The 116371-nt window shown below is 45.1% G+C and overlaps 38 protein-coding genes across 38 annotated transcripts, besides 39 other annotated features; 17 read left to right on the forward strand and 21 right to left on the reverse strand.

Moving 5' to 3' along the window:
- The first annotated feature begins 111 nt into the window (after nucleotides 1-111).
- Nucleotides 112-3621: a mobile genetic element.
- Nucleotides 317-640, forward strand: TSTA_007360 (uncharacterized protein; the record flags this gene model as incomplete). Its single annotated transcript, XM_002488717.1, has 1 exon — nucleotides 317-640. A coding segment is annotated over one exon (324 nt), but the record flags the coding sequence as incomplete, so codon positions are not given.
- TSTA_007370 (uncharacterized protein) lies at nucleotides 2435-2724 on the forward strand (the record flags this gene model as incomplete). The annotated part of the gene is made up of 2 exons (XM_002488718.1): nucleotides 2435-2461; nucleotides 2485-2724. The coding sequence occupies 2 exons, from the start codon at nucleotides 2435-2437 to the stop codon at nucleotides 2722-2724; spliced, it is 267 nt and encodes an 88-aa protein (XP_002488763.1).
- Nucleotides 3622-3836: 215 nt separating the features above from the next.
- Nucleotides 3837-3892: a microsatellite.
- Nucleotides 3893-4159: 267 nt separating this feature from the next.
- Nucleotides 4160-4191: a microsatellite.
- Nucleotides 4192-4874: 683 nt separating this feature from the next.
- Nucleotides 4875-7202, reverse strand: TSTA_007380 (uncharacterized protein; the record flags this gene model as incomplete). The annotated part of the gene is made up of 2 exons (XM_002488719.1): nucleotides 4875-6661; nucleotides 6719-7202. The coding sequence occupies 2 exons, from the start codon at nucleotides 7200-7202 to the stop codon at nucleotides 4875-4877; spliced, it is 2271 nt and encodes a 756-aa protein (XP_002488764.1).
- Nucleotides 7203-8610: 1408 nt separating this feature from the next.
- TSTA_007390 (cytochrome P450 oxidoreductase, putative) lies at nucleotides 8611-10699 on the forward strand. The gene is made up of 3 exons (XM_002488720.1): nucleotides 8611-8997; nucleotides 9061-9507; nucleotides 9562-10699. Exons 1-3 carry the CDS (start codon nucleotides 8789-8791, stop codon nucleotides 10463-10465), a joined length of 1560 nt encoding a protein of 519 aa, XP_002488765.1. The 5' UTR covers nucleotides 8611-8788; the 3' UTR covers nucleotides 10466-10699.
- A 1495-nt stretch (nucleotides 10700-12194) lies between these two features.
- TSTA_007400 (uncharacterized protein) lies at nucleotides 12195-12886 on the forward strand (the record flags this gene model as incomplete). Its single annotated transcript, XM_002488721.1, has 2 exons — nucleotides 12195-12266; nucleotides 12461-12886. 2 exons carry the CDS (start codon nucleotides 12195-12197, stop codon nucleotides 12884-12886), a joined length of 498 nt encoding a protein of 165 aa, XP_002488766.1.
- A 383-nt stretch (nucleotides 12887-13269) lies between these two features.
- TSTA_007410 (uncharacterized protein) lies at nucleotides 13270-14746 on the reverse strand. The gene is made up of 2 exons (XM_002488722.1): nucleotides 13707-14746; nucleotides 13270-13600 (listed from the first exon to the last, which is right to left on the reverse strand). Exons 1-2 carry the CDS (start codon nucleotides 14529-14531, stop codon nucleotides 13370-13372), a joined length of 1056 nt encoding a protein of 351 aa, XP_002488767.1. The 5' UTR covers nucleotides 14532-14746; the 3' UTR covers nucleotides 13270-13369.
- Nucleotides 14747-15423: 677 nt separating this feature from the next.
- TSTA_007420 (cytochrome P450, putative) lies at nucleotides 15424-17330 on the forward strand (the record flags this gene model as incomplete). Its single annotated transcript, XM_002488723.1, has 6 exons — nucleotides 15424-15670; nucleotides 15733-15919; nucleotides 15985-16255; nucleotides 16310-16388; nucleotides 16490-17096; nucleotides 17171-17330. The coding sequence occupies 6 exons, from the start codon at nucleotides 15424-15426 to the stop codon at nucleotides 17328-17330; spliced, it is 1551 nt and encodes a 516-aa protein (XP_002488768.1).
- Nucleotides 17331-17555: 225 nt separating this feature from the next.
- TSTA_007430 (glutathione-S-transferase theta, GST, putative) lies at nucleotides 17556-18526 on the reverse strand. Its single transcript, XM_002488724.1, has 3 exons — nucleotides 18353-18526; nucleotides 17886-18296; nucleotides 17556-17828 (listed from the first exon to the last, which is right to left on the reverse strand). The coding sequence occupies exons 1-3, from the start codon at nucleotides 18451-18453 to the stop codon at nucleotides 17666-17668; spliced, it is 675 nt and encodes a 224-aa protein (XP_002488769.1). The 5' UTR covers nucleotides 18454-18526; the 3' UTR covers nucleotides 17556-17665.
- An 845-nt stretch (nucleotides 18527-19371) lies between these two features.
- On the reverse strand, nucleotides 19372-20370 carry TSTA_007440 (phytanoyl-CoA dioxygenase family protein; the record flags this gene model as incomplete). The annotated part of the gene is made up of 2 exons (XM_002488725.1): nucleotides 19372-19803; nucleotides 19891-20370. 2 exons carry the CDS (start codon nucleotides 20368-20370, stop codon nucleotides 19372-19374), a joined length of 912 nt encoding a protein of 303 aa, XP_002488770.1.
- A 521-nt stretch (nucleotides 20371-20891) lies between these two features.
- TSTA_007450 (uncharacterized protein) lies at nucleotides 20892-21574 on the reverse strand (the record flags this gene model as incomplete). Its single annotated transcript, XM_002488726.1, has 2 exons — nucleotides 20892-21278; nucleotides 21500-21574. 2 exons carry the CDS (start codon nucleotides 21572-21574, stop codon nucleotides 20994-20996), a joined length of 360 nt encoding a protein of 119 aa, XP_002488771.1. The 3' UTR covers nucleotides 20892-20993.
- Nucleotides 21575-22067: 493 nt separating this feature from the next.
- TSTA_007460 (uncharacterized protein) lies at nucleotides 22068-22942 on the reverse strand (the record flags this gene model as incomplete). Its single annotated transcript, XM_002488727.1, has 2 exons — nucleotides 22068-22315; nucleotides 22609-22942. 2 exons carry the CDS (start codon nucleotides 22940-22942, stop codon nucleotides 22068-22070), a joined length of 582 nt encoding a protein of 193 aa, XP_002488772.1.
- Nucleotides 22943-23270: 328 nt separating this feature from the next.
- On the reverse strand, nucleotides 23271-24681 carry TSTA_007470 (dihydroflavonal-4-reductase, putative; the record flags this gene model as incomplete). The annotated part of the gene is made up of 6 exons (XM_002488728.1): nucleotides 24464-24681; nucleotides 24266-24373; nucleotides 24070-24200; nucleotides 23932-24009; nucleotides 23813-23869; nucleotides 23271-23735 (listed from the first exon to the last, which is right to left on the reverse strand). The coding sequence occupies exons 1-6, from the start codon at nucleotides 24657-24659 to the stop codon at nucleotides 23271-23273; spliced, it is 1035 nt and encodes a 344-aa protein (XP_002488773.1). The 5' UTR covers nucleotides 24660-24681.
- A 643-nt stretch (nucleotides 24682-25324) lies between these two features.
- Nucleotides 25325-25345: a microsatellite.
- Nucleotides 25346-25606: 261 nt separating this feature from the next.
- Nucleotides 25607-25664: a sequence feature (GA-rich).
- Nucleotides 25665-25925: 261 nt separating this feature from the next.
- Nucleotides 25926-27194: a mobile genetic element.
- Nucleotides 27195-27228: 34 nt separating this feature from the next.
- Nucleotides 27229-29040: a mobile genetic element.
- A 3335-nt stretch (nucleotides 29041-32375) lies between these two features.
- Nucleotides 32376-32411: a sequence feature (AT_rich).
- A 713-nt stretch (nucleotides 32412-33124) lies between these two features.
- Nucleotides 33125-33694: a mobile genetic element.
- An 807-nt stretch (nucleotides 33695-34501) lies between these two features.
- Nucleotides 34502-38422, forward strand: TSTA_007480 (uncharacterized protein; the record flags this gene model as incomplete). Its single annotated transcript, XM_002488729.1, has 3 exons — nucleotides 34502-35276; nucleotides 35349-36353; nucleotides 36435-38422. 3 exons carry the CDS (start codon nucleotides 34502-34504, stop codon nucleotides 38420-38422), a joined length of 3768 nt encoding a protein of 1255 aa, XP_002488774.1.
- Nucleotides 36653-37303: a mobile genetic element.
- Nucleotides 37964-39670: a mobile genetic element.
- TSTA_007490 (uncharacterized protein) lies at nucleotides 38459-39592 on the forward strand (the record flags this gene model as incomplete). The annotated part of the gene is made up of 2 exons (XM_002488730.1): nucleotides 38459-38744; nucleotides 38781-39592. 2 exons carry the CDS (start codon nucleotides 38459-38461, stop codon nucleotides 39590-39592), a joined length of 1098 nt encoding a protein of 365 aa, XP_002488775.1.
- A 925-nt stretch (nucleotides 39671-40595) lies between the features above and the next one.
- Nucleotides 40596-40823: a mobile genetic element.
- A 223-nt stretch (nucleotides 40824-41046) lies between these two features.
- Nucleotides 41047-41075: a microsatellite.
- Nucleotides 41076-41484: 409 nt separating this feature from the next.
- Nucleotides 41485-42368, forward strand: TSTA_007500 (uncharacterized protein). The gene is made up of 2 exons (XM_002488731.1): nucleotides 41485-41929; nucleotides 41995-42368. The coding sequence occupies exons 1-2, from the start codon at nucleotides 41508-41510 to the stop codon at nucleotides 42077-42079; spliced, it is 507 nt and encodes a 168-aa protein (XP_002488776.1). The 5' UTR covers nucleotides 41485-41507; the 3' UTR covers nucleotides 42080-42368.
- A 274-nt stretch (nucleotides 42369-42642) lies between these two features.
- Nucleotides 42643-44166, reverse strand: TSTA_007510 (polyketide synthase, putative; the record flags this gene model as incomplete). The annotated part of the gene is made up of 4 exons (XM_002488732.1): nucleotides 42643-42661; nucleotides 42684-43791; nucleotides 43837-44026; nucleotides 44155-44166. 4 exons carry the CDS (start codon nucleotides 44164-44166, stop codon nucleotides 42643-42645), a joined length of 1329 nt encoding a protein of 442 aa, XP_002488777.1.
- A 3986-nt stretch (nucleotides 44167-48152) lies between these two features.
- On the reverse strand, nucleotides 48153-49712 carry TSTA_007520 (multiple ankyrin repeats single kh domain protein, putative; the record flags this gene model as incomplete). The annotated part of the gene is made up of 2 exons (XM_002488733.1): nucleotides 48153-49134; nucleotides 49213-49712. 2 exons carry the CDS (start codon nucleotides 49710-49712, stop codon nucleotides 48153-48155), a joined length of 1482 nt encoding a protein of 493 aa, XP_002488778.1.
- Nucleotides 49713-50330: 618 nt separating this feature from the next.
- TSTA_007530 (uncharacterized protein) lies at nucleotides 50331-51620 on the reverse strand (the record flags this gene model as incomplete). Its single annotated transcript, XM_002488734.1, has 5 exons — nucleotides 50331-50548; nucleotides 50600-50809; nucleotides 50882-51124; nucleotides 51221-51389; nucleotides 51522-51620. 5 exons carry the CDS (start codon nucleotides 51618-51620, stop codon nucleotides 50331-50333), a joined length of 939 nt encoding a protein of 312 aa, XP_002488779.1.
- Nucleotides 51621-52835: 1215 nt separating this feature from the next.
- Nucleotides 52836-54155, reverse strand: TSTA_007540 (uncharacterized protein; the record flags this gene model as incomplete). The annotated part of the gene is made up of 3 exons (XM_002488735.1): nucleotides 52836-52974; nucleotides 53302-53551; nucleotides 53759-54155. The coding sequence occupies 3 exons, from the start codon at nucleotides 54153-54155 to the stop codon at nucleotides 52836-52838; spliced, it is 786 nt and encodes a 261-aa protein (XP_002488780.1).
- Nucleotides 52929-54449: a mobile genetic element.
- TSTA_007550 (kinesin, putative) lies at nucleotides 54369-55637 on the forward strand (the record flags this gene model as incomplete). Its single annotated transcript, XM_002488736.1, has 2 exons — nucleotides 54369-54380; nucleotides 54576-55637. The coding sequence occupies 2 exons, from the start codon at nucleotides 54369-54371 to the stop codon at nucleotides 55635-55637; spliced, it is 1074 nt and encodes a 357-aa protein (XP_002488781.1).
- Nucleotides 55638-56393: 756 nt separating this feature from the next.
- Nucleotides 56394-58250: a mobile genetic element.
- TSTA_007560 (uncharacterized protein) lies at nucleotides 56949-57968 on the reverse strand (the record flags this gene model as incomplete). Its single annotated transcript, XM_002488737.1, has 2 exons — nucleotides 56949-57406; nucleotides 57944-57968. The coding sequence occupies 2 exons, from the start codon at nucleotides 57966-57968 to the stop codon at nucleotides 56949-56951; spliced, it is 483 nt and encodes a 160-aa protein (XP_002488782.1).
- Nucleotides 58036-58514, reverse strand: TSTA_007570 (uncharacterized protein; the record flags this gene model as incomplete). Its single annotated transcript, XM_002488738.1, has 2 exons — nucleotides 58036-58168; nucleotides 58192-58514. The coding sequence occupies 2 exons, from the start codon at nucleotides 58512-58514 to the stop codon at nucleotides 58036-58038; spliced, it is 456 nt and encodes a 151-aa protein (XP_002488783.1).
- Nucleotides 58515-58667: 153 nt separating this feature from the next.
- On the reverse strand, nucleotides 58668-60920 carry TSTA_007580 (uncharacterized protein; the record flags this gene model as incomplete). Its single annotated transcript, XM_002488739.1, has 6 exons — nucleotides 58668-58913; nucleotides 59013-59085; nucleotides 59245-59666; nucleotides 59968-60019; nucleotides 60118-60455; nucleotides 60750-60920. 6 exons carry the CDS (start codon nucleotides 60918-60920, stop codon nucleotides 58668-58670), a joined length of 1302 nt encoding a protein of 433 aa, XP_002488784.1.
- Nucleotides 58917-60218: a mobile genetic element.
- Nucleotides 59133-59666: a mobile genetic element.
- Nucleotides 60921-61963: 1043 nt separating the features above from the next.
- Nucleotides 61964-62362: a mobile genetic element.
- Nucleotides 61994-63534, forward strand: TSTA_007590 (reverse transcriptase, putative; the record flags this gene model as incomplete). The annotated part of the gene is made up of 2 exons (XM_002488740.1): nucleotides 61994-62276; nucleotides 62900-63534. 2 exons carry the CDS (start codon nucleotides 61994-61996, stop codon nucleotides 63532-63534), a joined length of 918 nt encoding a protein of 305 aa, XP_002488785.1.
- Nucleotides 62329-63852: a mobile genetic element.
- A 262-nt stretch (nucleotides 63853-64114) lies between these two features.
- Nucleotides 64115-64172: a microsatellite.
- Nucleotides 64173-64305: 133 nt separating this feature from the next.
- Nucleotides 64306-64339: a microsatellite.
- Nucleotides 64340-64380: 41 nt separating this feature from the next.
- Nucleotides 64381-64400: a microsatellite.
- A 123-nt stretch (nucleotides 64401-64523) lies between these two features.
- TSTA_007600 (polymerase, putative) lies at nucleotides 64524-69850 on the forward strand (the record flags this gene model as incomplete). Its single annotated transcript, XM_002488741.1, has 8 exons — nucleotides 64524-64917; nucleotides 65017-65960; nucleotides 66152-66920; nucleotides 67113-68258; nucleotides 68325-69011; nucleotides 69210-69290; nucleotides 69321-69483; nucleotides 69523-69850. 8 exons carry the CDS (start codon nucleotides 64524-64526, stop codon nucleotides 69848-69850), a joined length of 4512 nt encoding a protein of 1503 aa, XP_002488786.1.
- Nucleotides 64771-64862: a sequence feature (C-rich).
- Nucleotides 66137-69607: a mobile genetic element.
- A 301-nt stretch (nucleotides 69851-70151) lies between the features above and the next one.
- On the reverse strand, nucleotides 70152-72449 carry TSTA_007610 (uncharacterized protein; the record flags this gene model as incomplete). Its single annotated transcript, XM_002488742.1, has 6 exons — nucleotides 70152-71227; nucleotides 71333-71450; nucleotides 71568-71750; nucleotides 71781-71991; nucleotides 72016-72200; nucleotides 72228-72449. 6 exons carry the CDS (start codon nucleotides 72447-72449, stop codon nucleotides 70152-70154), a joined length of 1995 nt encoding a protein of 664 aa, XP_002488787.1.
- Nucleotides 70260-71963: a mobile genetic element.
- Nucleotides 72354-72860: a mobile genetic element.
- Nucleotides 72663-74375, reverse strand: TSTA_007620 (uncharacterized protein; the record flags this gene model as incomplete). The annotated part of the gene is made up of 3 exons (XM_002488743.1): nucleotides 72663-73739; nucleotides 73763-73972; nucleotides 74103-74375. The coding sequence occupies 3 exons, from the start codon at nucleotides 74373-74375 to the stop codon at nucleotides 72663-72665; spliced, it is 1560 nt and encodes a 519-aa protein (XP_002488788.1).
- Nucleotides 74376-74681: 306 nt separating this feature from the next.
- TSTA_007630 (uncharacterized protein) lies at nucleotides 74682-75146 on the reverse strand (the record flags this gene model as incomplete). The annotated part of the gene is made up of 2 exons (XM_002488744.1): nucleotides 74682-74903; nucleotides 74928-75146. 2 exons carry the CDS (start codon nucleotides 75144-75146, stop codon nucleotides 74682-74684), a joined length of 441 nt encoding a protein of 146 aa, XP_002488789.1.
- A 968-nt stretch (nucleotides 75147-76114) lies between these two features.
- Nucleotides 76115-76148: a microsatellite.
- A 515-nt stretch (nucleotides 76149-76663) lies between these two features.
- Nucleotides 76664-76700: a microsatellite.
- Nucleotides 76701-77071: 371 nt separating this feature from the next.
- On the reverse strand, nucleotides 77072-82983 carry TSTA_007640 (reverse transcriptase, putative; the record flags this gene model as incomplete). Its single annotated transcript, XM_002488745.1, has 2 exons — nucleotides 77072-80813; nucleotides 81002-82983. 2 exons carry the CDS (start codon nucleotides 82981-82983, stop codon nucleotides 77072-77074), a joined length of 5724 nt encoding a protein of 1907 aa, XP_002488790.1.
- Nucleotides 77144-80890: a mobile genetic element.
- Nucleotides 82984-84423: 1440 nt separating the features above from the next.
- Nucleotides 84424-85875: a mobile genetic element.
- Nucleotides 85876-86440: 565 nt separating this feature from the next.
- TSTA_007650 (cytochrome P450 monooxygenase, putative) lies at nucleotides 86441-89082 on the reverse strand (the record flags this gene model as incomplete). The annotated part of the gene is made up of 5 exons (XM_002488746.1): nucleotides 86441-86499; nucleotides 86635-87982; nucleotides 88025-88215; nucleotides 88409-88442; nucleotides 88948-89082. The coding sequence occupies 5 exons, from the start codon at nucleotides 89080-89082 to the stop codon at nucleotides 86441-86443; spliced, it is 1767 nt and encodes a 588-aa protein (XP_002488791.1).
- A 1962-nt stretch (nucleotides 89083-91044) lies between these two features.
- Nucleotides 91045-92363, reverse strand: TSTA_007660 (uncharacterized protein; the record flags this gene model as incomplete). The annotated part of the gene is made up of 2 exons (XM_002488747.1): nucleotides 91045-91981; nucleotides 92215-92363. 2 exons carry the CDS (start codon nucleotides 92361-92363, stop codon nucleotides 91045-91047), a joined length of 1086 nt encoding a protein of 361 aa, XP_002488792.1.
- A 119-nt stretch (nucleotides 92364-92482) lies between these two features.
- Nucleotides 92483-94230, forward strand: TSTA_007670 (uncharacterized protein; the record flags this gene model as incomplete). Its single annotated transcript, XM_002488748.1, has 3 exons — nucleotides 92483-92534; nucleotides 92569-92861; nucleotides 92891-94230. The coding sequence occupies 3 exons, from the start codon at nucleotides 92483-92485 to the stop codon at nucleotides 94166-94168; spliced, it is 1623 nt and encodes a 540-aa protein (XP_002488793.1). The 3' UTR covers nucleotides 94169-94230.
- Nucleotides 92607-92852: a mobile genetic element.
- Nucleotides 92864-94000: a mobile genetic element.
- A 286-nt stretch (nucleotides 94231-94516) lies between the features above and the next one.
- Nucleotides 94517-94537: a microsatellite.
- A 255-nt stretch (nucleotides 94538-94792) lies between these two features.
- On the forward strand, nucleotides 94793-96480 carry TSTA_007680 (pogo transposable element, putative; the record flags this gene model as incomplete). The annotated part of the gene is made up of 2 exons (XM_002488749.1): nucleotides 94793-95632; nucleotides 95716-96480. The coding sequence occupies 2 exons, from the start codon at nucleotides 94793-94795 to the stop codon at nucleotides 96478-96480; spliced, it is 1605 nt and encodes a 534-aa protein (XP_002488794.1).
- Nucleotides 94871-95665: a mobile genetic element.
- Nucleotides 95662-96321: a mobile genetic element.
- Nucleotides 96481-97389: 909 nt separating the features above from the next.
- On the forward strand, nucleotides 97390-99164 carry TSTA_007690 (uncharacterized protein; the record flags this gene model as incomplete). Its single annotated transcript, XM_002488750.1, has 2 exons — nucleotides 97390-97440; nucleotides 97626-99164. 2 exons carry the CDS (start codon nucleotides 97390-97392, stop codon nucleotides 99162-99164), a joined length of 1590 nt encoding a protein of 529 aa, XP_002488795.1.
- A 133-nt stretch (nucleotides 99165-99297) lies between these two features.
- Nucleotides 99298-99840: a mobile genetic element.
- Nucleotides 99841-100286: 446 nt separating this feature from the next.
- Nucleotides 100287-101189: a mobile genetic element.
- A 542-nt stretch (nucleotides 101190-101731) lies between these two features.
- TSTA_007700 (kinesin light chain 1 and, putative) lies at nucleotides 101732-103336 on the forward strand (the record flags this gene model as incomplete). Its single annotated transcript, XM_002488751.1, has 2 exons — nucleotides 101732-101760; nucleotides 101830-103336. 2 exons carry the CDS (start codon nucleotides 101732-101734, stop codon nucleotides 103334-103336), a joined length of 1536 nt encoding a protein of 511 aa, XP_002488796.1.
- Nucleotides 103337-106173: 2837 nt separating this feature from the next.
- On the forward strand, nucleotides 106174-112318 carry TSTA_007710 (ankyrin 2,3/unc44, putative; the record flags this gene model as incomplete). The annotated part of the gene is made up of 1 exon (XM_002488752.1): nucleotides 106174-112318. The coding sequence occupies one exon, from the start codon at nucleotides 106174-106176 to the stop codon at nucleotides 112264-112266; it is 6093 nt and encodes a 2030-aa protein (XP_002488797.1). The 3' UTR covers nucleotides 112267-112318.
- Nucleotides 112319-113498: 1180 nt separating this feature from the next.
- Nucleotides 113499-114175, reverse strand: TSTA_007720 (uncharacterized protein; the record flags this gene model as incomplete). The annotated part of the gene is made up of 3 exons (XM_002488753.1): nucleotides 113499-113617; nucleotides 113740-113991; nucleotides 114028-114175. 3 exons carry the CDS (start codon nucleotides 114173-114175, stop codon nucleotides 113499-113501), a joined length of 519 nt encoding a protein of 172 aa, XP_002488798.1.
- A 352-nt stretch (nucleotides 114176-114527) lies between these two features.
- Nucleotides 114528-114595: a sequence feature (AT_rich).
- A 726-nt stretch (nucleotides 114596-115321) lies between these two features.
- Nucleotides 115322-116053: a mobile genetic element.
- A 29-nt stretch (nucleotides 116054-116082) lies between these two features.
- TSTA_007730 (uncharacterized protein) lies at nucleotides 116083-116371 on the forward strand (the record flags this gene model as incomplete). Its single annotated transcript, XM_002488754.1, has 2 exons — nucleotides 116083-116141; nucleotides 116187-116371. Coding segments are annotated over 2 exons (244 nt in total), but the record flags the coding sequence as incomplete, so codon positions are not given.

The raw sequence follows: 116371 nt of genomic DNA on the forward strand, positions 1-116371 counted from the left end.
GGAGCTATAATCTATCACTATCCAACTCAAAAGGCGCCTCTCAAAATCCTACAGTTAAATGTAGGGCACGCGTCAGACGCATATAAAATAGCCCTCACATTGGCATACACTAGCGACATTAATATTATCCTAATCCAAGAACTATATACATTCAAAGACCTCAGCTGACAGATCACTAAAAAACATCTATTATATGAATACTTCTCCCCAACTGATAGCTGGGCAATAAGTGGTCAACCACGAGTCCTTATCTATGTCCGAAAGAAGAAAGGTATCCGGACCTCCCAGCTACGCCCCTTTACAACTAATACTAAAGAAGTCTTGGATCTCCTGTTCCTTCAGATTTTTTCGTCTATAGGAAAGTCCGCTCTGATAGTTAACATCTATAATGCCTCAGCAGGCTGCAGCAGAGCAGGTGAAGCCGCGAAAGCTCTCACAACCCTGCCAGAGGTGTATTTCCCTCAAACAACGATACTTGTAGGCAATCTTAACCTACTACACAACAGATGGCAACCCTCGCTACAACGCAGCCCTACAACTTTTGCAGAGCCGTTTATCAACTGGCTGGATCTCCAGGGTCTAGTACTCATTTCCGATATAGACTGTCCCACATATGAAAGGGGTAACATGTTAGACCTCAGTTTCGCCTCAAGCCCTCTGGCACTCGCAGGAGCCAAAGCTAGCATAGCGAGCCACTTAGATGCAACCTCAGATCATCAACTACTAATCACCACTGTTCCATGTGATCAGAGATACAAGGAAACAGCCTAGAAACTGAGATTTAACACACTAGACTATACCTCCTTCCTCTCGCTCCTCGCCTCTAATCTCGCTGGCACCGAGAGCTCAGCCGCAACAGAAGAAGATCTTGATGCCCTTACTGAAAAACTGACATCTGCAACTCAAGGAGCATATAGAGGCTCTACTAAGAGGACCATGACATAAGGCATAGGACAATCATGGTGGAATGAAGACTGCAAGAAAGCTTTACACAATTACCGCTTAGGCCTCTGCTCAAAGACAGACTTCCGTAGGATAACTAGATGGTCTCAACAACAATTTTGGTAAGATAAGCTCTCTACGGCAACACAAATAAAGGATGTCTTCAATATGAGTAAATAGCATAAGTCTACAGGCACCTTCCGAAGCCCTCCACTGAAGGATCCACTGAGACCCAACAGCTTCCCAGTAGTTACTATACACAAGAAATGAGACGTACTAGTCCAAAATCTTCTCCAGAACTTGGCAGAGGCAGGAGACATACCTCTGGACTCCCCAGCAGTGCCTTCCACTAGTCTCTACTTCCCAGATATATCGATGCTACAAGTGGAGGAGTCAGTACTTCAGGCAGGAAACACAGCCCCTGGCGCAGATGAAATCCCAACCTGCATACTCAAAGTAGCCTAGCCTCTGATCAAAGATAAGGTACTAATGCTATATCAAGGGTGCCTAAAGATTGGTTATCATCCTAAATGCTTTCGACACGCAATCTTAGCAATCATCTAGAAACCAAAAAAGACTAATTGGTCTTTATCTAGATTATACAGACTAATCGCTCTCCTATCAGTACTTGGCAAAGGACTGGAGCGCTTGGTGGCATGGAATATGGCATGGATCTCTATACACCATAAAGTATTAGCAAGGCAATAATTTGGGGCTCTCCCACTAAGATCTGCAACTGACCTGACCACATGCCTAACACATGATATTGAATAAGCGCTAAATCAAGGCATGACTGCCTCACTCCTTACCCTAGATGTCAAAGGCGCCTTTGATTCTGTACTTCCCGGCAGACTGATCCGCAGACTACGCGAGCAGGGCTGGCCTACCAATCTCGTTCTCTGGATTGCCTCCTTCGCTACTGGAAGATCAGTTCAGATCCGACTCGATCGAGAGATCGGCCCCTCAACAGACATTACCTACGGTCTTCCACAAGGATCCCTAGTATCTAGCATTCTTTTCATGCTCTACATAGCGCCTCTATTCCGTCTAGGAAACCTAAGGAATAGATTTGGTTACGCGGACAACACAGCCAACCTAGCGATCTCAACTTCTCTTACTACTAATTGCGAAGCCTTATCAGACTCACTTTAAGAAGCTCTTAATTGGGGCGCTGCAGAGGGCATTATATTTGCATCAGATAAATACAAGCTTCTTCACTTCTCCTAATATAAAGCAGATTAGGACTCAATCCACACACCTTCAGTGAAAGCTGAATCTATTATAATATCAGAAAACACTAAATGGCTATATCTACGATGGCTAGGAATCCTCTTTGATAAAAAGCTAACATTTAAATGGCATGTTAGAGAAATAGCATCTAAAGCCCTTACTATGGCCAACGCTCTTTGCTCTCTAGGGAATACTGTTTGAGGAGTCAAACCTGATTTACTATAGCAGGCTGTATCAGCCTGTGTACTCTATAAAGCATACTATGGCGCAGAAACCTGGTGGCCAGGATGTACTCGCCCTGGACCTTCCCAGATTTCAAACCGAGTTGGAGAACATCTTGAGAAACTAACTAAAGTAATACTAATAGGCGCAAGAGCAGTCCTTCCAGTCTTCCGCACAACCCCAAAGCCAGTCCTTTATCGAGAGTCTGGATTCTCTCCACCAGAAATCGAACTAGATCAAATAGCCCTCCTTGCAACTGTCTGCCTACGGCGTCTCGACCCTTATCACCCACTTCGAAGATGCGCAGAACAGATCGCTAGTAATGGCTGACAAATCAGCCAATTTGCCCACCATATACTGGCCCTCTCAAACTCTGAACAGATAAACCCTCTCCAATACGCTCCCTGGCACCCTCGTGAGCCTTGTGGGAATGCTTAAGCTTGAATAGAAGCTCCCATGGGACGCACTAAGGAACAGGCAGCGGCTAATTTCATGGCTTTTTAACATATTATCCCTAGCTCAGATATTATAATCTTTTCAGATGGATCTAGGCTAGCAGACGGATGTGCAGGGGGTGGCTATATTGGACTTCAAGCACATCATTAGTTCCTCTGCTCCTCACTCTCATACAGACACGGGAAAGAGGTCTTTAACGCAGAAGTAGAAGCAGCTCTAGCTGGCGCTCAAGCAGCAATAGCGTACTCAACAGCTTAATTTACTACCAACCTATGGATCTGCCTTGACAACCTGGAAGTTGCTATACACCTTCTATCTCCCTCTACAGGATCTTTCCAAGAAATCTTTGAATCTTTCCGCACCCTTGTAGCTGCCTGGCCACTTCGCAAAAGGCTTCCTCACACTAAAAGTGGATCTGTCCAAATCTGATGGGTCCCTAGACACGCCAAAATCCCTAAGAACAAAGCGGCTGATCTCGCTGCCAAAGAGGGAGCTGCCTCAATCCCTCCTACTCCTCACAAATCCTCATACGCCTCGCTAAAGAGATACGCCAAGACTCAATCCCTATCCGCTGCTCAGTCACAATGGGAGAAGGTGGCACTATAGAGCTATCAAGATCTAGAAATAGCCACTTCCCCTAAGCGCCCTGGGGAGCTTCAACTCAACCAACTTGATCTCAGCTATGTTATTACGGCCTGTACTGGTCATAGAGACTTTACAGACTACCATGAACGCTTCAACCATAATAATGCTTATCTTCTCTGCCAATGCAGAGCATAAAAAGCACCTCTGCACTTCTTCTTCTGTCATATAGCTAAGAGATGAGCCTCTCAGCCTCCTAGGCCCTCTTCTGAGGTCATCTCTTTTCTCTTAGGCACTGCTAAAGGAGCACAAAAGCTAGCCACATGGCTAGCAGAGACCCACTTCTTTGAGGATATCTACCCTCGCCAACCTCTCCTTAGCACCTAGCTAAGACAGCCCTACTTTTTCTTTATATTTCTCTTCTCCTTCTTTCTTTCTCTTCTCTTCTTTCTTTCTCTCTCTGCAAAACTTACTGTTCAGTTATAATAGTGGTGGAGTAATAGGTCATAGAGTGTAGGCAGACCATTGCAGCTGACAAATACCTAAAACCCACTCAAAGTGGACCTCCCTGTAAGACCACGGCAGCTATGGAAATGCGCCAAAGAGTCTCTTATTTGTACATAAATCTGATAGGACCCGAAACCCGAGGCTTACCCCTCAGCGGCCTATGTCCCAGTAGGGATCGGTGGGAAGCGTGCGAGTCACGAACCACGGCCGTTAAATATATACACACACACACACACACACACACACACACACTCGATTGCTCCCACAAACCAACAGTAGTTGAGAAAAAAGCCGATGCCTCGAGTTTTTACCCGAAAGTGCCCGATAAACGAAAGACAAGCTCTAGGCCAAGAGTCTTTCAAAGCCAACTGGAGACTCTATCTGGTGCCGTGAATGAACACACTTCTTGTGTTGGTGTGACTTGACGGCTGGATCTAGATTGATGACTGGTAAGAGGAAGCTAGATTCATGTTCTGGCCACGAATAAAGTAATATTGACTCTTGCTGTCCAGCTTTTCTCGGTCTCTCATAAGAATAATTGTGGTCCAACCTATCTGCAAGTTCCGTACTTAGTCTTTAAAGAATTCCAGTGGGGAGAGGTGATTAAACAATTTAAAACCGTAAGAGAAATTAAGCTGTATTTGTACCTAGTCAGACTAGCTAACGGTTATCACGCAATATCAGCACCAAATGATGTTCACCCCAGGTAAGACGACATCCGACCAGAAATCAGTCCTCAAAATCATGTTGATAACTCCTCAAGCTTATTGATTGCAGTTCTTTTCTAGGAGTGCACAGGTAACATGATGGTATGTAGATGACTACAACCAACACATTTTATATTTACTATTGTGATATATCACCTAGAACTTCCAGATCTACAAGAGATCCACCATGGTATTTAGGCAATGCAGTCATGTTTATTGACATGCATGTTAACATCCTCCACCACAACCAACGCCGCCACCTCCACCTACACCCCCAGCTCCCCTGTATTGCATATAACCAAATCCTGTGCCGTGTTTCTTAGCTCCTGATGCGCAAAGGGATGTAAATGTAGAGCCTCCACAACTACCAGCCGCCATAGAAGGACTACACGACCCTCCTATACAGTTACCTACGGCATCTTTACCCATGCTCAAACACGCAGGATTATTGATATATACATCGTGATGCAACGGGGGATCTTTCTCGAACAGCTCGAAAAGCGTGGTCCGTTCGTTTTGGTTTTTGTTCGTCTTTAACCCCTTTCCATTGACTGCATCTCGTCTATGGTGCTCCCGAATAATTCTTTCGAGTCTTTGTCTGCTCCGACGTGGAACTTGATCAGGCGCTCTCACCGCGTTATGGGGGGAAATATGCGTTGACACATTCTCTTCTAAGCTCGATGTGGTATCGTTCTTCTCGTTTTTTGGTTGGTCCAGTTCTTTAATATTTTTGGATGACAATGACAGCTTCTCAAAGAGCCTCTTTCCTCGTGTCGCTTCACAATACCAACAGAAGCATTCGCTATAGAGCTCACCACCCGTAACCTTGCGGTATTGCCTAACGGTCCATTCGAAGGAGTCGGATAGCCGGCCCTCGTCAATCCTATCATTGTGGTCAATGAACCGCACCGGTTTTCTTCGTTCCGTCGTTTTAATTGAATAAGTGTAATAATTTTTTGGGTTCAGTTGATGAGTATGCCATACAAGGTCAACGTCCAACGTAGGGACGACCATTTGTGAAGGGTTGTCCACAATAATTTTCCAGAAGATGTAGTATTTTGTGATGAATTTCTCCATAAGTGGATGCAAGGCCGACACTGAGCGCGAGTGAAGCCAATTGAGTTTCTGCATCTTCTGTACAAAGCTCCCTTGTCTGATGACTGCTCCCACAAGGTCAATTGCGAACATGGAAGAGTTACCCCAATACCGAGACATCATGCGACGTAGTGTACCACGGCCTTTCCCTTTCGATGTGTTGAACATATCTTCAGGCAAATCAAACATATCGCTATTAGCCAACTCAGAGTCCATGTCCAAGACCTGGATCTTTCGGTTGTGACGATAGACATGTTCATATATCAAATCGGCGAGTTGTCGAACAGATCGACATTCGTTTGCTCGATTTCCCATTCTGTCGCCAAATTCACGGCCAGAATCTAAGAAAAGATAGTTTGGAGTGAGTTGAGGCCACTTGACTTTTCCTTTTTCTGAGGTTTTCACTACTCCATTGGGATCGTATAGCGTTCCTGGAAGAGGTAAATGCTGTTTGATCAATGCGATGTTGTCAATTCTGAACTTGATAAAGGACAAGTAATCATGATCCAGTTGTTCATGACAGCCAGAGCATGAAATACTAAAAGACTTGTCGGCGTAGCCATCGGCGTTTTCGAAGCCGGGGGTCATGCCTCGGAGGGACGCCCTAGTGGGATCTAACATGGTGATACGTGCTTTCGTCCAGAGAACGCGAGTCTTCTTGTGGCAGAAAGGGCATTTGAGTGCATGATGAAGCGGATCCTCAAGGTTGTCCCATTTCCTACCGGTCCGGATATTCCATTGCTGGTGAGCCTTCTCACTTGGGTGGTAGTAATACCGTTTCTCATCGTCCATTGAGATGCATTGGGTAACTAAATCCCATGGAAATGGAGTTGCCCATAAATTCATTTTTGCCTGCCGGAAACAGTCTTCTAGATACGCACGAGGATTTAGCATGAAGGAATGCCAAACCATGAGAATATCTATGCAAGGATCATTTAGCGCCATAGACAATGACTTCCTGAAGACCACTGGCTCACCTAAAGGAGGAAGTTCTGGTTCACTCAAAGAGATACCAATGTTGTCATCCAAAGTCAATGGATTCATCTCATATCGTTTCAATGACATTACTGTCGGCTGCTTTTTATATTTCGGTAGACTCACCCACCATTCCCTGAAACGGTCCACGGCACGAGAAACATACACTTGCCATCTCTTTTCTTCCATGCGGGCTCGAATATCCGCATCATTGAGCATGTCAGCAAGCTCCCCTATTTCATTAATCCCAAACAGCCCGTCTGATGACCTGATGCTGCGTTGTAATTCTGCTACGGCGGCGAGAAACTTAAGGTGATCAATGCATTCAGTTGGCGTGATGGCGTTCATTGATTCGTTTTCTTTATTCATATGAATGACAAGGGCGGTCTTATCCGACTGGGAATGTGTCTGTATGTGGGATATATTATTGTCTTGAGTGATTGAATCCTGTGAAAAAGGGTTTTCCTTCCCAACTGAGCTCTCCATTTTTGCGGGGTTCAGGGAGAGTGTTCAAAATTTGAGAATTACATAGGAGCCTCTGGACGCTGCCAAACATATCCTTTATATTCTCAAATTGCAAACTACGAGTGGCAGTGCCAGCCGTCGATAAGTTGATTCAGCCTGCTAGGGCTAGGTCTCACGTCGGCAGTGCATATGATTCGTTTATTATTTCCAAATCGGGAAACACTTACGGTATTCGGCAGCTCCTCGATCTCAAGCATTGGTCCGAGAACGAGGCTGATTTTGCCTTGCGATATCTGTGTCCTGAACAATGAATGTATTCGAATTGTCCTCGTTGGAGTGGTAAGCACCTTCAACATCTTGAAGAGCGGCTGTCCTACCTTAATCATCGGGGGTTCGATTAGGAACTATGATAATAGGTAGTAGCCATCCGGATGGTCATGATTAGACACCTTCTCTGGAAGACCACTGACCAGCTTAGAGGATATTAATAAAACTAACGTATAAAGCATTTTATTTAGTTCGCGCGTGGAAGTACCAAATCGCAAGTAGAGAATGTCTAGGAGCCGGGAATTTTAATATTCTGCCTAGTCATTCATGGATATGTATAATCGATTTAAACATCGACAAATAAGTGTGAGTTGCTTACATCCATGGATTACTGGGCATCATTTCCCGCGTGCTGGATTTTCTCGTAAGAATGGGCATATGATATATGATGGAGTGACAGAAACCATTAAGTATATTCGCCAGTTGCATATCCAGATGTTCTAGGGTGCCTTATCAAGGTAAGTTGATAAGTGTCGGATTAGTCGGTTTATTCCAGGCCAATCCTGAAGAGTGTTTTTACTAGGATGAAAAGAAAAGAAGTGACTAGCAAGATTGTATGTATTCCGTTCTCTTCTGTCTGTTCATCAACTTTCAAACTGGGTTTTTATAAACATCTTTGGCGGGGTGATTTGTGAGCTATCATGAGGGGTAAACATTGGGCTGAAATCTAGGTGCCTTTTTAGACCTGTAAGATCGAACATCGAATCTCTCTGCCTCGTTTGTAGTCTAGATTATCTGACAATAAGCATGGTTAATGGCGTGTTCCAATTGGCTTCATCTATTAGTCAGCCAATTTCCGCTGTCGTCCGGAAATAAGTTTATACGAGATCAGCATAATCCAAATATGTTCGGCTCTACGGAGTACATGGAAAGAAATCAGCTTAAAAATTGAATGAAGCATGAGTAATAGTAGGACTCCACTCTCGTATTCTGACAGAGAATTGTTTGCGAAAGTGTCCAATAAGTTCATTTTCTCATCCAGAGGCTGACGCGTATCTTGACATGGAGAGCCTGGCAGAAGCTCGGTCCAATCAGAGCTGTGAGTATCATCAAGGCGGTGAGCAAGCGATGTTTTGATCGCTTCTTGCTATCGCGAAGCTCCGTCGCGAAATGGTTTGTTCCTCTTGTCACCTCTCTGCTATTGTCTACAAAAGCCTGAATAAAACCATGGATTGGATCTTGTCGGGTCAACTTTAAGGGACGACCGTATATTCGTTGATTTTGCATGCATATTGGATTAGGCAGTTACAGTCTTGCATGACTGCCAATTCTCAGCTAACATGTTGGCCAACAATTTCCAGGAGCTGGTCACCAGTCTTCCACTGTCTCGAGTTCTTCTCACTGTCGGATTGATAATAATCACATTATGGATCGTATCACGGAAGAACGTCGATCCCCGCGAGCCACCCGAGATCAAGCCTACCATTCCTGCTGTAGGGCATATCATTAACCTAGTGCGCAACGGGTTGTCATACTACACTAAAATCAGGTATGTGCGGCTCAGAAGAAAATACTTACTTCCTGTAGATGCACTCTAACTCAAGTTCAATAGTTTGGAACATCGTGATCTGCCCATATTCACCATCAATATTCCAGGAGCTAAGAGCTATGTGATAACTGCCCCTTCTCTGATGTTAGCCGTCCAACGTAATTCTCGCAATATATCATTTGATCCTTTCTTAGACGTGGCTGCAAGTCGCATCGCTGGCTGCTCGCCCGCGACCTGTCACGCTCTTCTAGAAAAGAAACGTGGTGGATTAGGCGTCAACCAGCTCATGGTCGAAGCCATGCACCCTGCTCTTCTAGGAGAAGGTTTAGATGGGATGAATGAAGCCATGGTTAAGGGTTTGAAATTGTGGCTCGATGGGCTTCTGCAGTACGGGCAAACGTCCTTTGACCTCTTTGAGTGGTGTAAAGAAGCCATGACTGTCGCAAGCACCGACTCTGTATGGGGCCCGCTAAGTCCATTCAAAGACAAAGCTGTCCAGGACTGTTTCTGGTAAATATGATAATGACTAAGAGTTGGTTTATTGAAACTGACCTATGAACATAGGGAATTTGAGGCCGGTGTTGGTAAGCTAATGCCCAAAGTCGTACCACAAATAACAGCCCGAAAGGCTTGGAAAGGCCGTGAGACTCTCGTTCGTGCTTTTATTCAGTACTATAAGGCAGATGGTCTAAAACATGCATCTGTGCTTGCCCATGCTAGGTACAATGTGCATGTCACGAACGGAATACCAATTGAAGAAGTTGCGCGAATTGAGGCTAGTATGGGCCTTGGTCTGTTATCCAACACTGTTCCCACAACGTTCTGGTTTATGTTCGATCTTTTTTCTCGCCCAAAGTTGCTGGAGCAATTGCGAGGAGAAATTAAAAACAACGCGTTGCATGTTGACGGACATAACGCTATTATCGACGTTGCAGATCTGCGCGACCAATGTCCACTGCTCGTCTCAACTTTCCAGGAATCATTGCGTTTCAGAGCTTCGGGGGCATCCACCAGATTTGTGTACGAGGATATGATGCTTGACAACAAATATCTGCTCAAGGCAGGTTCTATAGCATACATCCCAGTACGACCAGTGCACTCTCACCCTGATGTCTGGAGTGATAACTCGAAGGATTTCGTGCCTGATCGCTATCTGAAATCAAAGCCTCGTAAGTTAGGCGGATTCTTGGGATTCGGCGTTTCACCGAGTATCTGTCCTGGACGACATTTCGCCAGTGGTGAGATCATTTCGTTTGCGGCAGCCATGATTATGCGCTTTGATCTCTTTCCAGCAGGATCTTCTCCGTGGATTGATCCCAAGTTGGATCTGAGCTCGGTAGTTTCAACTGTGACGCCACCTGGTGAACCTTTCCCAGTCACTTTGAAAGCCCGCGAAGAGTACAAGGATTACGAGTGGGATTTCCGTGTTACTAAGGGAAAAGGGCAGTTTGCACTTGTCATTGGATGACCGGATTTATTGCGCTGTTTTAACCAAGTTTTCTTGGTGACGGTGAAAACCGGGACACGTATATATTGACTTTTAAGCTACTTCGTCTTATACAATCAGATTCTTGACCTAGCGGTGCTTTACTATTATCATCTCGATAGATCGTTCTATATGTTAGGCTACCATGGGCTTGTACATACCAACAGCGCCAACGAATGCGGGGCTTGAACTCGGACTGGAACTTCCATCTACTTTCAAGGCGTGATTAAAACCAAGCGACTCTGCAGGAAAACATAGAATACAAACTCCAACAGCATCTTACTCACCTCTAAACATGACAGAATTATGAGCCTGACCGTGGCAGCACTACAAATAAACTGTCAATGGACTCTGATATTTTCAGTCAAGAAATCTCTTGCCCGAGCCGAGAACATAGACCAACATCTCCTCTCCATCAAATGATCAAGATATCGACTCTGTCGGCTCGTTTCGCTTCCTACTCGTCAACTTTGACTCCGAAGATCTCGAGATGTATCGACCGGGCAGTTTCCATCCTGTTCATCTGGGAGACCTTTACTGCGATAAGCGCTTCAAAGTTGTGTATAAGCTCGGTTTCGGCGGAGTTTCTACCGTCTGGCTTGCACGTGACAAGATAAAGGAAACATGGGTTGCTCTCAAAATTGCGATCGCTGATGCATCGACTACGATTGGATCTAAGAGCCTCTTGAGGCTAAATGCCACACGAACCTGTAATAATATAACGAATTCTGGCGTTCAGCACGAAAGTTTTGTTATAAGCGGACCAGACGGGCATCATATATGTCTTGTACTTCCTGTTCTAGGCCCCTCTACCTCTCAGCTGCCCAACAGCCTCACTTCGAGGATGAGTCTATCACTCTCGCGTCGAGCCGGATATTAAGTTACCAAGGCACTAGCGGACCTTCACACCCAATGGGCGTGCCATGGAGGTATGAGATTCAAGATTATTGAAGTAGCTATCCTACATTGGTATACGTTTGCTAACTGATTTTAGATATCGTTTTAGCCTGACGGGCATGGAATATTACTCGACAGACGATCTATATCGAATGTTTGGGTTACCAGAGCCACCGGGCCCTGAAGCTCCTCGATATATCGTAAAAGCCCTGGATTTTCTCTTTTCTACAGTGAATCTCGTCAGCAGGAAGTTGAGATCATTGATTGAAATATGGAATCAATCTCTTTGTTAGGGATGCTACCACCCTGCCAAACACGATACGAGCCCCTGATGAAAGTCAGCAATGGTACCGCTGAAATTTGAGCTCCTTCCGGTGCTCAATGGGAAAATGCTGGTTTCTCAATGGCAGGACATCAATGCTTACACGGGCAACCTAGGCAAGGGGGATATAGATAAGGAACTTAGTGACTAGAAGATTGCCGTTGTTGATGGCTTGATAATCCAAGATACTTTCTATGATGCCGGAAACTATGCGACTGCGAACCTGCCTCGCTATGTTACAGTCGCTCTAGAACGCTTTCAGTTGATGGCAGCTCTCACACCTCCAAGATCAGTAAATGCACAGAAGCCTTTTCATCGATTCATTCTACCTGCAGCTCATAGTCTTGGCTTTAATAACATGGACACGTGTCGGGTTATACCATCTGTATTGAGCCCTGCTGCTTTTATGAGCGAAATTCTCACTCCAGTCCTTGTCCCCTCGGCTTTGTGGGACATTTGGGTCCGATAGCCGCGCTGACGGCGTTAGGAATTATGGAAGTTACGTCACGTAACCAGAAGGACGGCATGAAAGACCAACTGGCCACGGGTGCCCGTTTCTTCGAAGTGCGAGGTTCCCGACTTGCTTGAGCCACATTTGCGCTCCTTGGCTGGCCTAAATGATCTGTACTTTCATCATAATGTCCTTCCCGAACAAAACAATCCGTAGCTTTCTCGAGTATGCCGTTAGCTTCTTGTGTGCGCAGCGAAATAAACCCGTTGTGATCTGGTTCACTTGGAAGAACTGGGGCGAGGCTTAGCATGAGCCGTTGCGTCAGGACAACAAGCGCCTGATTATGTCTTCCAAAAACGAAGGCTCTAGCATCAACAAACCTTACGATGAATATGCAACGGAACACCATATCGTCCCCGACGGCTCAGGTATCGTCGCTGAGTTCAACAGCATGTCAGGGGACAAACAGGAAGGCACTGCATTGACATATTTACGGTGCCAGACAATAACGAGCTCAAACGCTATTGCCCTTGGAGCAGCAATCACATTTCACAATCGCGTTCTTTTGGCCCAAAAGGCGAACGCTGATTCCAAGACCCTGAACTGGTTGTGTACAAATGCAAAGCCGCACTTTGGTGACAACCATCTCCTTGTCATTCTAAACGACTTTTTCAACCTGGCGACGTCGGACATCGAAAATCAAATCACCAAGATGCGACTGTGGGACCCATGAGGAAAGTAAGGTTGAAGACTGGTGGTCTAAGTCGTCTTTGTCTGCGGACTGCGGATAAGTAAGTACTTAGTTGTATTCGATACCTCGGGACTATTGTAAGACTGTTTTTTCACTTTTCTCTCTTTGTTCGTTTTAGGTAGTCAAACATATGCAATTTCTAATCGTTACCATAGTCTTGAATCTATGGTATGGCCACATTTCATATTGCATGATACTGATTCGCAGCATCTGCTCTGTCGAGACGCATTTGGTAAGGGTAATCATTCACGTAGCTTGGCGTTATACAGGCCATCCTGAATGTATATAGAAATGGCTCTTTTTGTCCTATCAGCATCATAACTGGGCTTAGATTTACTGGCAGCACGAATTTTGCTGAAATCTCTCTCCCAGGACATATAATTAGTATATTGTAACCACATTAGCTACGCTATAAATCAATAAATTAACTCCACTCACTGGTATTACCTTGTAGAAGCAGAGCCATTAAGGCTTACGTCCACGAACAACATATAAGTTTACATATAAATGATTTTTGCGGTCCCTCAACTCCTCTGTACACTTGGCAATAAGCATACGACACTCAATTTCACTCCATCCTAGGACTTTGCCAATGAAGCCGAGGGTATAAACTTCAACTCCGGCAACCATGTGCTCAAGCCAGAAGCGGCCGATTTCTTTGAGTCGACGATCTCTAGGCCAAGATCCGAGAGGTAACTAAGAAACAGTTAACCCTCCAGTTTAAGTACAGCATGTTAAAGGAACCGAAATTAAAGCGGAAACGAAAACCTGTAATATAAGACTGCAAAGGGGACAAGTTTACCCTGATTATATCTTCTTGTACATCAACAAAGCCCGTGTCAAGCAGTCTCTGTTTATGTGAGTGGGCTAGATTGATATCCTTGCAGAACTTTTTCGCAGCTTCCACGCATTTGGTCTGAAACTGAGTGGTGTATTCACAGCGTGTCATGCTATCATCATCTGAAACTACCCAGGATTGTGGTTCATGGAGTTCAAGCCAACCGTCACTCTTCAAATGGGTGTAAGACTGGCTGGCAAACTTGTCCCAATCACCGATGCTTCCACCCATTACTCGAGTATGAATAAGGTCAAAAGAATCATCATCAGCATACATCCACTCGGTTTCTGCATCTTCAACATAGAACTGCACATTGGGTGGTACCCATCCCGGTTGTATTGGACTTAGATCGATACCGATCACCTGCGCAGAAGGGTATTCATCGGCAATGTCAATAGCCCAGATACCCGTTCCGGTGCCAATATCGAGAATCCGTTGCGGAGTAGAAAGAGGGGATATGAACAAATGACCATTAAGGGCAAGTAAAAAGACGTGATGTAGCAAATCAAGGCGATCCTGCTCCGCTTCATCATTGGGGAGTAGATATGCGCCTCTTTTATAGGCGTGATATCGTCGTCCGTTGGCGTATTCATAGTCTTGAATCGATGATACGATCGAGGTGCTGGTGGTTGAACCCAACTCAGAATCGAGGGCAGAGTCATTATCATCGCTATGAGTGTTGGAATCGACTTCGATTGCCTGTAGATGCGATGGAGGTGGGCCGGCATAAACGCCTTCGTTATCACTAGCTGTAGGAGCTTGATCTTCGTCAACAGCGTTTTCAGGCATTTTGCATCGTTATATAATATATAGATCTCACGGCTTCCGGTGATCTATGGAGACGAATTCCACAGCGGGTACGGAGTAGTATATGACAAGAGCCTAGATAGAAGCCTCACAAAATATTGGACATTGTCAAGAAGTGACTAAAGACTTGGCAAAGAAAGACAAGAAGACAAATATCCACCTAGTGAACTACCGGACAAAGAATCACGTTCGGGTTCAACACTTTGTTTCTACGTCTTGTCCATACCTTATATGGTATCCGGTCTCCGCCATTTAATCCGTAACTGGTTTCGCGCAGATTGTCCGAACGAGTGGATTCAGTTCATGTGGGAATGGTTGGATATTCCATATATTAATATCCACTGATAACTGGTAGCATTTTAATATGATTGGCAATTTCTCGTTGTAAACTGGAGCAAACAACGGGCTGTTCCGTGCGTTCGACAGTCCCGTGCCGTCCGTGTCTCTACGATACATCCACAATACTTGAGAGTGTGCGCAATTATTGGCCAATTATTATTTTAGCTGGCGTATAATTGATGACGAGGGATTTACCGTGCACTGAAAGCGGCCAAGCCGCCTAGGCCTCTGATGTCAGCGGAGTGCAAAATTTTATCTTTTTTACAGTCCAGGGCAAGCGAGAAGCTGGTGTTGGAGCAACACCCTCCCTATCAGGCGTGGAACGAGTTGACAGCTTCGACCGGCGAGCCAGACCTGATTAGAGTTATTCAAGAAACTAAGTTACTAGTATAAAGAGTGACATGGCTTGCTTAGTGTAAACTTTCCATTGCCATCTAGTACAGTTGGAAGAAACTATTAATCCGTATTGTATGCATTGTGTTCCTCTTCTTTTCCTTGCCATTGCCGAGAGCTTTTGTCTCGTAAAGAGCTCAACATGACTTGGTTAGAAATGAGTGGTTCCAGGCTTATTTCCCCCATGCTCCCGCAGGTATTGTGCTTTGCTATCTTGGTGTGGACGGTTTATCTTGTCATTCGATCCATATATCGCCTATATTTCAGTCCTTTGTCACATATCCCTGGTCCTCGATTCGCTGCACTAACGAAATGGTATGAGGCCTACTATGAGATTGTCCTGAGTGGGCAGTATTCCTTCCATATTGACAAACTACGTGACCAATATGGTACGTTTCACTATGTTTGGATACGCTGGGTGCATTAATAGGTAACAAAATATCTTGGTCAGGTCCCATTATTCGGGTTGCTCCTGATGAGATTCACATCCGAGATATCGAATTCTATGATGAACTTTATGCCAAAAATTTACACGTGGAAAAGCCCGGATGGAATGTCAAGTTTGGCAGCCCGTCATCTGTTTTCACGACAATAGATGCTGCTTCCCATCGAAGGCGACGTGGAGCTTTAAACCCAATGTGATAATCTGTTTTTTTTTTGCTATTGTTCGTAAAGTGGTCAAGTCAGCTAATGTAACGGAAAGGTTCTCTCGGCGCTCCATATTGTCTCTGGAACATCTCATTCAGCAACGTACTGAATTACTATGTGAGCGAATTTCCGGCTTCAAGGGGACCGGAAGACCGCTATCAATGACAGATATGCTACCTGCCTTTACGGGCGACATGATCATGGAATACGCATTTGGATTCAGTTACAATCAACTCGAATCACTGAACTTCGAATCGTTTCATGAGGCTTTTATGGCGATTGGTAGCTCAGCGCATGTGGCATCATTCTTTCCGTGGATAATTTCTGTAAAGTTTCTCCTCTCTGGGTAATATGCATTCATCTGACTGAAACTTTCTGAGGCGATGAACTCTTTACCAGATACACGGATCGAAAAGGCCCAACCAAGTATGTTAAGTTTATTGCGCCTGAAAAGGGTAGGTCTCTATCCATAACACAACCCTTTCTACCACTCTATCAAAGAACATTAATAATTCGGAAAACTAATGCACTGCTTTTCGAGGACCAATGGTCGATAATAGGCCGTACAATTGAGACTCATGCCAGGTCAAAGCCGGAAGAAGGAAAAGAACAGATTTCGAAGACAACTATCTTCAGTGAAATACTGGCATCGGAAAATCTGACAGCATATGACAAAGCACATCAACGACTGGCAGACGAAGCCAATATACTGGTTGCTGCTGGAGTTGAAACAACGGCCTTCGCTCTCTGTGTTGGTGTCTTCCACATTGTCAACACGCCGCAGATCTATAGTAGGCTCAAGAATGAGTTGTTCAATTCATTACCCGCAGGGGATCATGAGATTCCTTCATTACTCGAGCTCGAGAAACTTCCTTATCTGAGAGCGTGCATCCAAGAATCTCTCCGCCTCTCATATGGCCTGTCTGCACGTAACCCACGGAGGCACCCTGATCGGACCTTGAACTATAAGAATCAATACATAATACCCAAAGGTACGAAGGTTAGCATGACCATCGTGGATGTCCATCATGACGAAAGCATATTTCCCGACTCGCATCGCTTCAATCCGGAACGATGGCTCAACGATCCTAAGGCCCCTGATGGTAAACCCCTTGATCATTACCTGGTTGCTTTTGGGAAGGGGCCTCGACGGTGTTTGGGAATTAAGTAAGTCATCTAGCGTTCAAGTCCTTTCTTGGGTTACTTTAGGACAGAAGTCTAAGATGTGACCGAAATTTTAGTCTTGCGTGGGCCGAACTTTTCTTTGCCATGTCCATGACATTCGGAAGATTCGATTACACCTTGTATCAAACCGACGCGACGGATATTCGTTACAAATATGACTTTTTCACCCCACGAGTGAAGCTGGATAGCAAAGGTGTCAGAGTATTGGTAATTTGAGGTAGGGTTATACAACTCTCTACGGTCAAGGGATGGTGGTTGACTCCTGGTCCCCTGTATCGATGGAGTATTTGACGTGGAAACTTTCTGTCCACTATATACCTGTTCCAGTTAGTAGTTACAATCCGGCGTTATCTAACAGTACTTTTTCTTACCCAACATTCGATGTTCTACAAATACTGCTAAGCTACCACACAAGGCATACGAATTGAAATTTGAGGGTTAGGGTGGTTAAAATAGAAGTTTCATTAATCAGAGTAACATTTATCATCATTGCAAGCAAACACCGACATTCAAATTGCTTAAAATCCAGAGAAAAAAAGGAAAAGAAAAACCTACGCCGAAAATTCAATTCCAGCAACGGAGAGTCCTTTCTTAACACCCTGACGTGATAGAACCTTTTCATACCAGGATGTTAAGTATGGAAATCGTTCTATGTTGATTCCGGCCTCTTCAGCAGCGACGACGAACGGAATCTGAGCAATGTCTGCGATTGAGCTGCGTAGATTATCAGTAAATTGCTGATTTGAAACCTGAAATATGGGTAGTACACACAATTTATGCCCCACGAGATAGTCACCCGTTTTTTCTAAACGCTGTTCCAGTGCAAAGAATAGACCCAGGGTCTTGTTTTGGAATCGGTCAATGCTGTACGGAATGGTTTCAGGGGCTTCCTTCTTGTAGTGGACTGCCTCGTCGTGAGAAGGAGCTACACGCGACGCTCCAAAAAAGAACCAGTTGGTCGCCTCGATCTCTTCAGGTGACCGTTTGGGAAAAGATATGGTATGGTCTTGGTCGTATTCATTAATCAAGTACTGTGCAATGGCACCAGTTTGGTCGAGAGAGACCTTGAAACCATCGGGATGGATGTCTACTACGACTGGGAAATGACTGTTGGGACTGATTGCGCGATATGCCTCTGTATCCTTTGGTGCTTTGTCAACCTTATGAAGTCGGTACGTGAGGCTGTAAATCATTAGTTCGGTACCGAGATATTTGGGCTTTGAAGTAAACGCAGGTACCTAAGCTCGTTGAGAATAATCGCAATCTTGGCCCCGTTGGTAGAGCCAGACTTTGTGTAAAAGTCAATGAAACCTCGCGATTCGGCAGCGACGACACTCATGGTGATGTAGAGTTCGAGGTACGTATTATTATTAGCTTTAGACGTTGAGACAAGTTTCGAGTAAACTGAAGGTGGCGTAAAGGCGATGTGTAGGAGTCTTGAATATATGTAGAGAAAATGGAGATATTTATATTGAAGTCAAGGCTTCCAGCCGTCATACGACTGTGGTTAACCTTAATTCGGAGGATCATATTCAAATCTGTTCCCACGTGCGTCTTTGATAGGGCTGGGTTGCGCTAATAATTTGCAACAGTATTTTTGTAGAAAGAAATGCCGAGCTTTGTCCGGCCGTATTTGCCCTCTGTCTGTCATCAGCTGATAAAAGCAATAGCACCAATTGATGCCATCTGTATTTTTTACCAATCATTTTTTAACATACATCTTGAGATCTCTGGGGTAATCTTAGGGTTGTACGCCCCGCTTGGTGGAATTAGGTGACTGTCTTATGTGGTAAGGGTTAGGGTTACTATGAACGACTCGCGACGCTTCAAAGTTATTCAGTCAGCATACGCAACAAAGGACGTAGTGCCGCCCCCGAGTGAGTCCAATCACTAAACACCACTGTCGGAGTTATATCAGGGTCCTGCTAGCGAGTAAGGTGGAAAAGGACCTCCATTTCCTCAAATTTGATTCGTCTGCAGAAGTGGTGATATCAATGCCTGCTATATTGTGCTTTTAGGGGCTCGAATATCCCTGGACTGCACACGTTCTAGACATCTCAGATTCTTATTACGCGTCTATTTTGGAAATTTTTATGGGATATCTTCGTATATTAAAGAGGGATTTTCTTGCTAACTAACAACCAAACTCCATAGCTAGGTAGCCCTAGCCGGAGGTGTGTAAAGCATATTGATCAATGAGCCAGAGATTCACATATTCGGAATTCATGAAATCTGGATATCCAGACGCTGCTCATAGCTAAAGTTTTGCCTCCGTCGGTGACTTCTGTTTGTGATACTTTTCAAGACGACGAGTAACTGCGCTGAGCGGACTGGAGCCCTCTACATGACCGACCATTGGGATTGCAACTTTGTAGCCCATCATGTCAACCAATTTGGGAGGTATCTGGCTTAATTTGTCCCAGCTAACAGCGAGGATGTGATTCTCAAACGGACGTATCCAGGGTTGACAGTACTGCATGTTCAAGGCGTCTCGTGTTTCTCCAGAACTGTTTCCACCTCCCCCATGCCATAGTGTACTTAAAAAGTATACCATACTTCCACTTTCCATCACAACTGGAAGTGTGTCACCTCTATCCGGCCGGCGCTTGTCGTCCCAAAGATGTGACTTTGGCACGACAACAGTCGCTCCGTTCGTTTCGGTGAAAGCGTCTAGAGCAACAATGACACCCTATAATGTCGAAGTCAGTAATGATAACCCACATTTCAAAAGTGAGCCACATACGTGACGTCAAGGCAATTTTGGTTGTATACTTACTGTTCCAAATGGTAGATGCGGCCGTGGTACTGTAATATGCCCATCGTCGTGGTGTAGCGTCTGAGGTTGCTCCCCGGGTTGAATAGAAACGCTATGAAAGGCATTTATCTGAAAACCTGGGTCCAGGAAAAAGTCATTCAAGGCCATGACATCTGTATGCAATATGAATTTATCAAAGATTCTAGATTTGTCCAAAAGTGCATATATTCGTCCTGTCTGGTAGCCCTCAAACGCGTTCCGCCCCTTGGTGCCAGCAGGCCCACCTCGTCCACTGCTGGCTAATTGGGTCAACTCTACTTTCGTCTCAGCAATATCGGCCATGCTGAAGGCATCTCGAATAATTACGAAGCCGTTTTCCTGAACCTCTTTGATGAATGCTTCGATTTTTGGTTCCCATTGGATCGGCTTGATCAACTTGCGGGTGTAAGAACCAAGTTCAGTCGAGATAGTGTTGTAAGCTGGATCTTTAACTGAAGTCATATTTAAACAGCAGAGATGTGGCTTTGAAAATAAAGGTGATCGATATCTTACAAACGATATTCGAAATGAGCTGAGCAGAGCCGGCAGATTTATGTTATACGCGTTTTATATCCATAACAGAAGCCATCAACTTGATGATCTATGGACTAATGGTAACTGAACACGTCTAGTCCTCTATAATGACTTTTATCTCAAATCTGGGTACGGAGCATTCCGCAAACAACCTCGGTATCACCTTAGCAATATTACTTTACCTAAATTAGCTAGGTAAGGTTATCCAGCAATTGGCGGAATCTCACGATTGATCAGAGTTTGTGGAGTTTAAAAAAGAGGGGTTCGTAGTGTAGTCGGAGACCTAAAAACAACTCGCCTATATAGCTGAACGGGGGAGGAATGTAACTAAGAATTACAGCTGTCGCCCAATAAAATAGATTGCCATGTCAAGGAAAAGTCTAGCGTTACTTTAGTGGCTGGCTGAAATACTATAACATGTGCAGACATAGCGCACTTGTCATGCCAATCCCCTCAAGGGCTAAGACTGAAGATCAGAATGTCAAATAACGCACGCATCATCATACTGTGAAAATATTTCCGAGTCTCAGTGAGAAGAGACACTTTGTTGCTCATCCGAGGCTACCTGTGCCTCCGGTTAGGAGGACGGTCGCGATGTCGCTGTCGCCGTACACGTTGGGTTGCTGCTGCCGCTGCTGGGAGTACGTGTCGATGAACCGTTCGAGGAGACTACTGTCCATTGATGCTGCGGCTTGAGTTTGGAATCCCTCTCTCACGGCTTTGGCAAGTCTAGCAACGCACGGATGTTGGTAGATAAAATCCCGATCGCTTGAAACCTTAGAGCCCCCGTCGCTATAGATGATATGAGCAACCTGCGCAATATGGTCGCTTGGAAGCTATCCATGGCCAGTTCGAAAAAGTCCCGTTCATCCGTCCACTCTCCACTCACTGTTGTTTGTCCACTTCAGATTCTTGCTGATGAGCTTGCGGAGGTCGCCCTCAAGTGAGTCTATTCGGAGCTGGGGAACCGAATAGTCTATCACCGCGTCGAGTTTACCGTAAACCTCCGCAATCTCCTTTTCAAACCGCTGGTAGACCTCTCGTCGCAAGACCGTACCTTCATCGGACCGAGGGAGACTCCCTGCACCAGAACGATTGCCTGAGGAGACGAAATGCGAGCGTGGAAATCCATCTTCTCTCCAGCCTGTTGAATAATTGGCCAGAGAGTGGACTTCAATGTATCCTCCTCTGCAGACGAGATTTTAAACCGTCGGTTCGATCAACCCTCCGATTTCAAACTGGCTGTCCCCGAATGCTACCGCAGCTTTGACGGCCCCGCTTTAAGCCAGCATGGGTTCAACGATCGTCGGACAGACTTTCTCACTCGTCGCCAAGGGGATAAGATCATCACTTCGCCCCAGCACTTACTTATTATCAGAATCTGGAGATAGACGAGCAACGAGGATATCCTGTATCGGAAATCGTTCGTTCCAGCCTACTGGCTGTAGACTCAGTTTCCACTGACTCGCCAGTTTATGTTTTTCGTCACCGATGGGTTCGAGACAAATATTAGCACGTCCCGGATATCTGTGGCAGCTTGAAATAATGCCAATCATAACCCGGTTGGGGCACGTACAGTGAAGCCAAAGGTCCCGTTTCGGTGGCGCCGTAGTGGTTGAGGAGCTTCACTCCGGCAGGTGTTCTCCGGCAGCTGTTAATTTGTCGCCAATGGTCTCTTTGGGCAATCTGCCGCCAAAAGCGATAAAGTGTAGCTGTTGCAGAGCGTGGATTTCCTCATTGTCTGGTAGCAGAGCGATTTCCTCGAGAATTGATGGCACTGTAAGCAGCGATTTTGCTCCACTGCTCCGCAAGAGCTGCGTTATCGACGGACCAGTGAAGATGGTGCCTACCTCTGGAAGGCAGAACGGTTTCCCTACGCACAATGACAGGCATGGTGGCAGCAATCCAAATCCATGTAAGAGGGGCCTGGTCAGTCGCTTTCTCATCAATATAGAGGGAGAGAATTGAGCGGGACTACCTACGTGGAACAGCGGAGATGTTGATAGGGCTGGCGACAGCATTTCTTCATCGTTTTCGAACTCATGGCAAAGAGCAAAGCTGAGATAATTCCGATGAGAGGTATAAATTGGTTTAGGCAGACCTGTCGTCCCACCGAGTGCAGAATGAGCACGTTACAGTCCGATTCCGAGACAAGCTGGTTCTTACGGCTGACGTTGTTCTGTGAGAACGCAGTGGATGACGATGCCTCTTCGGTCAAGAAATTCCTGTACGCAGCAGGATAGTACTTCGAAGGCGGAGGAGAATCATTCGTATCCCATGACGACAGGGCCTCACCAGCCGTGCCATCCAACCGTGCCGGGACGAGGATAGTGCTTGTCCGTGTTTTTTGCACCAAGTGTCTGACAGCTTCGGCACTGAGTCGTGTCGAGAGCAGGACGGTAGGAACCCCCAGACCTATCAATGCAAAAAGGTATATGACGAGTGTCAGGTTGCTGTCCATGACTAGGCCAACAGGCCGGTCCTTTGTACCATTCTCCATCTAGATCTCGACCACATTTTTGCAGAGCCAGCTTTGACAGCACAAGATCGCATGATTCAGTTATGGTACGCATTTCCCAACCCGCAGGGAAATTTAGAAACAAAAGGAGATACGAGGAGCTCAGCTAGCTGTGGCGATCGCGGAAAGCCATTTAATTGAGAGCTTTGCTTACAGTACGGCAGCTTCATCCACCCTACGACAAGGCACGTTGAGTCCCCTTGGCGTAAACATATCTTAAATTGTCGGATCACCATCAATCTGACAGCTGACGACTAATTCTAATGCAATCTCTAGCAAGCTTCACCTCACTTGTATTTCAAATGCTATCTTATCTGCCTTCGCCTTTATTGACAAACGGGTTAAGACTGTTCACCGTGTCGACAATACACTCCTTCAATGGTCGATAGCTGATGCCCAAGACCTCCTTGGATTTGGTATTATCATATCCATACCATCCTGTGGGTGGGAAATCACCCGGTTTCAATGCGTCTCCCGTCGGCAAACCGCCTCGGAGTTCAGAGAATGATTCCCGGATACATTCCACAATGTCCTTGTTGGAATACTGTCCTGGAGAAACACAGAACCGCTGGCCAGCTGCCTCAGGTATCTCAATTGCCAGAACATGTGCCAATGCCAGGTCACGGACATCCACCCACAGGAATACCCCAGTGAATGGGCAGCTATCCTTTGCTTTACCAAAGGCAATGTCGCGAATGCGCTCGTTGGAAGTATTGAGTCCATCAAGATTCTTGATATGATGAACTATAGGACCGTAGACCATGGGTGGGTTTATCTGACAAGTAATATGTGTGTGAGTGTTAAGTACTTGGACCCTTTTGATAGTATCATGGGTTATTTTGTCTGACTTACACTTGTGACGGAAAAGTGGGGCTTCTCCTTTTCCACAAAGTCCCATGCAGCTTTCTCCTAATTAATTATGGAGTGGTCAGCGTTGTGGTCGAATCCAGGCGTTGAAACTGTGAACTTACAGAGAAAACTTTGCTTGCGCGGTAGGCATTAAGGGGGTTGGAGGTAGCCTCTTCCCAGGTCATGTTGTTCCAATCCGCCTTGGTTAAGGTTAGCATGGGTACGGGATATATGTTTTAAGAGATTAATAAAGTTGTTACCTCTGTGAAAGTATATGTCTGAGGCTTGGAAAAGCCCATGATTGCGGCGCCAGAAGATGTAACCATCACTCGCTTGACTGATGGAGCGTTGTTTTTGACGGCCTTGATGAGACCAACAGTGCCATTGATAGCTGAAGAGCAATCTCATAAGCAAGTAGTCTTCCAGGTAGATTTTTGAGAAATCTGGGGCACAAACCTGGATCCAGGAGATCCTTCTTAACATCCTGAGCACGCAAATGGAACGGGCTGGCTGTATGGATCACAGCCTCAAAAGGGGGATCAGAAACGACCACCCGTTCGAAGGCTGGATATCATATACAGTTCCACAGTTAGTTCACGTGGGCCATTCAAATTGGAAAGCTCGACCAAAAGGGATAAATAAATATGTAGCTACCATGAGGCGCAGAAATATCAGCCACAATCACAAAGTCCAGATTCTCCTTTGAGACACCTGGGTGGGATGTCTTGATCTGCTCTGCCTTTTCCTGTGAGCGGACGGTGGTCACGACAGAATGCCCGCGTTTAAGCAGCGCATCGAGAATGTGAGCGGCAATGAAGCCACTTCCACCGGTAAGAAGGGTCCGCGTCATGACTGACGGACGTCATTTTGGTAGCTGGTCGACAAGACGCGGGCCCGGTGGTGGGGCTTTCTTCGTTCACTTCCAAAATGGCCCTAGTCCCTGCAGAGGGCTCGGTTTTAAGGCGGACATGACTATTTATTATTTCCGGCCGAGGAAACCTATGAGTTGTCGGATTAGTCGGTTTATTCCAGGCCAATCTTGAAAAGTGTTTTACTAGGATCAAAGAAAAGAAGTGACTAGCAAGATTGTATGTATTGAGTTCTGTATCTTCCTATCCCTCAGGTTTCAAAGCCAGGTCCTTTATAGACACTTTTGGCGGGGTGATTTGTGAGTCATCAAGAGAGGTAAATTTTAGGGGCTATAAGATAGGGCTTCTGATTGTTCACTTCCTTTTACTGCCTCCGGATATCCGAATTATCTGACACTGTCTTGCTGGATATCCAGTTTATCTAATGTTGGTTTAGCTACGTCCCGTATCACGAAGCGTAGGATATCGTAAGCTAGGGCGATCCAACTGCCCTACGTGGTGAGCCTTGCTATATAGCTAGGGCTCTCCATGGATACGCGGATATGGATATATCCATGGATCTTACGGATATGAATACGTTTTTTTTTCATGGATAATATCCATGGATATATCCGAAGCCTCGAGATTTCATGGATATGGATACGGATGTGTGTGTGTGTGTGTGTGTATTTGACGGCCGTGGTTCGTGACTTGCACGCTTCCCACCGATCCCTACTGGGACATAGGCCGCCGAGGGTTAAGCCTCAGGCTTCAGGTCCTATCAGATTTATATACAAATAAGAGACTCTTTAGCGCATTTCCATAGCTGCCATGGTCTTAAAGGGAGATCCACTTCCTAGTGGGTTTTGGGTATTTGCCAGCTGCAATGGTCCACCTACGCTCCATGACCCATCATTTTACCACCATCATACTTAAGCAGTGAGTTTGAAAAGAAAAAGGGAAGAAGGAAAGAAGAAAAGAAAGAAAGAAAAAAAGAACAAAGGAAAAGAGAGATATAAGGGGAAAGTAGGGCTGACTTAGCTAGGTGCTAAGGAGAGGTTGGCGAGGACAGATATCTTCAAAGAATGGGTCTCTGCTAGCCATGAGGCTAGTTTTCGTGTTCCTTTCACAGTACCTAAAAGAAAAGAGATAACTTCAGAAGGGGGTCCAGGTGGATGAGGGGCTCGTCTCTTAGCTATATAGCAGAAGAAGAAATGTAGAGGTACTTTTTATGCTCCACACTAACAGAGAAGATAAATATCATCATAATTAAAGCGCTCATGGTAATCCGCAAAGTCTCCATGACCAGTATGGGCCGCTATGATACGGCCAAGGTCAAGTTAGTTGAGTTAAAGCTCTCCAGGGCGTTTAGGAGATGTAGTTATTTCTAGATCTTGGTATATCTATGGTGCTACAGTCTGCCACTGTATCTGAGCAGTAGAAAGAGATTAAGTCTTGGCGTATCTCTTTAGCGAGGCATATGAGGACTTATATAGAGAGGGGGGGATAGAGACAGCTCCTTCCTTGGTAGCGAGATTAGCTGCTTCATTCTTAGGGATTTTAGTGTGTCCAGAGACCTATCGGATTTGGATTGATCCACTTTTAGTATATGGAAGCCTTTTGCGTAGTGGCCAGGCGGCTGTAAGGGTGTGAAAGGATTCAAAGACCTCTTGAGAGGATCCTGTAGAGGGGGATAGGAGGCGCGTGGCAACTTCTAGGTTGTCAAGACAGATCCATAGGTTGGTAGTAAATTGAGCTGTTGGGTATGTTATTGCTGCTTAAGCACCAGCTAGGGCAGCTTCTGCTTCTGTGTTAAAGACCTCTTTCCCATGTCTGTATAAGAGTGAGGAGCGGAGAAACTAATAGTGTGCTTGAAATCTAATATAGCTACCCCCTGCACGTCCATCTATCAGCCTAGATTTATCTGAAAAGATTACAATATCTGAGCTAGGGATGATGCATTGAAAAGCCATGAAATTAGCCGCTGCCTGTTCCTTAGTGCGTCCCATGGGAGCTCCTATTCAGGCTTAGGCACTCTTGTGTGACTCACGAGGGTACTAGGGAGCATATTGTAGAGGGTTTATTTATTCAGAGTTAGGGAGTGCCAGCACTTGGCAGGCAAATTGACTGGTTTGTCGGCTGTCTCTAGCTATCTGTTCTGCGCGTCTTCGGAGTAGATAGTATGGATCAAGACGCTGTAGACAGACTGATGTTTGGAGGGCTATTTAATCTAGTTTAATTTCTAGTGGAGAGAATCCAGACTCTCGGTATAGAACAGATATTAGGGTTGTGTGGAAAACTGGAAGGACTGCTCTTGCACCTGCTAGTATTACTTTAGTTAGTTTCTCAAGATGTTCTCCAACTCAATTTAAAATTTAAGAAGGCCCAGGGCGAGTATGTCCTGGCCACTAGGTTTCTGCGTCATAGTATACTTTATAGAATACACAGGCTGATATAGCCTGCTATAGTAAATGAGGTTTGACTCCACGGATAGTATTCTCTAGAGAGCGAAGGGCATTAGCCACAGTGAGGGCTTTAGATGCTGTTTAACGTGCCATTTAAATGTTAGCTTTTGTCAAAGAGGATTCCTAGCCAACGTAGATATAGCTATTTAGTATTTTCTAAGATTATGATAGATCCAGCTTTTACTGAAGATGTACAGGTTGGGTCCTGGTCTGCTTTATGTCAGGAGAAATGAAGAAGCTTGTATTTATCTAGTGTAAATGTAATGCCCTCTACAGCGCTCTAGTTTAGAGCTTCTTGTAGTGAGTCTGATAATGCTTTGCAGTTAGTAGCAAGAGATGTTGAGATTGCCAGGTTAGCTGCGTTGTCTGCGTAACCAAATCTGTTCCTTAGGTTTCCTAGACGGAATAGGGGCGCTATGTAGAGCATGAAAAGAATGCTAGATACTGGGGATCCTTGTGGAAGACCGCAGGCAATGTCTGTTGAGGGGCCAATCTCTCCATCAAGTCGGATCTGGACTGATTGCCCAGTAGCAAAGGAGGCAATCCAGAGAACAAGATTAGTGGGCCAGCCCTGCTCACGTAATCTGCGGATGAGTCTGCCGGGAAGCATGGCATCAAAAGCGCCCTTAACATCTAGGGTAAGGAGTGAGGCAGTCATGCCTTGATTTAGTGCTTGTTTAACATCATGTGTTAGGCATGTGGTTAGATTATTTGCAGATCTTAGTGGGAGAGCCCTAAACTGTTGCCTTGCTAATACTTTGTAGTGTATAGAGATCTATGCCATATTCTGTGCCACCAAGCGCTCAAGTCCTTTGCCAAGAACTGATAGAAGAGCGATCAGTCTGTATAATCTAGGTGAGGACCAATCAGTCTTTTTTGGTTTCTGGATAATTGCTAAGATTGCATGTTGAAAGCATTTCAGGTGATAACCAATCTTTAGGCACCCTTGATATAACATTAGTACCTTGTCCTTGATTAGAGGCCATGCTACTTTGAGTATGCAGGTTGGGATTTCGTCTGAGCCAGGGGCTGTGTTTCCTGCCTGAAGTACTGACTCCTCCACCTGTGCCATTATTATATCTGGGAAGTAGAGACTAGTGGTAGGGACTGCTGGGGAGTCCAGAGGTATGTCTCCTGCCTCAGCTGAGTTTTGGAGAAGATTATGGACTAGTACGTCTCGTTTCTCATGTATAGTAACTGCTGGGAAGCTGTTAGGTCTCAGTGGATCCTTTAGTGGAGGGCTTTGGAAGGTGCCTGTAGACTTATGCTATTTACTTATATCAAAGACATCCTTTATTTGTGTTACCGTAGAGAGCTTATCTTGCCAAAATTATCGTTGAGACCATCTAGTTATCCTGCGGAAGTCTGTCTTTGAGTAGAGGCTTAAGTAGTAATTATGTAAAGCTTTCTTGCAGTCTTCGTTCCACCATGGTTATTCTATGCCTTGTGTCATGGTCCTCTTAGTAGAGCCTCTATATACTCCTTGAATTGCAGATGTCAGTTTTTCAGTAAGGGTATCAAGATCTTCTTCTGTTGCGGCTGAGCTCTCGGTGCCAGCGAGATTAGAGGCGAGGAGCGAGAGGAAGGAGGTGTGGTCTAGTGTATCAAATCTCAGTTTCTGAGCTGTTTCCTTGTATCTCTAATCCCATGGAACAGTGATAATTAGTAGTTGATGATCAGAGGTTGCATCTAAGTGGCTCGCTATGCTAGCTTTGGCTCCTGCGAGTGCCAGAGGGCTTGAGGCAAAACTAAGGTCTAACACGTTACCTCTTTCATGTGTGGGACAGTCTATATCAGAGATAAGTACTAGGCCCTGGAGGTCTAGCCAGTTAATAAACGGCTCTACAGAAGGTGTGGGGCTGTGATATAGTGAGGGCTGCCATCTGTTGTGTAGTAGGTTAAGATTACCTGCGAGTATCGTTGCTTAAGGGAAATATGCCTCTGGCAGGGTTGTAAGAGCTTTCATAGCTTTACCTGCTCTAATGGAGCCTGCTAGGGTGTTATAGATGTTAACTATCAGAGCAGACTTTCCTGTAGGCGAGAAAATCTGAAGGAAAAGGAGATCCAAGGCCTCTTTAGTGTTAGTTGTGAAGGGGTAAAGCTGGTGTGACGGCTGGGCATGGCTCTGCGTTCCCGTTTCAGTTCACGAATAGGGCTAGGAGCCGTGTAACCCTATCCGCGCTGTATTGGGAAGTGATATCAACATCAGACGTCGGAACTGGATAGGGAAAGGCGCGTTGCACAGAGATTTACATGAGAAGCGAGAACCAGACCTTTTACTTCATTTCTTCCTTTTTCCCCTTTATGCTTAATATTGCCTGTCGACAAGCACCTCTTGTACGAGATAGTTAGCTAGAATAGCGTACTCAAACCAAGCAGATTGGCACCGTCACAGCTGGGAGGTCTGAATGCTTTTCTTCTTTCAGATATAGATGAGGACTCATAGTCGACCACTTATTGCCCAACTGTCAGTTAGGGAGAAGCATTCATATAATAGGTATTTTTTTGTGATCTGTTGGCTAAGATCTTTAAATATATATAGTTCTTAGATTAGGATAATATCAATATCGCTAGTATATGCCAATATAAGAGCTATTTCATATACATCTAATACGTACTCTATATTTAACTATAGGATTTTAAGAGGCGCCTTTTAAGTTGGATAGTAATAGATCATAGCTCCTATTCAAAAAAAGAGGCGAACTGGTTTTAGGGTTGAGGGGTTATAAAATAGACTATACAAGCTATAACTAGTGGATCTTTAGTTGGGGCGCGAGGTGGGGGGGGGGGTACTAGACGGAAAGGGGAGATAATCTTATAGATTGAAGGCTGTGATGGCATCTCATCTAATACCATAGGTGTTTCTTATGTACCTATTGTAACAACGTTACGAGGGGTATGTATAGTTACGTCGAGAGGGATCACAGAAGGCTTAAGCACACAAGGTAGGGTATGGAATGTCAATGTACTGAAACCTACTCCTTCTGCTTCTGCAGCGTGCGTTCTATATAAGAGACATTCATATTGCTTCACAGCAATACGTCGTTGACCATAACTAGCTGAATATTGACCATAACCAGCTGAACCCTGACCATGACCAGCTGAAGTATCTACACTTTTGCCACTCCTGTTCTAACCCTAACCCCTAGGAGGTCTATTAGACATGTTGGTTGTTACACCTATGGAGAGCTAAGAGCTATATCCTCCTTCAGTTCAAGCTTTTGTAAGGTTTATAGCACAGGATTTGCAGATCTCTACTTATTGAGCTTTAGTATATTTAGTGTTGCCTTTGGAGTGCAGGAGGCATTCTAGGAAATCAGCTGGATTGTAACAACGTTACAAGGGATACGTATAGGGATTCAAGAGGGATCACAAGAATTGAGTATACAAGGTAGGGTATGGAATGTCAATGTACTGAAACCTATCTTTTGCTATCCTGGAGCATCTGCCATCTTTATAGATATACAATGTGTACCAGATCTCCCTTCTCTGAATAGCTCCAGTAGTCAAGGTGCAGTCCGAGGGAGCTGAAACCATCCTCGAACATATAAGCCTTCACCTGGTGTAGCTGAAACTCAACTTGAGACGTATTGGGCGCATTTCTTGGAATAGTTAGACCCTAAAGCCTGCTGGTTGTTACATGGATATAGTCTATGACAGTATATATATCTAGGCGGGCATTGATAAGGCTCCAGGGCTGTGCAGTGGTTAATATGGCCCTCTTCAGTATGCTCTGAGGAGCCACATAGCCAATATCAAGAGAGGCATGCATAGGATCGTATATTATGCCATTTCCAGTATTATGTGTATTAAATAACTATTGTTTTCTTAGAGAGGTGATGAGCATTAATAATAATACCCAAAAAGACATAGCTGGATAGGTAGTGGTGATTTCATGCCTTCTAGGAAGTTAATAAACCAGCTTGATGAGAGAGTATCAGTGTAACAACCAACATGCTTGTCCAATCTCTTAGGGATTAGGGTTGGTTTGATACGAGGACAAACTTAACGGAGAGTGGCAAAAGTGAGGATACTTCAGCTGGTCATGGTCAAATGTTCAGCTGGCTATGGACAACTTTTGGCTGGCTGTGGTCAATGATATTTGCCACGAAACAACATCAATGTCTCTTATATAGAAAGCATGCTGCGGAAGCAGGAGAGATAGGTTTCAGTACATTGACATTCCATACCCTACCTTGTATACTCAACTCTTGTGATCCCTCTTGAATCTCTATACGTATCCCTCGTAACGTTGTTACAATCAGGGTTGGTAGCACTCATAGTGGTCTTACTGATAGATATAGGCTTGAGCCCTGTAGTTTCACTAATTTCTGAGGATAGTAGTGTAGGATTGATAGGGATTAGAGAGTATTAACCATCTAAGATTTGGCCAATTTTCCTTGGCACATTAGTGACTTGGTATGAGACCCATTAGGAGCTGCGTTCTATCTGGCAGTTAATAAAGAATGCAGAGATAATCTCTTTTTAGGCCTCAAGGGCTAGGAGGGCTTCTAGAGATGAGGGGCATAGTGCAAAGCCAGTCTTTGTAGCTTAAATTTCTTTTAATGCTGCACTGTTTAAGTTTAGTTAAGACTATAGGCTAGAGTAGATGGCATAGGCTTCCATTTTTCTAGCTGCATGGTCAGCTGGGAGGCATACGAAGAGCCAGTTATCAGGAAGGGGTTATTTCACCAGAGGCATAGGCTTTTTAACAGAGGCTTTAAAGTGAGTAGTGGGAGTTGATTTAACTAGGGCATGTTGAGTAATAGTTGCATAAGTTGACTGTTCAAGACCTGAGGGGGGACGTGAGGGAGGGGGTAAAGAGGGTAAGGAATTTAGGGTGGGGGAAGAGAAAGGGGAAGGAGACAGGACAGGTAGAATGGAGGTCGTCAAGATACCACTAAAAAAGGTATTAAAGTGTTGTTGGGCTACCAAGGCGAGGTCATCGCTTAGAGTGGTGAGGGCTCTCAGTAGATGAGGGGCAAGGCCGGTGGTTTAGCTGGGGTATTTATCAAGGAATGCGGCTATGGGGCTGAAGATCTTCTGTCCTTCAGAAGCTCTTGTCGTGGCTGCAGACGTGTAGGGCTGTCTGTAGAGGGCCGTCTGTAGAGGGCCGTCTGTACCAGGGCCTTTACGCGCCATGGTGTTGCTGGGCGCGTTGAGACGCGTCAAAGGCTGCACTCCTGGGAGCTAGGTGGTAGAGAGGGGTGTGGAATTTGAGCCTCTGACTGTTTGATATTCACGTTCCGACAGTTATAATTATTAAAATTAAGATTATTAGATAAAAATGTGTGGTGAATAAACCAGCATAATTATCTAATCCCTAAATCGTATAGGTAGGTTGATCGCTCGCCCAGAACGAGATATGCCTGTTTTTGGCCTCTTTGAAGAAACCTTCTCATTACTCTTGATAACCTTACTGTATCGCCTCTTTCAAGTGTTTACCTGCTTTGCTAGCCTTTCTTTGCCTTGCTTTACCTCCTTCCGGGCTTCTCAGGCCACACAAAGTTGCTTCTTTTCAAGTTCTTTTTGACAACCTTTTCTCCTCTCGTTCACGGATTCGAGTCTCTCGCTGTTCCTGGATCTCTTGGGCCTTCTGTTGGCGCGCAAATGCCTTTTATGTATGTCGGTTTGCTGCCTTGATCTTTCCCTGTTCCTTTTGTAACTCAATATTCTGTATTTGCTGTCGTGCAGCTTCAATTCTGCCCAGTGAGAAGAATTGTGCCTCACTGGAATTATCCTTATTAATTAAACCTAGTGGCCGGCCTCGCTTCTGCCGTTTTTTCTCTCCAATTAATGGATTGACCAAGCCTTACTGCTAATGTTTAAGTATTTCATTCTATATTGTATATTTTTGAAGTACTTTAAGAGCAAGTTGTGTAGCCTCTGATAGATCACTCTTTTCCTATTGAATAGCTTTAAGTGTACGACGAATTACTCGAATAGATCCTGGAGTCTTTCATTTATTTTCAATATTGCTTAAGATTGGCGATGGCCTCTTTTTTTGAGAATGTTAGAACCTTTAGTGGATTGAAAGGGTGAATGCCCGGTGAAGCAAAAGCTGATCGAATATTTTGCAACGTTAAGGTTAATTTCCATGCAGCATAGAATAATCGCCAAAAGGATGCTTTTGTTATCCTTGAAAATCCACTACTTGATTCAGTAAGTCGATCAATCTCATGAGAATAAGCACCTGCAAGAGGTGAAAAGATTCCAACATCAAGCGGCTATAATCGATGCGTAGAGTGTGGAGGTAAAATACCAAGAATTATATTGTTTTAATCGTAGTATTCAATAAAACGAAGATTAACATGGCTTGAATGACCATCTGTAAGTAGAAGGTGCTTTGAATTGCCTGCTTTTGCTTTTATATGAGGGTCAAAGATCTTGGTTAGCCATAAAAATCCAAGCTCTTCATTTGTCCAACCCTTTTCAGAAGTTGCAAAGTGTGCCTTCTCTCTTGAGCCATTAAAATCTTTAAGCCAAGTATCTTGTAGATCTCCTGACTCGCCTTGATAAATAAGAGCTGGAGGAATTGCTATTCCATTAGCACAAATACATGTAATAAGTGTTGGTTGCTTCATGCAATCGAGATGTGTCAGATAAGCTGGCTTTCCAATGAAGCCATCAAATGAAGCGATCAATCCGAAACTGTTATGTGTAAGAGAATGGTCTCAGGTTTACCCCATGGCCCATGGGATAGCTTACAAATCAGCTCAGGAGAAGGTCTATATAGACGCGGCTTTGGAACATGATGTACTTAGAAGAAGTGAACACACAGAACTGAAAGAATCACCTATTGAGATTGACTCAAGTGCTTCGTACGTACGTATATGCACCTTAGTGCACCCACACTGATCAGTCTTGGTTGCAAAACTAAGACAGATTGGCAAGGTCTCTGAATTCTATATCGATAGTCACCTGTGGCTACAGAATAGAACCGGATTCCAGGATTTGAGCTTCTTAGTGTAAGAAACCAAGTCCAGTGGAAGAGGGAGATTTGACGCCGTCAACCTGTTGACGAATCGAGTCTTTGCTAAAAGGCTTCCTCATCTCTGAGCGAGATCTAGAGAACCTGTGGCCTGGGATAGGTTGTTATTATAACAACATTCTAGAGCTACCGCCCTATCGTGAGACACGTCGTTGGCACGTACATAAGCCAACAACAAAAACAATCATCGAGAAAAACGTGACACCTTGTTGAAAGTTTCACAATATCAACAAGACCAGTCATGGTTAACGAAAACACCACCCCATCGGATAATGACCAGGATAACACTGGCGAACATCAATACCAAGATTCACCTCCAGGAGATGGAAGAGTCTCCCCAAGCATTTACCAAATAGTACCAGAAAGCAACTTCCCTGACGACAGATAGATGACTGAGATTGGATTCAACAACGAGACCGGACGCAAGTTGGTTAACATGGCGCTATGGGATAAGGAAGTTGAACCTGGCGACAACGAGATAGCATTATCTACTCATGCAATAAGTGCCTTGTACTATGCCGCGTGCAATCAATATATTGATTATGAGATCTTCATGTGGCTTCTTGATTACTTCGGTAACTGGACCCATGATGACTTCAAACGGCTTAGCGTACACATCCAGAAAAAGATCAAGGACATGCTAATGGACCGAGGCATCTTTGTTGATTATATTGGCAGGAAAAAGACGATTGCAAAGGCACTAGATGACTTAGTGCAGATGACTAGGATGCCTGAGTGGCCGCATGAGATTGCTGCCGCCAAAGCCTTTGACTCACGGTCGAAGATGGCCAAGGGTCAGTTCCCTCAACTCGCCACCAAAAATGGCAGTGAAGAAGAGGAACCAGAGGTAATAGCCTCCTTGATTGAGGATGGCAGAGAGGACTACGAAAAGGGTAAGCAACCGTTGGTAGAGACACCAAAGCAGGCATCTCAAGATCATGATCAACAGCCAAAAAATCATGCTCAAAATGACAAGCCTAGTAGACCTCATGACCACTTAAGCTTGCCTGGACCTACTTATACTTACCCATACCGCTCTAAACTTGAGGACGACTGGCGCAGGCAGACACCGCGCTATACCATAGCACCCCCGGCGCCCAAGATCTCAATGTCATCGGAGAAGTGGGACGATTGGACTATGCTACCACCTAGGGAAGTTGGATGTGAGCATATTGATTCGAAGTCAATGCTCACGTTCGTCAAGATATAGGATAAAAAGCTTACTTACTCTGGAGATCGGTACGACATCTTGGACGACAAAGTACGCGCATTCTTAAGAGCGTGCAAGCTCTCTAGCATCTCGATTAGTCAATGTTGGGAAGTCTTCCCTGAGATGCTATCTGGACGTGCAGGGGCGTACCACATGCACCACATCAAGCCAGGTGCTTCCTTCGCTCAAGCATACAACGCGATAAAAGCATACTTTGACACGCCCAACAACCAGACAGATTACTACCAGGAGTGGACCACAGTCACTCTTGCTGGAGAGCGCCAAAGCAATCCCAGCAAATCGTGGGTTGAGGTCGTAGATCTCATGGTTGATAAACTTCATTTATGCCAGCGAGCATTAGGATCAGCATATGCTGGTGATGAACACCTTATTGCCGCCATCACAAGAGCGTGCCAATCTACACCAGAAATGGGCGAGACTCTCAGTGAACCAACAAGCAGCTTCCAGACAATTATTTCTAAGCTGCGTGCCAGGGCAGGTGTAGTGCAGCAGAAGGAGTTAGCAAGCCAGTACGTGGTAGATAAAGTCAATAATCCTCAAGTATTCTATACAGACAGGAAGTTTATAGGACGCACAAATCATAACAACAGTCCTATATCACGTCAAGAATATCAACGCAAGAACCGTGACGATGCCAAACAACTCAAGAAAAGCAATGGAAGGTATTTTATTTGTCATCGAGAGAACTGCCACTCATGGAAGCATTCTGAAGAAGAACGCCGCGAAGCGCGAGATCGATATGACCGCTATCGACAGGTAGATGGAAGGAAGAAGCTGTCAACCCGCGCTTACCAGACCTTCTTGCAGGAATATGAAGGCACCTCGTCGGAAGAGGAAGACGATGATTCCACCGAGGAGGAGGTTAAGCAGGACGTGACCACCGCATACTTTATGATTAACCAACTGCAAGATCGTGCCTTTATCCACCGGATAACAGGCTGCAATAATGGCATAGAGCCGCCTAGATTTCACCTCGATTTTGAAGTTAAATCATCTGACCAATCAGAAGGTGAAAATAACCACCCTGCACCTGCCTCTTAGTTTCTTCTCGACTCCCATGAAAATGAGATTTTTTATGGGATTATGCCAGATACAGGAGCATCGACTGTCTCAACCGTTGGTAAAGGACAACTTGCCGCCTTCCTGAGACTCTATCCCCACACCAAGGTCGATAGATCGCGTGCAGGAGAGTACTCAGTCCGCTTCGGCATGAGCAACCCAATAATCTCGACTGCGGTGATTACCGTGGAATCGCAGTTTGGTGATATAGAATTTAACACCATGGATTTACCAACGCCTTTCCTGTTCTGCCTCAAAGATATGGATCGCCTACGCGTTAAGTTTGACAACCTCACCAACGAGATGATCCAGGGAGACCTTATCGTACCGGTTATTCGCAAGCGAGGCCACCCGTGGTTCTTCCTGGATGAGAAGTATGCACCAGAGGCGTTTCTAACTGAGGTCAAGATGAGGCGGTTACATCGACGGTTTGGTCACCCTGCAGTTGATAGGCTGCACAAGGTCTTAAAGCGTGCAGGCCATCTTGACGTGGATTATAAGATGCTTGCGCAGATTGAAGAATTCTGCCACCATTGCCAAATAAACTGGCAAGCACCCAAACAGTTCAAATTCACGTTGCATGACGACTGCGAGTACAACTACGAGATCGTTGTTGATGTTATGTATCTTGATGGCAAGCCAGTACTGCACATCGTTGACTGGGCAACCTCATTCCAAGTAGCAAAATTCTTGAAGTCTCTGTCAACTAAGGACACCTGGGAAGCACTCCAGGCAGCGTGGATTGACACATATCTTGGTCCCCCTGATGTCATATCCCACGACGCAGGAACGAATTTTGCTACAGTAGAATTTAGAACTAAGGCCAAGATGATGGGAATCCAATGCCACCAGGTGCCAGTCGAGGCTCACAATGCTATTGGTAAGGTCGAACGGTACCACACACCACTGCGCCGCGCTTATAATATCATATTGTCGGAACTCGGTACAAGCGTCGACAAGGAGATCATACTTCAGATGGCGGTTAAGGCTGTCAATGACACAGTAGGACCAGATGGATTAGTACCAACCGTACTAGTCTTTGGTGCCTATCCTCGCATGACTTACAACTCGCCACCATCAGCATTGACAGCAAAGCGCGCCCAGGCCATGAGGAAGGCCATGATCGACTTAAGGAACGCCATGGCCACGCGTAAAGTCAATGACGCTCTCAAGGCCAGGAACGGCCCGATTGTCACGGAAACGCTCAACCTGGCACCAGGAACCGACGTGCAGGTCTGGCGAGAAGGTAAAGGATGGACTAGCCCGCACAAAGTTATCTCAGTTAACGATTACAATGTGATTGTGGACCTACCCAGCGGTGTCACTGATTTCCGTGCAACTTCAGTACGACGTTACCAGCGAGACGAGATCGAGTCGTCTCCGACTCGGCGCCTACTAGGCACTGATCTTCCTCCTCAAAAGGAGGAAGAAGGTAGAAAAATCGACGGCCTACTGGCGGGCCGGAAAAGTGGCCCAGCATTTGCTCGGGGATCCTCCTCATGCGACGCTGCTGCCGGCGCGCTGCAAGAAGTGGAATTAGGAGAGCCTGCCGGCGCGGCAAATCCGAATCGCCGCCTGAGGACAAGAGGGATTCATGTTCCTGACGCACCAGTAATGCCGCCAGCGCCACGCCGCCGAGGACGACCTCCAGGTTCGAAGAACAAACCAAAGACCTATACCAATAAGGTCGAGGTGTTCCTATCTAGGAAGGAAAAAGACGACCTAGAACTAGCAGTCAAGCTGCGCCAAGAAGGGAAGATAACCGCGGATGGCGCGCCATTTAAGCTCTCTGCAATGGCTGAGATCGATGGTCTCATTGCGAGTGGCACTTTCAAGATAATGCACCATGATGATTTGGATCTCAGAGGCGTACAAATCTTCAACTCCCGGTTGGTCAATGAGATAAAAGGCAAGAACGAGAAACCGTACGAGAAGTCACGCCTCGTCATACAGGGTTATAACGACGCGGGCAAAACTGGCATACTGACACAAGCGCCGACGATTCAGCGCGCCAGCTAGCGCCTTGTCGTGTCACTTATCGCTACGCTGATTCTCATGGGCATGGTCGTCGATCTGCGTGATATTACCCAGGCGTACACACAGTCAAAAAGTAAGCTACAACGCCTGATTGTTGCCAACCTGCCAGCCGAGATGAGAGATAAATACCCACCGGATTCGCTACTCCTTGTGGAAGGTGCCTTGTACAGGATCCCTGAAGCCGGTGTACACTGGTTTGACACATATCAATCCCATCACAAGGACCGGCTGGGTATGGAGACATCCACGTACGACCCGTGCCTCCTCATGACGACTAAAGGGAAGGAGAACTTTGGCCTTGTCGGTATGCAGACGGACGATACCCTGCTTGTCTCAACAGAAAGTTTTGCCGGAGAGGAACAAGTGGCTTTACAAGAAGCTGGCTTCAAGGCGAAGCCTAAGACACGCCTATCCCAACAAGTGCCAATAGAATTTAATGGCGCTAGAATCACTTTGCAAGATGAAAAGGTCTATTTCCGCCAAAAGGGCCAAGCCGCAAAGATAAAGCCAGTGGGCAAGGAAGACCGCGCACAAAAGTACGTGGAACAACGCGCGCGCGGTGCGTACTTAGCTTCAATCTGCCAACCTGAAGCGGCGTACGACTTGGCAGTGGCCGCTCAGCTGCAGGAGAAAGACCGATCTGAGGCAGATTATGACGCGTTGAATAAACGTCTCATATGGCAAGCCGAGAACCCAGATAGAGGTCTCTGCTTCGTTCCGATTGATTTGACCAAGGCCAAGATCATGATATTTACCGACGGTTCCTTCGCCAACAACCGGGACTTGACCTCCCAAATTGGCTTCCTCATTGCCATGGTAAATGAGGATTTTTCCGAATCAGGCCAATTCACGATAACCGGCAATATCTTGCACTGGGCTTCGTCTAAGTGCAAGCGGATTACACGTAGTGTACTGGCCTCCGAGATTTATGGCCTCACTACTGGCTTCGACCAAGGTTTTACCCTGGCCAGTACAGTCAACATGATTACCAAGAGGCTCGGCCAGCCTGAGATGCCGGTAGTAGTCTGCACAGATTCCTACTCGCTATATGAGTGCCTCACGAAGCTTGGAACGACCAAAGAAAAGCGCTTAATGATCGATCTCATGGCGCTTCGCCAGTCATATGAGCGACATGAGATTGACGAGATCTGATGGATCCACGGTGACGACAACCCTGCAGATGCCTTTACAAAGTCAAACCCAAACAAGGCCCTGCGGGACTTCGTTGGATCCAACAAGGTGACGATCCGGGTGGAAGGCTTCGTTGAGAGGACCAGGATTGATTAGGAGTCGACTAGGAGCCGAATAGGTGGCATATGGGAGGTAGTGCTGACTTACGATAGCGGTTCGCTTGTTGATCGTTTTGTCATGTTTTACTATGGGTTTTTCACAGGTTTCTGGATCTCGATTGCAAATCGATTTATAAAAGAGATCCAGTGTTGGTTGCTTCATGCAATCGAGATGTGTCAGATAAGCTGGCTTTCCAATGAAGCCATCAAATGAAGCGATCAATCCGAAACTGTTATGTGTAAGAGAATGGTCTCAGGTTTACCCCATGGCCCATGGGATAGCTTACAAATCAGCTCAGGAGAAGGTCTATATAGACGCGGCTTTGGAACATGATGTACTTAGAAGAAGTGAACACACAGAACTGAAAGAATCACCTATTGAGATTGACTCAAGTGCTTCGTACGTACGTATATGCACCTTAGTGCACCCACAATAAGAGTAATAAATTCTGTGCTCCCATCTTGAATTGCACCAAGTAATTTCTTTAAATGGAGCTAAGATTTTAAGACAATCCACTTCTCAGTATGACAGAGGCCTATATTGAATCCTTTCTCATCAAAGTTATAGGTATTTGATGGGCTGATGCGATATTTTTTTCATTTTCTCTGTGAGCTTTAGTATATTTATTAGTTAGATAACATAATCAATGAAAATTAAAAGAGGGAATTAGTCAAAAAGTTCATGCTGTATTATAAAAATGTTTAAAATGTACTGAATTATTAGCGACTTTGCGAGAATGATCAATTGCTTTCAGATAAACACTGTCAATTCGATTATAGTAGCGGTGACAGAATCGACGAATCTAGCACTCCCTAACATCATGTTGTAGAAGCTCCACAACAAGATTTCAGAGAATTTGAGGCATTGGAGGTAATCCACGAGATAAGAGCTTCAAGATATAAAGAAGAACTTCTTCTTAGGCATCTGTAAGGAGTTTGCGGTGAATAGAAGTTGCTTCCTGGTTTGACACAGTCTGGCCTTTATACCGACGCCTTAGGGTCGAAGACTCAAGATTATATTTTCTGGCAGTTTTGGCATATTGAGGCGTTTTTTGTGATTCTAGATCACTAATTGCCTTTAAAATATCTGCTTCGTTGACCATGTTATCGAATTTTGAATGTTATTTGTAGGAGCGGGGTAAAACGGGCATCGAGTGATCGGAGGCATCGAGTGATCGGGAACGATAGTTAATTAAGTTTATATGAGTTTTTTCATGAAAACTGGACTTCAAATATTGAATATTGGCGGTGGCGGCGGTGAAGAATTGATGGGGTGGCCCAATGACCCATGTAGTACGTTAGCGGGTATATCAATAGTACTACTACTACTACTACTACTACTACTATAGCTCTCTGTATGCTAGAGAGGAGCGCGCGCTGCCCAGTTTTAGGATAGCGAGAAGATTTTTAGAATATGGAAATAGGGCCAAAGGCTCTAATTAGCTGGAAATCTTATTTTAGCTATCCATATCAGGTTAGAAGGTGTTTTTGAATTTTACGTACTTCCTTTTAGTTATTTAGCTGATAAATAAGGTTTTTTAGTGGTATGATCTTGGCTTAAAAGTCCTGGGTAGAGGAATTATACGTGAGGTATCGCACTCTCAGCGGCTGCTGGATGGATTGATTGATCCACTGCAGAACAGATGAGCTGAGACTGGTACGCGCAATTACCTATTTGGGAGACAAGAAAGTTTCCCAAGTTCAACATTGCTTCCAGCGCTGTGGACAACATGATCATGGCTCATTTCCTTTTGTAGGCCCAGGACGAGTATAAATACATGGACAAGGTCCTCTCATTCCAACCTAGAACATCCAAGCCCAAGCATTTTTCTTATAAGACTACCCTACAAAACAAGATGTACATCTTCTCAGCCATCACCGCTCTCCTCTTGAGTGCCTCACCGGCCATTGTCTCCGGGGCCTCTATTCCTGATCCTCTAGAACGACGAGACTACTGTGGCACGCTCACCACGTTCGCCGAGTCGGACGCCGTTGCCCTGGCAAATTCGCTCCAGAATGCTGAAAATGCTAATGGGGAAATGAAATATGTTCCCGCCCATAGCTATCAAGAGTGGGACTGGGGAAGTGCAAGGCTTTGTGTCTGGAACGATTACATAGCCGAAAACACGCATGTTTCGCTGTGGGAGGCTGGATGGGCAGCCGGATATATTAATAATAAGTGTTGCAAAGGGTCTGAATGGTAGGTGTCTCTTCTTTATTTTCTTTGTTTCGAATCCCTTAGGCTGAAATGAATTTTTTTAATAGCACTGGAGGAGAAGCCACTGCTCATGGCGATAGCGGACTCCGTCTTAGGGTTGTCCTGAAGGGCACGAGCGAGTCCTGTATGTAGAGAGGTTATCTTCTCTTGCTACCTACTCGCTATGGATTACTAGAATCAGCAGTATATAAACATCCGAGAAAGAAGTGCGAGAAATTATTACTGAGGTCGGTCTGAGAGTCTAGGGACATAGTCGCCTGTGGAAGTTGAGAAAAGGGGTTAAACTGACGGTAAAGAAATGGCAGTGACGGGCCAAGGAGTATATAAACGCCGTGCATGATATGGGAACTATTAGTCATCGAACAGCATGTAGTTACCTAAATTTTTAGTGTGTACAACGAGAGCCATGATTGCTGTTATGAAATAACTCAGTTTGTTAAAAACACAGTGAGAATCTTGGGGTAATTTTTCACATAGAATATGAGATCAATGTTGAAAATGACCGCTACTAAAGTAAAGAAATGGTTTAGATTTATGCTGTGACTTGTTGACTATCTGGTTATAAATAGGTCCCAATATCTCCATCATACTTCGAATCATTGCTTCCCAACCACCTTGACCACGGGCAGATTAGCCCCTCTTTTCACGAGTCTCCTGTATAAATTCTTCAAAACGGCGCTTATACTATTTCCAGGTTAGTCCATATAATCGGCACTTAGAAGTGTAGTATACTTACGTCTGATATGGGCTGCTCTGTTTTATCCATCTTTCCAGATAGCGCCGCATCTCCTTCCATCTATACAGATGGATCTTAAAGTGATAGATTGTTAGACTCCACTCAATAGTATTCTGCTCTTTCGACTTATTGGTATAAGATATGGGCCCGTAGGTGTATTGATACGGCGGCAGATCGATAGTGGTGCAACCATGCACAACCTGTAAACCAGTCACCAGGGGCTGGTCAACTGCGTTGACTGATACTAAATCGACTTTGGCATTACGGCAAAAGAGAGTACCAGCAAGCCGTAGTATTGAAACTCTGCTGTCTTCGTTCTTTATCAATGATGGCGCATACAGGATAGATTGCCCTAAGCTTGTCAATATTCGGTTCAGAGGGGTCTTCAAGGCACCATGGGGCCCGATTTCGATTAAAACATCAACCGTATTATGTTCTGAACCGACTAAGATCGATACAGCCTCGGAGAAACAAACGGGAGACTCAAGATTCGCTTTCCAATATCCCGTTGTAACATCAAATCCAGATAGACCCTTGTCTGGAGTGACAGAGGAGACCCATGGAATTCGAGCGTACCGTTTTTTATTGTCACTCAAACCAAGTTGCATCATATGTGTAAGCCCGTTGGCAAGTATATTGATATAGGTAGAGCCCAATGCAATCATATGATGTGAGTGGTATGCATTTCCTCCTGTGTTGAGCAATCGATTAAATATGCCATCTTTGGTGAGAATTGTCATAGACTCTGTGATTGTTTCTACCTCACCAGATAGCGTGATGTTCTCCGGTGAGTTAATAGCCGCGACTACAACTTTGTCTTCGAAGTGCTCCAGCTTGAGGTAGTTGCATATCTCATTGATGCCCAAGCCAACTGCTAGCATAGCACCTTTCTTCTTGTTCTTACCAACAGCTTGACCGCGAAAGTAAGCTATAGTTATAGCTTCAGCTGCAGTAATACATCCTGCCGCATATGCTGCAGCCATCTCCCCAGAAGAATGTTCCACTACACCAGAGGGCCGGATAGACCACGAAGCAAGAAGATCAACTAGACCAATTTGGATGGCTGTGCATACTGTTTGCGAGATCTCAGCAGTTTGGCAAAAGTCTTCTGAGTAATGACCCAAAAGTGTGTCCTCGAGTCTCTATGACGGACGTGTGGATAAAGGTGCTAGGGCACAGTCCAAGAATCTAATAGCAGCTTGGAACACACAATATTTGACAAGTTGTGAACCCATGGTATGCCACTGAAGATGCCTCTTTAGGGGATCCCTGTCAAACAGTTGTAGCAAAGTTAGAGGAAGAGTGGATACAGGCTGGTGCTTCACTAAGCAAGGTAATAGATGCTTTAAAAAGGTCATAGTGTTTGTTAGCCAACTAGTAAAAAGCAATTCATTAGACTACTTATCTAATTGTTCACCTCTTTTCTTTTTCAGTCTAGATATCTAACCCTAAGATTTAAACAATACCATACCTTACCTAGCATTCTTGACTTGATTGGTTGTCAGCGGAAGGAGACTCCACTATCTTGTCATACTCTCATAACTTCTTCATTTGTAGGTATTTTTTTTCTAATTTACCTACAAGATAAAGCTGCAAGCCTATACCTCTGGAGTTCAATTTTCTAGCTCATTGATTAAACAGATGTTGGTATATTGCGATCTGAATATCTTGGTATTAATTGTGACGGTTAGCGGGGCGCGCTTTTCGGCCCCCGACCAACCAGAGAACGGAACGGAAAAGAAATTCCCCGATCCCGTTTAGCGCGAGGTCGTGGAAGTACTGTGTATACCATATGGGGGATAGCGGTCTCCTCGCCGCTTTAACGGGAGGCGCCCCACTCCGCGAGGCCTATATAAACCGCAAGTGCGTCCCTGAACGACGACTGTCAATTCCACGTCCTTTTTTTTTTTTTTCTCAGCTCTTTCTCAGCCGTGTCTGCTTAGCAAGAAACTACGCGAATTGCTAATCCAAACATTTTTTACATCCCCCCTGCGCGGGTCCACCTTATTCCTGCGCCGCCCTCCCCATCTACATCGTGACTACTTTTGAGTAGTTGATAGAAATTACAGCTTTGGGCTTCTACTGCAGCAGTGAGACATCGTCCACAATTCAGATGACTGGAAGATGACTTGTACCAAAGATTGGTCTTCATTGTTTGCTCTCTCTACCGGCTATGATGAGACCGAATTCTTCTCAGTCCTGAGTTCACTAGCACGAGTGTGGCCGCTAGGAACTTCAGCATTGCAATCGATTGGGCGGGTCTCATAGTCCGGTAATTCGATAATATGGTATTTGGACGGGAAGCATCCTAATCCCAAACGCGCCGGAAATGAGCCCATCTGTGCATGGTCGCTATTCTACCAGTAGAAATGCTACGCAATTTCCGTTTAATAGTGTTATATCCACTATTCCAGCTGTCACATTTATTGGAAAGGAAGTATAACCAATAGCAAAAATGCTGCATCATCTGAGCTGGCACTTACAGCTGCAGAGCTGAAAGGGGCTGACACATTCATTAAAGCAGATTTGTGAGGATGCTGATCCAATGTTGGCGTTACAAGCATCAAACCCACTTCTAAGGCGCCTTGATTCATGCACAGCAGTAACTACATGGTAATCCAGACGACTCTAGTCACAGATTGGCCAGCAATGCCTCAATTGTGGGACGGAAGCGGAGTTGCGCATGAAAATGAGTAGCATTGGGCGTGCTACTAGATCATATCTCATTTTTGAGCTTGGATTTGGGTTATCTGATTGGAAATCGGCCAGTCCGTTGATTACGACGACTGCATTGTCAATATCGCTGTTCTTTGTTGCAGGTGGAGACGACGGTGACAGAGAATATGTTAGTAGCAGCGATCGCGACATTCGAGAACTAACAATCTTTTTTGGACATATTGTGTCCTGAGACATATATAAAGACCTCTCAGCGCCCAGTAGGATGGAGTGTATCCGTTGGACATCAGTTTTGTTTTCCCTGACCTCTCTATAACCATTGCACGATCATGGCTGTTACCTTAGAAAAAATCAAATTTTACCGTCCCCATTCCCTTCCTGCACGTCCTATACAGAGTATACCTTCTAATAAGGGTTCAAATCCTTTCCTCCACCCCTCAGAGAGTGTCAATCTAAAACCTTCCATTCACTTAAGCTCCTTCACATCCTTCTGACAACCAGCTTTGCACCATACACTTCCTCCCCGTCCACCAGCTATCGTCTCATCCATTCACAGTTTAGAGATTACAATTTTACCTACTACCACAAGCACATCTAATGCAGTTCATCCCAATCCCGAGTGTTCAAATGATTGTGACCAAGCGTTCTGTGACTCTTCAGTCGTGGAGGGTGGAAAAGATGAGAAAGAGTCTTTGGCTCGCTTGCCTGTGAAAGGTACACTCCTTATCATCCAACCTGTCCGTTTTTGGCTTACATATACAAGTAGGAGACAAAAATGACGATAACATTAGCGTACATATAACTTCATCGGATCGAGGAATCGCAGCTGAATGTGTATCGTCCGTCTCCACCGCGGAAGCGCCCTCGAAGGCAGTAGGAAATGCAGATCTCTCGCAGCCACTCAGTCGAGGTCAGACAGAGCTACAGGACCAAGCTAGTGATGCCACGCCTATACTAGATCAAGGCCTATCACCACTCTGCATGCCTGAAACAGCAACATCAGCACCAGTCCTTGAGGATTTCACTCTGAGAGATATGACGACGACGCTATCTTCTGCATTGGGATCGCCTACGGTTAGTCCGGGTCAAACTCAGCAAAATTTGTCTACCAGCACCCCTCAGCAGTTGGAGTCTTAGGGAAGCAGTTCGCCAATTGAAAGCATCGATTCACGGGATATTCTGGAACTCTTCATGCTTTCTACTTTATATCTATCGGAAAAATTTTCAAATTCATTGCAGAATGAAATAGCACGCGTTCCCAGGCCCCCGTCTCAACCAGTTGTAATCCCTGCTCTGCCTTATTTCTTAGACCTATTATAGGAATCACCTAACTGGTCAGCGTCTCATGATCAGTCTCACTGCGCAAGTCAGGTCGTCGAAAATCCTGATGTGTCTGTGTCTAAGAACGGGAATAAGAACGATGCAGAACATGTTAGCAACATTGATAGAGACGAATCAAGGAAATACTTGCATCCAGTGAAAAGGTTGAAGAGGAGTCATATACTGGACACGGTCTCATCGACTGCTCAAGAAACAGTTCCACGACTATCCCCCGAGTCTCCATGCACCAGACAGCCTGAGTCGCCACAACAAGAGGCGAATCAGGAAAGCGAGTCAATCCCCGTCCAGGGCCTTCTCAAATTACAATATATCGGATCCGAGGTCGTCTACTGCTTAGAGTTATCTCAATCCCATATTTTATCATTATTTGGGAGTGAACAAACGATCAGTATTCAGCCCTCTCAACAGAAACGCCATTCTACGGCTAGATCAAGAAAATTCTCACCAGAAGAAGATGCGTTTATTGTTGAACTGAAAAACAAGAATTTTAGCTGGGGTATAATTGAGGATTAATTTGCGCAATGATTCCCATACCGGAGCAAGTCGTCGCTGCAGGTGCACTACTGTACTAAATTAAAGGGGTCGACAAGACAAAGTAGAAGGAGACGGATCAAGAGCCGTGCATAACCACCATTTTATCTTGATAGAGGCACGGCATCGTAAATCAGACTAGAACTATCAAAGAAATACCTTTATTAGTCACTTCTTGTTTGTATGTGAGCCACATTCCACCGAGTCGTTGGCGAACAACTGTAGGCAAACTGAATGTATAAGCTAGCCTTCTAAGTGAAGCCAAGGCATTGCTCTGATGTCAGCTTACTTGAATAACATTTACTCATAAGTTGACAGGTGCAGCCACATCAAGAAGTAACTGTTCATCGTATCTCGGGTCACCAGGAAGATAAACGAGCGATGAGAGGGCCGCCAGATTAATTGAGATAGACGAGGGCAAGAAAAATGGGAATTCGAAAGCGCCATTGACTCCTGAACAGGAATCTTCGGGCTGTCGAACAGATGCCTGAATTATCTTAGCGGTAAGTATCGAATATTTACGAATGGAACAGAGCTGAGGTTCCATAGCAGATTAACAATCAACTGGACCATAGAGAACAATCTGAAAGTGTACGCAACCGTTGTCTACCAAATCTTGGGGACCCGAAGAACGGATTACCTCCTAGAAAAGTTGCTGTGATATCATTAGTCGGCTGCTTGAACCTGTGAAGATGCATCGGAAAATTAGTTTATATGGAGTTAAGAAAAGGAAATCTTTGAATAAACTTGTCAGATCAGAGCTCTTCTTCGCACATGTTTGGATAAAGTATGTTCTACTGAGAACTCAAAGGGCTACAAGCGTGAGAAGATTATATTTCATTACTTCCTTGAAAAAGCACACATAGCCGCCCACATCTGCAATATTGGTATAATACAACGATGCTCTCATTCAGAAGGAGACTAGAGAACATTGATATCCGCTCCCTTCTTAAGCAGTAGCTGAACAATCTCAAGATGTCCTCCTTCAGCAGCAGCCTGGAGAGCATTGCCATATGGTCCTCCCTGAGCATTGACATCTGCTCCCTTCTCAAGTAGTAACTGAACAATCTCAAGATGTCTTTCTTGAGCAGCAGCCTGGAGAGCATTGCCATAAAAACCACCCTGAGCATTGACATCTGCTCCCTTTTCAAGTAGTAGCTGAACAATCTCAAGATGTCCTCCTTGAGCAGCAGCCTGGAGAGCATTGTCATATAGTCCTCCCTGAGCATTGACATCCGCTCCCTTCTCAAGTAGTAACTGAACAATCTCAAGATGTCCTCCTTGAACAGCAGCCTGGAGAGCATTACCATATTTTCTACCCTGAGCATTGACATCCGCTCCCTTCTCAAGTAGTAACTGAACAATCTCAAGATGTCCTCCCCGAGCAGCAGCCTGGAGAGCATTACCATATTCTCCACCCTGAGCATTGACATCTGCTCCCTTCTCAAGTAGTAACTGAACAATCTCAAGATGTCCTCCTTGAGCAGCAGCCTGGAGAGCATTGTCATATCGTCCTCCCTGAGCATTGACATCCGCTCCCTTCTCAAGTAGTAACTGAACAATCTCAAGATGTCCTCCTTGAGCAGCAGCCTGGAGAGCATTGTCATATCGTCCTCCCTGAGCATTGACATCCGCTCCCTTCTCAAGTAGTAACTGAACAATCTCAAGATGTCCTCCTTCAGCAGCAGCCTGGAGAGCATTACCATATTCTCCACCCTGAGCACTGATATCTGCTCCCTTCTCTAGTAGTAACTGAACAATCTTAAGATGTCCTCCTTGAGCAGCAGCCTGGAGAGCATTGCCATAAAAACCACCTTGAGCATTGACATCTGCTCCCTTTTCAAGTAGTAGCTGAACAATCTCAAGATGTCCCTGCTCACAAGCCCATTGTAATGCAGTCGTTCTTGACCCGTCTACTTAATCAATTGCACCTGTCTTATTTACATCTATCCGACACAGTATGCCTTGATGGCCATTGAACGCAGCCAGATGTAGTGCCTTCATTTGGGGTACTGGACGATACAGCATTGCTGTAGTCCAAAATTTAGGGAACCACAAGCGGAATTGCTCTGTCCTAACATTATATAGCTTCCAGGCTCGGTTTACTACCTCATCTTCCAGGGATACTACGTCCCGAAAATGATCGGCCCAGTTTTCTGCAGAATAGTCCAGTAAGCTCCGTATAGACTCTTCGTCATTACTGACTAGATCATTCAGAAGAAGGTATTTAAGGCATATTTCAGTCATTTGTATCTCTGTTTTGCGCTGGTCAAGATGCCAATGCATGTTGACAGATCTATCGTGTCTGCTAATGAGGAACTCTCTTGCAGTCTGATGAATGAGATAGATTTTGGATTCCTTGATGAAAACAAACAGTCCACAGAGTTGGCGTATCTTTTTGTCTAATGAACTAGGGTTCAGTCCTGCCTCTGCTGCTATTTCAGCATTCGGAGATGTTGCTACCCCTAAAGCCATGGCCATCTCCTGAACACTTAACGGACGTCGCGCACCAACAATAATTTGCAGAATGGTTTCTACCGTGGCTTTCTGATCAGAAGGAGCTCGGTTGAGTATTCTCTCCTATGCTTCGGGGATATTCTTTGGAAGTGATGGAATTGTTTCATTGTCTGGCCGAAGACTAGTTTTCAACGTTCTTTTGATATCATCGATTGCTAAATACAACCAGAGGTATGTGCGATGCTTCATTTCACGCAGCTCTTTTATAAGCCGCTGTTGCGTGTCAGCATGCAGACCTAGGTCCTTCCCAAGCTCAGTTACTTTGACTTTGACTACTAGATTGATCTCTTCGTGAATTTGATTATTCTCTTCTTCACCGCGGAGATGGATCTGCGGAAAACATTCAGTAACTGGCCAAAAGCAATCTTGAATATCATCATATAGTCGACTTGTCATGAGAAACTTCAACTAATTTCCTTGACTGGCCTGGTGTCGGTCATGAAATTCACGAAGTCTCTCAATCAGCTGTTTCTAGTCTGCATCATGGCACTCATCAAGAGCATCAAACACGCAGACTGTATTTTCAAATATACGATCAGATATGGCCACCATAATGATGCGCCACATATCATCCACTTCATATTAAATCTTCTCTTTATTTCTTTCCCAGAATGGTAATACATGTCGCAGCAGTTGTGGTTGCAAGCTGAACAGCTGATAAAGCACAGCACATAAAGTAGTAGCAAGATTATTCTGCTCGTCATTATCCTTAAAGAAGAAATACACAATAGAGACATTCGGGTCAGAGGCCCTAAACACGCTATCAATCAGGGATTTGGCGAGTACAGATTTACCACATTCTAGGTTAGCCGAGATTCACAAGAGATCATTGCTTGTGGCGCTCCACCAACGCAGGTACTCAGGGCTGTTGAGTACCCACTCACACGTTCCTTCCACGCAGTTAGGATTAATATTTTTGAACTTTTCATAGGTCGACGTCTTGAATGCTTGATGACAGCGACGTTGATCTTCCGTCAAGACTCTCTCCATTTTCTCGCGGTGATGGCTTTCTCGTTGATCGAAAGCCTTTCTTTGGTCCTCCTTAATATCTTCAAGCAGGGCTATTGATCGTAGAATAAAGCGTCGTGTTAGACTGTTCGAGAAACTATCATATGATACCGGCAATTACTTACAGCACATATCTGCAACTAAGCTCTCTTGAGATATACCTTTTGGCACATAGCCTAGCAGCTCTTTCGTAAAGGCTGCAGCCGCTAGTGCAGCATAACCTTGCCATTGTTTATTCTTATGTGAGTCGGCATAATCGCAAATACCCTGTACCACCAGGCAAGGAAAGTCCGCCATTAAGCCCGCCGCCTCCATCTCAAAACACAACGCACCGGTATCCTTGTGGATGGCCTCCCTCGTCTTTCCGTCTTTAATCAAAGTATTCCCAGATGCAATTGTTCCATAATGTGTTTATGGGTTGCCGTCTTCACGGGTAATACGATCTTCCTCTCACTTCATCAAACACTGATCACAGGATGCTTCGTTCTCAGGATGCTCATACTCTATTTTGAATAGCCGGTCCGTGTCGACGTCAGGGCGGCTGAAGGTGTTCCGTGTCCATTTATTTTTCCCAATAGCTTCTTGAAGGTACACTAGATACTGAGGATCATCATATAGTTCTACCGCCCTCATCTAAGCCAGCGCGTTCAGCAACGACTTTGGCAGGCTATTCAAGGACCCAACAAGTTGAGTTTTGCCATCTCTGCCGATTTTGCGCATGTCATGTTAAATGACGCCGCCATAAGAGCCTTCAGGACAACTGACTATAATGTCACCAAGGCGAATGTCGTGCTCTACGGAAGGAGCTCCTCCGCTGATGCCTACCATCAAGCCGATGCGAAGCGAGTCACGAAAGGTTCTCATCATGTTATTAACAACTGTGGTGGCTGAAGTAGTCCCGTATTATCCATCTGGCAGACACGCGATCACGATATAGTGATGGCCAATCCGACCCAAGGTGTATATGTTGGTGTCCGTCCTTTCCTGCTCTTAGAGAATACCGAAATTCTCATCCAGCATCTAGATTGCGGCGGCAGCTTCGACAGGCAGGGCACATATCCAACCAATCTGGAACTCATTTCGGGATGGAGAAGCTTCCATGGTTCAGAGTCGTGACATCACAAGTATGTATCGGGTTGAGTGAAGAGGGAACACAGTTCAACAATACGAAAGCATTATTTCATGATAGATGCGTTGCGTGAGATTCATACAGATGAGTGTCGACAAGGCTGAGCGATAACAAGGCTGACTTTGAGGTTGCGGGCGGTAAGAGGGAGTTCATGATTGGAAGAAACCGACGATCTTAGCAGACTATCTACCCCTTCATTGGCTGAAATTTGAAGCGATATAATCTATCGCACCATACCTGACCATTCATAACATATGTGAGCGTAGGAAATCCGAGTGCGATAAAAGCGCTGTCATGCTCACTCTACGCGTCTTCATTCCACCAGTATACCGTCATCTCTTCATGTTATTTACCAACACGCGACCTCGAGTTGACACGACGGAAGGTGTCTCAACCGGAGGTGGTAATTCCTTTTTACTCAGATTTTCCGAATACTTTTACCGATATAGACCGACCCGCAATTCCCTAGGCAGAAGCGCACTCGTGTTTCAATTAAAGCCGTATATCATAACCCATAAGAGTGTTTATTACGGGCGGAGTAAGTATCGTGGTCCGCCTGTCAGAATGCCAAGAGGGACAAATAAATCCAGCAAAGTGTAGTCGATTTTGGCTACTGTCGGATTAGTCGGTTGATTCCAGGCCAATCCTGAAGATGGTTTTACTGGGATAGAAAAAGAAGTGACTAGCAAGATTGTATGTGTATTGAGTTCTCTGTCTGTCTTTCAAGTCTTTAAAGCCGGGTCCTTTATAGACACCTTTGGCGGGGTGATTTGTGAGCTATCAGGAGGGGTAAATATTGGGCTGAAATCTAGGTGCCCAGATATATGCCTAAAGGTGCCTTTTAGACCTGTAAGATTGAACAGTTGATCTTTCTGCCTCGTTTGAAAGCCGGATTATCTGACACACCCCCTCAGCTGCAGAAAGCAACTGCTTGCAAAGCTGGAATAGCTTCATAAGTTGTTGGGCACGTCATTGAGAGAAAGTAATTCTTCGATATCCGGGTTCTCCATATCCTTTTGCTGGGGAGTGAGATAGCTGTTGGTATCCTCTACTCTGATTTGATTGAGGAACTTTTGGTATTCCTGTTTACTGAGTACCTTGGTCAGGCCATTAGCAATCATATCTTTTGTGGGCATGTAGTGTACTTGGATGTCTCTCTTCTACATCTCTTGTCGTACCCAGTGATTATAAATATCAATGTGTCAGAGCTTCGTACGTAGTCGCAGAGTGTCCTTCTCCAGCAATCCTAGAGTTTACTGGTTATCGCAGAAAACATAAAGAGTAGGTGTTCTAAAACGTATCTCCAACTCCAGAAGCAATCAAAGGACATATTTGCTTTCTTTTACCCCCTGAGTGAGAGCTAACAGTTCAGCTTCAGTGATTAACATTATTACTGTATCCTGCTTGTTTGCTTACCATCCTATTGTTCCACCAAAAAGTGTCATGATGTATACTTGCGAGCTCTTATAGTTAAGTGTATTATCTGCAAAGGAGGCGTCTGTTAATACTGAATAATCTTCACCTCCTCCAAGCCTCAAGGTGTACGCACGATGACGTTTGAGGTAGCATAAAACCTTGTCAGCAGCTTGATGGTACTTTGGTCTAGGATTTAACAAGAACCGTGAAAGCCGTGAGATGGTAAAAGCCACATCAGGTTGAGTGCTTACTGCCACGTACATGATTGAGCCAACTTTCCATTAATATTGATGGTTACTTTTGTAGGTGGCCATTCCTTTGTATAGGAGTAATTCTTCTCGAGCCATTGGTGTGTCGTTAGTTTGTCGAGTGTCAGCTAACTTTGCAATTTTATCAATATAGGTGGCTTGACTGAGCCAGATCACCTTATTGCTTTGATCCTATATAACTCTCATACCTAGGAACCACTCTAGGTCTCCTCCTCCAGATATTTTGTATTTGGCACGAAGTTGGTTCATGACTGAGTCAGCTTCTAGTTGGTGGCTCTTCTTATATGTGACAACGATATTGTCTACATAAAAGAACAGTATGATCCCAGATTTTAATATGCAACACAGTTCGTGAGGCACAGCCTTGAACCCTAACTTTGTAAGAGTACTGGTAAGTTCCTTTTGCCATAATAGTGGTGATCTGCGCAGTCCATAGAGGGCCTTGTTCAGTTGATAAATCTTTCCAGGTTCACGATATCTAGGAGCCATTCGTATAAACATCTCTTCGTCCAGTATGGCATTAACGAAGGCATTAACAGCATTATATTGCTTGAGTTCCAGATTGAAGCGCGCAGCAATAGCCATAAATGTCCTAAAAGATCTCGCAGCAAGAGTAGCAGCATACGTGTCTCTCGTATCATCTCTTTTCTCTTGATCACCTCTTACTACGAGTCGTGCCTTGCACTTAACTAGACGACCTTTCTTATCCTGCTTATAGACATATACCCACATACAATCGAGAATCTGCTTTCCTTTTGCCTTACTGACAGGCACCGTGGTCCAAGAACCAGATGGATCATGACTTTTAAGGTGAGTTTTCTCAGCCTCTTTAAATAACCAACCTAGAGGATGAATTTCCACTTCACGGTGACTCTTGGGAGCAGGCGGCAGATCGCGGACTAGAACTGACTGAAGTCGACGTCCTGACCTTAGACGTCGTTGGAGGCTCACATGATCAAATTTGACTGTGTTCACCTCGTACTGACGATGTCGTGTGCCTGCTAGAAAAGCAAACCTCTAAGGATTGAGCTCTCCTCGTTGCGTAGTCAAAGCAGCGGCGACGGTTTTAACAGGAGCCTCTCTGAAGCCTACCCCGTTCTTCTCAAGCGACCCTCTGGATCCGTCCTCAAGGATATGGTTAGGGAATGCATTCCTTTAGCAATTGCGCAAGCTGGCGCATATATCTCGAATCGTTCACCTCGGATGACCGTATCGTCTTACTTAGAGCTGTTTCAACAAAGTGAGACCAACCAAGAGCATCTTCTAAATTATGACGAAGCTCATGATCTTCGACGAGATCAAAGCGGCCGATACCCGGTCATCATGACATGGCAGATCTCATTTGATCAGATCCACCACATATACCCGAAAGCCACAGATCTGCTGGCTTTGATGAGTATGTTTGACCGACAGGGAATTCCAGAAGAGCTGGTTAGCGAAGGGATAGATCAATTACAATTCGAGGATACAATGGCTCTATTAATAAGCTTTTCTCTCATCCAAGTCGAGATCGGCGGACGGTTGTTTGAATTGCACCGGCTAGTGCAATTGTCAGTTCAACAGTGGCTGAAGAAACAAGGCTGGCTTTATCAGTTGGTCAAACAAAGTTTACGAGTGATGGAAGCTGTATTTCCCAGTGGAGATTATCAAACGTCGGCATCTTTCCATATGCTCCTTCCACATTTTAAAGAGATGATTTATTTCACTAAGAAATTAGATGACAACGATCAATTGAACATGGCAAGTATTGCCAGTCGGTGTGGCTGGCATCTTTATCTTATGGGAAAGTATGAGGAGGCGGAGGCCATTCATCGACGAGCAGTTACAATTCACGAGAAAGTGTTAGGCGCTGAACATCCTGACACACTGGTCAGTGTCAGTCATCTAGGCTCAGTGCTTCAAAGTCAAGGACAATATGAGGAAGCAGAGGTTATGCATCGACGAGCATTCGCTAGCAGAGAGAAAGTCCTAGGCACTGAACATCCTGACACACTAGCCAGTATCAGTCATCTAAACTCGGTGCTTTACAGGCAGGGAAAATGTGAAGAAGCGAAAGCCATGCATTGACGAACACTAGAGAGAAACCATAGGCTGAGTGCTTGAAAGCCAAATATCAGGCTTGGGCACTACAGTAGGTCAAAGATGTGACGATACCAATCTCATGTATTCGAACTATCCAGCGCTGCATAGAGAGGTGCGTCACGCGTGTCTACTGAGAATATCAAGCATGAGAAAAGGAAGAAGAAGAAAGCAAACTCGCTACGCCAAATCCCCCATATAAATACTATCCCGTGTGCGTCGGTTCCTAATTCGGTAACCGTGATGGTTCCCGTCAATACCTTCGCGCCCAGCAGTATACTGTGAGGGCTCATTCAACAGTCATATTGGAAGCTAAGCACAAGAAAACCAAACATAGAGAAAGAAAGAAAGAGCTAGGAACCTGAGATTGTCTGCAAACAAGATGTATCGTGTATCGGAACTTGCAGTGCACTAGCACAAACTCAGTTAAGCTTAATACTCAAAGATATCTTTATAGTGGAAATATTGATATTGACCTTAATTCTGCGCACTCTTCTATCTACATCTTGAGGGGATTGTTGGACACTATTTATGCTTGAGAATCCCATCCACGCAATCTCAAATAGAAGATTCTCGACACAGAGCTGTAAAGTTGATTCGTAGATTCAATCTTGTGACTTCAATTCTTGAATTTTCCTTGTATCAATATTGTAGGCTTTCCTTGATTAGGTTTAGCTTACCTAATCCTCGACACACCCCCCCAGGAATGGAAGCTTGAAGCTTTTATTCCTGCACTAGATCTGCTATATCCACCAATCCCTGGTGTTTTCTCCAATCCAGGAACTGCTGTCCATGTAGGACCTTAGTAAGGCCGTCTGCCACCATTCGCTTTGTATCAACCCATTCAATACGCAGTCGCTTCTTGGAGACTTCTTGTCGGAGCCAATGATAGTAAATATTAACGTGCTTGAGGTTCATATGAAACTGTGATTCTTCGCTGGTCAGTAGTGAAACAGTTTGTTTATTGTCACATTGGATTGAGAGTTCTCTATTAGGCTTAAATCCAATAGACCTGAAGACTCGCTTCCAAACTTAAAGTCTTTTGGCTGCTTCAGTAGCTACATGGAGCTCAGCTTCAGTCATTAATATTGTAACTAAGCGCTGCTTCATGGCTCTCCAGTCAATTAGGCCTCCATACAATTGGACTAAATATCCTTTAGAGCTTGTACGGTCAGGGTTGTCACTAAATAAGGCATCTAAGGCGCATACGAAAGCGTCCATATTGGCATTCTCTAGTGGTGAATATTTAATTGCTAACGAGCGGGTGTTATAGAGATATTGGATGACACGTCGGATCTACTAAAAGTGAGCCTTTGAAGGATTCTTGGTGTGCTTAGCTAGCTCATTGACAGCTTTAGCCACATCAACCCTAGTTATTACAGCAACATAAAGAGCTGATCCCACAAGTTCTTGATATGCGTGAATCTCTTCATTAGTTGCTTGTTCGGTTGAAGCTTTAATATTGCCAGATATAGGTGTCTTGACATTGTTCGTGGCGTTGATTCTGAATTTGCTAGCCATCTTGGTGATCTGGCTGTCCTGGTAGAGCCAAATCTTTCTCTGAGCACAGTCACAAGTGATCCTAATATTGAGAAACCACTTAAATTTCTTCATTTTTCGAAGCTTATACTTTCTCATAAGGCCTTTCTCGATTTCCTTAAAAGTAGCTTGCTTTGTGGCCTTGTCATAAAATAGCAGAATGTCATTAACATAGAATAACAGAATAACACCATTCTTGATGAATAAACATTCTTTGTCTGGAATCTATATGAATCCTAGGTTTAGAAGGGTTGCTGTAAGTTCTTTCTGCCATAACCGTGGGCTTCTTCTTAAACCATATAGAGCTTGTCGTAACTTTATTACCTGCCCATCTTACTTGAATCTGTCCAGAAAGTATGTGTAAACTTCTTCATCAAGGATACTATTCATGAAGGCATTCATGGCATCATATTAAACAATCTCAAGATCGAAGATAGCTGCAATAGCCATCATCATTCTGAAGTTTCGTGCTGCAAGTGTAGCTGCTCGTTTTTCAAGGTCATTTAGTTGTTGCAGATCACCACGTACACAAATACGTGCTTTGAACGTTGTAAGCTTGCTATATTTATCAAATTTGTATTTGAACACCTATGTCAGCGGTAAAATCTGCTTATCTTGAGGTTTTGGAACAAACTCAAATGTATCTTTTCTCTTTAGAGCTTCAAATTCCTCCTTTGCAGCTTGGGTAAACTGATGCTTAAACTTGTGCTTTAAAACTCCTTTCTAATTTTTAGGCTCTGGTAGAAGCTGCACACTAAACGGTTCTTCAAGCTTTTCCATGGCGGCTAAGAAGATCTTGTCAGTTGTTGAATCTTGGAGCAACTTCTGCCTGGCTAGAAATGCGCGACTAAGCTTTCTCTGCCTTTTTCTTGATATAGGACTTGGTTCTGGGCTTCGATCTCTCTTTGAAGTTTTCGATGGTCCTGCAGAGATTGAGGTAGGGCTCAGAGCTCGGTTTGAGGCTTTTCGAATCCTTGATCCTGCCACTATATTTGATTCTGACAGGTCGGCGCTTATTTCTTGTGCTCGAGGAGCTTCCTGTCCTGTAGTCTGATTTGGTGGTGTAGTTAGTAGTGTAGTTGGCGGTGTAATCAATTGGTTTATTCTCATGTTGTCATTGTTGTCATCCAACTGATTTGAAGCGTTTTGACTGGCAGAATCTCTCTCAGGATTTAGTAATTGGCGAGGCTGATTGGTCGGATTATTAGTTTTTCCATCTAATTTAGGAATATCCTTATCCTTGGCTTTCTTCTCCATGACATCAACTTCGTCCTTATTCTTATCCTCATTCTTATCCTCCACCCCCCCAGCTGAGCCAATTTCCATCATGGAATTCTCACAATTATCAACTTGCGCTTGATTTATTCTATTTCCGTCAATTTCTATATTTCCTGGCTCAGTTGGAGTGTCAATTTCCATCTCCTGTGGAATCTGAGTCTGTTTAACTGACTCGGTCGATGTACTGTCAATTTCCATATTCTACAGCATATCCAAGGGCTGAGTTGGCTGCTCAATATTCGCATGCTCATGAGGTGACGTGCTACCTCCTGTCATCGTTTTTCCTAGGCTAACAGAGAATTGCTGTAGCCTCATATCGTCGTCAACTGAGTCGAATACAATATTGGGGTCTGCTTTGTTAATATTCGGTATATCGATATTGCCAACATATTTAGTTATACCCTCTTTGACAATTTCTTTTGCAAATGGATGATCAGGGTTATATTTCTTAGTCTCATCAAAGACTACGTCTCAAACTCGTATGACTTTTGATCTACTAGGACCTTAGACCTATATTCTCCATATATTGTGAGCTTCATAACCAACTAAGAATCCAATTTGGGCACGCAGAGCCATTTTGTCGCTTTTCTTGGTGTTGATTTTAACGTATACCTTAGATCTAAAGAGAAATAGATTACCAACATATGGTTTCTTCCTAAAGGCTTTTTCATATGGAGTTATATAGCCTAGTAATTCAATCGGGGTTCTATTCATGATCTAGACTGCTGCTTTCATGGCCTCTGGCTATAATCCTGGTGGTAGATTGGCTTCCTCCAACAGGCTTTGAGATTTCATAGTGATGATTCCACCGGCTCGCTCGCTAGGGCCATTCTGTTCTAGTGTATATGGCACAGTCACTATCAGCTTGATTTTTTGCTTATGACAATATTCTTTGAAGCTGATCCCATTAAGCGAGGACTCTCCATCCATATGAATCTCATCGACTTTTGTCTTGAAGGTATGCTCAATCTGTTCAATCAATGTTTCAAGATCGAAGTTTACTGACTTCATACGAGTTGTCACTAGGGCATGGAACTTAGTGTACAGATCGACTGCATGTAGGGCGTACAAGTCCTTGTTGATTGCCATATTCATGACAATAATATTAACAAATAGGACTTGGAAGGGTCTTGTTGGTGGTGTCATTGATACCCTACTAATCTTCTTTTGCGCCTTTGTGAGCTCGCAGACTTCGCACTTCTATTGGAATCCTTCATTGTTCCTGGCTGATATTTCCTTAGTAACAACTGCTTCTTCAGTGGCTTCCTGAATTTTTACAATTAAGCTGGCTTTGATGTGAGCAAAATGTTTATGCCACACTTGTGTAGGATCTTTCAAGATATTCTTTTCAAATGAACTGAAAACTAGTTTATTTGATAGAGAAGTTCTAGTATTCTTATTTGATTCCTATTCAATCAAGAATAATTTTCTATCATACTTAACATGATAGAGATCGCTATTCGTTTTCTCATCCCACAGTCATTCAGTTTTGCTATCAAACCTGATTCCATGCTCCCGGAGCTTGCTCGCTGAGAGGATTGTCGTGGGAAATCCTTTGATATATTATATTTCTAGGATTCGTATTCCTTTGCGCTTAACGATATCATATATAGGATCTATTAGATAAACAATATATTATCCTAGTCCATACATTTTAATCTCTATCTTTCCTGTCTGAATTATTCGTATATTCAATTGTATATTTATTAGTCGCTCTTGATTATTAGTGATGTGGGCTGTCGCTCCAGTGTCATATAAGGTCTTGTCCCATAGGTCAGCGTTCCTGCCTGAGGCAGATAATACAGTGCTAACCACACTCTGTAGGACCGGTGGCTTTGTATCATTGAGCAATCCCACAAACTCGTCTGAATTATATACCAAATTTGCTGATTCTTGGTTCTCACTATTCTTCTTTGTGTCTGTTGAAGAACCAGTTTTCTTCTTATCCTTATTTTTCTTCTGAAGTTCTTCTTTAACAGACCTTAGAGCCTTGCCTAGTCGATTGTATCAGCTCTTCTCTAGGTGGTTGAATTTTCTTTGTATATCTTTATCTGGTTTCCAATTGGTGGCACGTTTTTCCATGTTCACATATGGATAATCTTTAAAACGATGATCTTGCTCACATAAGCACTTTTGAAACTCAGGCTTCAATGTTATTTCGCTATGCTGATTTTTTTCAGGTTGATTGGATTTGTCGCCAAACGTCGCCATTGCAATATCTTTTTGAGAGGGTGAGGTTATTTTGAAGTACATCTTATTCTAAAGATCGAATGCGTTAATTACTTCGTCGAATTGAGGTTCTTTAAGTAGAATACTTGATTCAATGCCAAGGTTGAATTCCATGAGCTTATTGGTCCACGTCTTGTGAAATTTAGATAGAATATCTTCTGATGCCTTGATGAAATCTCTAGCTAACTGTTCATCTAGAATCTCACTGAAGTCAGCAAGGTCCATGTCCACTTTGAGCTCTTGCTATTTTTTCGAGAATTCCTTGGGTTTCATTCCTTGTTTTGGATTCATGAGTTCTTGGTATCATCTTATTAGCAAGGCTTTCTCTCTATTCAGTTTTGGTGCAAACTTCTCTTTGAGCTTTAAAACCATTTCTGTAACGTCGCTGATGTTCCGTATCAGAGGTTGATGTCCAATATCAACGGTATCAAGAACATACGATTGCACTTCCTTCATACGTTTTTAGTGCTTCTTATATCGATTAAGTTTTCATTCGTAAATACTCCAGGCAATTTAAAATTCAGTGAGCATTAAGTTCTTTTGCTCTACTGTTTGATTGGCTTTGTATATTGGATAGGTAGATTCGACAGGTTTTGTTGATGCAGGGTTATATATTATATGGTTCGGACTTGGGTCGACATATTCCCACACATTTTCCTTTGAGGCCTCTGATCTGAGTTGTTCGATCTACTTTCTCCAGTCATCTGATGACTTCAGGATTATCGCGTTCTTTTTTATGTCCATAGCTAATATCCAAGGTAGCTGTTTTAGGACTAATTTGAACTGAATCATAATTGAATATAACTGTTGGAGATGGGGTCGATGCTCTTTGTACACGCTTCCAAATTCATTCTAAATTGAGGATTGGCACTGTGAATAGCTTCAAATATCGACTTGCTTTGTTCACAGGGACCCCAGGCTCATAACTATTGGAACTTACAGTGCACTAGCACAAACTCAGTTAAGCTTAATACTCAAAGATATCTTTATAGTGGAAATATTGATATTGACCTTATTCTGCCCACTCTTCTATCTACATCTTGAGGGGATTGTTGGACACTATTTATGCTTGAGAATCCCATCCACGCAATCTCAAATAGAAGATTCTCGACACAGAGCTGTAAAGTTGATTCGTAGATTCAATCTTGTGACTTCAATTCTCGAATTTTCCTTGTATCAATGTTGTAGGCTTTCCTTGATTAGGTTTAGCTTACCTAATCCTCGACAACATTTGCGAATAACCTCATTGCTGACCGTCACATATACCTAATGATGTTGAACAAGCGCTAAATCAAGGCATGACTGCCTCACTCCTTACCCTAGATGTCAAAGGCGCATTTGACGCCGTGCTTCCCGGCAGACTGATCCGCAGACTACGTGAGCAGGGCTGGCCTACCAATCTTGTTCTCTGGATTGCCTCCTTTGCTACTGGGCGATCAGTTCAGATCCGACTTGATGGAGAGATTGGCGCCTCAACAAACATTACCTGCGGTCTTCCACAAGGATCCCCAGTATCTGGCATTCTTTTCATGCTCTACATAGCGCCTCTATTCCGTCTAGGAAACCCAAGGAACAAATTTGGTTACGCGGACGATGCAGCTAACCTGGCGATCTCGACATCTCTTGCTACTAACTGCGAAGCTTATCAGACTCACTTCAAGAAGCTCTTGACTGGGGCGCTACAGAGAGCATTACTTTCGCACCAGATAAATACAAGCTTCTTCACTTCTCCTGACGTAAAGCAGACCAGGACCTAACCTGCACACCTTCAGTGAAAGCTAGATCTATTACAGTCTCAGAAAATACTAAACGACTACATCTACGTTGGCTAGGAATCCTCTATAACAAAAAGCTCACATTTAAATGGCATGTTGGTGAAACAGCATCTAAAGCCCTTACTATAGCTAATGCCCTTCGCTCTCTAGGGAATACTATCTGAGGAGTTAAACCTCATTTACTTCAGCAGGCTGTATCAGCCTGTGTACTCTATAAAGCATACTATGACGCTAAAACCTGGTGGTCAGGATGTACTCGCCCTGGGCCTCCCCAGACTTCAAACCGAGTTGGAGAACATCTTGAGAAACTAACTAAAGTAATACTAACAGGCGTAAGAGCAGTCCTTTCAGTTTTCCGCACAACCCCAATATCTGTCCTTTACCGAGAGTCTGGATTCTCTCCGCCAGAAATTGAACTAGATCAAATAGCCCTCCTTGCAACTATCCGCCTACGGCGTCTGGATCCTTACCACCCACTTCGAAGACGCGCAGAACAGGTTGCCAGTAATGGCCGACAAACCAGCCGATTTGCCCGCCGTATACTGGCCCTCCCCAACTCTGAGCAGATAAACCCTCTCCAATACGCTCCCTGGCACCCTCGCGAGTCTCATGAGAATGCCCAAGCTCGAATAGGAGCTCCCATGGGACGCACTAAGGAACAGGCAGCCGCTGATTTCACGGCTTTTCAACGCACCATCCCTAGCTCTGATATTATAATCTTTTCAGATGGATCTAGGCTAGTAGACAGACGTGCAGGGGATGTCTATATTGGATTTCAAGCACACTATCAGTTCCTCCACTCCTCACTCTTATATGGACATGGGAAAGAGGTCTTCGACGCAGAAGCAGAAGCTGCCCTAGCTGGTGCTCAAGCAGTAATAGCATACCCAACAGCTCAATTTGCTACCAACTTATGGATCTGCCTTGACAACTTGGAAGTTGCCACGCGCCTCCTATCTCCCTCTACAGGATCCTCTCAAGAGGTCTTTGAATCCTTCCGCACCCTTGCAGCTGCCTGGCCACTACGCGAGAGGCTTCCACACACCAAAAATGGATCAATCTAAATCCGATGGGTCCCTGGACACACCAAAATCCCTGAGAATGAAGCGGCTGATCTCGCTGCCAAGGAAGGAGCTGCCTCTATCCCCCGCTCTTCATATAAGTCCTTATATGCCTTGCTAAAGAGATACACCAAGACTCAAGCCCTTTCCGCTACTCAGACACGGTGGCAGACTGTAGCGCCACAGACATACCAAGACCTAGAAATAACCACATCTCCTAAGCGTCCTGGAGAGCTTCTACTTAACCAACTCGATCTTGGCCGCATCATCGCGGCCCGTACCGGTCATAGAGACTTTGCAGACTATCACAAACATTTTAACCATGATGATGCTTATCTACTATGCCGATGCAGAGCACGAAAAGCACCTCTACACTTCTTCTTCTATTATATAGCTAAGAGACGAGCCCCTCGTCCTCCTGGGCCCCCTTCTAAGGTCATCTCCTTTCTTTTAGGCACTGTAAAAGGAGCATAAAAACTAGCCACATGGCTAGCAGAAACCCGTTTCTTTGAGGACATCTGTCCTCGCCAACCTCTCCTTAGCACCTAGCTAAGTCAGCCCTACTTCCCTCTCATATCTCTCTTTTCCTTCTCTCTTTCTTTCCTTCTTTCTTTCTTTCTTTCCTTCTTCCCTTCCTTCTTCTGAAACTCACTGCTTAATTACGATGGTGGTAGAAGTATGGGTCATGGTGCGTAGGCGGACCATTGCAGCTGGCAAATACCTAAAACCTACTCAAAGTGGACCTCCCTATAAGACCACGGGCGTTAAATATATACACACACACACACACTCACATATATACACACACTCGATTGGACACACACCAAGGACGAACCACGGCCGTTAAATACACACACACACACACACACCCCCTTGCTCTACACACATTGGTTTGGACAGACGCTCTATTCCTGCCTATATTTTCTCTCTTTCTCCCGCTTCCAGTCCCAGGCGACGCGGCCCAGACGCGCTAAAACGCGTTCCGCAACGCCATGGCACGGAATCGCTCTGAACCCGACAAGAGGTCTCTACAAAATGTTCTGCAAGAGACAACCACTGCTGCTACCACCAGAGCAGCCAAGGGTCAGAAAATCTTCAGCCCAATAGCTGCTTTTCTTGATAAACACCGCAACCAGACGGCTGGCCTCAGCCCTTATCTACAAGGAGCTCTTGCCACTCTAAGTGATAATCTAGCCACTGTGGCTCAACACCATTTTAATGCCTATATAAGTAGCATCACTTCTACTCTCTCTACCCATTCCCCTGCCCCAGCCCTTTCCCCTATCCCTAGTCCCCTTCCCCCTACGCCCCCTCCCTCTTGTCCCCCCTCCGGCCTCACGCAGTCCTCCTACGCAACAATCACTAAGTCCAACCCAGCCAGATCAGGTACTGCTATAAAATAAATAAAGCTACCTACAAAAAAGCCTACACCTGACGTGAAACAATCTCTCCCTGACTACCGCCTCTTCGTATGTCTTCTAATAGACCATGCCACAAAAATGATAGACTCTTACGCAATCTATACTAGCCTCCGGGCCCAACTAGGTATTAACAGCAACGCCTTGAAAGAAGTACAAACTACAAAGACCAGGTTCGCTCTCTGTCCTGCAACTATGGAGGCCCTTTCAACCCTTGAGGCTCAAAAGGAAGTCATATCGACGTACTTTGGTAACTGCCAAGTTGAATGCAGCGCACGATGGATCTCATATAGAGTTACAAACCTGCCAAGAAAGATTGGCCAAATTACTAATGGCCAATACTCCATGATCCCAGTCGACCCTGCGACACTATCTACTGAAATTGCCGAGCAAACAGGCTATAGACCCATATCTGTCAGTAAGACTACCGCTAGTGCTGCCAATGTCAACTCACCATCTTCAAGCTGGTTTATCAATTTCTCAGAAGACTCAAAAGCCTCTCTCTCAACCCGGCTCCATCTTTTCGGCACTATCACCAATGCTTGCTTCCTTACTAGGAAGGTAACAATCATCCAATATAACCACTGCTGGAAATGGCATAATGCACAGTCCTGCGCACAATCCCCAAGATGTCGACTCTGCGGCTCATTAGAACATATAGAAGAAGAACATAACAATAGCTGTTCTACTCTAAACCCTCACTGCTGTCCTCTAAGATGCTTTCACTGCCATGGACCCCATCTAGCAGACTTCACTGACTGCCCACTCCGCCCTAAAGCTGGCACCACTCGCACCAAAGCCCAACGAGCAGAAATCCGCAAAACATGCGCCATCAACCTAGCAAAGGCCCGTACAGAACAAGGCTGCTCCTCAGAGTTATCTGCTACCACACAAGAACAGCACATGGTCATAGATACTCCACCTACACAAATCCAGGTCGCCTCACCTTTCCGACCAACCACTCCCCCACCTCCGGCGCCCTCTCAGGAACCTCCTGTCACAGCTAGCGTGGTGCGCTTTGCAACCCCTAAACCACAAAACCGGTTCAACTCACTTCTCGAAGAACACCTATAATCTATTGGCGGTCCACTCCAAAAGAACCCCTCACAATACTCCAACTAAATGTTGGACGGGGTACTGATTCCCACACTATCGCCCTCTCACTCGCATATACCAACAATATTGACGTCCTACTTATACAGGAACCATATATATTTTCAAATCTAAGCCAAAAAATCACTAAGAGACATCCTTCATATGAATGTTTCTCTCCAACAGATAGCTGGACAGTAACTGGACGGCCCCGTGTCCTTACCTATGTCTGGAAAAATGCAGGCCTACAAGCATCCCAGCTTTGGCCTATCATTACAGATCCAGCAACCCTATCCGACCTACTCTTTCTGCAAATTTTCTCCTCAACTGGACAATCAGTCCTCACTATCAACGCCTATAACGCCCCAGCTGGCTCCACCAGAGCTAGTAAAGCTATGGAGACCCTTATATCCCTTCCAGAGACATTATTCCTACAACCTACTCTCCTCACTGGAGACTTCAATCTTCTACATATTAGATGGCAACCCTCCCTGACTTACCGTCCTGCTGTATCAGCGGACCCCTTTATTAAATGGTTAGATCATCTAGGCTTTATCCTCATATCAGAAATAGACTGTCTAACCCATACAAGAGGCAATGTTCTAGACCTCACCTATGCTACTAGCTCACTAGCGCTGAGCAGACTACACACTAGCACCGTCCCTCACCTAGACTCAACCTCTGATTATACACTACTGCTAACCACTATCCCGTGGGACCAAAGACACACACTACCTACCCAAAAAATAAGATTCGATACACTTGACCAACCCCTCTTTCTATCTCTCCTCTCCACTAACCTCTCACAGATCCAACCGCTGGACTCCTCAAAGGCCAACCTAGAGTCACTAGCCCAAGGGCTGACCTCGGCAATACACAGTGCGTACGAAGGCTCTGCCAAGAGGTCCCTCCCCCATAAAAAAGGATAACCATGGTGGAATCTAGAATGCAAAGAAGCCTTACAAGCCTACCAATCAGGATTGCTACCCAAAGAGAAGTTTCGCAGCACAATTAGGAAAACACAAAGAGAGTTCTGGCGCAATAAGCTAATAACTACCTCACAAACGAAAGAGGTCTTCGATATTAGCAAATGGCACAAATCGAGGGGGTCATATCGCAGCCCTCCTCTCAAGGATCCATTACGGCCGGATAATCCACCTGCAGTCTCTGTTCAGGAGAAGCGAGACCTACTAGTTCGCAACCTCCTGCAAAACACAACAGAGGCAGGAGATATCCCGCTAGACTGCCCAGCTGTCCCTACCACTACCCTTCCGTTCCCTGAGATCACCATGGCACAAGTGGAAAAGTCTATCTTAAAGGCCAGAAACACCGCTCCAGGAGAAGACGAACTCCAAACTAACATCCTAAAGACGGCTTGGCCACTGATCAAAGACAAGATCTTATTCCTATTCCAAGGCTGCCTACGATTAGGATATCATCCAAAATGTTTCAGACATGCAATTCTCACTATTCTGCAAAAGCCCAGTAAAGAAGACTGGACCAACCCTAGGTCCTACCGGCCCATCGCTCTCCTCTCTGTCCTAGGAAAGGGTCTTGAACGTCTAGTGGCACAGAACATGGCCTGGATAGCAATCCACTACAAGGTCCTGGCAAGCCAACAATTTAGAGCCCTTCCTCTAAGATTAGTAATCAACCTTACCACATGTCTAACACACGACATAGAACAAGCCCTGAACCAAGGGAAAACAGCATCTCTACTAACCTTCGATGTGGAAGGAGCATTCGATAATGTCCTCCCAGGGAGACTCACCTACTGGCTCCGGACACAAGGATGGCCAAACAATCTAATACTCTGGATCAGCTCTTTCATCACAGAAAGAACCATACAGATCCGATTTGATAATGAACTTGGTCCTCATACAGATATATCATGTGGCCTTCCCCAAGGCTCCCCTATCTCCCCTATTCTCTTTATACTTTACATTGCACCGCTCTTCCACATGGGTAACCCTAGAACTAGATTTGGATACGCAGATGATGGAGCAACCCTAGCAATCTCTCCGTCCCTCTTAACTAATTGCCAGACACTGAGCGAATCTCTACAGGACGCAATTGAATGGGGCACTGCGGAAGGAATCACTTTTGCACCAAATAAATATGAACTTATGCATTTCTCTCGGCATCGAGCAGATCAAGATCCTGCAACAACCCCCTCAGTCTTAATGGGCTCAGTCACAGTTACTGAAGCAACTGACCGTCCATATCTACGCTAGCTAGGGATCCTCTTTGACAAAAAGCTCTCCTTCCACTGGCATGTTCAAGAAATGACATCCAAAGTGCTCACTATAGCTAGCGCCCTCCGCTCGCTTGGAAATACAGTCCATGGAATGAGGCCACACCTCCTCCAACAGGCCATATCGGCCTGTGTCCTCCGTAAAGTCTACTTCGGCGCAGAGACGTGGTGGCCAGGCCGCACCCGATTTCGTTCCCGCCCTCAGGCAGACACTCCCCCAATCTCAAACCTAGTGAATAAACATCTAACGGACCTATCTACTGTCATTCTAACAGGGGCAAGGGCAATTCTACCTGTTTTCCGCACTACCCAGTTACCTGTCCTACACCGAGAGTCAGGGTTTTACCCTCCTAAGATTGAGCTTGATCAAATCGCCCTCACTGCATCCACACGCCTAAGCCGCCTAGACCCATATCACCCTCTTCGAAGACGAGCCAGAGCCATAGCCCGAACAGGCCACCCAACTAGCCGCTTCGCGCGCCGAGTGCTCGCACTCCCCAACATGGAAAAGATCAACCCACTGCTTCATCCACCCTGGAGTACAAAAGAACCCAGAGAAGCAGCCTTAAGATGGGTCGGTGCCCCGTCAGGACGCACAAGAGAAGAAGCGGCGGACAACTTCCAAATACTCCTGCAATCCATCCCCAATAACGATATTATAATCTACTCAGATGGATCCAAATTAGAAAATGGCCAAACAGGTGGTGGTTATGTTGGTTTCTAAGCTGGCTCCTAATTCCTGCGTGGCTCAATACCCCTTGGGCATAATAAAGAAGTCTTTGACGCAGAAGTAGAAGCGGCTCTTGCTAGGTTAAAAGCTGCGATGACACACTCTACTGCCTAATGCTCACCAAACCTGTGGATATGCCTTGACAACCTTGAGGTCGCTATCCAACTCCTCTCCACATCTATAGGCTCCTCTCAAGCCATCTTCGAGTCATTCAACACACTTGCCGCTACCTGGCCATCAAGAAGGAGACTCCTCCAAATTGAGAGTGGGGCAGTCTGAATCCGCTGGGTCCCAGGACATGCCAACATCCCTAGAAATGAAGCAGCAGACTACGCTGCCAAAGAGGGCGCGGGAAAAACCGTCCCTATCTCCCACCCATGGTCATATGCAGCATTTAAGCGACATACCAAATCACAAGCTGCCTCAAGAGCACAGACATATTGGCAGGCAGCGGCTCCGTAGGCCTATCAAGATCTTGAAATCACCACCTTTTTAAGACGCCCACCAGAACTCCAGCTTCCCCGCCATATCTTAGGACGAATCCTTGCAGCACGCACAAAACATGGAGACTTCGCAGACTACCATGAATGGTTCAATCACACAGATGCCCATCTCACGTGCCGATGCGGTGCAAGAAAGTCCCCAATCCACTTTATCTTCTGCCAGATCGCAAAGAGGAAGGCTCCTAGATTCCCTAGACATCCTTCGGAAGTCATTCCTTTCCTCCTGGGCACCCCAAAGGGCGCCACCAAACTAGCCAAATGGCTCACGGAGACCCGATTCTTCGAGGATATCTGCCCTCGAAGGCCCCCTCTTAGCACATAAGCTAAGAGACTTATAGCTACATATTTCTTTTGTTTTTCCTTGTCTTTCCTTTTCTCTCTGTCGGTTTATCTACGTCTAGGTCGCTAGCACTAGTCACGTAGAACAGCTATTCCGACAAGCTGACGAGCCTGATCAATATGGTATGGAATTCCTGATATTGATGACTGCCCCCCAAGAGTAAGGGGGACGGGGAGTGGCTAACTACATATATACGCGGCACGCACGTGCCGCGTTAGACTAACTGATATCCAGTGCCGAAACGAGCTAGGTTTGATATTCACGTTCCGACACTGGCAACTCTCTAAGAAATAGGGATAGGACGACGAGCGGTACAGGATTGACAAAGCAAAGAAATTGGTGTAGCTTTCGTTGGAGGGGTTGTAGACCTTTCCACCCATCCATCCACATTGATATTAAGCTTATTTGTGTCGATGAGTGCCTGTAAAGCGCGATATGGTTTGCTCTTTGTCATGGCGTCGGCTGGATTGCTTTCACCGTCAATCCACTTGATCTCTGCAATTTCTTGGCGCTCGTATGACTGTCGGAGGCACATGAGGTTAATCATTAGACGCTTTTCTTGGGTAGTGCCTAATTTGATGAGACATTCGTACAGGCTCTTCGAGTCAGTGCAGATAACAAGGGGTAGGGGCTTGGTAAGATGTAGAAGTTGCGTTGTTGTTGATTTAATTGACGCAGCCGAATCGAAGCCATGAACCATGGCATAAAGTTCAGAAGCAAGTACACTTCTTGTGACGCGCTTGCACTTAATTGAGGACCAGTGTACAATATTTGCGTTATTTACGGCATCTGCAAGAACAATAACAAAGCTAATTTGGGAGGAGAAATCCTTATTGTTTGCGAAGGATGAATCTGCAAAGATTACGAGGCGTAACGAATCCAAATCTAGACGTACAAAGCGTAATCCGCGTTCAGCATTATCAAGTTGCCATTGGAGGCGTTTATTAAGTGACTTGATGTCGTCTTTTCCTGGATTTGTGATCTGGGCAGCAAACGATAGATCAAAAGAAGCCTCAGGCTGCGATACGGAAGCAATGTAGGCTCCAAGTGCGCGTTGAGCCACATATTGTTTCTGCGGCGATACGTCCTTTTGGACCTTGCCTTGGGAACTCGTTGTATCTGCATATCGATCTTGTACAGGCCGTATGAGCTTACAAGTGCGTTCCTGGGTGAGGGTAATACCCTGGGCATCCTCCGTAATAAGGCCACCGTTGAATTTTAACGGGTTCGAAGGTGTAAGCTTCTCTCGTGGTTTGCAGAGAATATTAGCTCGTTTAATCTCATTCTCCTCGTGGTTCGCAAAAGTGTTGTCGGCGAGGATGAGGGTGTTATTGGTCTGCATGCCAACAATACCAAATCCTTGTGACTGGTCAATGCAGTGCAAGAGGCATGGATTGTAGGTGGATGTTGTCATATTAAGTTTGTCCGTGTGATGTACGTGATAGGTTCGAAACTAGTGATTACCTGCTTCAGGGATACCGTACAAAGGCTTGACAACTTTCAATATTGTGCCTGGAGGGAACAGGTGCACGAGTTTGGGAGGGGGTCGTATATAAAAGTTGCGAGCGAGGGGCGTGGTTGACTATACATAGGCTTGCGTGACATCGCGTAGAAAAAGATGAGTATCAGTAATGCAGATTGTAAGGCACAGAAGCAGGCATTGACTGCAGCGCTGTATTGTAGGCGATTGAGTCAATACGATCTCTTTCCCTTTGTCGTTGTAGGCTTGTACGACTAGTCGCGACTTTTCAAAGGCCTTGTCGGTGCCCCAATTCTTTATCTCGTTGACGAACCGCGAATTGAAGATTCGGGTGCCTTTTGGGATGTCGTCTACTTTGACCACTTCGAATACACCATTTTCTAATAGGCTGTTGATCTCTTTCTCTTGTGATTGGTCGAATTAAGTGAATACCGATTGTATGAGGTCATCTCGATATCGGGCTGGTAATTGCCGATTTTGTTGGGGGCGCTGTGCAGGCCTTGCCTGGGGTGTAGATGTGTCTGGCTCGTCGTCTTGAGATGTGGGTGGTGTTGAGTTTGTGCCTAAAGGTGCCTCAGGCTCTTCATTTGTATGCTCTGAATTGGTGTCTTGGTCATTCTCATCCGGTGCCTTATAATACAGCCTCACAACAGTTGTACGGAATTACTTTAGTCCATCTGGAAACTGAATTGTGCACGTCTCGCCCTCAACACTTAGTAATTTGTACGGGCCTTTCCACTCTCCTGCATAGCCGGTGTTTCCTTCCCTCCATACGCGTACATCCGAATTTATTGGCAGAAGATGTACAGCTGTAGACGCAGGACCGTTACGCATATTGAGGGCATCTCGAACCTGTCATTCGGCGTGTAGTTTTCGGACCTCTGTCATTGCCTTTTTGAGTGCAGCGGCACATTGTGTAATTGTAGGTGCAGGAGGGTCATATTCTACCATTCGTGGGTAAGCTCCGAAAACAAGAAGCGTAGGGACTAAACCATCTGGGCCAGCTGTATTGTTGACAGCCTTGACAGCCATCTGTAGAGCAGCGTCTTTAGGTAAATCTGGTAATTCCTTTTTGATGATTTCATATGAGTGGCAAATCATGGCATGGTGTCGTTCAACGGTTCCAATTGACCAATATGCTTTGATTGGTACTGTTTTGATGATTGTGCCTACAGCTGAAGCAGATTATGAGAATTCCCTGCTTGTAAAGGTCTTTCCAGCGTCTGTGATAACTAAGTCTGGGGGTCCTAGGTACGTGTCAATCCAGATCTTTCAGAGTGTGTCCCATACGACTTTTGTTGAGATATTTGGTAGCTACGCAGCGGCATTGAAGCATGTTGCTTTATCGACAATGTGAAGTACAGGGTCTCCATCAAGGTACATAATATCAATAATGATAGAGTGATTGAAGTCAACATCTTCATGTAGTGTGAACCAGAATCGTCCAGGTGACTTGTCATACATTTGACAATGGTGGCAGAATTTGCGAATGTGCTCAATTGCTTCCTTGTTGGTTTTGTGGCCCGCACGTGTAAGTACACGGCGAAGTCTATTAGTTGAAGGGTGGCCAAATCGGCGGTGTAGACAGCATAATTCGGTATCGGTGAGGAGGCAGGGGTTGTAGTCAAATGAGGTAAGTAAGTGGGTATAGTAGGAGTAGTCCCATACAAGGAATGGATGGCCAAACTGACGAATGACTGGTGTTGTTTTTCCCGTTTTCTTATTGATAAGGAGATTGCAGGTATTGTCAAAATAGAGTTTTAGTCTGTCGAGTTTGTACAGCGACATTAGGAACAGTGTCGTGGTTATCAGGATATGGAACCATATAGTACCAATAGGTGTAGGCACGTCAATTGACCCTATTGACTGATAGGGATCGCCAGGTCCAAATTGAACTGTTGCCGTGCCAGCCGTTGTAGTATTAATATTGATATTTCTGACGATTCTCTTGTAAGCAAGGTATTGCCCATATCCGGCTGTAGAGAGTTGCGCGGCACCAGTGTCAATAACAATACCCTTAAAGCTTTCTGACAAATAGCGGCCCTCATTTAGATAGACGTGACTTGACTTAGGGGTCAGAACCTTAAGAGTTGCTTCGTTGGTTTTGTATGAATCAGTTTCCAAGTCAGGCTTCAGGAATAGTGAGGCAATCCAGTGCAAAGCGGAACAGTTTGCTAGTTCCATGATTATTGACAGACTATGGTTCGTGTCATTATCGTTGTGCGTTGTAAAGAATGTGGCTGTGAACAGGGTTGACAAGGCATCATGTGTAGGTCCGGATTTATAATCGTCTGTCAGAATAAGGTCATCAGCAGCTGATAAGAGTTCCTCTGGCAGTTCCTCATCGTCATCCTCTGTGCCCTCGTAGTCGGCAATATATTGATCAATACGCTTATTAAAGTGGTCCAAATAACGGCGTTTTGAATCCGCTCTTTCCTTGGGCGTGTGACGTGTTGACCAGCAGTCGGGTTTTTGATATACAAAGCACTTTTTCTTGCCTCTCTGGTTGGGGTGTTGTCGTATTGAATAGCCTTAAGAAGGCGAGTGTGACTGTTGGTTATAATACCGTCGATCCATAAAGTATGTGTTGGTGCTAGAGTTTGCAGTGCGGTGCCCATTCGTGGCTTTTATCATGTCCTCGTACTGGCTGACACCTGATTGTAAATCGCGGGTTAGTCCAGGAACTGTATCTTGTTACTTTGAAGTTGCAAGTTAGCATGCCGGATGTGTACGAGTTGCCTGTAAAAGTCTTACAAGGTAAAATTCTTCGTTGCGTAGTTTTGGAGCTAGGCGGTCGTATAAACTTGCAAGTTCTGTTAGCATCATGTTGAGACACGCTTTTAATGTCTTCTCTGGGTTCTCATCGACTGTATTTTGAAGCGAAATTCCGCTCCACTTATCCAGTACAGTTCGATGATATTCCAGGCCTTCAAAATAGGCACGAATTCCTTCAACGGGGTCATGGTCACTTGCTTCCCATATTTCCTTGTTGTTATAGTAAAAATCCAAGGCTTGGCCTTTGAGCATTGTTGGGAAAGCGAGTTTATACACATTCTTTAGTAGGGATAGATGTTCACAGTAGTCGTTGAAGATTTGAAGCTTTGACCTATAGGAATCCTTATTTCCACTGTACTTTTGGTTGTCTGAATACATCTTCGTGAGTTGAACAAGTGCCTGAGAAACGGATTGTGTTGACGGTGCGAAGATAGCCAAATTTGGGGCTTATTGGACTTCATTTGATGGCTCTGGCTTAATTCGCATCCATTGACTTTGATCTTGTGGTGTATCGTGTCTTGTTGCCGGGGGTGAAAGATATTGGATTTATTGTTGACTTCAAGATCTTGTGAGGGGTCCCTCTCCAGTTTGGTTTTGTACCTCATTAGTGCCGTAGTTTGAGGGTTGATTATATGTATTGATCACTATTTCGAATTGATTATTGAGCACCTTCGACTCAATTGTATTGCCTTGTCTGAGGTGGCGAATGACTTCCTCCTTAGTCCATGGGCGATATTTTTCTGTAGAGAGTAGAGTATAGAGTTTTTCAGCTTCATCGTCCTATTCATCGTTGGTAACATATACACCGTTGGTTTGAAGTAAATCAACTAGTTTCCCGAGTTCGGTGACGGACACGGTATTGAAGTTATTCAAAGTCCACTTATTGAAGTCTTGTTTAAACGCTCTTAACAGACGTGAATCGTACGTGTTCGTATATTCTTTTATCTTCGCCTTGACGGTAGCGTCGAGTGTCTTCTTTTCTGTCATCGCCTGGTCGGTATCGTTGCCACTTTGTCCTGCCATTTTGATGATTTGTATCTGCGAGACCAGATCCAGAGATTTGGTGCGTTGTTCGGTGCGTGGGTCGACACACCGTAGGTTGTACGTAGGCTTCGTACGTCAGGTTCTTGCAGGTCGATTCTGACGGAAAGTCCGAATCCGTAGGCTCACTACGTTGATTCCTACCTAGTGCTAATACCGAGAGTTTTCTCGCGTAGGCCTCTAGCGTAGGTTTGTGACGTAGGCTTATACGGGGGATCTAAGCGTAGAATTCGTACAGGAATAATCTTTCGTGCGTAGGCTCGTACAGGGAGTTCGTAGGTTCGTAAGACTCAGCAAAGAGTTCATAAAAGAGTCGATATATGGGGTCGAATATATCGGTGAGTCGATATACGAGCGAACGTATACCGTAGGGTGTCGAAGGAGGTGTATTTTGTTAGGACGCTTGCACTAACATAGGAATAGGGGCTTGTAGATAAATGTCTGATCTGCGGCCACTGATCAGTGTCGGTTTATCTACGTCTAGGTCGCTAGCACTAGTCACGTAGAACAGCTATTCCGACAAGCTGACGAGCCTGATCAATATGGTATGGAATTCCTGATATTGATGACTGCCCCCCAAGAGTAAGGGGGACGGGGAGTGGCTAACTACATATATACGCGGCACGTGCGTGCCGCGTTAGACTAACTGATATCCAGTGCCGAAACGCGCTAGGTTTGATATTCACGTTCCGACACTCTCTTTAAAGCTGCATCGGTGTTGAACATGTTAGATTCGGTCACGGGGAGTAGGTGGACCACTGCAGTTGGCAGAAACATTCACTCTCTACATGCAGAGGTTATCTATCTGACCGCGGCAGCCATGTAAGCGCGCCAAAGAGTCACACCTTGTATATAATTCTTGACACCCAGGGCTTACCCCCTGGCGGCCTTTGTCCCACTAGGGAATGGGTAGGCAGTGATTCATCACGGCCTACGGCCGTAAAATAATGACACACACACACACACACACACACTCACATATACCTACCGCTCCGCACGAATCGAATCGAATCGAACTTTTTCCTAATTCGATTCGATTCGAATAAATCCTGAATATGACTATTCGTACGAATTCGATTCGAGGTTCGCGAACTTATTTGATTTAGTCCCAATTTGGAAGGCGGTAAGAGATACTCGGCAGTACTTTTGTTCAACACCATGTCCAGCAACGTACTTGATTTTACATATATAGCAATACCGCATACAATTTAACAATTAACTCCTATCAAATAAGAGATATAGGGAGAGATGAGCTAGAAATATTCTAGGATATAAAATTTTACATAGTTTGTCTTGAATCTAACAAGTTATCGGGCAATATAAACAGAAATCATTTTTTTCTCCACAACGTCAATCTCAGGAATATATCATTTCTACTCCTGAACTCCCTCAACATCATGAAAGCCTTATTTTAAGTCTATATTGCTTTAAATTAAATTAACTAACAGATCACGCTTATTTACACGTAATAAATTAATATAGAGTGAAAATATCAACAATGATTGATTGATTGATTGATTGATTGATTGATTGATTCATACACGCATCTAAGCCTAGTGGCCGGCGGCGCCTTCTAATTGGGCAGCGGGCGTACTACCGTATAAAAGCATAAATCAACGTCAACGTGCCAAGACGCTTCCGGCTTGACGCTGACTTAGTCAACTCCACGCGAAAGTCTCGACACGTATCCGTATCCAGATCCGAAGACCACCAACAACAGATAACGAGCGAACAGAACGCCGAACCAACAAAGGAAATGTGTATATATACAAAATGAGTGAAGGATCTCGGTGCGGGGTGACGTGATATTTATGTTTTGGTGCCCGGTTCTATTTCCAAACGTGTCAAGTGGCTGATCCGTCCAAGCCGAATCAACATGGTTACTCTTCATCAGGGTAGTGTCGCACTCACTGTGAGCGCGTGGTTGTTAAGGGGGTTACGTGATGGAACTGCGTCAATAGACCAGTCCGCATCATAAATTCAATACTCTGCCGAACCCACTGAGGTTCGCTAAGGAGCTTCCGATAATCTGTTTCGCGTGCTTCTTTCCAGAGAGTCTCCATACGCAGGTTTATATGGGTAGGACACCGTATGAGGACGTGGGCCGTATCCTGATCCCCAAGGCCACATTCGCATTGAGGTGAGTCTTCAATCCGTACACTCGCTAGGAAGCTGCGTAGCGCTGATTTACCTGTTTGTAGTTGGATTAACACTGAACTCCAAGCCCGTCGTAATCCCTCGTGCAGCTGCAACACCATCTTCGTTGGTGCTTTGATTATCCGATAGAGATGCCGTCCATGGTTGGCATGCTCCCACTGTTCCTTCCACCTCTTTGCAAAGCCTGCATGTAGCCTCTGGCGACACACTGCCATAAGGATAGTTGACTGATTTGGAATATACGACATTCGTGCGGCGTGTGGTGTAGTCTGATTGGGTGCGCTGATCCTGGCTATGCGGGCGTTCTCCTGTGTACGCCGTGTCGCCTCGACTGCAGCCAACTTTGCCAGCTGGTCTGCTTTCTCGTTGCCTGGGACCCCTTCGTGGCCTGGCACCCACTGTAGTCGTACACGCCATCGAGATCGGTTGTCGCGTAGGAGGCCCAGGTGTCGTACGATCCGTCGAAGGATATACTGCCCAGAGGACCGCCCTGGCTGGCATGTGGCGCGTATTGCGGCTTGATTATCTGTGTAGATTGTGGCTTCGTGTGGGTTGTCGTCGCATGGCTGGCTTCGGAGTAGGATTTCCAATGCCGCATCGATTCCCTCCAGTTCCCCTGCATAAACAGTATGTGTGTCAGATGAGCCTACTGGCTTATAAGCCTGTCCTATTGATGAGTAGACCGCTGCCCCAATCCCATTGTCAAAGCCGCTCCCATCGGTAAAGAACTGTATTGTTGTATCTGTTCCTGAGATTGCTTCAATAGCCTTGATAGCCTCCTCACGGGTATCGTCAATCCTTGCTTCTGGTGGCTCCCACCACGGTGGCACTACAAAGGGGTAGATTGTCTCGATGCGTTGGCTAGTATCACTCCCCAGTTTGCGGTCGATGGCTGTTTCCAATCGATGAAGTGGCGACGTGTATGGGTCGTTACAGTGGGCTTGGCCACGTATTTGGTAAAGCGTAGATCGAAGTGGTGAGGTCATGATCCGCAGGCAGGCCTCCTCAGCCAGCTTTGCGAGCGTGAGCTCTGCAGGTGGTACATGGAGACAGACCTCTAGGGCCTGTCGTGACGTACGTTTGAACGCGCCGGATATCTGGTGAAGAGCCTGATCCTGGATCGATCGGATGGCTTGCTCTGCAGCTCGCTGCGCACCGGTGAACCCTCTTCCACCTCGTATATACCACGTGGAGCACGCGTACATGATCTGTGGTTGGAGGACAGCCGTGTATATCTTCCTTAGATGAACCAGGGGCGTTCCCCATGTCGATCCTGCGATTGAGCTTAATCCCGCCACCAGTTTTGCAGCCTTCTTTCTCATCTCCTGTACGTGCACTTCCCCAGTGAGGTGGGTATCCAGATAAACTCCTAGATATTTGATTGAGTCCGTAGGCTTAATTTCTACTCCCTTGATTATGAGAGGTACATCCAGCCTACCACTCGGCTTAGGCACCATTTGGTGCTTCCGCCAAAAGTGGGTAAGTTGATATTTGGCAGGCGCAAATTTAGAGGCATGTGTCCTCTCCCAGCGCTCTGCAACCTGGTGTACTTTGGTGAGTGTGTGGCAGTTGGCTGCGGCGGAGGTCCCATATGTCATGATGAAGATGTCGTCAATATATCCAAGTACAATCACGTCCGGGCACTCGGCGAGTATCTGCTCAATAAGATCTGCATTAAAGAATAGGAATAGGATTGGTGACAATGGGGAGCCCTGCGGAATGCCTGTATTGACTAGAAATTCCCCCATATTGCCCTCTAGGAGTGTGATTGACGTGCGGCGATTGCTTAGAAAGCTCTCAATCCAGCCAATCAGGTCATCTGGCACCTGGCGCTTTCGTAGGTCGTGTATCAGCCTTATATGATTGACGTTGTCAAAAGCCCCTGCCGCGTCAAGTGCAAGCCCTGAGGCTACTCGTGAGCCCTCTCTCCACGCACTATGGGTCTCTTCTAGTAAGAGATGGATTGCTAGTTCGCATGAGCGGCCGCGACGTCCTCCAATATGTTGCTTTGGTAAAAGATTATATTGCTCCACTAGATAGCTGAGACGTCTGGCTAACACTGATTCTAGTGCTTTGCCAATCGTGCTCAGTAACGCTATTGGGCGGTACGCCTTTGGATCAGAGTAATCAGGCTTTCCAGGCTTGCGAAGGATGACTGTTGTCGACTTTCGGAAATGGTCAGGGCAGTATTGTTGACGTAGACATGCATTAAAGAGATTAACGAGATAGGCCTCGATAGTAGGGAGCAGCCTTTGTAGGACCAGATTGGGGATTCCATCTGGCCCTGGTGCTTTGTCGGGCTTCACGTTGGTTACTGCCGTTCGGACTTCGTCTAACGTGATTGGTGGCATCGTATACGGTTTGGGATATCTATATTGTGGCCCAATATCTGACAGATCTGCCTCCGGGGGCTCTGGGTGGAGGACCTCTCGGAATAGGGCTGCTTTCTCCTTTGGGGCTGTGTAACTCGTGTTATTGTAGTGTAACGTTGGGGTAAACGTGGCACGTGGTTTGCCCCTATTGCGGACCCAACGGGCAATTCTCCAGAATCCATCTATTGACTCTGTTGCCTGCTCAATTCGTTGGCGATGTAGATCTCGTGCGAGCTCATTGGTGCGCCGTTTCATCTCTTTCCTAGCCTCTGCGTAGTCCTCCCATGCCTGATCTGTATTTATACGACGTGCGTGTCGTCTACACCTAGATACGTGGTGTTTAAGCTTCGCCATCTCTGGGGTGTAGCCCGCTCGTGAGTAGATGCTGATCTGTTTTGTAGGTGTCGCTTGCTCAGCTGCCTGATTGATTGCCTCAACTAGATAGCGGATCGCCTCATTGATCGCCTCATTGTCATTGAGCTCCCTTGGGTGCCAATTGTATATGTCCATCAGTTTAAGGAAGAGGTCCCAATCTGTTGCATTCCACTGCTTGCGAACCAATGGAGGAACACGTATAGCTGTAAGGTCAAATTGAGTGGAGATTGGGACATGATCTGCTCCGTACCACCACTCTGGCTTGGTGTCGCAGCTCACTACCCGGTTGGCTAGATTGTGCGATGCCCACACCAGATCAATTGTAGATTTGGCGTTAACCCTCTCGTACGTGATCGTGCCTGGTGGCAAGAGCTGCTCGAGCCCATGCTCATCCATAAGATTAATCAATTCGGTGGCCTCCTCGTCAACGTGTCGGTACCGCGGGCCCGCCCACAGCGGGTGATGTCGGTTGAAGTCCCCCAATACAATATGCTGCGCCCTAGGTGCCATGGCGGTTTGCAGGGCGCTAATTACAGATTCCTCGTTGCTATTGACTCCTGGATTGTATACATTGTGAATATGGATGGTTCCATGGGCGGCTGTATGAAGTGTCAATGTGCTCAGATCTCTATTATGGTATTGGACCTCCCATGTGGCTGGATCTAGCCCTCTATTGACGTAGAAACAGACTCGTGGGCGTTTCTTGTATTCTTCCTTGGGTGTGGGCTGCAGTAGGATATGGAAGCTGCCCTTGAGCGCTAGTGAGTATGTTGTTAGTGGGTCGGTATGTTTGTTGATGTAGGGTTCCTGGATAGCCAGGATATCGTAATTTTGCACCTCGCTCTCACCAAAGAGATGCATCTGGACCTCGTCCCGCGATTTCCAGCAGTTAGCCTGCAGGATTTGTAGTCGATTGGTGTTACGATACATTACTGATTGTTAGCCCAGGTGCTGTCTTCAAGGTTCGTGGTCATTAGCGTATCAGCCTCCTGAGCTGGCTCGATTGGATCCTGAGGGGCTTCGTGGATTGATGGCTGGGTAAGTTCATCCTCAGATGAGTCATCGTCTGGGATCGTACGCACACTCTTACTTCGGCGGACAGTCCTAACAGCTTGCACATGTGAAATTTCTAGTGGAGCAATATCTGATTGCAGAACCGGGGTTCCTGGTGGAGGCTTCGTATTCTGACGTGCACGTGTGTTATATGTATATTTGATCTGGGTCTCAGGTCCTGTCTTAGGTTCAGGATTAGGATCTGCATCTATAACTAGATCTTTATCCCACTGCGCTCTTATAGGCTTTTTCGAGGATCTATTGGTAGGGTCACCTGATGTAGGGCTTATCGGCTCGGGCTCAGATCGTTCTGCCACTCGTTTTCGGGCGGCTGCTGCGCTCTTACTTCTTGAGTTGGCAGATCGACGTGTGGTGGCTGTACGAGCCGGTGCGCGAGGACTTCGCTCTGTATTGGCTGCTTCAGCTGGTGTAGGGTCATTTGGTGAGATGGCTCCGGGCTGACTATTGCCAGGTCGTATCACAGGAGTGTGATATTGTGGGCCGTATGTACGTCGTTGATGTGCCTCTGTGAGGCATGTAGCTCGTATCGGGCACTCCCTCGCGTACGCAAAGTGTTTCGTATTGAGTCTCTTGGCAGGATCTTTGATATGGACATTTTCTGCGGTGCAATTAGCACATTTAGCGTATTCTTTCTCTTTCGGTGTAGGGCAATCCCCTGTATCATGAGATCCAGCGCAGTACGCGCAGCAGATCTGGCGCTGACAGTGCCTGGCGATATGTTTATACATCTGACACTTGAAGCACTGCTGGAGATTGGCTGCTTTGTCGTATATTGAGACATTGTGCTGTCTTCCCTTAATAATAAGGCCGCGTTGGATTGCAAAATTAGCAATCCTTTCATCATCAAATATGACTACAAGGTGGGCATTTGTGAGCTTCTGTTCCTTGATCTTATACTCGCTTAGGAGCCAGCCCGTGTGTGTGACATTCATAGAGGCTGGAAGCTGTGCGAACACCGGGGCGTTCTCTGAGGTAAGCGTGGTTATGAATTGAGGCTGTTTGGGGTTGATATTCGTGTTGACGCCGTGTACGACGACGCCCCATGTACGTTTTCGTATACGTGCTTCGTTTCCGAATGCCCTAATCCAGTCCTTCTTGCGGGTAAGCTGGTCGACGTCGTCCACTGTGCCTAGTAAGAGTATAATATCGCCACTAGGTAGTATACGGGCTGCCGCAATTCGTCGATGTGCGATGGTGGTGTCTTGAGTGCTGCGTATTGCGAGATTTGCCTTCTCCACCACCTTATCCGGGAATCGACGTATCGGGTTGAGGATATTTGGATCGGTATGTTCCAGATAGACCTCTAGGTCCTCCTGGCTTGGATATGGGGTTGATGGCAAGCTTCCTCCACTACTCAATCCCACGCTAGGGACCGTGGGAGGGTTCGAGGGCACCTTACGTCCCCAGGCCTGTACGTACGACTCTGAGCTAGTTGTCACGTGACTGAAGCTTGGAGAATTTTTCGCGGTACGTGTCCCTGGGGATGTTGGGTGGCATATTGCCTCCACCAGGCGGTTCGTGTTGCTTTTGGTCGTAGTAATCTCTCGAGAGGCCTGAGATACCTCTTTCTGCGTCTTTTCCACGTGTAATTCGACCTTCGCGAGCCGCTGCGCTAGTTGCTCATTCGTAGGCGTATTCTTCACCCTTCGAGCCAGGTATAAGAACGCGTCAACCACGGAAGTAGAGAGCTCACGGGGCATGCCAATCTCCAGTGCTTCTTGGTGCTTCTTCAGTGCCTCGAGATCTTTGATGGCTGCAGCTACATATGCGCGTATATCAGGGTCATCTGCAAACCGTGGTTCTGGCCACGGAGTGCCCTTTTTACCTCTTTTCGGGCCCATGCTTCAACCGCGTCGATTGAGCAGGCGAAAGTTGGTAAATATACTGTCAAGGAGGTCTATTTTCACTGAGATTCTTTCCAGCAGTACTTTTTACCTGCGTGGGTGCGTTTTCATAGGTGCGCGAGGTTTTTTTTTTGAAAATATCAACAATTGCATACATAGTATTGTTGAGGACTGAAGTGCAGTAAAAGAATAGTATTAATCAGGCTTAGGGGATAAACCACGCGGACACGTCTCCACGAATACGCGCTTTTATCCATAATAAGTTCAAACTGTCAGCTTGAAAGGTCATAAAAACCAGCACTTTTGAAAGAGATATAACCAAAGTAAGTGATTAATCAAGGCACAAGATGGATATACTAATATTATATTCTAGATGACTTCTCCACTTGCTCCAATATTCGAACTTCCCCATACTAGAAAGAAAAAACGCGATTATGTGGCCCTTAACAAACATGGTCTCTTTGAAGGGGATATATCACTTCCAGTACCTAGAAAAAAGAAAGTAGTCCATACTATAAAATTGCCTAGCACTAGGATTTCAGGATCTCCAGCGGCTAACAGTAATATTTCTCGGAGCTTATCAAACCTTGATATAGAAATACACCCTTCGCAGTCAATATCTCAGGTGGAATGCGAGGCTAGGAGTATTAAAATCAAGCAGAGAGATGAGGCCAGGCTAAGAGATGTAACAACCAGCAGGCTTGGGGGTCTCACTATTCTAAGAAATGCACCCATGACGTCTCAAGTTGGGTTTCAACTACAGCAGGAGAAGGTTTATATGTTCGAGGATGGTTTCAGCTCCACCTCGACTGTTGGAGCTATTCGGAATAGGGAGATCTGGTATAACTTATATGTCTATAAAGATAGCAGATGCTCCAGGATAGCAGAAGATAGGTTTCAGTACATTGACATTCCATACCCTACCTTGTGTGCTTAGCCTTCAGTGATCCCTCTCGAACGTAACTATACATATCCCTCGTAACGTTGTTACAGAGAGCAGAGCTGGATCTGAAAATACTTCTTAACAACACCTGAACCTAGTACCTAGAAACTAGGGAATAATGAACGGCCTGAGCTCAAACATCTATATGTTGTATCACCATCTACATGTTAATTCTTTCAATTTACATCTAAACTATGATCTTTAACTATAGCATTAAAACAGCATCTTCAGCAGACTCATAAGCTCTCAAAAGATGGTCTTTCAGAGTGCCAAGGACCATTAAGTTCATGGATTTCGAAGGAAAAAAAGCTTCCATTTAAGGAAGCTCTCTTAAATTAGATTATATTAACCTCCCAGCCATTTATATGCGTCGAACAGCCTTCATTTAAGACTATGTTGAGATCTGCTGGTTCCCAGGACTCTATACTAAGTGCAGATACTATCTCACGTCAATTAAGTCTTTGGCTTGACGCTATTGATAGTGAATACAAGGCTTAATATCTTTAGCCTCCTCAATAGCGCTATCTCTTAATGGTTGGATAAGTCAGAATTCACTGCCAATGCTAGCAATTAATGCTCACTAGATATCCTCTGATTTTCAGCAATATCAAGCTTGCATTGAATTTGTTGAAATTGAAGGAAACAACTCAGAAGAAAATTTAGCTAATATTATAGCTATAGCTCTTTAGAGATTTTATATATCTGATAAAGTTATAACAACTATAGCTGATAATGCATCTAATAATGATACTTTACACCAATATCTTCACTAGAAGTTATCTCAGAGCTATAATGATTATCTAACGGAGACTATCATTCGAGAAGGAATGATAAAATTTACTCAAAATTCCCAAATCTGCTGCTTTGCTCACATTTTGAACTTGGTTATGAAGGCTATATTAAAGTCTCTATGTGCTAGTTCGTATAAAGAAGCCTGCAATCTTAATGATGTTGCTAAGCAGAGTTGGAAGAAGATTAAGGTGCCTTCTTCACCTATTGCAAAGCTTCGAATACTTGTCCTTTGGATTGCATGATCTCCCCAGAGAATACAGAAGTGGGATAATCGGCCTGGCTGCACTAAAGCTATCAACTACGACGTTGATACTAGATAGAACTCTACTTTTATTATGATTAAGAGAGCTGAAGAGTGCCGTTGGCAGCTCGAAGATATAGTCAATGATGAGCTAGAAATTGAAGCCTTACGTCTTACATCTGACGATTGGAGGCAGCTCTCTGATATTAAGAAAATTCTGGCTCCTTTTAACAAATATACTAAGTATATCTCTCGAGATAGCCCTTCAATTCATATGGCTGCGCGTCTATATGAAGAGCTCCATTCTATGCTGTTAGCTATTAGGGAAAGACGGGGCGACTAGAAGAATCTCTCAGCTGAAGCAACTATTCTTATTTCTAATGGAATCTTACTCCTGGAAAAGTATTACAACTATGTTAAATGCAATGATATATACTATATTGCAAGCATTCTGGACCCTTGAATCAAGACTAAGTGGCTCAAAATATTACTAGATGGAGAGAAGATTATCATTCAAATTAGGGCTTCTCTGAAGAAAGCATATCCTGCATAAAAAAAGCCTATATCGACTGCTCTTAGTGCAAATTATAAGAGCTTGGAATATCGTTTTCTAGAGGCATTCCAGCCTACCCAGTATAACATCTCTGAGTCAGATATCAACCAATATTTTGATGCTCCTACAATTAGTACTGGTTTTAATCCAAACTAGAGTCAGACTGAGTTTATAAGAAACTAGTGGAAGGCCAACAAGCTTGAATTTCCTTGTATGGCCAAGGTAGCATAAGATTACCTTGCTATACTAGCAGCAGAGGTAGATGTAGAGAGGTTGTTCAATGGCGGGAGAGATATATTAGGAATCCGACGCTTCTCTATGAATGGTAGGACTCTTGGGACTTTATTAAGGCTGAAAGACGCTGCACGCTGGAAGTCTGAATAGTTCATTATAGGCGTAATTGGCGTATTTGGAGTTATTTATGAATTTGAAGCTTTCTTTTTAGGATTAATGGTCCCTAAAAGCCTGTTTTTGTAAGAAAGCTAGGGATATAGTTCGCGAACCTGTTCGAAATTCGCGAATTTTGACGAATCGAATTGCCCGTAGATTCGAAGTTCGAAAATCAAGGTTCGAATTCGATTCGATTCGTCGATATTCGCGAATTTCGAACAGTTCGAAAATTCGTGCGGAGCGGTACATATACCGATCGCCTCATTACGCCGTCACAGCCTCCGCGTCCTATCCAACTGTCACATAGGGTATAAGAGTACATAATATACTGTATACACGGAACACTCTAAGCTAGTTAACACATTTACTTCTCTCTTATTGTCTCTTTGATATAACTCGATACTCGTCTTTGTGACACTCTCGTTAGCAGAATACCACTGAACCTTAGTTCAGCGAGGAGTTTACTCTGATCTGGCTACCCATCAAGCCAAGGTTTACGACAACTGATAAGGGAGGCCATTAATTCAAACCATTCTTACAAATCATCTTCTTTGACTCTTTTCACTTTCATCATTATACCGTCCACCGGCCTGGCTGTGATCTGTCGTGTCTGTGCACAGTTAGACGGCTAATTATACTTAATATCCGGGCGTCACCGTCTTTTGGAATCAAGAGGGACAGAAGGAAAGAAACTCACATTGTACACGTGTGATTTGACCTCATACTGACCATCGTGACGCAGTATTGGAAGGCCGCTCGTAGCATCCAAAGCCAGTTCGCCGAGCCCGACCTTGCTGAATTCATATTGCCGAGCCACGACGGCAATGATGATGCGCATCTCGATACTGGCAAACTCCTGGCCGATGCAGGCACGAGGTCCTCGTTCAAACGGCCTCCACGCAGTAGGTGGAATTGAAGTTTTGTTGTTGCTGTCGTCCAGCCACCGCTCCGGCATGAAATTGTCGGCTGTGGCCCCAAATATGACCCGGTCGCGATGGATGATGGAATTGCAATTGTAGATGATTACGTCGTCCATATTTAGATTTTCACCCGTGGGTGTACGGACCACGAGTCCAGTGCCAGGAGGCGATCTCCGGGCCGTGGAAGCGGGCGTGTGCAATCGGAGCGTCTCCTTGATGACGGCCGTAATATAGGACATGCGACTGAGAAGTTCCGGCCCCGCAGGCGAGGCGAGCTGCGTGCGAACGGCGTCAGCGTCGGTGCCGGGTCCAAACAGTACGTCAAGCTCAGCCCGGACCGCCGATTGAGAGCGTGGAGTACGCGATAGCTCGTAGAAGACCCATGCGAGAGTAGCGCTGGGCGTGTCGTGGCCGCCCAGGAGAAAGGTCCGCAGCTGATCGCAAGTCCGATCTAGGACTTCCTGCGAAAGCACTGGCGTATCTTGGAGGCTGAGAGAGATGATGCTTGACGGTAGCGACTGAGTCTTTTGTCCTGTTCGGTGCGCCTGCTGCTGTTCCTCGTGCTTGCGACGAACGATGGATTTTAGAATTGTGTCAACGCGTTTCCCTAGGCGTCGACGTCTGAGCTCACCAAAGGGGTTAAACCACCATGGTAAATGAATCTTGTCGTCCCAGTAGGCGTCTAGGAGGTCCGTGAATGCCCGCACTAGCTCCCCTCGCTGGCATGGATCCGTGTGCTGAGCGTCCATGTCTATATCCAAGATAACGGCACCTATAATGTCGTACGTCAAATTTACGGTGAGCGATACGAGAGATTTTTCGGCCCCCGACTCTGATAATCTGTCTAAATGTTTGACAAAAATCATTGTCTTGTTAAGTATTGTGGGTAAGAGGGTTAGAAGGTGCTGTAAGGAAAACCCGTGATTAAACGTCCTCCGTAACGCTTTCCACTTATCACCTTCGGCCGAAAGTATTGATGTTGGCCCTATAACGGGTTTCAGGTAACCAAGGTCAACTTTAGGGACGCTTGTTCGAAACAGGCTTGTGGGCCTCGATATCTGCTCTGCAACTTCATGGCAAGCAATGAAGACCACAGGACGACAGATCGGCCGAAAATCCATCAAAACAAGGGTTGGTCGTCCAAGGATATCGTGTATCTCGGAAAATATGTGGTCTTGAGTTACATGTTAGTCACAGACGAGGAACATGTTGTATTCATAAAGCGGCTCATTGTATTTACCATGATCGCGGTCTAGGGATCGGCGCTGAGTGATATCATTGTACACTTTCAGATGCCCCAGAAGCAGAGACGAAGGCAATTGAGGGAAGTTAACATATTGTACAAAGCGTTTATAGCAAGCCAAGCGGTAAATAAGTATGGAGGCCAATACTGCGGTTAGTAGACTGAATAGGAACAACATAGTTGATTATTTGGTAATACTTAGGCAAGGATGGTGATGAGAGGAAGCCTAACATTTGACGCAATATCTGATTGATCTCAAAGGCTGTGCTAAAAACTCTCACGAGGAAGAGAAACCTTGGAAAGAAGAAAGCATTCGAGATAAAGTAACGTTAATCCTCACCTACTGAATACACATGTGTACGCAGGTATAAGATCTAGCCTCAGTGTCCAACAATAGAAACTATTGATGCGTGGTATTCAGGACAACTAACCAACGATATTCCTTGTATCGCATCCAGGGAAAGCTTTCCTGAGAATCTATTCAGGATGCTGAAGTATGGACGGGCCCCAATTTGCATACTTGATGACGAAACGGCTAACAGGGCTAAGACGTGAGGCCGTAACTAGGGAAGATCAGGGATCAATAGGGGCTCAGCAAGAGAAAAAGTAATGTTCGATATCCCGCCTGATAAGCAGTGATACGAGTGCGCTGCAAATGCCTGGGTATTGGTTACAGTCCAGGAAATACTCCGCATGAGTCTAGAGGCGAATCTCTCTTCGACTCTTTCTAGATGTGTACAGAGTAGCGATAAAAGAGGGGCACAGATGTAGCTGTCCTATTCTTAGATATTAGAACCATCAGCTGAACAAACCAAATACATATGCAGAATTAGCGTGGTCTGTTCAGACTTCAGAGTTTGCATACATGACGTGACGAACTTGATCCCCACGATTCTCTCCTATGCGTAGTCCCTCCTGTCTCCGCTTTCTCCCTTGTCTGTCTCTCTTGTCAGGCTCCGGGTTGGCGACCCCTTCCATCATAGAGCTATGCCCAGAATTGGATTGTTCAGCCATTTGCGCCGCCATCAGCCGACTAGTATTACTTATATGTTCCTGTTTTTCGATTATCATAACCTGGAGACCCAGCAATATGATATCCACACCTGTTCTATGTTATTTCGAGCCGGTCTTTGTTAGTGATGTCTCTGTCGACTGCTTTAAGAATATGATTATGATGATGGATACTGCTATTAGTATTTACTTTATCGCTTCGTTTTGCTTACGGTTGTCGTCCACTTGGATCTCTGGAAAGGGTTGAGTCGATGCACGCTCTACTTGGGAGGAATACTGTACAACCGCCCCCTCTCCGCACCCCGGGATATCAGGTAAAACTAATCTATCATGCTAGACTCGTCACGCTTTCCATCGTTAGTGCATACGTGAAAGTTCGGATCCTATTGCTAGAACAGAACTCTTCGAATCCTGCACGACTCGATATATAACGTCCCTGAAATATTATCCTGTAACTTGCAAGTAAGGATACTCCTAGTAGACGATGAATTAACGATCGCGCTTTGTGTCGTGGGCTGACTTAATTCACACAGCTCTCGACTACTTTTCAGGCCATGGCTCGCTCATCTTCCTTCGTAGTGTCAAGAAACAAGCCTGAGCCAGTGTCTTGAATGGGATCTTGGCGGGTATCCCTTCCAAATGCTGTATCAGAAGGATCAATTGCATATATATAAGAGAATGGTAATATTCTGATTGAATATATCTTTTTTAAAGAGATTATTGAAGAATCCAGTTGCAAAAATGGAAGGCTCTACAAAAGAGTTCTAGGTTCTTCAGCGTTCAAAAATAGTTATGCTATATATGGCAGTCGGTTGAAAGGGTCATTCTGCGGGTCAAAAAATGAGCATGCCAGTGCGATAACAGGTAATGAACGTTGTAAAGAATATGATCATGAGGTCACGTAATGACTAGTGATTCCGAGGATAATTATAGTCTCAACCCCTGAGTCGTATGTAACAAGAAGAAAAGAAGAAAAGCAATACACAGAGATTCAACGCTTCGAATCATCTCCTTATGAATACTTACTAGTAACTGATCATTGATGACTATTACTGGACGATCTATACGATCCATTCACTGATTTCTTTACAAACGTGAATACAAGAAAGGCCGAGTTAGATACGGGAGAGATGAGAAATTCCTACAGATATCTCCGAATATAAATGATACAGCCATGATTGATGCTTGTCTTGCACAACATGTCGAATAAGAAAGTTCGCATTTTACGCATCTCACCTCCACCGAACCAATGTACGGCTGCATCTTCTAGGGCCATGCATGCTCCGCGTCACAAACACGCAACAACAACGCCGTTTGATGCAAAAATGCCTAATACTTCATCAAATTCTTATATCGGCTGCATTTGGGGCGGGGATGCGGTTAACTGCTAACGGGCTGACAACGGAGTCAAAGTCTTGAAGAGATACCTTGCCCCCCCAATTCACGGGTATAGCGGCACTGCATCCCGAATTTTCTGCATACTTTCACTTGACTCAAGATGAGACCTTCAAATGTTGGTATGCAACATGCCCGCCACATACATGCCAGGCTGAAGCGAGGAGGTGTAGCAAGTACGTATTAAGAACTTGGCCCCGGGGGTGCTATGCTTACTTATGCTTACTTATATCATAGATACGCGGAGGCGACAATTCTGTAACTATTCCCGGTGGTGTCTAAGCCTAAAACAAAGCTGGGAGAACTTTCTAACCATAACGCACAGCTTAGCTTGCAAGTTTTTCTTTTCTATTTTTTTTTTTTCCTTGAAAAGGTATTATGTGTCAAGTTATCTTGCGACGGTTGTCCCTTGGTCACTGTGTCTATTATGACAATAACAATATACCTACATATACAATTATTCAGGAGAGTTTAGAATGTCACCCACATCCTTGCAGGTATTGACTGTAATGAGTAAGACTACTTGAAGCTTAGGTACAAGCTTTACCCGCCAGTGGTAGGCCCAGCAACTCATTGAGGCCTCCGGCCAACCACAGTCACGACCTTTCCTTGATGCACCGCAACACCTTGCTCTGTCTCTTTAACACTGTTTGCAAACATTTCAGTCCACACCTCTCGCGTCAATGGTGCATTCGATGCCTGTGACTTTGGCGGAAAAAAAGCAGCACATTCCTCCCACACCATCAAGTAGTCTTCAGTCCATCCCTTGTAATCCTGCTTTCTTTTCTTCTGAGAAAGCAATCGTGCGTCCTGGAAACCAAACTGGCCCAGACATGTGTCGAGTACGTCTACCCACTCATTGTTGATGCCTTGGGCCTTTTGACCACCTTCGAGCACCTGCACAATGCTTTCACAGGCCAATTTAGATACTTGCGGTGAAGGTGACTCGACAACCCATTTATCGCCTCGGGTCTCTTCCCATTGAAGAAAACCACCCGGCTTCAAAAGATCCGAGGCAACAGAGAGTATAGGTGTCAGGTCGCCATCAGGTATCACACTAACAAAGGCTCGGATATGGACCATATCGTAGATGCCAATCAAATCGGCAGGGAGGGGCTTGGCAAGGATGTCAAGCTGCTTGATGGATACCGAGTCGGGCAGGTAGGCTGCATCCGGGAAGTTCACGGGGTTGATGTCAAATCCGTCCAGCTGGGCTGAGATGTTGTTCTTCGCAAAGTGGGAGTGCAGCTCAGTCAGCCAGATGCCATTTCCACAAGCGAGATCGGCGACATTCAACGGCCGGGAAGAAGCTGCCAAGGACTCCTCAATGGTAGGCTCTAGGAGATAGCCGATAGTGTTTTGGAAGAGAAAGTGTTGCAAGTGCAAGCGAGCAGAAGTTCGAAAGTTCCTGGCTGGAGCGATCCAGAACTTGGAGGCATCATAGTTCTCAACGTGGGAAGAGCTGGTTGCCATCTTGACTGAGAGCAGATGATATGTCTCTCTCTTTCTTGTGAAAGGCAGAGCGCAATACAACTGTAGTAGGAGCAGCAGAACTGCAGTTTGTGATGGAAAGATGAAACTTCAAACCTCAAGCCCACAAAAGATTTGGTTGGTAACTCTTGAAAAGGGTTATTGATGTCAATCCTTGTCTGAAGTGACAAAGAAATGAGAGAAAGGCGCTATGAGTCCCTAGATACCCATGCCAGCCAATCAGAGCGCAGACTAAGTGACCACCCCAACCTGATGTACATGGATTTGTTTATTTTGGTGCACCTTGTTGTGCAGCCTGTGGGTAGCAGCCCAACATGCTCGACACCCTTCGCCTTGACCCCGGTCCCTGCGAGTTCACGTTCAGGGGCCCCGGGTGCATGAAAGGAATATTCAAGCATCCTATACTTGTCGCGTCGCCTCCCCCCACCCTAGACCGGGTGGTGGTCGGCCCGGACTCAAGGGCCAAAAATTTCAAAATCTCAACTTGGCATTTACAAACATCAAAACCAGAGCCAAAATGACCCCTAAATTATATAAAGAAGAGGAGGAATTGATTGCAAAGGCCCTCAGTGCGTGTCAACACGAAAAAAAGCCAAATTTTAGCAAATTATCGCGTGAATATGGGGTGTCTCGCAAAAAAACTGTCCCGTCGGTGGCATGGCTTACCCTCTCGCTCAACACGCCCACCTACGAGGCGCCTACTATCTCTAGATCAAGAAAAGGCACTTATTCTATGGATTGAGTATCTAGATAATATAGGTGCGCCTCCTACGAATCAGCAAATTGAAGAAAGTGCGAATTATTTGCTCGGCAAAGATTTCAGTGGTCCAGGAGAGGCCCCTCGTGCCGGAAAAAATTGGGTACACGATTTTATCAAGCGCCTGCCAAAACAATATGTACGAATCGTTCAAAAGCTCAAGAAAAGGAACGTACCGTTGCAGAGCATTATGGTGAGGTTGAGCGCTGGTTTATTGACCTCGAGCTCGCTATACAACAATACAAAATTCGCCCTCAAAATCTGTGGAACTTCGACGAGACCGGATTCATTGTTGGACAAGGAAAAGATGAAGCGGTGGTAACAGCATATCCAAAAACATCAAAAAGGGTATCTAGCCTGTCCTCTCGAGAATCAATTACTGTCATTGAGGGTATAAATGCCGAAGGAAAGATTATACCACCTTTATTGATTCCAAAAGGCAAGGTCCATTTGGAGGAATGGTACCGGCATATAAAAGATGACAACTGGCTAGTTGCACCTGCTTCGAATGGATTTATCACAGATGAGATCGCATTCGAATGGCTTCAACACTTTGACCACTTCTCTAGGCCCGGGGCCTTCCCGGATTGGCGGTTACTTCTTATGGATAATCATATAACTCATCTTACTATACAGTTCGTGCAATATTGTGAAATTTGGCACATTCGCCCATTCCGATTTCCGCCTCATTCTACGCATTTTTTACAACCGCTCGATGGAGTGCCATTTCAGCAATATAAACATGTTCATGGACGGGTTGTGAACAAGATTGCACGCTTGGGTGGCTTCGATTTTGATAAAAACGACTTTTTTGAAGAATTACGCGATATCCGGATAAAGACATTTACCACACGAACGATTCGGCACAGCTGGAGAGAGCGAGGAATTTGGCCTCTTAATCCTTGGCTTATACTTGATATGATGCTTCAGCCAGAGGAAGCATTTGAAGCACTTGTTGCTGAAGAGGATGCACTAAAAATATATGGCGAGGCGGATGACACTATTCCCAGCTCACCAACTACAAAATCAATATCTCCACCATCAACGGCCGTAAAACTACGTCGCTATGTCAATAAGATTGAAAAATCGATTGACGGTATAAAGGATATTCTTGACGAAGTAAGCCCGGGCCTTTCACGCCGTATAAAAGTGGTTAATCAAGGCAGTCTCACCTTGGCCGAATTAGGCGATCTACACCGTGAGAGCTTTGCCAAGGTTCGTGATATAGCAACGCGCAAGAATCAAAAAACTACAAAGCGCCAAGTCAAAGCGAGTGGTGCACTCTATGTAAAAGATGCGAATCGCCTCATAAAACGCCGTCATGATGGGGATTTGTTGAAAATCTATAAGAGCCATGTCGTTGGCGTGCCGCAGCCGATGGAAGAAGTGGCTTCAACAGAGCCTCAAAACAGCGGGTTTTTCTTTGATACTCAGGGAGATAGGTGAACAATGCTTGTATTTAACACCTGTCTAGTTTTTATATGCAATTTATATGGCGTTGGTGGACTATAAAACATTTTACATGAGACTTCATATTTTTTGGCCCTTGAGTCCGGGCCGACCACCACCCGGTCTAGGGTGGGGGGAGGCGACGCGACAAGTACTGGGTTAATTGTCGAACGGATCCCGTCGGGATCTTTAAATTTCGTCCGTGCGCACCCGATAACCCTAGACCGGGGTGACTGGGGTTAGGGTCAGAGTACGTTACCGCGTAGACCGCGTCCATTCCAAACCCCTGAATCAAGTCCGCGCACACGTCGCGGTGGTGGTAGTGTATGTGCAATAAATAGATTATAGTAGTAGTAGTAGTAGTAGAATTGATATACCCGCTGTAGCTGGCCGCTGACTAAGAGCCGCTATCCAGGTGTGTGCCTAAGCCTGCAGGCACCAATAGATCCGCGGCCCAGCCACGGGTGGTGCGCCATAGGGGCGCGCCACAGAGAACGGAAGCTAAGGAAACAAGAATAACGAATGCAAACATGTCAAACAAACAAATACAGTGCTTCACCGCCTCGTGCACGACACCACCTCATGCACGGTACCGCGTCAAAACGCGATAAATCAGTCAAAATGGGTGCAATCGAGGATGCAGTTAATTATTTGAATTCCTTGGGAGAAGACGAACCGATTAATTTCACTTTACTTACAAAAATGTATGGTGTTGATCGGACTACGCTCTCGAGAAGATACCGAGGCGTTACGGGCTCGAAAGAAGCGCATTACGATAATCAACGATTACTCAACGACCACCAATCCAAAAAGCTTATACAATGGATAGAAATGCTCTGCGAAAAAGGCCTGCCACCTACGCCCTATATGATTGCAAATTTTGCGCATGAGATAACTGGTAGAAAGCCTGGAAAGAACTGGGCTTCTCGCTGGTTAAACAAGCATCCAAATGCGTTGGTTTCTCGCTATTCTACAGGCATTGACCGCAACCGAAAAAGAGCAGATTGCGCCTGGAGTTATGCTCTCTATTTTGAGCTTATAAGTCGCAAGATTGAGCAGTATAATCTTCAGCCAAATCAAATTTACAATATGGATGAAAAGGGCTTTGCGATTGGGATTATGACAAGTCAAAAAAGAGTCTTTTCTCGGCGATTATATGAAAAGAAGTTCAAGCAATTTCTTCAAGATGGGAATAGGGAGTGGATTACTACAATTGCTTGTATTTGCGCAGATGGAACTGTTATCTCTCCAGCTTTGATCTATATGGCCAAATCCGGTAATCTACAGGATTCCTGGTTTCAAGATCTTACTACGCAAAAATGCTACTTTGCAGCTTCTGAAACAGGATGGACAAATAGTGAGACTGGTTATCATTGGTTGGAGGAAGTTTTTGAGAAAGAAACAAGATCTCAAGCAAGCCGGGGATGGCGCCTACTGATTCTTGATGGTCACAATTCTCACGTCAATATCAGATTTATTGAATATTGTGAAAAAACAGAATCTTATTGGCAATATTTCCTGCGCATGCAACGCATACTTTACAGCCTCTTGACGTCGGCTTATTTGCACCTCTTGCCACCAATTACACCAAGGCTTTATATAAGTTTCTTGAAGAAACTCAAGGGATAAGCCGTCTTACTAAACGCGACTTTTTTCGACTTTTTTGGGCGAGTTGGGAGATCTCTTTTACTAAGAAAAATATCAACTCTGGCTTCAAAAGCACAGGTTTGGTTCCTTTCAATCCGGAGGTGGTTTTACAGCGTTTTAATCAGAAATCTGAAAGCCGGCCATCCTCAGCTGGTTCTACAGCTTCAATTCTTTCGCCTGAAGAGTGGAGGGATATTCGCAAACTTCTTAGAAAGATTGGAGGCAAAAATCCTAGCAGAGACTTCAAAATGCTAAGCAATACAGTTATGGAGCTTACTACAGAGGTTATACTACTTAGATTGCAACTTGCAAGCGCAGAAAAGGCTCTGTTGAATGAAAAGAGGCGCCGAATTAGGAAAAAGCCATTATTATTAGGTTTACCTAATGAAAATGAAGGTGGTGCGATATTTTTTAGCCCTTCAAAGATTCAGCAGGCCCGAGAACTACAACAACAAAAAGAGGATCAAGCCAAGCAGGAAAGAGCTAAGAAAGAAGATAAAAAGCTTCAACAACAGCTTGCAAAAAAAGCTAAAGAGAAAGAAAAGCAAGAAAGGGCTCAAATCCGTCAACAAAAGCGAGAAGAACGCGTGCAAGAGGCTGCCGAAAAACAACGCCAAAAACTCGAGGAAAAACTAGCCAAGCAAGCTGATTTGCAGCTTTAAAAAGGTATCCTAGCTACGCCAAATTTCCCTATGAGTCAAACGAGCCCAAATTCAAGGAAATTAAAGCGCAAACAGAGTAGTGACGTCGACGAGGAGGTTATTGATGAGGTTATTGCTACGAATCGTAGGGGGCGGCAGATTCGGCTTCCTGCACGCTATCGCTAGATAAAATTTACACTGTTAGATTAGCTATATCTTATTTACTAATAAACTGCAAAATTAATTATATTTTATTGTTATGTGGTGTTGTAAAGCTTCGAAATATTTTACATGGCATGTCGCGAAAACCGTGCATGAGGTGGTGTCGTGCACGAGGCGGTGAAGCACTGTATCTCAACCCATTATCGTGATTGAGGGGCGATATGTATGCAGTAGGAGGAGAACGAATATTAGTCGTACTCAATGGACGAGCCTCTACATCAAGTTCCATGACTTCTATTTCGAAAATATAAAAGCATGGACAATTTATCGAAATAGACGGCAATTTAACGTGTAAATAAGCAAGCATTTCGGCTCTTCAGATAAACATGGCCCCGTCAGCCCAGTGCTCAGCTGTCACACACAACTACAATTTGTTGCCTTCGGTCATACAGCGCCTTGCAAGTACGGCTTTACATTATTTGCAACTCTTCGACTCTTTGTCAACGCCACGGTTGCAATCTAATCTATATAAGGTTTAGCCTGTAAGTTTGGTATTTTATGATGAGTATTGAACCTATGTATACAAAACAAGGTATTGCCGCTCGTATTTCGAGTATGCATGCAGACCTTTAGAATTTTCAACGCAAACGAAGCAAATCGAAACAGAAAGGGTATCGCGACAAATCGAATGGATATTTGAAAATAAATGTATGTTAAATATCCTGGTGTACTTTGGTTATGCATTTCTGTTGCCTTCAGCTAATTATCATGCAGATGCCCAATGCTATGCGACCGTGCGAAGACGTTGTCAGCCTTGCAGTAGGTTGCACGATGCTATTACCCCTCCTTCTGAGCCTCGTGAACAGTTTTGCATTCTCCCCTCATAATTAAAAAAGCTTCACAGTTCATTCTGCCACTATCGGACATCTATATTTGGCCCGTTTGACCCTCCTCTATGATCCGCAATGACGACTATGACGCGCGACGACTACACAGTCGCATAGATATGCGTCTTACCGCTGGAAGCAGCAGCAGCCCGCAGTATGCTGGACAGAACCCACAGTCCGCTACCTATACCCTCTACTGATTCGAATGCCTACCAACTTAGTGAACTAAACGGCCACTGTATTGTGATCGCCAGCCTACCAAACGGTATATATAGCAAAGTGTCTGCCGTAACTATGAGATCTTGCATGCGCTCGACCTTTCCTCAGCTTCAATATGGATTGATGGTGGGGATCGGAGGCAGAGTTCCAGGTAAAAGTCATGACATTCGATTAGGCAATGTAGTAGTAAGCAAACCAGCTGGAAAGCACAGTGGAGTGATCCAGTATGATTATGGCAAGGCGATTCAAAATGGTCAATTCGAGGCAACAGGAACCGTGAACAAACCACCACAGGTGCTTTTGACACATATGGGCCAATTAGAGGCTAAACAAATGACTGAAGGCGAGGACGCTCTTTCTCATATAGTGGATGAAACCTTGATACGAAACTCTAATATGCAAGGACGATTTTCACCTCCAGACCAGCATGCTGACTTTTTATTTCAATCCTCTTATCATCATATCGCCGGGGAAGGTACTTGTGAATATTGCGACAAAGAAAAGTTATATAAACAACAACCAAGAAAGACAAGAACACCTCGGATTCACTATGGGTTGATTGCATCAGGGGATCAAGTAATAAAGGACTCAGAAACACGAGATCGCCTAGCACAGCAGTATGGAATCCTCTGCTTTGAAATGGAGGCGGCCGGGCTGATGGATGAGCTTCCAACTCTTGTGATCCGAGGGATATGCGATTATTGCGACTCTCATAAACAGAAACAGTGGCAAGGATATGCAGCATTGACAGCAGCTGCTTATGCAAAATTGCTGCTATTAGCAATTCCTGTTAGCCGTCCAGATGCCAACTTAATGAACAACAAGAAGATGAGGCACTGGATAGTACCGCTCGCAAGGAATCCCAACTTTGTCGGGCGTCAGGATGAGATCACAAAACTGGAAGAATCAATAACAATGCAAGACGGTCCTAGAAAAATCGCTATCACCGGGCTAGGCGGGGTCAGGAAGACCCAAGTGGCCCTGGAGCTCGCACACCGCATCCGGGACCGAGATAAGGAGTGCTCAGTCTTCTGGATCCCCTGTACCAGCCATGCAATAATTAAGCAGATGTTGCTGCAAATTGCACAGATACTCGGGCTTTGTGTTGTAAATCCGGCAGACATTAAAGAACAGGTTAAGAGCTACCTTAATACTGAGCGTGCTGGAAAGTGGCTTCTAATTCTTGACAATGCAGATGATGCAGAGATGTGGTTAATGGGTAGCCACACGGCTCCACCTCTTGAGGATTTTCTCCCGGAAAGTGGACAAGGCCGTATTTTGTTTACCAGTCGAAACCGAAAACTCGCCATGAGGCTGGCACCATTCAATATTATTCCGATCCCAGATGTAGATGAAGAAACAGCAGCTAAAATATTAGAAAAGACACTGGGACACAAGGACTTGCTCAGAGATCCTGCCAGGCTTGTCATCGATTAATCGATAAGGTGCCGATAAATAATCGTTATCGGTGAGCGATAACGATAAATTATCGATGATTCATCGATGATTTCTTGGCATTACGGTCCGGGCTTCGATTCAATACAATCTAAGGATTTAACTAGTATTTCTCCTCTGCAATCCCACTCTTTTGCCAGTTTTTTAAGCACTCTATCCTCTCGATGTTTTCAGCTGATAGTTGAGCCCTTTCCCAAGAGATTATACGACGAGCGCCAGAGAAAACTCGTTCTAGTTCATCACTTATCGCAGGAATCGATAGAATGTCAATCGCCATGTATAACAATCTTGGCCAATGTTTTTGCTGTTGATCCTAATACCACCATATCAGAGCACTCATGCGGACCTCATATGCAGACTCAGAATTGTAATCTTCATATTCATCCTGACTTGCTAGTCGAGCAAACTTGCCCAAATCTTAAGCAATTAGGTTAAAATTATCAAGGTCTTGAGTATTCTGCTCATATGATTGTATAACTATATAATTAGGAGTCTTTTGCCGATACTCCTCCCAAAGCTTCTTTACCTTCTATAATGTAGGCTTTTGCTAGCTCTTTCTCCAGTTCACTTCAATATACTTTATTCGACGAGCAGGATGGAGAATGAGCGCTGCAGCATAGAGGGGAGATTCATCTGACTTGCTATAGTATTTATTAAAGATATCCCACCCATTCTGAATCTGAGAACAGAATTCCCTATCTGATATAAATTCAATCTGCCATAATTTAGAATAATTTATCATATACTGCTGGATAGTAATTAATACTTACAAGAGCTTTCTCAAAGTGTTTGATAATAATATCTATCACAAAAAGCATATTGTCAATTGTCGCTTGATCTCTGTAATGGGAGGTTAGTCCGTTGGTTAGACAGGAGGAATTATCAATATGGCGGAAGGTCGTTCGGTGACTTCCAGATGTTCATTAACAAAGGGTACTGTTCCTAATGTACAGAGACTGAAGCTTGAGAAAGGAAAACAATCCTAGTTACAAGGAATCTTTTTCTTATGCATGCGTGAGTTGACGACAGGAGATATCAAGTTATCCACCTAATTGGTGTGACTTGTGGCTTGTCACAGATATCATATGTACTGTTTCAGGCTTTAGTACTGTTACAATCTCCTTGGGTCTTCAGGGTTGCTCAATTAAAGAGACAAAGAAATTTGCTAGTTCTATAGCGCATCTCCTAGTCTAATAGGGACAGATACTCTGTTTTAAGCTCAGCAAAGTGCCGTTTAGTATAAGTGTTAATGACACCATCAAACTGGAGCGCCATGTGAAGCATATAGTATCAGCTATTCTACCTGGTGCGGTTATTGAGTGGAATCAACCTCCCTACAAGATCTTTGAACTCTTTAGTTCGGCCAGCTGAACCACGAATGTGCGTCACTATGTTATGGAGTTTTCCCAGCGGGTCTATTTTATGAATAGTGGCCTGTCTCTACAACTTGTCTTCTTCCTGTCCCTCATCTTCTATAGTTTCTATTTTATCCTATGAACTTAGTTGCTTCATCTCTAGCATATTTTGAAATAGAAATACTTGCATAGCCAAGTTAATAACATGGCCAATATAGAAGATGCGACAATATGTAGAGTTCCACGTAATTCCTTCTTCTTCCTGAAGAAAATTTCCTAATACTTGACAAAGCTTATTATTTGCAGTGTGATTATCATAAATAATTGACCTAATCTTTTGTTAGATACTATAGTCTTTCAGAACAGGAAGAAGAGTAGCGAACTGCTCATCTCCACTATGGTTTCCTACAGTTCGAAGAGCAAGGAGGCCTTTACAAAGCTTTTCTTGAGTCTGCTCAACAAAGTGAGCATAGATTCTGAGAAAGAGGATCCGATTTGGTGAGGTCCAGATGTCAAGTGAAAGATGGATGCTTGATGATGCAGATTGAAGCTTTTTCCGTACAATATCCTTTCGAGCTTGCCAGGATTGTTTGATCCTTTTAGGAACTGAGGTATGTGCTATGATAATATAGCTCTCCGATTCTGGATTTAGCACTCGGCAAGAGCATGAAATTCAGACCATTCAACAAGGGAGAATGGAATATTTCGTATAATAATTAATGAGACCAACGCTTTATTAATAACATCCTGGCTCAGAATCCTCTGAAAAACTTTTATATCAATATTTTGGGTTTGACCAAATGACTGTGCTTTGATGTAAAGCTGCTGAAGCTGGTGGACTATAGTCTGTTGTAGTGTACTTGGAGCAGATTCGACGGAGATTTAATGCCTTGATTTCAGATGATTCTGCATGTTTGTAGTAACTGGAGTGCTGTATGGTGAATCTGTACAGTGGATGCAGTATTTTATGGCAGATTTTTTATGAAATTGCACTTCATTATCCCGTGCTGGTCGAGTATAGGCCCATGTCATCAAGCCTGTTAAAGTTTTCCCCCTATTTGAGTTGGCGGTATTGAACTCAGTTTCAACAGAATCAAGTGTAGGGACATACAAAAGACTGGATGAATCAGTATCGAATCCATTTTTGAGTACGATGATTACAATTCATGGGGAATTAGAAAAAGTAGTATTAACATGAAGCTTTTCATAATTATCGATAGTCGGTGAGTGGGCGGTGAGGATTCTGCCGATTATCGACAATAATTATCGATAGGCAACTTATCGATGACAAGCCTGGATCCTGCTACATCTACTACTCTCCTTAAACAAATCTCCTTTCTCCCATTAGCAATTGCGCAGGCATCAGCTTACATTCTTGAAAACGGCATCAATTTGTCTACCTACCTTACACTGCTCCAAGAGCAGGAACAAGATGCTGTGGAACTCCTAAGCGAAGACTTCAAGGATCCAGGACGATACAAAGATATTCAGAATCCTGTGATCACCTCCTGGCTAATATCATTCAAACAGATCCAACAGCAAGATCAATTAGCTGCTAACTATCTATCTTTTATTGCCTGCATCGATCCGCGAAACATTCCCCAGTCCATACTTCCTCAAGCTGCATCCAGAAAGCAGAAAGTCGATGCTTTGGGGCTTTTAAATGCATACTCCTTTATGAACAGCCAAGACATGGATATCAATATGCACCGACTGGTACATATTGCAACCCGAAATTGGCTTAGGAAGAATGCGCTATTCAGCTACTGGATCCAAAGAGTGGCTGATAATATGCAGAATGTATTCCCAGATAATCACCACACCAAACGAGGACTTTGGCGGGAATATCTTCCTCACGCTTTAGCAGTTGTGCATGAAGATGAATTTGTGGTACAAGAGAACAATTACTTGACTTTGACTAAGAAGGTAGCAGATTGCCTTGCTAGTGATGGAAGATATAAAGAAGCAGAGGTACTTTATAAGAGGCTGATGACGATCAACCAGGAGAAAGCTGGTGCAAAACATCCCTCCACTCTGAGCAGCATGGCAAACCTGGCATCAACATTTTGGAAACAGGGTCGATGGAATAAAGCTGAGAAGCTGGAGTTGCAAATAATGGAGACAAGGAAAACCGTGCTGGGAACTGAGCATCCTGACACTTTGACTAGCATAGCAAACCTGGCATCAACCTACCGAAATCAAGGTCGATGGAATGAAGCTGAGAAGCTAGAGGTGCAAGTATTGGAGACATCTAAGACCGTGCTAGGAGCTGAGCATCCTAATACTCTGATCAGCATGGCAAACCTGGCATCAACCTACCGAAATCAAGGTCGATGGAATGAAGCTGAGAAGCTAGAGGTGCGAGTGTTGGAGGCAAGGAAGACCGTGCTAGGAGCTGAGCATCCTGACACTTTGACCAGCATGGCGGGCCTTGCCTATACTTGGAAATCTCAGGGAAAAATGCACAATGCCTTAACTCTAATGAAACAATGCTCTCACCTGAGAAACCAAGTATTAGGGCCTAGTCATCCGAAATCCAGGTCAGCGTCTTGTACTTTCCTTGACTGGGTAGATGAGCATAAAGCATTGTCAAATCAATCACCGCTCACCGGGAACAATTGTCTGCAGCCTCTTTCAGCCTCATCAGCCGTGCTCACCGCTTATGTGACCCGTGGAGTGCACATCAATCCACCTTATGCCCCAGCTGTTAAATCATTCCTTGGAAATCACCCTCTCATCATAGCTGCTAGAACACCCTCGCCTAGGGCTGAAGGCCAAGACATACAAGATGTGGATTAGTTTGGTGCGGCCATATTTTCACCATACAACTTGACAAAATACAACTCATATGAATAGTGCAGTCTCAACCTTGCAACATCCGTATAGTACGTGGAAATTATTGTGTTCTAGCATAGTACACATCTAGGCGCAGATATGACGTAGACAACGTTTGATACTCCGAAACCACTTAAAGTTCATCTAATTAATGGTGCGGCTCAGGTCATATTGCACGAATATAATCCCAAACGACGGCTGGGTCTGTCGATAGTAGAATAGACAACTAAGTTACAAACCATGCCTAGCCTACCAAATTCGTTGTACTGGTACGTCCCGTACGTATCGTAAATTACCTAAATACCAGTCTAAACCTAGTATAGATTAGGGTACAGGAGTGGCGCCGAGAGAAAGTCGAAGAGTTGCAAAACATGTAAAGCCGCACTTGCAAGGGGCTGTAACCTGGCCAATTATAATATTTTTCGGCCTTTAAAAAGGTGGCTATGTACAGGGCACCTAAGACGTACAGAAATGAGACATCTAACGCTGCAATCATCAGATGATATGCTTTGACCTCCAGACAAGCTCCCAGTCGGATTTCAGGTTGATGTTTTGAAGGAGACCCAGCATTATCTCAAGCAGCGAATGGTCAATGCTCTCAGAATTCCGTCTCAGACACAATACGTCCCATAACATTTGATGCAAAACTGTTACAGTACAAGACTATTGCAAGACCCCTTCAATTACGCCGAGGCTTGGATCCTCTGCGGGGATAAACCAATCGTTCTGGAACATCTGTGCTTGTCACACTAGCCAACAGAGTAAACCAGTGGGGCTTGGCCTTGTCCCAGTGTAGACCGGGCGGGTCGGGCCTGCTGGAGGGTTTTACCCCACCGCCAGCTCACTTCACCTGTAGTCACACCACACCCACACATGTAAGTTTGCATATTTTCGCTGCTGGCACGGAAAAACTAGTACTCCAGGTGACTCCGGTTCCTCGGCATGTATGTACTTTAATATAGGCTCGGTACGTGGAAGAGCTTCCTTTACATAACATACCAACTCCAGAGCAGCGGAAGGAGCCTCATAGGACTATGATGCCAGCCCTGAGACCCTGTCAGCCGGTGTGGTTGGTATGTTGGCTACATTGTACGTTGCCTACTCGACGAGGCTGTTTTTCCCCTACAATAGAAACACAAGGAAATCAGCCTTACTCAAGGATGCTGCGCCCTGCATGGGATATCTTGCAACGCCCGCATGCATCAGTGTGAAGTATAGTAGCCCTTTAAAAGTACAATGAGCAACAATGGTGTGATAGCCTTATTTCTGGCCGTGCAGCAGCCATAAAGGAAACAAAAGGCGAGTGGCTACTTAAAACGTCTCCAGTCTTCTGCTCTTCCCACTTCCGTCGCCCTCCGCTGCAACCTCAACGGCAAGGCGACCATGTAAGACGGATCACCCTACTTGCATGTATGGATTCTCGGAAGCCTATTACTTATCCCGTTAGTGAGTGGGAAGGGACGCCATTGTCCTTTTCTCATCGAGCCGGTCGGTGAGAATCCAAGAGACGAGGTGCTTTTCTTAGTCAACCTGATTTTGAGAAGGTACGACGACACATAAACAAGATTTTGAGGAGCAGGAGAGACAACATAGACAACATTGAAGACGATATCGGTCATTTTTATGCCACATTTGACATGACAGGAACTTAATGTAGTAAGTACAATCTCGCTTAGTACAACATCCTCCAGCTTGCGCAATGAATGAGCAATCAATTACTCGCAATCCACAGGTGGGTGATCAACTTTAGGAATAATTTGATTGGCCATGCTGAGTTTCATTTTATTGACTATATCCAATTCCATTTCTATATGTGCTATTTTATAGTAAAATAGCCTATTTGTGGGTTGGCTTATAAAGCCAATAAAACAATTTACGTACGTCCGTACACGCGCTTTAGGTGGTACTCCAAGTACTATGGTCAAATGTATTCAATCGTCTGTGTTCTCTTAATGAGGCCCCGACGCGGTCTATGTAGTCCTTGCTTGATGAGGTCACGTGTACCTTCACGTGACCTCTCCTTGGTTCGCGTCGGTGCCAAGAATCTCGATTGCACATATAAACCAACACTATTTTCTTTTCTTCAATTGCTATTTGTCCTATACAATCAACGATGAATTGTCGATGTTGTAAAATAAACCCATCTGACGAGGCCGACTAGGATGCTAACAGCTCCCCGGACGACGCCGCAGCAGTGCTACCTCAGCCGGATGATCCTGTAGTCTTTTTCACCGAGGATAACCCTAATACGGAACAGATGTCCATGACTGATGGAGGAGAGATTTTTGTGTTTTTTGCTGGTATAGTCACCTGTGGTGTGTTCTACACTATGGTGATATACCGAACTGTGCCGACCGATTTTGCTCTGGGTTATTATTCAAAAATCCCTTTCAAGGGCTATTGGCTATTATTCAAAGGTACCGGAATTCGAGCAATTGCGATATATAGAGGATAAAATCGATCGAGAGTAAATTTGGGCCTCAATCACCTTGTTTTTTTTAAGCCTCCTCATCCTCTCTAACATACCAACATGATGATGTCTCTAAAACGGTGGAAATACCCAATTTCACAAGATGATCCAAAATGTAAGGGTATTCCTGTAGCCTAAAGTATTACTCAAATTAATTCCTCCCGAGCCACGCATGAATCAAGCTCAATACAACTGTAGCGCCAGCCTTGTGGTGCCTTGTAGAATTTATTAATTAATCGGCCAACCCCGTCACCTCCCGTGGACTTCTCAACATCTTAACTTCATTCGATGAACACCACCAATTTACTATACACTACATACTCTGCCTATAATGTCACTATCAGACTCCGAGGACTCCGATACTGTCCTGGTCGGTGGCGATGATATTCGTGATTTCAACGAAGAAAACATCCTTCCTCTGCCAGCAGATGAACTCCAGAAGATCAGAGATTGGCTGCAGCCCACACCCTATGATCTAGAGAGATCCGAGTTTTCGCGGCATCTTGCGTCGTACCTTCAGGGCACCGGTCAGTGGCTCATATTCACAAACACATACAAACAGTGGCACCAAGGCGACGAGAATGGCCTCCTTTGGATCAAAGGCATACCGGGATCCGGCAAGTCTGTCATAACTGCGTCGATAATCCAGCAGTTGCGGCAAGAAGAGGTTCCAGTTCTCTACTTCTTCTTCCGACAGATTATCGATGCAAATCATCAACCGGTGGCCGCGCTGCGGGACTGGCTTTGTCAAATACTTTCTTTCAGTCCACCCTTACAGGTCAGACTGAGACATGAATACCTACGAAATAAACGATCTATTGAGAGTTTGGCTGTGAGCGACCTTTGGAAAGAGCTCAAATTTGCTCTGTCTGCCTTTCCCAAGGTCTACTGTGTCACAGACGCGTTGGACGAGATGGACCAAGGCAACAATGATTTTCTCCTCTCTTTGGCTGAGCTGGGCCAGTGGCGTGCTGCAAACGTCAAAGTACTCATCACCTCACGCCCAGTGGTTGCGGTTGAGGCTCCCCTGCGGCCCTTTCATATACCTTATATTCTGTTGGATGAACGACTCGTGGATGTGGACATTGCTGCCTATGTGCAGCACAGATTGCGCAACTCGTCCGTTCCCTATGAATACTGGGATCTAGTAACTGAAGCTGTCTCCGGTCGGGGAAATGGGCTCTTTTTATATGCAAAGCTTTCAATGGATGCCTTTGTCAATCCGGGCGCAGATCCCAAGGAGGTACTCAAAACGTTGCCTGTAGATCTGAACGTGATGTATAACGATCTATTGCGTGAGCATGCGAAGCGATCAGATGTCACTGACGAGTTCCAGCTACTCATCTTGCAAGTCATCACACATGCAACTCGACCTCTCCGTCTGCTAGAAGTTGCAGAGATGGCCAAATCTACCCATGACCCATTTGAAGATTACACTTTGAAAGAGATCAAGAACCTGGTTCGAACTGCTTGTGGCCCGCTACTAGAGATTCTTCATGATGAAACTGTCTCTGTTATTCACCACTCATTTACCGAGTTTCTCAAAGGATTCACTCGCTCAAACCCTTTGGATCATTCGACCTACCCTGTCCTGGAGGCCGGTCCAACTAACCAGCGTCTTGCCATTGCATGCATGGATTATCTTACATCTGGCTGCCTGGATAAAGTTGAGATCAAACAGCGCTTTAACAAGGACGGATTTTTTCATCCCAAAAATGGTCAGCAGAGTGGCAGCAGGCTCCAGTTCCCATTCCTCGAATATGCAGCTGCTAATTGGCACATACATGCTCGTCGCACCGCCCTGGCCGGTGTAGATATGTCATCATTCTATATGACACTGGACGATTTCGTTGCGAACAAGCAAAGATTCGTGGCCTGGCTGGATATCGACTGGCCGGAAAATGAGATCCAAGGCCTCACTCCACTCCACGCTGCGGCTCGCACTGGATTGACTCAATATGCTAGACAATTGCTTCAGGAAAGAGACGCTGACCCTAACGCCATCAGTCGTCATGGCGACACCCCTCTCTATTGGGCCGCTCTAGACGGCCATGCGGATGTTGCGCAGCTTCTTATTGACAATGGTGCGGATCCGGATGGAGAGGCAAACGAAGGATACAAACCGCTTCACAAAGCTGCTAGCTGGAACCGAGCCAACGTGGCCAAGGTTCTGCTTGCGGCCGGTGTTGATCCTCTCACGCCAAAAACGCAAGGTTCCCCAGGCAGAAGGTGTGGCAATGCCCCAACATCGTTCGGCCATACCCCGTGGATGTACGCTTGCAACCGTGGACACACTGAAACCGTGGCTGAATTCCTGCCTTACATCAAAGATTCAGAAACACTACTACGGGGTCTTTTCTGGGTGGCAGCAGCAGGAAATGCGGACTGCGTGGATCTGATGCTTCAGCAGCCAGGTATGGACGTGAATTCCAAGTACTCAGGAGAAACTCTCCTTTTCAAAGCCTGCTACAAGGGGGATATGAAAATTATAAAGTTTCTTCTCAAAGCCGGGGCAGATCCCAATATTCTTTGTGATTATCCTAAGCATGAGTTTGCGGGCAGGAATTCCTTTCATATGCATGGGCAGCATAGAGGAGATCCGAAGCAGACTGATGAACCAAGGGGCTACACTGCTCTGCATGCTCTATGCGGAATCAGGAGCAGGATAGGCTATCGTCCTGCAGGAAAAGATTGCGTTTCAATCCTCCTAGAAGCTGGTGCGAGTGTTCATTCAAAGTGTCCGGATGGTAAAACTGCGTTGCATTTTGCCTGTGCACACAACATAGAAGTTGTACCACTGCTATTGAAGGCAGGTGCAGACCCGACAGCTGAGACTGATAGCGGAAGCACAATATTACACACTGATGGATCCACTGACAAGGAATTGCTACCGATACTGTTGGGGTCAGGGCTTGTCGACGTCAATGAGCTGATGACAAAAGGAGAGAATCCCCTCTTCACTCGGCTTCAGGGCCATCATACTGATTCTATTATTGAGCTCCTCAAGTACAAACCAGATGTGAATATGGCAAGATCGGATGGAGATCGCCCACTACATGTGCTTTTTGATAAATTCAGTTCATTCAGTTCCGACAAGCATATTGCCCTTGACGCTCTACTTTCAGCCGGCGCCGATCCAAATCTGCAAAATTCAAAGGGAGAGACACCGCTACATCTAATCGGATTGAAAAAGGAGCCTAAAGCAGTCTCTAAGCTTGTGAATGCGGGTGCAGACCTCGAAATCCGAGATTTGGAAGGTCAAACAGCTCTTTTCAAGAATGTCATGTACAACAAGATAGCCGACGACAAAGATACGCTTTCCAATACGCTGATTGAGTTGGGCGCCCGACTTGACACGCGGGACAACAAGGGCAGGACTTTGTTACACCAGGCTGTCAGAAATACCAGTACTTTGGACTATCTGATAGCTCGAATGGATTTCGATCCTGCTGTTGTTGACGACAAAGGAAATACACTCTTCCTTGAGGCCGCATCGACAAAACGACGGGGTTCTGTCCAACTCGCAGGATACATGCATCTGACGAAGTTGGGGGTGGATATTGACCAGCCCAACAATCATGGCAAGACGTTATTGCACAAGATGTGCGCGAAGGATTGCAGACTCACTAGCTGGAACCCTACTAAAAAGACTGCATTCGACTATGTCATCGAACAATGCAAGAATCTAAGCCCTCGCGACGTCAATGGAGTCCAGCCCTTGCATGTTGCAGCCGCCATCTCCGAGGATTATGTTTTCAAACTTCTCAATGCCGGCGCAGATGTGTTCGGAACCACAAACGAGGGCATGACGGTGCTCCATGTTGCAGCTCGCGCCCAAAAGCCTGGTGTCATTGGCCTTGTTCTTTCAAGACTTGCTGATGTGGAAAAGGCCACATCGGAAGCGTTCATCAACCAGAAAAGTGCAGAGGGTGACACAGCGCTTCACTACGCTTGCCGCGCTGGTCGTCCTGAAAGTGTTGATTTCCTGCTAGATGCTGGTGCTGATCTTAATTCACTTGGCAAATATGGATACACCCCGCTCAGGGCGTGTGCTGATTTTGAAGTTGAACAATCACGGTGGTGGAGAGCTGTTGCAAAGGATGATACCAAACAGGGTATTACTAAAGGAAAAAGATCAGGCAGCATCTTTCTCGATCTGCCACCAACTGCTGATGATCTTGAAGAGCGCAAACAGCGCAGTTATGGTATGCAACAACAGCCAGATCCAACCTATCTGTATAAAATTTTAGTCTCTTTGGTTCTTCACGGAGCAGATAGCAGCAGACATGAAATATCCCTTCGCGAGGCGTTCCACGATGCTGTACTCCATCAACGAGACTATACCTCCCAGTGTCTGTTAAGATTACAGTCTCGCTTTTTCCCCAATATGGATCTTCTTAAAGGGTTAGATGCTGAGGCCTGGATCGCCTCCAAGTCTCGATTGGAAAGTAAAATGTCATCCCTGAGGGAGCAGTATACTAAGCTCAACACTTGGCAAATCAAGGTCGAATACCACAATCGATCGCGGGCTTCTTATTTGCAAAAGCTGGTGGACCTTCGTCAATATGAAGTGCTGGAAGAAACAGTGTCAAACGTGGATAATCTTGAACTTGACCGGACCAATATTTCTATACTGCCCACCCTTGCACGTCTTGGCCTCTCAGATGTTCTGAAGCGCGTCTGTACCCGTGAATCCGCATGCAAATTCGATGATCATGAGTGGTGCAATCAAACAGAGATTGCGAATAACATACCCGAACTCACAACAGAGCCGCTGCTTATAGTCGCGTGTAACCGAGAAATTCCCAACATGGCAGTGGTTCGGCTCCTTGTTGAGATGGGCGTTAATATCAGTGCAACGTCTAGGAAGGAGGTGTTCATCGACAATCGCAAACGGCGCGAGAACGTATCAGGTCACAGCGTTCTCCATGATATTGCCCAGGGAAAGACTTGGTGGAATGTACACGAGGCGCTGCCTTACCTGATCCAAAAAGGGGCTGATCTGGAGGTGCGCAATACGAGTGGGGATACTCCGTTGCACATTGCTGTGGAGGAAAACATGTTCAAGGGCGTCTTTTACAAGGAAGCAGTACAGATTCTTCTAGAGGGTGGTGCAGATGCCAATTCTGTGAATAACCATGGAGAATCTTGCCTATCAAAAGCCGGTACCGATACTAAGCTGATCAAGTTGTTGACATTGCACGGTGCTGCTGTCTCCGCAGCAGCCATTTTCTCCGCGATTGAGCTCCAGCAAGACAAATTATTGGAAGCTTTTCTCTCTCATGGAGATTTTGCTAATCTGAGGCAATCAGGGATTCCACCCTTGTTTCATGCCGCGTTTTACAGAGTTCGAGACAACCGTGTGAAGGATGACGACCTTACCCCTGCCCGAATGCGCTTGATGACAGCGCTTCTTCGACATGGTGCAGACCCATATGCCACTTTTGAAAATGGCCCAGAATCAGAAACAGGTAGCCTCATACACGAGATCTTGCAGAGAGGATTTGTAACCGAGCCACTACTCGACCTTCCATCCCTTCGGCTTGAAACACGTGATGCCAAAGGTCAAACGTTGCTTTTAGCGGCTTCCCGAAGCCGTCATATAAAGCGATTTGAGGACCTTCTCGCCCGTGGAGCAGACATTACTGCTCAGGATCAAGAAGGCAGGACTGTTGTGCACAACCTCATGAATCATAATCCCGGAGAGGCAACGTACAAGTGCCTCGAGGCTCTTTTCAACCAGAACTCCAACCTCGTCCATATGCCCGACAAAGCCGGTGATACTCCACTCCACTATGTGCTGAAATCAAAGGAGATATACCTCAATGACTATTTCAGTAACAAAAAAAGTGAAAGTGGACGTGGACGCGACATCGACCTGTTGCTTAAATACGGCGCCGATCCGCTTCGACCGGACTCGGATGGAAACACAGCTCTCCATTTTTTCGCTCAGATGCCCCGTCGCTTCAAATCACGTATTGAACAATTTCAAGGCCTTGGAGTGGACATCAACGCACGCAACAAAACAGGAAATTCCCCCATCTTCGAGTATATTGCACACGGGGACCTGAGAGCTGGAGGACCTTACGGGTATGTTAATAACAGCGAAGTCGAGGACCTCGACGATATTCACCATTTGCGATATTTCAAGGAAGCTGGGGTTGATTTCTTCGCACGTAATGATGCAGGATCTTCGCTGCTTCATGTTGTGGCTGGCCGGAAACTTGGGAAACACCGTCACGTGCATTATCAAGAAGAAATCACAGTGCCGATCGAGAATGCTATCAACTGGTTTGAGTTCCTCACCGGTATCGGCTTGGATCCTATGCTCGAGGATGCTCAGCAGCGGACTTGTTTAGATGTTGCTGCCGCTTGTGACAATGAGCATATTTTGAAGTTGTTTCGGCAGAAGCCTATCGATTGAAGCTTGGACGGAGAAACATGATATAGGAATATGACGAGGCAGAAGCGATGCATAGAAGCACGAAAAAAAGTACTTGGGCTGGAGCATCCTGTCAGCATTCGTTGAGGCTTTCTATATCAACATGGGAATGATATAAGGAAGCGAAAAAAACATCTCCTTCCGCGCGAATCGAATTTTTGAAATTGCGCGCCCAGATCTGGTTGAAATCAGCTGTAAATTTCGCAGTTTATTCCTCAAGTTAAGAGCTATCAATCAAGCCTAGTTTTACTAGGTAAGATAGTGGTGATAGCTTAGAATACTATTATAACTCTTTTATCAGCTAAAAATCTTATTTATGATTGAAATTATTAGGGAGTGAAAATTTAGTCGAATGGTGAAATGATTCATCAGGAAATCAATTTATTCATAAGGGTAATGATGTTGGTTTATAGGTGCAATCGAGATTCCTGGCACCGACGCGAACCAAGGAGAGGTCACGTGAAGGTACACGTGACCTCGTCAAGCAAGGACTATATAGACCGCGTCGGGGTCTCATTAAGAGAAGGGAACAGACAATCAGAAGAATATGACTTTACCAATTGGTTACTAAGCTACTTGTATGCACATGTGCAGAAGCGAACCCACAAATGAGTAAATTTTTCTATCACAGGTGATAGATGTGTTGAATATAGAATATCTCGGTGGATGTGTTGTTCTGATAAGGAAGTGGGTCTGTGCATACATGGTATATATAATCAGGCCATCTGCCCCTCAAGATTAGAATAACAATGAACAACTTACTACACTCAACTTCAACAAGATGTCCAGGTATAATTGATCTTATTGGACAACGCGGAGTTCCAAGTCTAAGTCCCGGTGATAAAACCGAGATATAATTTCTCTCATTGGACAAAATGCTCAATCCCGATCTGTCGAAATTTAACCTACATTTCCAATCCAGGCCCTGTCAATCACCTGTCGATCATTCCTTAACTGAACCACTGAACGTCGATGGACGTCAGCGTTTGTAAGTATACTCCGCTTCAAATCCGTGAAGGGTTATTTCCGGCTGCCAAGCCAGCAACGGACGGGAAAGCAGCACTAAGCTTTACTAGCCTATTTTAGGATAGTGTTACTCCTTGGCGGAGTGGTTGTAGGTTCAATGTTTCCGGGAGTGCTTACCAGACTATACGGCCATACTACACCGAGCCATCAGCTCGGTCATCACACAGATGCGCACCTCCAAGATCTCCCTACGCACATACCTCCACGACATCAACAAAGCCGACACCAATCAATGCCAATGCGGCCACGGCTGCCAGACTATCCGCTATATCCTTCTCGAATGTAGGGACTAGATGGATGAACGACACTAAATATAGATAGGCAAAGCTCCATGTATGGACAATTGAGATTGCCATGACATATGTTGAGGACTTCATGGATATATCTCAATCCGTGTAAGATCTACATTCTGGTCAATCGTCCACTGACAAAGTGCTTGTGTGTTTGAGACCTTTTTGCAAATACTGGCCATTGCCACTGCATCTCGACTTTTCAGCGCGTACAACTTTTTCAAGGAAGCTCCTGGTCTCTCATAACTGAAGTAGAGCCCATCTCCAGTCCTTGACATGCCCGTGAGGTTCACCAAGTTTGGATGATTGGTTCGCCGTACAAGATCATATTTCCGGAGAGAGTCACTAACGGTCATTTTTTTGACCAACGTTGGTTGAGAAGAGATATCGCCTATCCTCATTCCAGAGTATTCATCTCCGTACATACCTGGAAATCGGATGAAGATGCTATCCATCCGAGAGAATGGAAACATTTCCCAAAAGACGAAGGGACGTTGGCTAGTCGCCCCTTTGTCCGGAATTTCCTCGTATTCATCAACTTGAGAAGAAACCGATGAATGACTGGTCATACTCATTTCAGATTGAGATTAGCTTAGCCGGCAGAAGGTAGGAATGATTGACATTATCGAGGGGAAGTACACGATTTATATATTTCAGGAGCAGCAGCCACCCCTGAAAATCACTAACGGGGTCGTGACTAAGCTAAACATATCGGGATATAAGTACTTAGCTCAAAACAGGAAGCCATTCAGGAACTCAAGCCCATTACCTTATTGGTCATTCAAAACGGGCGGATGACTCAGCTGTGTGTTCAAGATTCATCGATAAGAGTATTTATTCGATTGGCAGAAATAGTATCTATCGTTCCCGATCACTCGATGCCTCCGATCACTCGATGCCCGCCCTTCCGAAAATTGCTCCAAGCTCTATAATTTATAATATATCTTCAACAAATAAAGTTATAATTATTAAAATTAAGATTATTAGATAAAAATGTGTGGTGAACAAACCAGCATAATTATCTAATCCCTAAATCGTATAGGTAGGTTGATCGCTCGCCCAGAACGAGATATGCCTGTTTTTGGCCTCTTTGAAGAAACCTCCTCATTACTCTCGATAACCTTACTGTATCGCCTCTTTTTAGTGTTTACCTGCTTTGCTGGCCTTTCTTTAGCTTGCTTTACCTCCTTCTGGGCTTCCCGGGCCACGCGAAGTTGCTCCTTTTCAAGTTCTTTTTGACGCCTTTTCTCCTCTCGTTTATAGATTCGAGTCTCTCGCTGTTCCTGGATCTCTTGGGCCTTCCGTTAGCGCGCAAATGCCTTTTGTGTACATCGGTTTGCTGCCTCGATCTTTCCTTATTCCTTTTGTAACTCAATATTTTGTATTTGCTATCGTGCAGCTTCAATTCTGCCTAGTGAGAAGAATTGTGCCTCACCGGGATTATCCTTATCAATTAAACCCAGTGGCCGGCCTCGCTTCTGCCGTTTTTTCTCTCCAATTAATGCATTAACCAAGCCTTGCTGCTGATGTTCAAGTATTTCATTCTGTACTGTATATTTTTGAAGTGCTTTAAGAGCAAGTTATGTAGCCTCTGATAGATCACTCTTTTCCTGTCGAATGGCTTTGAGTATACGACAAATTGCTTGAACAGATCCTGGAGTCTTTCATTTATTTTTAATATTGCTTGAGATTGGCGATGGCGTCTTTTTTTTGAGAATGTGAAGAACCTTTGGTGGGTTAAAAGGGTGAATGCCCGGTGCAGCAAAAGCTGATCGAATGTTTTGCAATGTTAAAGTTAATTTCCATACAGCATAGAATAATCGCCAAAAGGATGCTTTTGTTATCCTTGAAAATCCACTACTCAATTGAGTAAGTCGATCAATCTCATGGGAATAAGCACCTGCAAGAGGTGGAAAGATTCCAACGTCAAGCGGCTGTAATTGATGTATAGAGTGTAGAGGTAAAATACCGAGAATTATATTGTTTTGATCACAGTATTCGATAAAACGAAGATTAACATGGCCTGAATGACCATCTGTAAGCAGAAGGCGCTTTAAATTGCCTGCTTTTGTCTTTGTATAAGGGTCAAAGATCTTGGTTAGCCATAAAAATCTAAGCTCTTCATTTGTCCAACCCTTTTCAGAAGTTGCAAAGTATGCCTTCTCTCTTGAGCCGTCAAAATCTTTAAGCCAAGTATCTTGTAGATCTCCTGACTCGCCTTGATAAATAAGAGCTGGAGGAATTGCTATTCCATTAGCACAAATATATGCAATAAGAGTAATAAATTCTGTGCTCCCGTCTTGAATTGCACCAAGTAATTTCTTTGAATGGAGCTAAGATTTTAAGACAATCCGCTTTTCAGTATGACAGAGGCCTATATTGAATCCTTTCTCATCAAAGTTATAGGTATTTAATGGGCTGATGTGATATTTTTTGACTTTCTCTATGAGCTTTAACGCGTCTCAACGCGTCCGGCAACACTATGGCGTGTAAAGGCCCTGGTACAGATGGCCCTCTACAGACAGCCCTACTAGAATCCACGTCCGCAGCCATAACAAGAGCTTCTGAAGAACAGAAGATCTTTAGCCCTATAGCTGCATTCCTTGATAAACATCGCAGCCAAACCACCAGCCTGGCCCCTCACCTACTGAGAGCCCTCACTGCTCTAAGGGATGACCTCACCTCAGTAGCCCAACGACATTTCAACGCCTATATCAGCGGTATCTCGACGACCTCCATTCTACCTGCCCTGTCCCCTTCCCCTTCCCCTT

The sequence above is a fragment of the Talaromyces stipitatus genome, genomic scaffold, assembly GCF_000003125.1.
Source record: "Talaromyces stipitatus ATCC 10500 scf_1105507295479 genomic scaffold, whole genome shotgun sequence".
In the NCBI taxonomy this organism is placed as follows: domain Eukaryota; kingdom Fungi; phylum Ascomycota; class Eurotiomycetes; order Eurotiales; family Trichocomaceae; genus Talaromyces; species Talaromyces stipitatus.

Coding starts and splice junctions, on each gene's coding strand:
- TSTA_007390 (XM_002488720.1), top strand. CDS start 8,789: ATGTTGGCCAACAATTTCCAGGAGCTGGTCACCAGTCTTCCACTGTCT. Junction 8,998..9,060: donor TCATACTACACTAAAATCAG/GTATGTGCGGCT, acceptor CAAGTTCAATAG/TTTGGAACATCGTGATCTGC. Junction 9,508..9,561: donor GCTGTCCAGGACTGTTTCTG/GTAAATATGATA, acceptor CTATGAACATAG/GGAATTTGAGGCCGGTGTTG.
- TSTA_007410 (XM_002488722.1), bottom strand. CDS start 14,531: ATGCCTGAAAACGCTGTTGACGAAGATCAAGCTCCTACAGCTAGTGAT. Junction 13,601..13,706: donor TACAAGAAGATATAATCAGG/GTAAACTTGTCC, acceptor ACTGTTTCTTAG/TTACCTCTCGGATCTTGGCC.
- TSTA_007430 (XM_002488724.1), bottom strand. CDS start 18,453: ATGAGTGTCGTCGCTGCCGAATCGCGAGGTTTCATTGACTTTTACACA. Junction 18,297..18,352: donor ATTATTCTCAACGAGCTTAG/GTACCTGCGTTT, acceptor AATGATTTACAG/CCTCACGTACCGACTTCATA. Junction 17,829..17,885: donor TATCTCGTGGGGCATAAATT/GTGTGTACTACC, acceptor TAATCTACGCAG/CTCAATCGCAGACATTGCTC.
- TSTA_007500 (XM_002488731.1), top strand. CDS start 41,508: ATGGACAAGGTCCTCTCATTCCAACCTAGAACATCCAAGCCCAAGCAT. Junction 41,930..41,994: donor TGTTGCAAAGGGTCTGAATG/GTAGGTGTCTCT, acceptor TTTTTTTAATAG/CACTGGAGGAGAAGCCACTG.